Source organism: Netta rufina (assembly GCF_964035555.1).
Source record: "Netta rufina genome assembly, chromosome: 9".
NCBI classification, from domain to species: Eukaryota; Metazoa; Chordata; class Aves; order Anseriformes; family Anatidae; genus Netta; species Netta rufina.
In genome coordinates this window covers 11,775,827-11,902,022 of record NC_140132.1, presented here as the reverse complement: position 1 = coordinate 11,902,022, position 126,196 = coordinate 11,775,827, and the positions used below count along the sequence as shown (strand labels likewise).

Sequence of the window (126,196 nt, the reverse complement as noted above, 5' to 3'; positions counted from 1 at the left end):
GCGCTGCTGTACTGAAGCTCCGGGGTCACCAGCCGCCGGCACATGGTCTCTGTCTCCTTGTCCAAGCCCTGCTTGAGGTTATAGCCCAGGATTTTGGCATTGCCGTGCTGCAGCGGCCGCAGGGAAGAGTCCTTGATGTCCTTAGGGCCCACGCTGCCCATCCCTTGCAGGCAGGTCCTCGCCAGCTCTGCCTGCCTCTCCCGAAGCACCTTCACCTCCCGCTGCATGCGCTCCCTTCCGATGTCTCGGTCGATCCTTTCCCAGAAGGTCCTGTTGAAGTGGGTGTAGATCTCCCAGTCCAGCATGTTCCAGGCCTTTATCTTCTCCACAATGGCTCCCGAGAGCGGGGACCTGGTGCTGCTGTCCCTGCTGTTGAGTGGGAAGGACACGACGCTGTCCAGGTCCCAGCACAGCGTCTCCTTCAGCAGCACCATGGACTCGTCAAAGTACTCGGAGATGAGGAGCAAGTCAAAGGACGCCTCGATGGCCTTCAGCATGAGGTGCACCCGCTTGGCTGAGACCTCTCCATCGGGGTTGAAGCCGAAGTCGAAGGTCATGAGGTTCCTGGCGTAGTGGCTGTCGCTGGCTGTGGGGTTGTAGTAGCGGTAGGGCTGGCTGAGGAACTCCTCCAGGCTGCGGGCGCGGGAGAAGGCTGACGTGCCCTTGTAGTACACGAAGGAAGACTCCATGAGCTGCACAGGGTTCCTCAGGATGGAGAAGTAGACGGCTGTGCTCGGCACCACTTTCTGCACCTGCAGAGGGGGGAAAGGAGGTTTAAAAGCGGAGCAGAGCGAAGGGACCTGCTTGCTCACAGTCCTGTGCTGGAAAAGCAGAAACACTTGCTCAGGAAAGAGCTGAAGGAGCACTGAGGGAGGCCTCAGGGTGCAGCTCCTCCACCAGCCATGTGGGGAGCCACAGGAAAGGTACACAAGTGCCCATGCAGCTGCTGGTCCATCTGCCTGGGGCCAAGGTACGTCATGGTCCTGTCTCCTTGCCTTTCCCCTGCATCCACACCTGAAGCCCAGGAGGGAGGATGCTGGGCACGGCTGGCCGGTGTGCTTTACCCGCGTCCCACCCCGCTCCCTCTCCCAAGGCACGGAGGCTCTGCCCCTTACCTCTGGCTGCAGGAAGCGCATGTGGTGGCAGAGGATGTTGAAGCGGGGAGGCTTTCCTGGGGAGAAGCCCTGCACAAACCTCGCCATGAAGTGCTGCGGGTAGAAGAGCTGGTGGCCACCCTTCAGGGGGAAGGCGAAGGAGAGGTTGTGCATCTCACCGAAGCGGAAGAGGATGTTCATGACAGTGCTGCTGGCACTCTTGTGGACTTTCAGGAAGACGATGTTGGTCTTGGGTTTGCACATCTCCTCCTGAGAGAAGACTCCTTCCACCTGTGGGATGCCCCTGAGGGCCATCTCGTTATCCATGGAGACTTCTGTCCAGCTGGGGAGCAATCCTCTCTCCAGGTCTGTCCTGTAAAAGTCATATGCCTGCGGGACTTGAGCTGAACTTAGCACCGTGTGCTTAAGTGAGCTGTCCCACGGTTGGCCAGGGAAACCCAGGGGCTGAGGTTGGCCCTGCAGTGTCACTTGTGATATCTGGGGTGACATTGTTCCCTTCTGCTCCTCTGCGATGACGCCGTTGGCAAAGATAACTCCTTTGCTGCTGTCACCACCAACAACAGCATCTCCTAGAGCTGTGGAGGTACCTCCAGGAAGACCCGGGGATGTTTCCCCTCTGGCTGCTTTTCTGGGGCTGGGGAGGTGTGTTTTCAGCCTTGGGGGTGAAAAGTAGCCTTTCATCTTCTTGCTGCTCTCCGCAGGCTGCCACGTCCAGTGCCCCTCTTGCCTGTCCAGAGTGCTCTCCTGCGGCGTCATCTGCCCCAAGTACCAGTGCATCTGGAAAATGTCCTGCGTGTTCTTAGTGGAAGTGGGTTCCAGCATGGCCTTCCTCTGCCTGTGAGGGCGATCCTCCTTCCTCGGCAGGCCAGGGGCGTGCAGGGCGTAGTTAGGGCCCTCCTGGCCTTGGTCTGCGGTCTGCTGCAGGGCGCGCTCCAGCTCGCATGGGCAGCTCCTGTGAGAGGGAGGAGGTGAGCCGGCAGCGAGAGGTGCAGGGCCCGTGTTGGGGGCACAGAGCATGCTGCTGGGCCCAGCTGGGGAAAACGACCTGCTGCCTGTCTTATGTGGGGGGTGGCACTGCTGCTGGGCGCAGCTCTTGGCTGCTTGGCACTGCCACACTGCCAGGTCGGGGTGGGTGTAGGACAACGGCAGCGCAATGATGCCCCTGCGCTGCTGGAGGGAAGGAGCAAAGCAAGGGAAGGCGAGAAGAGAGAAGGGCATGGGGCCTGGAGGAGATGAAGGGGAGCTGGTGGGTGTCCCCAAACCGGGAAGATGCTGAAGGGCTGCTGGAGGAACAGACCAGAAGGAACCCCATGAGATGCAGAGAGGACGAAGGGCTGGTCCTGCCCCAGGAGGGACAACACCCAGCATGATGCAGGCTGGGGATCAGCTCTGCTGGAAAGGCCACAAGGCTCTGGGCAGGGAGAGGCTGAGCAGGAGCCGGTGTCTGCCCGGGCAGCAGAGATGCCAACAGCATCCCTGGAGCACAGCCGGGTTGGGGTAGTGACTTGCTGGCCTCTGCCATCTCCAGCCTGGGAGGGGTTTGAGGCTGGCCTGGTTTGACGGAGATCTGAGCAGGGTGCAGGGGTTGGATGGGGTAGCCCCAGTGGGGGCTTCTTCCTCCCGAATTTCCCGAGTTTCTAAGGAGGACACTGCTGGGTGGAGTTGAGGAGGGCGGCTTTGGGCCTGTATGGACTGCCAGTGAAGGCCCAGAGGATGAGGTGCAGGTTTACCATCCCGCCGGGGACATACCTGGAAGGCTGAAGCTTCTCCACGACTTGAAATGAGACCAGGAGAAGGATGAGGAGGCTGAAGGAGACCCAGAGCCGACCTGGCTGGCACCTGTATATTGCCTTCAGTTTCCTGCAAGGAAGCAGACATTTCAGACCATTCAATGCATTGCATGGGCAAAAGAAATGCGTAGGGCACAACACAGAGAGGAAAGAGGCCTTGAGACTTCCACAACGAGCATGACTCCCCCCAGAATTTAGTCTTGTCTTTTATCTTTTCTAAGGCAAGGTCACTTTTCTGCGGGTGGAAGAGGTGCTGGAGCAGTGATAACCAATGAACCTCAGCAGCTGTGCTTGAGCAGTGGAGCCTGGTGGAAATTTCCAGCCAGGACCCAGATATCGCACCCAGAGGTAAACAGCGATAACTGCAGGGACACCTCGCGGCACGGCCCCGCCACCGGCTTCGGCAGCAGGAGCGGGCACTGCTCGCCTTCACCCTGTACCGCGTGTCTGGGAGATATCTTGGTGCTCTCTCTATAAACAAAGATGAGAAACCCTGGCTTCTTAAGGCAGCCCTTCTAAAAAATGAAGGGACCCCGCTGCAGGAACTAGAGCGGAGCAGTCGGGGGCTACGCTGGCTGGAAAAGAGTTTAGGTTGCCTCTGGCTTGTGGTGATTACTAGCAGGGGACACATCGCTGTGTAAAGGGGGCTGTTTTTTTTACCAGGAATCTGGTTAAATCCTCTGTTACAGACCCCTCTGTGGGGGGAACCTGGCCTGCAAGCCCCAGGCACCTGCTTGCAGCCTCCCAGGGAGGGGTGGGCAGGGGCAGGTTTGTGGAGCAAAATGGAGATCTCAGAGTACGGGGAGCAAGCATTTGTGCAGAGTCTGCTCAGAAGCCACCCTCTAATCTGTATTCAGGATTCCTTTATCGAGTGGGCAGTTTTGGACAAGGGGGCCTGGAACTGCACAGGCCTGCTTGTCCTAGGGCTGCTTCACCTCCGTGGTGTTATATCACAGAATGGATTGGGTTGGAAGGGACCTTAAAGCCCATCCAATTCCAACACCCTGCCATGGCAAGGCTCCCTCCCACCAGCCCAAACAGCCCCCAGCCCCATCCAGCCTGGCCTTGGGCACTGCCAGGGATGGGCCACCCACAGCTCTTCTGGGCAACCTGTGCCAGTGCCTCACTGCTCTACCCATTTTAGTTGATTTAAATTAAATACTGGGAAGAAATCCCCTGCTTTGGGCAGTCTTGCCACCTGGAAGAAGTATGCTGGGCATCATTCCTATTTGAGGAGCTGGTAATGGCATGGACACGTGGTATTTATAGTGGTCACGTGCATCCATTGGTCCTGTTGAGGAATTTGGGCTTGCTGTTGAAAACTGGATTCATTCCAGAAAAATGTAGCGTTATGACTAACTGTAGTTTGCTTGTTACAACAGTATTTTGGTGGTTGTGCATTGGTTGTCAGCTGGTCCATGAAAGATCTGGGTTCCTTTGCTCTGAGCCTGCTGCCTCCTGGGAGAGGACTGTGTGTTGGCTGAGCAGCTGGTACCCCACGTGTGGGCTGGTTGGGTCTGATTGGGCTTGCACAAAGCCAGAGCCTGTCCTCCAGGCTGGCTCTAGTGGGGCACACATGGATCAAGGAGCACGCAGGGAAGAAGGAGCCGTGGCAGCACTAAAGGTGGGACTGAAGAATGCCAGAAATTGCAGTGGCAGCAAAATCAGGATAAAATGGCCCACGCAGAATGAGGTGCCTTTTGGGGGCTGGAGCATTTGGACCATTCGAGGTTGGACCTCTTCAAAAGGCTCCTCTGCTTTCCATGGGTACATCCTTCATAGCCTTCTCCTTGGTTCAATGTGATAAGATGAGATCAGGGGTGCCAGTGCCTTGGGAACGTGTTAAATATTTGGTACCAAGGCCTGGGAAGTTGGGGGCTGGATGTGCAACCCTTGTGGTTCAGGGGCTGCACGGTGCCCTCTCCAGAAGCCATTCAGCAGGGTGCAGAGCTGGATGCAGCTGGGTTCAGTTCTTAGTGGCAGAGCCACAGCAGCTGAATCCTACCATGCTGGTGCGATGGATTTCATTAAAAAACAGTCTATTTGTTGGGGGAGAGCCCCTAGTCATGTTTGCTGGCTGGGGATAGGTGCCTGGAAGTGGTGCCGCAGACAGATCTTGGGTGAGCTCACCGGCGGAAAGCGGCTCCCTTGAATTGCTGCGGTCACATATGCGCCGGGCAGCGGGTGGCGTTGCACGGGGAATCAATACATGAGTGATACCTCAGGCCCTCTGAGCAGTGTGTGAAGCCCCTTCCTTCACCTACTGCCTGCCTGCGCCGGTGCCCAAACTACCATCAAAAGAGGGAAAAGCCCTCCCCAAGCCTCCTGCCGCAGCTTGGCATGCAGAAGCAGGGCTGCAATGCCCCAGGTGCAGTAGACACATGGGGTAGGGCTGTTCTGCCCTGAAACGCTCTCCCCCAGCACAAGGATGACCCATGGGCACTGCGGCCAAGTCCATCCTTGTCCTTTGCTGCCTCTCATCCATCCTCTCCAAAACAGAGCCTCTGGAAGAGTGCACCCGGCACTGGGTGCATTCATTGGGTTTGCCGCGTACAAGGCTGGCACAGAGCCACGTTTCTGCTCCATGTCTGCTCCATGGGTGAGCATGCAGAGCTGAGAGTGCTGAGCCCCTGCCCGGGACAAAGCAGGAGGGCTCAGCATCCTCCTTGCCTCGCTGAGGTTGCTGCTGCTGCTCTTCCTGTGCAGCATCAGGCATAACAGAAGATGCTGTTCTCCACGCGGGAGAAATGCTGTGCTCAGAGCCTCTGGAAGAGAGAGCTCCACTGCCCCAAACCTCCCTGCATTTATGCAGAGCAGCAGTGCTGCTCTGCACATTCCCATCATCACTTCAGCCTCCACAGAGGGACCTGCAAGGACACGATCGCTGGGTAGAGTGCAACTCGTACTTAAGGAAACGGCGCTGTGATTAGAAGATAAAATTCCACTTACATGGTCAGGTACCTCCTGAACTTCAGCATGGTGAGCTGGATCCTTGGCTGAGGAACAGTGGGTGCTCGCCGTCGGGTCAGCACAGAGACTGGGAGAGCAAACACACGGGGCCTGGCTTGTGTGCCTGCGTCCGGTGGCCCCTCCCTGGGTACCTTCCCCCTGGTGCCCTGCTCTCCAGTGCCTGCCCCCAGGGAGCAACCAGGCTCCGTAAGCAGCAGGTTTACGCAGCCAGCCTGGAACCCGTGCTCGCAGCCCCGCTGCTCTCCTTGGTCTCCTCCTACGGCTGCTGATGCTCTGTTCTGGCCCATCCTGTGCCGCTTCCAGCCTCTTTTGGGGTCAATCTTTGGCACTTTGTTTCCCATCTTGCACGCTTGCCTTACTTCTCGACAAAGCCGGTGGTTTGGCCACGAGTGCTGGATCCCTGTAGTGCCACGGTCTTCGGGTCTGTGCCGTGGGGAGAGCCGTGCAGGGCAGGTTGTGTCTGCGTGGCGTCGACCTTGTCCTGCTCAGCCCTGCTTCAGGCTGGCTTCTGTCTTCTCCCAAGCCAGTGAGCCCTCGCCCTGCTGTGCTGGGACTGTGCTGTGCCGGGCTGACCAGGGCACCCCTGCTTGGACGCCCATTGTCCTTCCCAGAACCAGTGGAAAAAGTGTCGCTGGGTCACCTCCTCAATGCCTGGGGGACAGCACAAGGCGAAGGAGAGCTGGGAGGCTGTCCCCCATGAAGGTCCACGGGCAGTCCTTCCCCCAGGGCCTCCTCCCTCTTCAGCAGCTTTTCCTCCCCATCCTTCCCCTTCAAGCTCACCCTGGCGTCCCGCACACCGTCACCGAGGCCACAGCCCCCTTGTGTGAGCAGGGAAACCCGAGCCAGGGCGGCAGGACCGTGTGCTTCTCCTGTTTGGCCACCGAAGGCACCCGGGGCGGTGGTGGGGATGGAGAAGGTGGCTGTGAGGTGCACCATGAGGGCTGCGTGATGCCCCTCGGCAGGACCAGGCTCCCCGGGTGCCTCCTGCTGCTGATGGGGAGGACGCAGGCGCTGTGTGTTCTCCCTTCACCTGTGCCTGTGTGTCTCAGGGAATGGGGAGGAGGCAGCTACGCCTGTCTGAGGTCCCTTCCAGCCAAGACCTCATTCTTTAGGGACAGAAGGGCCCAGCGTCCTCCCTTCCCCCTTGCGGGCAGGGAGGCAGCCGCTCTCCTCTCCCTGGCACAGGCAGGCGCTGCCTCTCCCCGTCCACCTCATCGAAACCACAAGTTTACCATAGGGCTGCTGCATTCCCCACCCATCCTGTGCTCCTGCTATCTGCCGAGGCCTGCAGCTTATCTCGGAGCCTGGGGCTGGGTGAGAGCCGCGGGCTAGCTCAGCGGTTGCGTGGATCAGCCCCCTTTCTGCTGTCGGGAGCTCTGGATGGAGGGGCAGTTCTTCTCCCTGCTCCTGCCCTCTGCACAGCCGTGCCTCGTGCACTCTTTATGGATAGGGCTGTGCAGGCAACCCCAGGCAGGACCCTGGGAGAGATCCCACTGCTGCAGGGCACAGGGTGCCCTTTCCCAGGAGCACCCACGCAGGCAATGAGGGGCACGTGGAGACATGGGGGTGTCCAGGTGTGATCCTGGTCCTGTTGGGTTTTCTTTTTCCTGGATTGTCACTCATGGGATTTGCTCTGCTCAGTCATTTCCCTAAGGACAAACCTATTTGTCCAGGGGGACCTCCTGGGAGCTCCAGTTTTGGCCTGTGACCCTGGTCAGGACCTCTCTGCTGCTGTGGAAACTCTTTCCTGGTTGTGGCTTCATGTATTCGGGGAAGAGAAACTCAAAAGGCAAAGGTGTCTGCTTGTGCTGGGGTCTGACGGCATGGAGCACAGCATGCTCTCACCTGCCCACACACTTTTTGGGTTGGAGGCCACATCTATGGGGCCTCAGCTGCTCTCATGGAGGGTGCTGGGCTGCTCCTGCTGCCTTGGGATGGGACCCTAGAGGGACCCTCAGCGAGGGCACCCCACGAGCCTCCTGACGTTGCATGGAGATCTGTGGTGCGTCATTAATACCTAATGACGCGCTACCCGCATCGCCTTCAAACAAATCAAACAAACAGCCGAGCTCTGAAAGGACCTTTTGATTTTCTTCAGGCCTGGGTTTTATCAAGTGCCAGTGACCAACCTTGCTCTCCTTCCCCTTCACAATGAGGCCAGCCTGTTAGGAAGGGTGCGGTTTCGCGATACGGCGAAGCCCAGCTCGCAGCTGGCACCGCTCCTCCTGCCTCCATCTCCCTTCTGCTTGCCTGGCCCCAGCCATCCTTGTCCAAAATTAAAAAAACCCTACAGCACCGGGGTTTGCTGGTGTGGTTCCCCTGTTGGCCTTCACAGCAGGGTGCAGAAGCGTGGGGCTAGTGTGAGGGTGGGCACGGGGGTTTGTGGGGGTGCGAGGTTCACCACGATGCCAGCTAGCTTCCCGGGAGAGCTGGATGCTGAGGTGGGGCCCTGAAAGCAAGGAGGAGGAGGAAGAGGTCACCACTGCTCTATGAGACGGTGTTTTCCTTGGCTGACACAGACAGGACAGACGCCCTGGTGCGTGCTGGCAGGAGAGATGCAGCTGGAGCCCGGCGAGTAGCAGCAGTGAGGGAGGTGTCTGTAGGGAGAGTCTCTGTGGAGACTTTGTGATGGTTCCTTGCAACAGAGGCCTCACCTCCCTTGTGTTTTTACCTCCTGAACTAGATGGGAGTGTCTAGCTGCTAAGGAAAAAATAGCAGTACCAGTGGTGGGGTGGTACAAGGAAAAAAAAGCATGAGTAGTGCTGCAAGCCATGACCAACCCAGTCAGGCAGATATTTGGAGAGTCCCAGGTTGGCCAGAAAGAGTTGGGACTCTAAATTTGCAAGTGGAGGCAGCTCTGGGGGTTTCCTGGGATGGAAGTGGCCCAAAGATATTTCCTTAGCAGGGGATGGGGAGTTCTGGAGCTCCTGGTGGAAATGGCTCCTTATTTTAGTCAAAGCAGAAGATCTGCAAAATAAATGAAAACCTCTTTGTGTCTAAAAGAAGCAGCCAGTGCTCCTTGGATTCCCAGAGGAGGGAAAAGCGACACCAGAGTGCCACAGGACAGCCATATCCAGGGTTAAAATTTTCCTAGGAAGGGCCAGGGGAAAAAAAATATTTATGGTCTCATGCTGGAGGAGCCTGGAAGCCCTCCTGGCAGTGCCATAGAACCACCGAATGTCCCAGGTTGGAAGGGACCCATCAGGATCACTGAGTCCAGCTCCTGCCAACTCCCTGTCACTGCATGCTCCCACCGGGACAGCCTGGAAGGCGCCTCTACCTCCTGGTTGGGGTTTCTAGTCCCACAGTTTTCCCTTGTCCAGCTGCCTCCTCCCGCCCTGTGAGAAGGGTTGAGGCTGGGGACCTGCAGTGCAGACACCTGCTGTTTTTGGGCACGAAAACACGACTGAGTGCTGACACCTTTGAGCAATGCCACAGGGCCTTTGTTGTCCTGAATCTGGCAAGAGAAAGGAGCGTGGCTGAGTCCTGCACGTTGCTAAGGCTGCCCCTGCTCGTATCATTTGGGGCATTTTTACCCCCTGTCTTTATTTCTTTGCTATTTTTGTATGTTTTGCTTAAGCAGTGACTTTCCTGCATCATGTTCTGCCTACACGTGGTCAGCTTGAACAAGTCATTTGTGCCCCAGAGGCCTGGAACTTGCTTGCCCGGGGGGACTGAAAAGATGGAGAGGTGCATGTGTGGCTCCCCAGCAATGGCATGGGACAAATCGGTCCCCAGGGCCCCATTGGCGAGGACATCAGGGTCTAGGACATCCCCTCCAGGACTGCAGTCCTTCCTGCAAATCCCTAATGGGGAGAAACTTCAGAGAGAGAGAGGGGGAGACGAGATTTCCCCCCCAACAACAACAAACCCTTTGTGCAGCTTTGTTTGCTTTTCAGGCCAGTTTCCAGACAGACCTAATCATGAAACGGCCCGTGATAATTTCTACATGACTTTCGCCAGGGGACCCAGCACACTGTGTTATCAGCAGCGCGCAAGTTTGCTTTCCAAATCGTTCTGAAATCTATCACCCGTGGGGCCTCCCCTTCCATTCCTGGGCAGCCACCGTTTCATTAGCGCCTACTGAAATGGGCACTTATTCGAATCTGCACTCTTTGGAGTGAGTGAGGCATCCTATTTTAATGAGTTTGTATTAACTTCAGCAGCTCTCTTGGGAAAATTAAGTCGGTCTGCGCTGCGGTGAATTGCCCATCAATACTCCTTCCCTCCGAAAGGGAGCTGAGGGCCAAAAGGGGCCAACACGCCAGGCTGGGAAGCAGACGCTGGGCTGTGTGGGGTGGGATAGGGACAGGTTATGCTCTTGTGAGCATCTTCCCAACCTGCTGGGGTGAAGGGCCGAGCAGAGGGGATAAAGCAGAGCCTGGGCAGCTGTCAGCCAGAGCTTCCCTTTGGTGCAAAGGCTGCCCAGCAGCTGGATGAGCTCAGGTCGCGGTGAGAAGCGCGCTGCTGCTTCTGGATTTACGTTCTTCGGCTTGCGTTAGGACTTTGGCCCTGACAGTACTCTTATTTGTTCTTTAATCTTGGTCGCCTTATCAAAAGCCTTTGAACAACAAAATACATCTCCACTCACTTTGTGAACAGGCCATGCTATTTCTCTTTGCTTGGTTTGATTTTCTGGCAGGGACCTCAGAGATTGGTGTGACCCCCCCCCCAGACCTGCTCTCTCTCTGGAAGCCCCTGAAGCCAGGAGCAGGCAGAGATGCCTGGGACGAGCTTGCCCTCCTCAGCCCTGCTCCTCATCCCCCTGGCATTCAGCAGCATCCCACCTCACAGAGCCGTGGTGTGGGTTCACCCTACGGGTTACACCTGGTGTCCTGCCCTGCGTAGTATGAAAGAATTAAAAAAAAAAAAAAAAAAAAAAAAAAAAAAAAAGAAGAAACGGAGCATTGCTCCATTGGTGGCTTCAACCAGAGCCTTGGAGGATCTGCGTATAACCTGGGAAAGACCAAAGACCAAAGATGAACAGGGAGAGAAAAACAGGTAAGGGAAGGACTAAACACAACATAGCAAACAAGAGGAGAGAGCGGTGGTGCAGGAAAAGCAGGGTTCTTTTAGTCGGAGCTTCTTCCCCAAGGGGCTCTGGTGCAAACAGCTTGTTGTTTTTTTTTTTTTTTTTTCTTTCTTTTTGATCTGCTTCCAGGAGCTCTTTGGTGTCTTTCGGACTCTCCATGGTCAGCAGGACTTGGCAGAGCTGGGTCTGACCCGCGCAGAGCTGGGTCCAGCCCTGGCCCTGCCACAGCCAGTGCCTGGTGGACACGTCAAAATAGTGGAAACGGTTCTCAGATGAAACCCAGCTAGAGGAGCTGTGTTGACCAAGGGAAACCAGGTGAAACAGGTGTTTATGGAGCAAATGCCTTTGGAAGGAGCTCAGTGTGCAAACAGGGCGGCAGCCTCGTGCTCTGATGCCACCTTCTATTTATGGAAAGCGTGACAAGGAGCCCAGATAAATGTTGGTGTCTCACCTGGGAAAAGAAGAACAAACAACATGCTGAAATCTAGGAGAGATTGTATGGTTTCTGATTGTATGGTTTCTAGGAAAGCTGCGGCGCTGATATGTGAGTGCTGCCCCAAAGGTTTGGGAGGGCATGGGTGGTCTGGCACACAGAGTGCTGGGGACGTGCTGCCCACTCTGCTCCCTTAAGTGGCTCCCCCGACCACATCTTCCCAGGGGAGCAGTAAGGCACAAATCAGGAGTGTGGATCTCAAAAATGTAGCATGGGAAGGGTTTCTTGCAGCTGATTGTGTCAGGAATTGCAAGCAGCTTGTCTCTGGCACCCCAAGGTGGTGAGGGGAAGCAGGCTGCCTCAGTAGCACAGACTGGCTCCTTATCTCAGCGGGTGTTTGGGGGCAGCCCTGGGAAATGTCTGCTCTTGTGGTGTCCTTGAGGTGCCCCCATGTCAAACCAGGGCAGTGGTGGGCAAAAGAGGAGCACTGATCTGCTGGTTCTCCCTGGGGAGCATCCCTTGCACACCTGCCCTGCTGATGGAGGGTGATGCTGCAGCCGGCGTGCTGCCTTTGCTGAGACAGGCAGAAGAAAAGTGTTGGCAGTGATGGAGGGTGAATGGGGAATGTCTGCAGCATGGCCCTGTGAGCACCCTGCAAGGAGGGCATCGCACCAGGATGTGTGCTTGGGATCAGGCAGCAAGGAGGCCTGAGAGCAGAGGGGGGCGTCAGGAAGGAAACTGAAGTGTTGGGTTGGGATTCTGCACCGCCGGGGAGCAGATAATCCCAGTCTGAACCCTGGGTGTGGGGAGTAGAAGTGATGCAGGATGTCAGAAACATGCTTGAAACATGTCTCAGTTTGGCTCAGTAAGAGCCCAGTGGTGTGTTCACTGCAAGAGGGCTTCCTTGATATTTGTTTCACAGCCTGCTGGCTGAGACCTCTTAAAACATTGGTTTAGTTTGTATTAGGGATACTTGCAGCCATCGTGACATTTAATTATTGTGCAGGTCACTGTCAGCCAGTGCTGGAAGTGTCTGTGGTTTAAACCAGACCTTTCCACCACCTCTTCATGTGTTCCAAGTTGTGGGGTGTGAAAGCTTGCTCTGCTCTCTCCAAGTCCCTGTTGTGCACTAACAAATCTCAGTTCAGTAACAAAAAGGACTCCAGTGTCACGGTTTTGCAGTTTTGTGCCATAGATCATGACGGCAGAGCTGCTTCCTTCTCATACACTGAGAGTGTCAGTTCTTGTGTGAGGCTCTGTAGGAGATATTGTGAATTTGATTGTGGAGTCCCATGAGCAAGGAGAACAAGCGGGCTGGTGCCAGAGCCTTTCAAGGACCTGGAGAACAAGGAAAGCACTACAGGAAAAGGGAAAAAGCAGTGGGTAGGTAGAAGGATGAACCCAAAAAACCTATCCTGAAAGCCAGGAGTTTCAGGAGGGATGGAGGACCTCCCTGTGTGAAAGGCAAGGGAAAGATGGAAAACATCAGGAGCTGTCATTGGACATGATCAGCACGCCTCTGTGCTACTAGCAGTGTGCATAAACCCATATTTTGACTCTCCAGCAGCAATTTCCACATGGCAGGCACTACATCTTGTTCCTCTCTTATTCACAGCCACAACCAGCCACAGCTCACTGCAACTCCTTTCCCAAGCAGAGGCCTCAGAGGGCTTCCAGCAGGCATCACATCTCCGCTCCCAGCAGCAAGGAGGAGCTGGCTGCTTTGACAGCTGTCCCTACAGCAGTGGCGATCAAAAAGCAGTGATTAAAAACTCGGACTTTTTGCTGCTTGTCCCTGTAGGGGTCATCAAAGCAGCACGGAAATCACAGGTACGTGCCCCTGGGGACTGCCCCAAAGCTCCACACCCCGGTGCCATGCTCAAGATAACCCCATTGTCATTTCTGCCCATGCCCTTTGCCACACCTTGCTCCCATGCGGCTGTCTGGTGGGGTTTTCACAGACTCTGTTTGTCTTCAGACTGGCTGCTTCCTCTGATACTTCAGTCTTTCAGAGGGAGGAGTTCTTCCTTTGGGCAACACCTTCAAATTTAAAAGTTTGAAAGTCATCTACAGATTTCTTTTTCTTTTCTTTCTTTTTTTTTTTTTTCTTTTTTCTTTTTCAAAATGAGGGGCTTTATCATTTTTTATTTTTTTATTTTTTAAATATAAAAAACAACAACAGCAACAACAACAAACCTTAGGTAGGTAACATGGTAAAAATGGAATGGGAAAATAGCATCAAATTTCTTCAGTGGCTCAACACGGTATCTCCAGATCAGAGCTGTAGGAGAAAAGTCCCTGGGATCTGCATTTCCCATCCCTGGTTGTGATGGAGGCATTATTTGATGTGTCTGAAATATTGTCTGGGCAAGACAAATAATCTGGGGGCCTTGGAAGCCTGCAAGAAGTTCACAGGAAGCCTCACTTTGCCCCTCTGCTTTTCCTCTAGCAGATGCTGGTCTGGCTCCTTTGCCACCGACCTCTTCCCCCTAAGACCAAGGACTTCTGGAGTCAAATCCCCAGAGGATCAGGGCACTCGGACCTGAGCTTGGGGCTGTCTGGGGAGCTGTGCCGCTCAGCCGCGATGGCTGGGCACTGCACACCTCCTGCTTACCCGTCTCAGATCAACCCAAAGCCAAACTCTCCATTTCAGACAGCTCTGGAATTTAAAAGGGATAAACCCCAAACCTTCCCAAATCCATCAGATGTTGCTGCAGTGTTCTGGGTGAAGGAAGGTCTGGGCTGTGCAGGTCCCACCAGCTTCTTGGTCCAGTCCTCGGAGCTTCCACCAGGGTGTCTGTGGCACCTCGAACTATGTATGATGAGCTGGTGCTCTGTTCCTGCAACCCACCCTGGTGCACTTACAGCGTGCCCAAAATGTAGGGGTCTGCTGCCTCTCCCCAGGGCCAGGACTGTGGACTTGGTATTTTCCTATGAAAGGAATTGCTCCTTTTGGGGATGTGTTTGCAAAAGGATTCATTTTATTTTATTTTATTTTATTTTATTTTATTTTATTTTATTTTATTTTATTTTATTTTATTTTATTTTATTTTATTTTATTTTATTTTATTTTATTTTATTTTATTTTATTTTATTTTATTTTATTTTATTTTTCTGCATTTGCATGGAAAGATGCTGCTTTGTGGTGTGTGGGGGTGTCATGGTGCAAATGGGGAGCATTTGATTAGAGCCGTTGCTGTAGGTCAGGCTCCTGCTGGGCTCCCAGGCACTCTGCTTGGTTCTGCTGGGGCTGGGGCTGCGGACAAACCCAAATCCCCCCCTTAAGCACAATGTTGACACAGAACACATCCAGCTCTTGAACACTGGCCAAGCTGCTATTGGCTTCTCCAAAACCAACAAAACCTTACTGTACAACGCCGGCTGAGGCTTATCCTTGATTACCACATACGACTGTGATAATTAACTGAATTCAGATGCCGGTACCTCCTGAGACACCATGGGCTGGCTGTAGGGCGATGAGGCAAGTCGCAGAAGGCGGGTGAGCCTTTGGCCTCTGCCATGGGTGCCCACCCTCAGGCCCCCACAGGCACCGAGGCCTGGCCGTGTGCGTTGTGGTGGTGCTAAGGCGACTGCGGCAGAGCGAGGTCGTGGCCATCGTGTTTGAGCAAGGGCTGTGCAAACAGCGCTACGTGCCGGGCCAAGGCTGCCGTCCAGAGGGACAGCTTCAGGTCCAGAGTCTATGTGTGAGGAGAACCCTAAGCTGATGGATACACGAGAGGGTCGGGGTGCTGCAAGCTGTGGTCTTGAGAGAAGGAGGCAGAGCGGGTGCTCAGGGCAGGAGGAGAAGAGAAGGATGAGGTGCATGCAGCAGCCTTAGGGATGTGGTGAGGAAGGGTAGCACCAAGTGCTCATTTCCCTCCCACACACCCACGGTGCTTTGTGCCCACACCATTTCTGTGGTTGCTTTCATTCCTTCCGCCTCTTCTGACATCTCCGATGTCCTTTCTTACCTTGCTCCTGGGCCTGGAGAGCTCTTTTTCTTCTGGCAGGGTCTGAGGGACCAAGTGTGTCATCACCATGTGCGTGCTGTGCCACAGAGTCCTGCAGAAAGCCGAGGAGCTGAGGAGGGTGGGGATGGAGTCCCTTGTGGTCTGGACACTGGGATTTTCCCTCCAGCAGGGTGAGGGCATTTCTGTTTGCATCTCTGCTGCTGCTGGTTCTGCGTGGGGAGCGGGGTGGGTGCACGTGAAGGCACCCTGCAGGGCCAAAATTGCTCTTTGCAGCTGTTAAAACATCCCCTCCTCCTCCTCCTCCTCTGAAAGAGGCAGTTCAGAAAGGCTGGCCAGGGCTGGGGCAGGTGTGTTTGCTGAGCAAGCACCGCTGTTTGCACACAGGGGGCTCATTAGGCTGCAGTTTGGTTGACCTTTGTTCCAGGGATCGTGCATTACAACCTGCACCCCCCCCTCTGATCCGCTGCCAAGCCTTTGGACCCCTTTCTCTGATATGACCTTCCTCTGGGCCGCTCTCTACTGCTATTCCTCGACATCTTCTGCAATATGCTGCCTTGGGGCAGTTGGCAGGGCACCTTGGAGGAGCTGTAACATAAACTTGGTGTAGTGTCGGTGCGTTTGGGTCTCAGCAGCTCTGCACAGTGTAGCAGGCCACAGGCAGGGATGAGCCACGGGGGAGAGGGAGAAGAGGACTTGGCCCATCTGCCATTGCCTGGCTGGGGTGCAGCAAAGGGCTTCCCTCCCCTTCCCTGCCTGGCGCATCAGAGGGTCAGCCCAAATTTACCACAGGATCCCCCCCTCTCGTACCCCGGCTCAGATCCAAAGACAAGGATGTAAACCAAGGCTGAGAGGAAGCTGAGGTGATGGGGACAATTTGGGGTCTGTTTTCATAGCTGCAAGTCTCTGAGGTCAGTTGTTTGTTTGTTTGTTTGTTTTTCCTCAAAAATTCCCAATGAAAGCTGGTATTTAGAAAAACAGCTAATTTTCTGCAAAACAGGACTGCGGGAAGCGGTCTGCAAACTATGAGAGAGCAGGATTCCCTGATGGCCGGCTGGTGAGGCAGAGAAATGGGCTCAAGATACCTCTTCCCTGTCAGGAGATCAGCCATAGGAAAGCGACTTTGGCAGGCTCAGCACCCTGCCAAAAGCCTTCAGGAGATGGCTATACCCAAAGCGTGGGTTGGGATATTGCTCCCTGCCTGTCCCCTTGAGCAAGAGCTGGTCACAGCCCCAACCTGCCTCCCCACCAGGGTGCCCCAGCCTGGGGGCACTGCCCGCATGGGGCACATCCCCTGCGTTCTCCTCCTCTGCCTTTCTGCCTCCCCTCCTTTATTTTTAAGCGGTCACCTGTGACCAGAAGAAACTGCACTGTGGCTGCTGGATAAATGAGTGACCTGTACTTTGGTGCTCACGGGTACGGTGGGTTCAACCCCAATTTGCGCTGCGATAAATTAACCTCTGCTGGGTCTGGGCTGAACTGCTCCTGGTGCCTGTGTCTCTACATAAAATCCAGATGGCTCGACTTGTAATCAGTTAATTCTTTAATTCAGACCACAGATACTGAGAACAACCCACTATCACCACCGTCACCAGGCAAGTGGGTGCCCTGAGCCACCACGTGTGGGTACATTGTGCTGCCTCTGCTGAAGTGAGGTGGGCTGTCCTCAGGAGATGTCCACCCCCATCTGCCCATCTGGGTGCCAGAGCAAGGGCAGATTTAACTTTAGAGGGCTCGAACCAAGTGAAAGGATCCCTTCTTTTTGCTTCTCCAGTTTATTACTTCCTCTGTCACAGCACATTGAAGTTCTCCTAATCAAAATACTACACTAGTAAGTAAAACAAAAACAAAAATGATTGCTCTTCTGATGTAAAATGTTCCAATGCAATGTTTGCTTGGTGTGCAGTGCTCTTACATGTCTGTTGTCATCCCTCATGAGAGACAGGAAAGGAGATGTGGGCCGGTGGTTCCAGCTTCCCTGGCATCCACTGCCATTACACAAGTGTGATGTCCTTGATGAAAGGCCAGCCGGGTCCTTTCATGGGGATTTCCCACCTCAAGGGGAATGTGCAAGAGGAACAAGTATGTTGTTTGCAATAGGATCTTTGTGAAGCCTTTCTTGCTGTTTGTTCATGTTATTTCTCCAAGGCTTGTTTATAGAAGACGGTGGTGATGTCAGCTCAGAGCTGTGGAACTCCTTCAAGAGCCAGCACTCAGCAGAAACATTTGGTTTGGTGAGCAAGTCATTACTTCTGCACCCCAAAAATAACCTCCCAGAATAAAGTGGGCCATAAAGGGACTGAGGCATGGTCTCACTGCCCTACAGGAGAGTTAGGGTCTTGCACAGATGACTGCACACTGGTGTTTCTCCAAGGCTTGCTGCATTTGTCTGCCCCTGGGATGTGGTCCTGGTGCACTGTGGCCGTGGTGTGTGACCAGGTTTTCAATGGTAGGACAGTGCCGGGGCTTCCTGCCTGCAGTGGATACCACTGGTGGGTGCAGGTGGTGGGAGAAGGTGCTGGTGACCAGAGGAACATGTGCTGAAGGGCTGGTAGAGAGGAGAACAATCTCAGCTTGTTTATGGCAAAGCTATGGGCACAAACCTTATTCACTGGCAGCTCCCCAAATGGATTTAATTTCCCTTTTCCTCTGTGATTAGATTAGTGGCATAAAGCCATTTCTCTCCATGCAGTGACCTTTGTCTACAACATAACTGATTATTATCCTATGGAGCAAAACCCCACCTTATGCAACTTCCAGTAAAGCATCCGAAGTAGGAAATTCTTCTGGTTCCTTCCTTATTCTTGCAACAGTTTTGGGGAGCTGTTAGGGCCACGTCGCACTTCAGCTGGGCTTTGCCTTTGCTTTCCCCAGTGCTGAGCCACCCACATCAGCAGAGCATGTCCCAGCTGGGAAGGGGGCCGATAAATGATGCTGGGGGGGCTCTGCAGGAGGGCTGCTGCGTCCTGTTCAAATCAGCCCAAGCCAGGGAAGCTTTCCTTGTCAGACAAAATCAATTGCCAAGTTGTTTTCTGTCAGAACATATATATTTTTTTCCTGATAGCTTTTTTTGGGGGGGAGGGGATGGGGGGGGACAGTTGGGTTTGAATGAAAATAAACAATGAATCAGCTGTGAAGTGATGCCCCTCATAAGAACAGGGATGAGGGATATGAGGAAGCAGGAGAAAATGCACATGGTGCAGAAAAAAAGAAGGGAAATTCTTGTCTTGATTCAGATCAGAGATTCGGGCAAAGGTATGCATGGAGGTGCCCCCTGCTAGCCCCAGCTCTACCTCTGGGGCAATCCTACCCCAAACCACCTCTGACCCTGACCCCAAGCCCCCTCTTTTCTGCTTCACCATCCTACCCCAGAACTCTCTCCCTGGTGCCAGCCCCAGCCAGACACATGCCCTCAAGCCCCTGTACCTCTCTGTAGGATTTCTGCTCCTTTACTCCCACAGCTGGAAATGCTGAGAGGATTAAAATGCCAAGGGGGTCTAAAAGCCTTCAGGAGGGAATTTGAAATCTGCTTAGCTTGGCCTTTTGCTCCCCACTCCCTGCTCCTCCCAGGGCTCTTAATATTCCCAAGAGTTTTATTATTTACCATATTGCAAAACAGCATTTTCTGGAAGGGACGGAATGGTTTGAGAGCCAGGGTTTGGAACTTAATGATCTTTCAAGGTCCCTTCCAAGCCAAGCCATTCTGTGATTACATGACCTGGGAGCGTCGTGGTGAGGACAGGAGGAGCCGTTCCCCTTGCCTGCCTGTGCCAGGGCTTTATCTTGAGAACATCTTGAACGATGACTAGGAAACTAATGTCTGTGCCGTCGGGAAGGAAAGGGGGGATTGAAGGGTCAAACCTGCCCGTGAGCAGGTTTAACCAATAGTGACAGCCTGCCAGGAGAAGCTATTTAATACATAGGTCTGAACAAGGAAAGCACACGTTCATGGAAGCGTGGTTAATCTTGTGATGCCTCTTCAAGGAGTCTGGTTTCCCAAAGCAGCGCTGATGGTCTGGTCTGCACCGTGGGGTCTGAGCATCCCAAGCCAGGATTCCTTGCTTGCCTCTTGTGGCTTCACATTCCATCAAATGGAGCATTTCCACGAAACTTCTTTCTACTTTGTATCTAGCCAATCTGTAAAATAACTCCCAGCAGCTAATGAAATAATGAAGATCATTCCCCACTTTCCCCTTTGCATCAGTTTTTCCAGAAGAAAAGCGCTGCTGCGTTTTCAGGGGCAAGTATTTAGTCATTGGTGCCACATTTTGACTAGGCAAAGGGTCGGGTGTTCGCACAGCTCGTGGCTGTTGAACTGCCCTAACCATATTTGAGAATCTCAAGCACAGAAGAAAAATTAATTTAACTAGAGTTCAGAAGGTCTCCAGTAAAGGCTAAGTCTTGCTGTTATTCTGAAGCCAAATTTCCATTAATTCTGTTCAATGCTGATTCAAGATGACAAAATGTAAGGGAATGCTGGCCAACCTATTTTTCGTTGATTTCAAAACCACCACTACTAATCAACAAGAAAATGGAGTGGCCGTAGGAGCCTTTACATGCAGCCAGGGAAGGTGGCTTCAACCAGGACACGCGTAACAGCCTGTAGTGGCGGTGGCAGGTTAAAAATGGGCTATTGTGAGGCTCCGCGTACAGACAGGCATTTGGTATTAATGATTACCGTAAATTAGCTAACTGGAAAGGGCTTGAACAGCAAATGGTAGAGTTCATCTTGACCCATTGGTGACCTGACCCTTTTCCCATTCATTGGATGCCCAAACCTCGTTTCTGGCCAGAGCGGCTATCCTGCGGCTGAGCACAATGCCTGGGCCTGGCTGGGCCAGCCCGGCCGGGCTGCCCACGGGCTGCAGAGGGTGATAAGAGGTTCGGTCCTTGCTCCTTGGGCTGCTTCCAGCAGCAAGAGCTGCTCCAGCGGCCATTGAGTGCTGCCAGCCCTGGGATGTCCCCCTGCTCCTTTGGCAACCAAGGGAGCTCCGAAGCATGGGAGCCGGCAGGGTGTCCCCTTGTGCTGGCCGGGTTTCCCCAGGGAACAGCGTGGTCTTGGGCAAGCAGCTCTGCTTGAGCAGGGATCGGGCCAGGTGGACCCAAAGGTGCCTCCAGCCTCTGCCGTTTGGTGAGTTTGTGAAAGAAGCCCCTCTCCCTCATCCTCTTCCCTGGTTGCATCCTTTGTGATGGCCCAACCTCTCCTCACAGGTACCTGCCCCCATGGAAACAGGCTGGTGCCCTGCTTTGTGGCCATGAGAGTTGTGCCACCACCCAGGGCAGAGCCTGGGCACATGGGCTGCAGGAGCAGAGCCAGAGGTGGCCTTTCCTGATAGCAGTAGACTTTCCTGATATGGCAGTCTTTCCCGATTATCAGTATTTGCTGGTTGGTTCCCAGAGATCTTTGGAAACTACTCAAGAAACAGGGGTGAACGTTGTCAGGCTCCAGCAGTGCTTTTGCAAGCAGGTCTTCAGCAGGAATGATTAACCCACTGCACTTTTCTCTGCTCCCCTCCAAAAGCCCACCAAGAATATTGTAATTCCCAAGGTTGCCTGGAGTTGCTGTAACCCCTTTAACCCTTGGGTTAATCAAGCAAACTGGAATCTTTCACTAGGAGGAATGTCACTAATTACACACCCGAGAGGCTAAGAGAGTTTTGCATTGGCCTCTGGCTGCCAGAGCTTAAACCACCGCTGACTTCAGCGGCAGGAGTTGCTGGAGGCGTCTTTGAAGGCAGCTTCTCCACCAAGAAAACCTTGTTCCTCCTGATGCTGGCCCGGCTGGCACTTGCTGGAGAGGAGCTGTGCACGGAGAGGATGGAGGCACTGTCCTGCGGAGCTGCTGTGCAAGGCAGAAAGGGTTGCAGTGCTGGTACCTGCCAGCTGGGCTGGTGTTAGCAGCTAGCCAAAAATGCCAGCCCGTAATGGTATGAGACAGTAAGCAGCTCTGGAAAAGAGGCTACAGCCTGTAGCTGGGTTTAGTGATCTGAGCCGGAAAGAGCTGCTTAAAATCGACAGAGAGCTCTTTGTTTGCTGTGTGCAGTTTAGAAATTAAGCAACATTTAGAAGCAAATATTGATTCAAAGAACATCAGCTCCCACTCTCCACTGGCCAGTTGAGCTCATCCCAGGTAGAAAACAGCATATTGCAACACAGTCCAAACCTGACACCAAATATTTCTCCTAACCAGTGGGGAAACTGGTTTGTGGCATTTCCTGAAAATAAACTAACCACAATGACTCTGGAGCTGGAGCACAGCCTTGAAAGTGGCCCCTAGGTCCAGAGAGGGGCTGAAAACAAGTTTCTGGAAAGACTGAAGGATGCTCTTGAGGCTTTGGGAGCCGCAGGGAGCTCCAGGCCAGTCCCAGTCCACTGCTGGCCACAGAGAGGCTTGCAGGGCTGATGATCATGTGTTGTGGATTCCAACTCCTGCAAGACTGAGGGGACAAGCAGGTGGCCCCTCTTCCAGGAGGTGCTGTGGCACTGGGCAGGAGGGCTGGGCTGTCCCTCTGATGCCTCTGCTGACCAGGTATGTGGGCCCTGGGGGAGATTTCTCCCTGCCCCTCCTGGTACCCACACATCATCCCCACCTCTGAGGTGGGAGCCTTTGCCAGCCCAGTGCCTGTCTCAGTCTTGTGTCCTACCCTGGAAATCAACAGAGGAACAGGGAAAGAAGGTCTGGAAGAACGGGTTCCCATCAGGCTACTCTGCTCACCTTCACCTGCTGTGACATGAGCTGTGGGAGAAGACAGATGAGAATCCGAGCCCAGCTTTCGTGGTTGACCATGGTATCTTTGTTGTGGACAGGCTCCAGCCTTGCCTGAGCCACAAACTAGGTAACCCATTTCTAGAGGGAAACAAGCCAAGCTCTCCAGATAAGCCTGAAGTCCTGGTGTATATTGCCCTCTGCCCTCAGCTGATCCCACCTCAGGGTCTGGATTGATTCCTCCCTTTTTATTTTTTCTCATAATTTTCTATGCTTTTTCTCCTTAATCTTTCAAGGTGAGCCAGGTCTTTGTGCAAATGCCAGTCTGGTGACCCCTGGGCATGGCAGCATTAGCTCCGACGGCCCCCACTGCTGGGGAGGAACATCCCTATGGAAATAGCTGCTCCAGAGAGTCGGGTGGGATGGCTGTGTTGGTGTGGTTCCCCTGCCTGGTTAATGTTTTCCCCACGTATCTGCACAACCCGAGCTCGCGTCCAGCCGTGTTGGCTGCAGGGCGAGCTGTGCTGCGGGGAAGGGCCAGCACCGTGGGGATGCTGAGCCCTCTCCCAGCCGGTTGTGCCAGCTCTATCTTTATCCCAGCCCAATCACAACAAATGTTCTCTCCTCAGGACGCAGCCAAAACTCCAGCCTGGCCTCATCTCAACCACAAACCGCAGCACATCCATGTGGGCTTAGAGTAATAATTTTTTCCATGAAGGGATGTAGAAATAAGTGGTATAATTTTATCTTCAATTTTACCCAACTTGGGGCCAAGCTCCCCTCTTCTCCTGGAGGTCAGATGTGTTTATGCCTCACCAATGGCCTGCAGTTGGTCAGAGGGTGTGTAAGTTGGTATTGCTTCATCATTCATGTAATTTTTAGCAGCATCCTCTTTCTGAAAACAGAACAGTCAGGATCTGTAGAGTTGCAACACAATGAACCTGTGATGTGTAATAACAACTCAGCTTGTCTCATGAAGACATACTGTAGAAGACTTGATGCTTCCTGAATAACAAAGCTAAAGCCCGAGGTGCACTGGCTGAACAATCTTCTTTCTGGTAAAGCTGCCCCTGCTTGCACAAGCCCGGGCCTTGACCTGTTACCTTGAAAGACAAAAAGAATTTCCATCGTTAGTAAGAATTGGCCCTCACTGTTTAATCTCAGGCCTTTCATGCACTTGGGCAAGGCAAAAGTTCTCTTTTTGCACCAAACCGTGCAACCAGGCAGTGAGGTATGCATCTAACCAGAATTTGTTGAAAGGCATGTGTCTATCTCTGTACAAGACAGAGGACTCTCTGGGTCGCTAAGTGTGCATTTTCTAACACAAAATTTGGAAAGGCAGGGGTCTGATAGACTTTCAGGGGAAGAAGTTGGTTGCACCAAGACATTTGTCTCTCCTGGGCTCCAAAGGGATGTCATTGCAGCTGGAGGCCACCCAGAGTATTTTGCTCTTTGCATCCAAGGTTTCCCTTGGTGGAAGGCACGCTCCAGAAAAGGGCATCTTAGAGGCCTGCTGGGTCCTTTGGGGACCCAGGTCTGCGCCTTCAAGCCGAGGTGGTCTGGAGGACACAGCACCAGCCTTCTGTGCCTCTTCCATAGGTCACCTTAAGGTGAGTTTCTTCTCCCCTAAGCTGCCCTGGGGCAGGCTGGGGCAGCAGATCTTGGCTGTGGAAGGCAAAGCCACCCAGGGAGCAGCCACAAGATGGAGAGTGGAAACCCGACATGGAGAAAGGTAGCGTCCAAAAGAGGCGTAGGAGCTGCTCTGTACACGGCCAGTGACATTTGGGGTGACTGGAGGCTGGATGTCTGGAAATCCAGGAGGTTACTGGCTAAGCAGTAAAGGAGTATATGAGGTAAGCAGTAAAATCTCTTGCAGTCCGAGCCTTTCTCCTCGATGCACCCTGCTGACACTCTTGTATGACAAGGGAAGGGGATGTGGAATGAAAACCACCCCGGCAGCCCTGCCATCCCCTGGGAAGGTACAGGGATGCCTTGGGGATGGAGGTGGGATGTGCGATGCAGGTGGGGAGTAAGGGGGGGTCCAGGTACAAAAAAAAGGCTGGGAACTGCCCCACTGAGCATGGAGCTATCTCAGCATGAGCAGAAAGCAAGGGAATACGGCCTTTTCCAGCAACTGCTCCTCTGCTTCTTGAATCCATCCTTTAGGATTTCCAAGCTTTCTTCTGCATCTCTCCACTTTATCTGTCAGGTGGCAAACACTCTGCCTATTGCTGTAACCACTTAGTTTGTGGAGTCAAGACCTCTAGCTTGCTGGAGTTAATACGGATAGGAGAACACAGTTTTTTAACAGGGAGGGAGGTGGTTTAGGAGTGGCACTGCTTTATCATGTGAGCAAATCCTTTCCCCCCTTGTATATGGCGTGTTGGAGAAGCTCTGGCCACAAGAAGCGCTGCCCTTCTGGGAAAGCAGGGGATGAAGGGATGAGAAATGGGAAATAGCCAAGCTGAGGGAACCACTGCAGATGCTGCTGCCATATCCCTAGGCTGGACCCATGCGGGGGCATCCAGGAGACCACAAAGGGAGACTGGTGCTCTGGAGATCAAACCCCAGAGCTGGACCCCACTACGACAGCACTCGCGTAGCTGGTGTCTGGTGGACACAGCAGCAGGACCAGCCCTGGCAGCTGCTCACCAGGGATGCTGCTGGGGCACGTGGGCCAGCTGCTGTGGTGCAGGGGCTCCCATTTCGTGTGCATCTGTCAAAGTCATCCTGCAACTGGTCTTGTAGCCTGTACCAAAGATGGGGACGTGGAGCTCGTGGCAGCATCATGAAGCCAGACATTCATAAACCTAGCTGTGCCCCCCAGTCCTGGCTGCAGGGAGGGAAACGGGGAGTGGTGCAATTGGGTAGAGAGGCTTTGCAGAGGAAGGGGACCCCTGAGCTCAGCATTTCTTCCCAGGATCATCACAACAACAGCTTACGGAAGATGAGGTGTGGTGTTTCCTGCTGGCTGCAGGGTGCTATCGAGCTATCCGGTTGCGGCCACTGGCCTTCTCTGCCTGTGCAAGGAGCTTGCCAGACCATCTGGAAGGAACATTTACTGCCTCTGAGCCCTGCTGCCGCTGCCAAGGGAGTGCAAGGGAGAAAGCAAGCCAAAGGCTGTTGGGCACAACAGTAAGTTACTGGCAAACACGTGAAACCGAGGGCTGGATCCAGCAGGGACTTTCTGAGATTAGGCTGTGCAAGGCAGGAGGTAGCCACCACAGAGAAAACAGTCCCTCCTGTGGCATTTCAGCCTGCAGGGGAATTCATATGTCACGACTTGGGAATTTTCCATTTGGAGCCCCTTGTAAAACAAAAACCACCTTGCCTGCTCCGACTCCTGCCTGCGAAAGGGGTTCAGTGCCAAAGAGTGAAAGGCGTCCTAAAAATGGGCTGATCCAGGGAGGGGGGCGATTTAGCGGCTATTGAGAAACAAGGAAGGACAAACAGTGTTAGGTCATTGCTTCTGCAAACACAGCCAGGGCTGCTTCTCTATAAAAGGGGGAGAAAGCGGCTCCAGAGCCATCACAGACCCGGAGGGGACGGTCTGTGACCACGACCACCGCAGCCCCTCCTCGGCACCCGACTTCCTGCTCCAGCATGAAACTTGTGCTCTCCGCTGTGCTGTCCCTAGGGATAGCTGGTAAGTGTGTGCTGAAAGCAGGCTGGGGGGGAAGGAGGAGCCCAGACCTCCCAGGACCACAGGTTTTCTCCCTATCCCAGGCTGTTTTACAGGAGCAACTGCAGCATGTGCCAGACCAGACAGCTCCTAAGTTAAACCTGGCAGCTGAGTAATTAAAACCTGTCCGTTTTGGCAGCTATGGGTACCTGCAAATGAGGATGCCTAGTCTGAACACTGACAACAGCAGCTCAGTGCAGGGCAAGGGGAAAAGCTCCCCTCTCTCTCCCCCCTTCCCCGGCAGACGCTGTGCCAGGAGAGGAGCATCCCCATGCGTGGGGTTAAACCAGCGCCAGCCTGCCTGTGCGTTGGGTTAAACCTGAGGGCAGCTGCACTAAAACAGAGCTTAAATACCGAAAAGACCCCTGAGAGGAGTCCCTGCAGGCTTCCCCTGCTGCTCCCCCAGAAGTTTGCTTTGGGGCTGCAAAGTGGTGCTGCCGTTCCTCACCTCTCTGCTCGCCCCCGGGGTGCTGCTCCCCTCGTGGACCTCCGAGGCTTCCTGCAGCCAGGGGGGAGCCTGGTGTCCCCCAGCAGCTTGCCCTGTTCCCAGCCCTTCTCCGCTGGGCTTGGGAAACTCCTGGACTGCTTTCAACAAGCGGAGCGCTGTCCTGCTGCCACTGCTGTGCTTTTGCTCATGCATTTCACATGCGGAGTGTGCCGCTGCAGAGCTGGCGCTGCTTGAAGCACGGATTCCTCTCCTCTCTCGATTCGGGCAGGCAAGGGGCAGCGAGCCATGGCAAGGATACTGCTGCTGCCTACACCCAACATGGGAAGGAGGGAGCAGCAGGTCCTTTCTGACCTCCCATAAAGCACGGTGATGACTGATGTCCTCTTGGGGACATCCCTCCTCCCTGCTGCACGGAGTTTGCCCAAATGCTGTGCCACAGGGACTGAGGCACTGGGGCTGCCCTCACCTTTCCAGTGCTCACCAGTGCTGCCAGGCTGAGCAGTGCCATGAAGCAAAGCAGTGGCGTGCTGGCTGTCACTGCTGCTCGTGCCACGGCCACTGGCCAGCATCAGTGGAGAGGTCTTCAGGAGGACCCATACCAGCCCCTGCCCAAGGTGGAACAGTTGCCAGCCCCACATTAAGCTGGCCATGGCTTTTTTTTCAGCCAAAAGGTGAACAATGTAGATTTAGGCAATGAGAATTAGGGCTATGAATTCCCTGTGTGGCCAAAGTCAGCCTTTCCACTGGGAGGAGCAGGAGGTGTCTGCTGGTGGAGTTACGGCTTGAAAAGTCAAAAAGACAGAATATTTCAGAGGTGAAAAAGAAAATGGGAACTGCACGAGTTAGTTGGGAGATGCGTGTGAACAAAATGTGCCTGGAGAAAGGGAAGTGTGCGTGTCGTGGTCTGCACGATCCTGCCAGGAAGGGGCAGAGCTATGTGCAGGTGTGGGGCCAGTTGTGCACTTTAACTGCAAGCTTCCAACATCTCTGGTGCTTAGGTTGCTGAAGGAGTCAAGCGTCTGCATTGACCTTCGGTCTTTGCTTGATCAGCCTCCCAGCACAGCCAGGCAGCTGCATTTACTGGTGGGGCACCCTGAGAAGAGGGGGCTGTGCCTGCGTGCGGGCAGTACGGCACCTTGGTTGCTGCCTGTGCTGGAGGAGATGGGGAGTAGAGAGGTAAATATATCTGATCTGCTGGCCACCAGGGAAGCTGTGTGTGGCAGCATACTGAACATAGTCCGGCCAGATTAGAGCTGCTCTCCCTCTGGGGTTATTTGCAAAGAGACCGCTTCAGGGGACAGTCTTTTCTTTCTGTTTGGAGTTTGGTTTCTATTGGATTTGTTCTCCTGCCCCTGTGGGCGTTGCCATGAGTTCAGGCTGCTGGAGTCACCATGCTGAGCAGGGACATCCATTACCCAGGGATGGGGATGGTTCTTCCAGATGCTTCTGCAGGTCCACACGTCAGGTGAGAAGGAAACTCCTTTCCTGTGTGACTTAGGAGATGCACAAAGGAGGTCCTTCTGCTCCCCCAAGGCCATGGCTGCAAGGAACAAGAGATGGTGTTTCTCCCCCATTGGTGGCTTTCTCCCTCTCTGAAATGACTTTTATTATTATTATTATTTATTTTTTTCCCACAGCTCTGTGTTTTGCTGCTCCTCCCAAGACAACCATCAGATGGTGCACAATATCCTCAGCAGAAGAAAAGAAATGCAACAGCCTAAAGGACCACATGCAACAGGAGAGAGTTACATTGAGCTGCGTGCAGAAAGCAACGTACCTGGACTGCATCAAAGCCATCTCGGTGAGTGGGCAGCAAACAGCTGTGCCGGGCGCTGAGGAGGTTGCAGCAGCACCTTCCACCTGGAGAAAGGGTTTCCTTCGAGTCACTGGTAGCGAGCCTGTGGTCCTGCTGTGGAGAAGGATTCACCCACAAGGATCCAGGAGAGACAGCTGGGAAGTGTTTTCCCCTAGTTTTGTTTATTGATTGAAATCTCTTGCTCTTTAGAATAACGAAGCAGATGCCATTAGCTTGGACGGTGGTCAAGTTTTCGAGGCAGGCCTTGCTCCCTATAAGCTGAAGCCCATTGCTGCTGAGGTCTACGAGCGAAGTGGAGGTAACGTTTTCACGTAGCATTTTTAAGCCAAGTAGTGGTAGCAAACTGGTAGTGCAAAGGCCTTCCTTTCCACCCAGTGCTCCCAGTGTTTCTGCTGGGTGTCTGAGCTATTGCCCCTGGCTTCCAGATCCCCCAGGGGAAGGGAGGGAGCCAGTAATGCCAAAATGCAAATCATTTGTTGCTGCCCATGACCACTGGGTCACTACAATGGAAGGGGACAGAACCAGTGCCCTGTTTGTGCTGGTGGCTGTGCTGAAAGTCACCAGTGATGCGGTGATGCAGCGGCCGTGGATGGAGATGACCATCAGCAGAAATGCCAGCCCTCCCAAAACTTGGCATGAAAGTTGTTCAGAAGAGATCCCAGAGATATTCATTCTGCTATCAGTGACCTTGAACGGCGCGGGTAAAGCACAGCGGTCCCCACAGCTGGCTGTGCAGCCATCGGCCAGACCAGCTTACAGCCGCAGCAGCACTGCCATTAGTTTTCTCCCCCTCTGCCCAGGAGGTCAGCCTGCTTGTACACAATATTCAGGATCAAAGCAACACGGGTGGGTCATTCCTGACCATGTCTAAGACTTGGTCTCTTTATTCATATGTAACTGGTGGAGTTGGTATAATTCTAAAGACTAGACGTGGAATTTCAGACTTGTAACGCTTGCATGAATGCTCCAGTGGGCAATGGTGTTTGAGAAAAGACTCTTTTAGGCAACCTTATAAGTATATGTCCGTAACATATGTCCAGTGACAGAGCATTTTGCATGTGATAGTGTTTTCAGGATGCTTACGACTGCTTGTTGTAATGTACACTGCTGGTTCAATATAGGCAGCGCAGCTCACCCCTGAGAAAACCGGAAGACCAGGCTTGTTCAAGCAAAGCTATTAATTACCTTTTCGCACTGCAGGCTCCACAACCAGCTACTATGCTGTGGCTGTTGTTAAGAAAGGAACAGACTTCACAATAAATGACCTGCGAGGCAAGACCTCCTGCCACACGGGCCTGGGCAGATCCGCTGGCTGGAACATCCCCATTGGGACACTCATCCACCGGGGAGACATCGAGTGGGAAGGCATTGACTCAGGCTCAGTCGAGCAAGGTGACATGGGGAACAGCATGAGAAACGGGCTGATGTTAAGCCGGGGGTGGTGGCAAGGTGAAGGCGGCATTGCCTGATCTGCAGAGGTTCAGAGGCAACTTGGAGAGCAACCAAAGCATTTACTTTCTTTCCGTGTTCCCCCCAAACCCTTCTAGGTCCTTGTAAAAGGGAGTTTTAGACTAACCATTGCATGTTTCTCCCCTGCAGCGGTGGCCAAGTTTTTCTCTGCCAGCTGTGTGCCTGGTGCCACCACTGAACAAAAGCTGTGCCGTCAGTGCAAGGGGGACGCCAAAACCAAATGCCTCCGCACAGCGCCTTATTCTGGATATTCTGGAGCTTTTCAGTGAGTGAAAGTTATTTTTTGTTATACCAGGGACTGCTGTGCTGTAATCAGGGGTCCTGATGAGGTGGAATGTATAGAACCGGGACTGCTGGTAATTAAAGACCCAATTAGCAATAACTGGCAGGCAGTCAGCAGGAGCTGAAAGAAGGAGCTCAGCTGTCTGATTTTGCACAGACCCAAGGATATGTAGCATTAGCCTTGTGGTAACTCTAACTGGGTCTCTTGAGCATTACTTCTCTGCCATTATATTTACCTCCCTGCCAGCATAGTTTTTTTGGGAAGACTGCTGCTCTGCGGTTGCAGTTTATGCCAAAGTAATTTGCTGAAACAGGAGACAGGGAGCCATGATGTCTGTTGTTTTTTGTTTGTTTTAACATTTCTTCGGTTTCGTCTCACCTACAGATGTCTGAAGGATGGAAAAGGAGATGTGGCTTTTGTAAAACACACAACTGTTCAAGGTAGGCCTGCAAACCACTTGTTTCTTCTTTCCATTCCAACCTGTTGCTTCCACTCCATCCTGGGATTAGTCTACGCTGTGCAAACCTTTGTTTCTCTCCTAGCTTACTTCATACCTCAGATCTTTTACACTCTGGAAACACGTTTTGTACACTGTATTAATTACAGGACTAACTTATCCTTGTTACTGAAAAATATGATTGTGGTGGGGTCTAATTCTCCTTTCGGATTCTTCTCTGCGGAAGGAAAACCTGCTTGATATAAGTTCAGAAGCATTACCATTGGTGCCATACTGCAGGGGCAGCTGTAGCGTTATGACAGCAAATGCAGGGTGAGCATGAGGTGGGTAGAGGAGCTCACCCATTCCTCTGGGAGCTTTGGTCCACAGCAAGAGTTCACTACCTGCACCTCTCGGAGAGGGAACGTGGCCTGGCATTGGCAGGACTGGCAGTGAGCTTGGTGGAGGGCCACCAACAGGGCCACGTGGCAGGGATGCTTGTCTTGTGAGGAGAGGCTCGGGGAGGTGGGCTTGGTCAGCCTGGAAAAGAAAAACTTTTGGGGGACCTCAGAGCAGCCCGTCTGTACCTACATGGACATTAGCAAGGAGGTGGAGCCAAGATTGTTACAGGGTTGGACTATGGAAAGATGAGAAACCATGGTCATAAGGCAGGGTTTGTGAACTGATTGAAAAGAGAGGTTCGGACCATACGCAAGGAGAAATTGTTTCCCTGTAAGGACAGTCAGGCAATGGGACAGGCTGCCAGGGACAGCCGTGCAGTCTCCATCCTTGGAGGTTTTCAAGATCCAACTGGAGCAACCTGGTCTGCCCTGCTTTGAGCAGGGGGTTGGACCAGAGATGTTCAGAGGTCCTTTCCTACCTGAACTCTCCCATAATCCTGTGCCCTCTGACCTGGGCTCTGTTTTCAGCCTTGACACTGGCTATCTGCTGGCCTCTACAGACCACACGTGGGGTCTGACCTCTTAAATCTACTTGTAAGGTGTTTGTAAATCTATTTGTATTCGTATCTATATGCATGTGCCTGGATGTCCAGGCACTACTGCTACATGAATAAATACTGACGGGCTAGTTATGGCAGCAGCAGAGATCATCTCATGTGCACGTGGATTCTTTCTGCGCTGCCTTTGTATGACCACGGTGATCCCATCTCTCCTAACACCTTTGCATTATTGCAAAGAGGTTTGTGCAACTTGTCTGCAGTGAAGAATTCTTCCCTGAGATTCAGCTGGAATAAATCAATGACAAAGTTGCCCCATGCTGGGCCGTTGTCTGTTTTTGTGGAGATGCAACTCATGGTTCCCTTCTTCCTCTAGAAAATGCCCCAGAGGAGAAGGACGAGTATGAGCTGCTGTGTCTGGATGGCACCCGTCAGCCTGTGGACAGCTACAAAACGTGTCACTGGGCCAGAGTGGCTGCTCACGCCGTTGTGGCTCGGGATGATAGCAAAATTGATGACATCTGGAGCTTTCTCTCAAAAGCGCAGGTACCTGCAGGCTCTGCTTTCATTCCCCTGCCATCCGTCTTCTGTCCCCTGGCTTTGCTTGCTCTCTCCAGTTTTCTGAATGCTTTGGTGTAGTTATTTGCTGATTATTTTTTCCCTGTGGCAGAGCAACTTTGGCGTGGCCACAACCAGCGACTTCCACCTCTTCGGGCCACCTGGCAAGAAGGACCCAGTCCTCAAGGACTTGCTTTTCAAAGACTCTGCTATAATGCTGAAACGTGTCCCAGAACTGATGGATTCCCAGCTCTACCTGGGCTTTGAGTATTACAGTGCCATCCAGAGCCTCCGGAAAGGTGGGCAGGGTGTGATGTACAGATGTAGTGTCAGTGGGAGATGCATTGAAGGGTCATGATCGTAAAACACGTCTGGGGAAAGGAAGATGACTTTCGAAGTATAGAGTGTATTCTCCATAAAATATTTCCTGTGAAAGGTATTGGCTTGTGTGGTTGGTAGAGAATTGGCATTGTCAAAACTGCTGCTCAGAATAGCTGTTTCTGGGATGTAAGAGTACAGGATCAGGAGGAACATCCCAGGACATCAGGCCCAGCATTGGCCATTCGAGGGAAACAGGGTCCTTCACTTCCATCCAGACTCATCAAGCATTTACTGATGTCCTAGCTGGCTTTCTGTGTCAGATGTCCAACAAATGACCCCTGAAAGCCACTTAACATCCACAGCTGGGCAGAGGTCTCTGTGGTAGGCTCAGCCACCATGGCCTTTATGGGAGGAGGCACATCGACTTCACATAGCATCAAAACAGGTTACTCAAATGCTACCTCACGAAACCATGAGCAGGTGGTGCTTCTCCACCTCCTTCTGGTCCCAGTCCCGAGGCTGGCTGTGTGTAGAAGGCATCGTGGCAGAGTCCCCCTCACCCAGAAACCGCCTTCCCATGGCCCTGTTGTTTGGCAGAGCTCTGGGCTTATTCTTTCTTCTCCGGCCATTTTTTTGCAGATCAGTTGACTGTCGGCCCTAGAGAAAACAAGATTCAGTGGTGTGCAGTAGGCAAGGATGAGAAGAGCAAGTGTGACCGCTGGAGTGTGGTGAGCAATGGCGAGGTGGAGTGCACCGTGGCAGACAACACGAAGGACTGCATTATTAAGATCATGGTAGGTTTTTTTCCTTTTCTTCTCGCCAGGATTCTTTCAGCTGGAGAGAGGCATTGACTCTTTCAGCCTGATAATAGATCTGGGGGTGAGATTTTACCATAAAATGCTGGGGGCTTTCTGAGAAATAACAGCAGGCAGAAACCAACCTTATCATTGGGAAAAGGCTCAACTAGCTCTTCAATGATTAACATCTTTAAAAAATGTTATTAGACAGAGTTCTTTGATGTTTCCTAAACAAGAAATAATTTTCTGGTGTGAAGTAACCTTTTATTTAGAAAAGCAAGGTGACTGTAGTAAAATATAAACAGAAGAAAGTGAGAAATACATTTTAAGTTCAAATAAAATGAAGTGGTTGTACTGCCCAGAAGCCTTAAAAAACAAACAAACAAACAAAAAACAACGTAATTTGTTGAGAAAGGTTTTTTTAGACTGACTTGCTTGCACCTGTCATGCCTGTTATTTTCCTCTGTACTTAAAAACAAACACGTTTCTGGGATCCAAACAGGGAAATTTTCTGCAGTTAAGAGGTCTTGTTCTCTGATGCAACCAGAGTAGCTGTAATGTCGTGCTTAGTCTCCTGCCATTGGATCTGGCAAATCCTCTGAAATTCTTCGCCTCTAACAACCAGTTTTCCCTTAGACTTAGAGCGTGCCCTGCTTGCTGATCCAGCCTGCAATGCAAGCACTCTCCCCTTTGAGTTGAGTGTCCCAGCCTACAAAGAGCAGTTCTTCTTGCCATTTCGGGGTCACACAGAGAAAGGCCATTGCCTGCTCAGGAGAGGATGGGTTCCGTGGTGTAGATGATGTTAGTTCAGAAAGTTGGGTCAGTACTGTGGAGACAGCACAAAATGCAAACTCCAAAGGACAGGTGAGATAAGGAAACAGGCTGGGAGATGCACCCATGTGAGCCTGTGAGTGCCTGGAGGTGAGAGCTGCTGCGGGAGGTGGCTACAAGCACACGTGAAAGGTAATTTCAGAGCACCCTCTCTTTGCATCAGCAAGAACTTGTCTGGCCGTGTGCTACCCTCTCAGGCCCCTTTGCCCTCAGCCTGTCTCCTCTCATTTACTGTTTCTGCTAAGATCCAGTTTCCAAAAAGAGCTGCCCAGGGGAAATACAGGGTCATTTCATCACTATGTGGTTTTCATTTCAGAAAGGTGAAGCAGATGCCATCAGCCTAGATGGAGGTTTCGTCTATACTGCTGGCGTGTGTGGGTTGGTGCCAGTGATGGGAGAAAGCTACGAGGGTAAGTGCAGTCCTGGTGCTGGGGAAGGGGTAGGTGCAAAAGCATTGGTTTTATTCTGAAACCTAGAAAACAGCCTCAGTGTTGCATCCCACAGAAAACACATGGCATGCAGGGCAGCTCTACTTGATGCTACATTCCTGAAAAATCAGGATTGTGATCACCTCCAGCTCCTATCTTCTTCGTTTTAATCATGATGCCCCTGTCCTTTAGCACTGGCCTTGGTGAAACTAGTTGTCTTAGCACTGAAGAACGGAGAGAGGCTGTTCTTTGTTCTGTCAGTTTGCTCAATGCAACCTTAAATAGCCACTTCTAGAATGAACTTTCTCCAGAAAATAGTGAGCTTGACTTATTTTTGGATTTACCATATGTTTTATCTAATAGCTTCTTTTTCTTTCCCTCAGATGACAGCCAGTGCAGCAAAGAAGAAGGACAACCAGGTAATTACTGCCAACAGAGGGATAGACAATTGTCCGTTCAGATATAAGAGGAAAAATACATATACAGTCATGAGCTGAGAATTAATGGCCACTCTCCACACAAAGAGTTTTGTAAGAACCACTGTGTACAATACAGATGTGAAAAATCTGGGTGAGAAACTAACGTTTAAATGGAAACTCTGGGTCTGCAAGCAGATAACAAGGCAAAGCACATGGCAGCAGCAGAGATTTGTGCAGAGTTGCTGGAGCACACTGTGCTGTCATGGTCTTTGACATTGCCAGGGCTGCAAACAGAGAAAGAGGGACTGGGCTGTAGCACTGGGGAATTGTTTTTTATAGAAATAGAGAGAGGAGGGAAGGTTTTGTCTTTTGCCAAAGAGGATATGAAATGGGGAGGCATACATTGTGTGCATCTTGCCACAGCCTTCTTGCATACCTGAGTGCCAGTTTTGTCGGGGAGAAATGTCAGGGGTAATAATTTCCCAGGAGCATGGTGGGAATAGATGCATAACATCTGCAAACTGTTTTCCTGTTGCTGTGTGGCCAGTCCTTCATAAGGACAAAATATTTCTGCTACGCTGTGCGTAGCTGCCCTCTCCTAAGTGTAGCTGATACTCTGGTAAGGGAGCACAGTGGGATCCTTGGGTCAGTCCTTAATTCTCCTCTCTTTTCCTTCCAAAAGCATCATACTTTGCTGTGGCTGTTGTGAAGAAATCTGATGGTGCCATCACATGGAACAATCTGCAAGGCAAGAAGTCATGCCACACCGCTGTTGGGAGAACTGCTGGCTGGAACATCCCCATGGGCTTGATTCACAACAAAACCGGGAGCTGTGATTTTGGTGAGTCAAGACATACATTCATTTGTCTGAGTTAGAAACCTGCGAGCAAAAACGTTTTGCCATGCCTCCTCTGATCTTCTTGTGCCTCGAAAACTCTCACTTGGAGAAGGAAATGAGGACAAGTCTGTTATTTAAGGTTTCAGTGAGCAAAGTTTCAGGCTTTGGTGACTGATTCTGACTAGGATATGGCACATCAGCTGTTTTGTGGGGGCTTCACTTTTTCACCTCTCTCCCCTTCCCCTTTCAGCAGCCCAAAAGGCATTCCCAAAATGGGAACACAGGCTGCTCCGGGTACAGGGCGGCTGCTCCTTGTGCAGGACTCTGTGTAGGAGTAAGGGATAGATTTCTGAATCCCAGAAGGGCTGAGAATAGGGGATAGGGGCTGCTCTCAGTTCAAGAAACCTTAAGGGACTGATCTGACTCCCTTGAGAATAGTGGGTAAAAAGTCTGCATTGCTCAGAAGAGCAGCCTCTATACCCAACTTTCAGTCAGTGAGAATTATGTTCCAACAAAAATAATACGGAGATATTATGGACCAAGGCAAATTAAGCATATAATTATTATCAGCAAATCTAATCTCAAGAACATACTATTGTTGTTAAGTTTTAGACTCTGCCTCTCCATCCTCCTACCTGCCTTTCCTAATGTCCCTTCTTCCCCCTAAGTTCTCATATTGCTGCCAAACGCAGTCATGCCTGCCCAGAAAGGCTGGTTCCACACGAGCTGGGAATGGTTTGCAGAAGACACATTCTTCTTTCAATGCCAAGATCATCAGTCACACCAAGGGACAAGATTCCTAGTAAAAGCGTGATGCATGTGATGTGCTGTCTGCTGAGGCACGCTCCTCCTCGCATCGCAGCCTGTTCCCAGTCCCCTCAGCCTGCTCATATAAGATCACCACAAGAACGTATTATGAAAGGAAACCCCAGTTTTCCAGTGCAGAAAAAGTAAATTTATTTTATTCCTGTTTTATTCAGATGATTACTTCAGTGAGGGCTGTGCTCCTGGTTCTCCTCCTAACTCCCGCCTCTGCAAGCTGTGCCAAGGTTCAGGGGAAAACCTGCTGGAGAAGTGTGTCGCCAGCAGCCACGAGAAATACTATGGATATACTGGAGCTTTACGGTAGGTGGGGAAAATGCTCAGGTACCTGGGGGGCTGATCAGAGAGGTGATGGGTAGATCATGCATGGGGTTTGGCCTCATGCTGACACTAGTCCACTGACCTTTTCTTTTTCTCCCCAACACTGCTGCAGGTATATAAGCCTGCAATATTACTTATGTACTCCATATGTTTTTTCTTTATGCAGCTGTCTTCCCACCATCTCTTCTCCTTTTCTCCAGTGTAGGTGCAAAATGTACCCGTTCTGTAAAAATTAATGTACTGGTCCTTCCAGGCAAACTGGGAGAGACATGAGCATTTTGGCCAGAGCTCCTACAATGACAGTGGTGCCACGCTTAATTACATAACAAATTATGTAAAATAAAGAACGTTAAAAAGTGGAAACCCAGAAACAATGCTGCCACTGCATGCTCCCTGTTAAAAATGTTCCTTGCCTTGGTTAAAATGAACAATTCCCTAAAAAGAGAAGGGACCAGAGGTCAACCCCAGTGCCATCTCCTCTGTACCAACCAGTAGCAGATCAAGTCTAAGTAATTTGTATTGGGCACAAACTTAAGAAGAGAATTTATTTATTTATTTGTTTATTTATTCAGTTACATCTAGTAGCAAAGAGACCCTCCTGCAGGATTTGCAGTCATTTTGGTGCAAGTTTTACTTTTTACATGGCTATTGAAAGGTGCAGCCAGGCACTGCAGAAAACAATGCAAATTCTGCTCTTGGTTGAACTACTTCTTTCTGACAACAAAATACATCAGTTACTTAGTATGTTAAAAGGATGTGTGTGTTTTTCCAGGATGTGTTAAAAGATTTTGTTTCAGATATCCTTAAAATATTCATGGCAGGGCTCCTAGACCTGACTATCTTTGGAGACTAATTTCACAAAGTAAGATATGGGTCAGAATCCAACCTGTGGGAAAGGACCAGGACTCCGGCACGCATATCACTTGCCTTTCTTTGTACTTCACAGGTGTCTGGTCGAGCAGGGTGATGTGGCCTTTATTAAGCATTCAACTGTTGGTGAAAACATTGATGGTATGTGGTTATCCTCTTGCAAAGGACTTGGCAGGACTGCTTCCCCCATCTGCGTTATTTTCATTCCCAAAACACTGACTTCAGCTGCACAATTATTCTGGTGGCCTGTTAATTACAAACTCCATATGGCTTCTTTTCTACATGCGAAGTATCTAAGTGTCAGTGCACACACGTGCAGGGACAAATGCTTTGCTTGGGTGTTGAGAGGGTGATTATGCCTCTACTATACAAGATCTCTGAATCTCCAAACCAATTCTCTTCATAGGCAAAAATAAAGAGGACTGGGCCAAAGGTCTGACAGTGGATGACTTTGAGTTGTTGTGCACTGATGGGCGACGGGCAAACACCATGGATTACAAGACCTGCCACCTGGCCAAAGTTCCTACCCATGCTGTGGTCGCACGCCCTGAGAAAGCAAACAAAATCCGTGAGCTGCTGGAGGGACAAGAGGTTAGTGGTACTGACAGTGGGAGGAATGTTCTGGGGTGGTTTTTTACACAACACGTTTACATTTTTAGAGCAATGATGCTCTCCAAGTGAGTGAAATGTGGAAGATTTTGACTTAGTGATATGGGGTCAGAGCCTTGTCCCTTAGCCTCCCACTCCCTCCATCCCTTCTGTACTTACAGCTGTGTTTTGGAAACTCCTCTGGGGTGCCTGATCTCTGACCCAGCTGTGTCAGGCACAAGGTAGGCAGCAAGCCATCCAGCCCCGCTGGAACACACACAGTCCTCCAGCTACTGCTGTCAGCATAACCAGGTTATGTCAGCTCTTTTTGATTTCACACCAACAATGCTGAGATTTTCTCCGCCATCTGGATCTGTTAAGAGACGCTTTGGAAGTCAGCTCCTTTTGCTTTCAGCTCATGGTGAAGGCACAGAACCTGCTGGCAGCTCCTCCCAGTGGGATCAGCAGATAGTGAAATACTAAAAAAGAAAAAATTTTTGTTTTGCCGGTCATGCCACAAGTGTGCTGCTTACCAGTGAGAGTCCTGCCACCTAGTCACACGGACAGAAGATTCAGTCCTAAACTTTTGGAGCTTGACTGGGGGCTCCCCAGGACAAGGAGTTCGTGGTGAAGAAGTAGTACTAAAAGTGAGGCTTGTACGAGCTGAATCTTGCTTTCTTTCTACTTTTTACATACACTTACCTCTTCATGCCTTATTTCAGAAACTGTTTGGATTACATGGAACCGAGAAAGAGAGATTCATGATGTTTCAGTCTCAAACCAAGGATCTTCTGTTTAAAGACTTGACCAGGTGCCTGGTTAAACTCCGCCAAGGAATAACACACAAGGAGTTCCTCGGAGATGAATACTATGCTTCAGTTGCTAGCCTCAATACCTGCAACCCATCAGGTAAATGTAACAGCCTCAGGACAAAGTCAGTGAATCACAGTTCTTAGCATCAGCCATATGGACAGTTATTTCTGTTGCTGTCCATTTAAAGAAATTTATGTCAATTTTTTTAAAGAAAAATGAGGATAACTCATAAAGCTGCCAGTATACTTCTCCCAGAGTTTCCTGAGCTAACTTCTGCCAGATTGGAAACTTGTTCTGGCATCAATGGGAATGAAAGATTTTTAATTACCTTTAGAAAACATGGAGTTTGAGAAGTGGTAAAAAGAACCCACCCTGTCCTGTCAGTCTGTGTTCAGTGTGATCTGTGGTTAATGCTCACTTCTGGTGGTATGGTGGATATGTTTTCCATGGTATGACAATGCTGGCACGGTTGGCTGTGCATTGGTGGGATGGGAGCGATGTTGTGTTTTCTGTTTAAATGCAAGGTCTGAATTCCTCCCTGTCCTTTCCCTTTTCAGATCTCCTCCAGGTGTGCACCTTCCTTGAGGACAAGTAACAGGATGGGAAGGGCCCTCATTGAAGGGGGAGGAAACCTAGTGCCGTGACTCCTTTTGTGCCCTCAGCTCCAACACTGACCCACAGAGGGCCCTCTGCCTTCACTGCTTCCTCTGCCCTTCTCCATCACTCTGAAAATGGCTATTTGAAACTTCACAGTTTTCTGCTGCTGTCACAGCAAGGAATAAAATCTCGAAGTCTAAAGAGGTTTCCTGAGATTTCTCAAAGTAGTTATTATGCCCACTCCTTCCCTGGCACCTCTTGCTGCAGGCCAGTGGCAGACTCCAATCTGGCTATTGCCATTCAAGGCTATTGTTGCCCAATAGCGAAATTCCTTTCAATATTTTCTAAAGCAAAACGGATTAAAGGTGTCCTAGAGTCTAATTAACAGACATTTTATATTATCTGTGCTTCCGCTTTACCCAGATTATCCCATTATCTCCCCGGGAGACAACAGCTGCCCATTGTGTTTGGGATATAGAAAGACAGAGAGTGTTTATGTGAGGGAAGCTGAAGGGTAGAGAGTATAAAAAAACTACAACAATAACAGCAACAAAAACATAAGAATATAGTGGTTGTAAGATGGAAGGTGTGAATGGAAACCACTCCATCTCATATCTCAGCTGGGTGGATATGAATAGTGCAGAAGCAGAGTTATTTCCACCAGGCAGTACATTTAAAATGCAGTATGTCGCTGTGGAGAGCCCAGGCTTAGACTTCCTTTCATGAGAAAAATTGAGGACCTGTTTGGAAACCTGCATTTTGCTGAGCTTCTGCTGAGCTACAAAACAAACAAACAAACAAACAAACAAACAAAAACAGCAGGTAGTAACCCTCTTTTCAAGGCAGGCATAGAAGAACTGCTGAGGACAGAAAAATGTTGAATTCCCGTTTTTGCAGGAATTAATATTTTGATGGATTTGCAGTGGTGATATTTGAATGCATATGGCACATATTGCAAGACATCCACTAGCCTAACTAAAGAGCACTTTTGAAGACAGAAAGTTAAAGTGGAAGCAATGATATTCTGTGCTTTGCACTTTTGTAGGTTCAAGTATATTGGACAGATGGTTTGTTTAATCTGTTCTTAAGAATCAGCAAAGAGAGACAGTGTCCCTAAAAGAGCCTGTTTCTACAGCTAACTACTGCTACAGGTGGAAAGCTTTCCCCGAGAACAAAGTTCCACAACCTTCCTGGGCAGTCTGTCCCACTGCTTGCCTGTCCTAAGGGGAAGAAGTTTATCTCATATCCAGTCTGAACCTCTCTTGTTTCAATATGCTTCCCTTGCTTCTTGTTCTGCACCACTGTGAAGAGCCTGGATCCATCTTCCTGCCATCTGGAAGAAATGTGGCAGCTGGTGCCAGGTCTGCCCTGAAGCCATCTCTTCTCCAGCCTCAACAAACCCTGGTCCCTCAGCCCCTGGGGTCATCCTGGTGGCTTTGTGCTGAATTTGCTTTTGTTCATCAAGGTCTCATTGAAGTAGGGGCCCAAACCTGGCCACAGCAGCTAGGTGTGGTCTAACAAGTGCTAGGCAGAGGCCAGCAACCACCACCCCAGCCTGGCTGTGCTCCAGGGATGTGGTTGACATCTCTGCTGCCTGGGCAGATGCCGGCTACCCATGCCCACCACCACTCCATCACCTTCTGGTGACAACCTGGCAGTGGGAAGAGCCTTCAGGGTGCCAGCAGCAGCTCTGCCAGCAGCGGCTCTGCCCGCAGCCACCCTCCAGACCTCCAGCAGAGCTGGGGGATGATGCTCCTTCAGTTTTAACCAATTTGGGATGTTTTTTGCCATCTCTCCATGGTGGCCTCCTCCCTCTGCTTCCCCACCTATGTCCCTTTTCCCCCTCTGGCCATCCCTGCCTCTCATTGTGGCTTTCCAGTACTTGAAGGGAGTGTGTAAACAGGAGGGGAACGCCTGTTTATATTTGTTGATAGTGACAGGACAAGGGGACATGGTTTTAAACAAAGATGGGAAATTTAGGTTAGATATCAGGAGGAAGTTTTTCACTCAGAGGGTGGTGAGGCACTGGAACGGGTTGCCCAGAGAGGCTGTGAATGCCCCATCCCTGGAGATCATAGAATCAGAGAATATCCTGAGTTGGAGGGGATCCGTATGATCTGTGGAAGAACTCTATAACTCAAAGCAAATAAGTTATGAAGTAGGTATGTGGTTTATTTTGGGGCTGGGCACATAGCTCCCAAACGCATGCACACCTTAACGCAGCAACCTGCTTTGGTTATATGCAGTAAAAAGTTACAAATGCATGAAGTTTCCCAGTGCGCCCATACCTATTCATAACCTACCCCCGCTTTGTATTAAAATTAGCTCCAAGCAGTCATTTCCATAAACTCCTCCCATCTGCGCCTGCGTGGTGGTGGTCGTCGGGGGGCTGTGGGGATGAAGGCTGAGAACTCCATCACCACTGCTTGGCCCCCTGTACAAAGGTACAGACTGAGCTGCTCCTTGGCTCTTGTCCAAACCACAAGGTGGGTCTGGGACGGTTTTTGAGGCAGGTTCCCCATTTTTGTCAGGAAACGCCTTCTGTGAGGGGCTGCGAGACTCCTTATTTTGGTGAGTAAGCAAAGACACGCGGCAGTATCAATTTTAATGGGATTAAGTAAGCAAAGACACTCGGCAATATCTATTTTAATGCGATTAAGCAAGCCCCCATTCTTCTATCCCAAGGACCACCGAGCCCAACTCCCGATGGAGACACCCAAGACCAAATTGGACGAGGCCCTGGGCAGGGGTTGGCCCTGGAAAACCCTCAGGGTGCCTCCCCCGCCAGCCCAGGACTACAACTCCCAGCAGCCCCCGCGGCAGCGCCTCAGCAGCGGCGGCGGGACGAGGCGGGACGGGGTGAGGCGAGGCGCGGCCATGGCGGGGGCGCTGGAGCCGTACCTGGACTCGCTGCGGCGGGAGCTGCAGGCGCCCGGCCCCGCCGCCTTCTCCGTGCTGCTGGCGCTGCTCCTGGTCGCCCTCACGCTCCGTGAGTCGCGGGGCCGGGCCGGGGGGGCGGTGCGGGGCGGCGCGGGGCGCGGCGCGGCCCCCGGTGTCTGAGGCCGGCCTCGCTGTGCCCCGCAGTGCTCTGGAGGCTCGCGCAGGCCGGGAGGAGCGGCCGCAGGGCCGTGCTGCTGCTGGGGCTCTGCGACGCGGGCAAGACGCTGCTGTTCGCCAGGGTGAGTGCGGGACGGGCCGGCCACGAGGCTCCCTGCAGGCTCTGCCTTCCCTTTAACACCCTCTCGTCGTTTGGTTCTGTTTTTTTCTTTTCTTTCTTTTTTTTTTTTCCTCCCCGCAGCTGCTGACGGGCAAGTACCGGGACACGCAGACGTCGATAACCGACAGCTCCGCCGTCTACAGGGTCAGCAGCGACAAGGTGAGCGAGCCCCGGCTGTGCGCTCCCAGCGCTGCGGGAGATTTTGTGCTTTGCCGGCTTCCAGCTCGGAGCCAGCCCTTTGCTCGGCCTCAGCAGGGAAGGATTCCTTTAGGCGGTGTGCAGGCAGGAGAAGGTTGGCAGGTATTGGGGACTCCTTGTCTGCAGAGGTGTTTCTTTTTCCTCCTTTTTTTTTATTTTTACAAGAGGAAAAGGAGCATCTTATAAAGCTGAGTAGAACATGCAGCACTGAGTAAAATATGCAGTGGAGAGAGGGGTCTGGCACGGAGCAGGAAGAGTTGTGAGGAAGCGTTGTGCTGTTGCGTTGAGTTTGTTTGCTTGGCATTCATTTCACTCCCAAGAAAATCCGTATTTGGAAAGTTTGCAGGCTTAAAAATGGCCTTCAGCTGAACTTCATCTGGCCCCCAGAAGGGATTGGTTATTTCCAGATGCTAGGCTGCTGCGGTTATTTTCCATTTACAACGATCTCTTTAGTTTCAGAAGGGTTTCTTTTTCTTGCCGGGTGCACACGTGGCAGTGAAAGCATGAGCTGACAGCATGTTACCTGCTGGTGAATTTTAAAGGTAGATGTTTTTCTGCTTTTTCTGTGGCAATCTGTGCTAACAAAGGTAATAATAAGGGGTTAAAAACTTAGTAAAAAGAATTGCAGGGCTTTTTAGTTTTTTAAATTAACGTCTCTTGAAGATTGGGCAGACAGATATTTGGGGTGATGGAATGCTGTAAGACAGGCTGCTGTTTTTCTGATCAAAGGTTTCCATTAAAATACGAAAGCAGTGAGCAGACAGGATCCCGTGTAGCGGTTTTTCCCCTCTCGGGAACAGCACGTGTTTTGCTGAGAATGGTGACGTGGCCCTCTGTGGTCACATCTGTCAGGAGCCTGCGAGAGGCATTTGTTCTCTTTAATGTCACTGCTTTGGCTGGCTGGCTGCCCGTGGAAAGAGAAGTGATTGCTGCTTTTAATTGAAGAAGTATCTTGCAAGGCTGCTTTTGCCTTATTTCCTAACAAAGCTGTGTGCATTTAGGTTGGCTTGCAGTTGGGTAGCTTGTCTGCCTGAATAGATATCTCGAAGCAGAGCGGGAGGCTGTGATTTTGCTGTGCAGAGGTATATTCACCAACAGAGACGGTGTAAACCTGCCCTTTACCGAGTGAGGCAGCCTTCCTAAAGCTCTGCCACTCACACTGTGTGCGTGGTGCTTGCAGGGAGGGCTGTCTGGAGGAGGAGAGGGTGGAGCGTGCTCGTTTCTGCGCGGTTGTGCTCTGTCCTCACTGCTCTGCCGGGCGGTTTGCTGCTGTCGCTCTCTCCTTACCGAGTCCTGGCCGCGAGTGTTGTTCCTCAGTGGTTCTAAGACAGCACCTCAGCCTGTCATTATTGTTTGGGCCGATGGAGAGACTGCACCCAGGGGAGTGTTAACGTGCTTCTGTGCTGTAGGGGGTCACTCCCCACTGCTGCCCCAGCTGGAGCCCACCACCAGACTGGTTTTCCCCAGGTGCAGGTGTTGCTAACAACCTCTCGCTTCTGTTTCTAGAACGCTAATGTGACTTTAATCGACCTCCCAGGCCACGAGAGCCTGCGGCTTCAGTTCCTGGAGAGGTTCAAGGCTGCAGCCAGGTAAGGTGCAGGCGGTTGGCTGGGGAGGAGGATGCAGGGGATGTTATTTATTGCCAGGGATGAGCCAGGTGAGGGTGCCGTGCGCTGGGTTGTGAGTGTGTGTGTGTGTCCTGAGAGTCAGCTCTACTTTGAGGCACTGGGTGTTTTGCTTCCCCCACTTGCCTGCCTTTGTAGTGCATCAGGAGGCAAAGCAAATGCAGCAGGGAGGGTTTAGGGATGCGGTATGTCTTTGGGACAGAGAGGGACAGGTTTCATGCTGGGTGTGAACAGGGGGGGTGTATCAGCCCCCATGTCCTGACCTGCTTTTAGGTTGAATGAGGCTGGGTGTGGAAACAGCTGTCTTGGCCTAGGCTGCGATATCTGCAGGGGAAGGTGGTGACAGAGGTTTGTGCACAACACCTGCTCCCTTCTCTCTCCTCCAGAGCCATTGTGTTTGTCGTGGACAGCGTAGCTTTCCAGCGGGAGGTGAAGGATGTGGCAGAGTTCCTGTACCAGGTCCTGGTCGACAGCACAGTGCTCAAAAATGCGCCCGCGCTGCTGATAGCTTGCAACAAGCAAGGTACTGTGGGAGTCCTGAAGGTGGGAATGGAGGTTGTTCAGTCCCTGAGTGACTGTTGGGATGAACGGCCATGTGTGACGGTGAAATCACGATTTAGGAGTGCTGCTAGATTTTCAGGTCTCTACAACTTTCCCCATGGAGGTGTGGATCCCTCTAAGTTAATCAGAAGCTTTTTACCAGAATCAAGTTTGGTGTTTTCAGACAATGAGAAAAAAACAAATTTTCTTTTTGAAAAAAAAATATTTTTTGAAAAAAGTATTTGAATTTTGGTATTTTTCAATATTTCAAATACCAGGCACTTGACTTGCTGCCATTCGTGCCCACGGACACAAAGCTCCTCTCTCCATTATCCTAGCACAGACACTGTTGTTGTTGTGCCGTTAGGTCTAACGACAGCACGGTGTGAGCAGGCCGTGCCGTAACGTTAGGAGGCTGAAGCCGGTTCTGACCTCTGACAAAACCAATGAGCTAATTTCCTTTTCTCTTCTCTGTCTAGATGTCACAATGGCAAAATCAGCGAAACTTATTCAACAGCAGCTGGAGAAAGAGCTGTAAGTGTGAAATTGGATCTTAAACCTCTCTGTGCATTTCTTTCTTCTCCTTTCTGTCTCTTCTGCCAATGCTCAGTGAGCCCCTTGAGCCACATCTGTTCTTTGAAGATAAAGAGCATTCTGTTTTGTCTGTGTAGGTGTAATCAGGATGAGAGAAGATTGCTTGATCTAGGACTGCTGCAGTCTTGGGGAAAAAAAAAAAAAAAGGCAGTGTGTTCCTTGCTAGAAGCTGTAGTGTGGAGAAAATCCCAGTCCTTACCTAAAAGTCTCCAAACTAATGCGTGTTCCTGGAATGCAGCTGTCTCGTTGCCCTGCTCTTTGGCCGGTAGATGGCAGCAGGGTGATTTGTACCGCTTCCTCTTCACTGCTGAGTGCCTAACCTCCCGTCTGTAAGGCAGTTGAAATCCTGGGCAGAGATTGCTGTTTGTCTTCCCTAGCCTGGCATTTGGGAGGCAGTCAAATCACAGTGCGTGATCCCCGATATCACGGTGCCTCCCCCTGCCCAGATGGCCTGTTGAACTAGTGAAGGTCTTGAGCACTGTGGGCCTTTTAACTTCAGGCACTTGCAGTCAGACAAGCAGCTCTCGCAGCCCAGGTTCATTCCCTAGAGCGAGAACAGGTTTTTGCCTCTTCTGAAGTTCTGCTTCCCTCTCCAAATTGACACTTATGGTTGGAAGTCATGCCTCGCTGAGGAATTGAGCAGCAGCGCTTCCCTGCGTTAGCCCTTCCCACCAATTTGCCCCCACCCATTGCAACTCAAATGTTTTTGACTTTTTTTTTCCCCTCAGCATCCTAAATTAAGTCTAGTACAGTCTGCAGTGCCTCCAGGTTCATGTTTGCATCGGATTCGCATGTTTTTGCTGAAGAGGGGTCAGACCTGGGGATGAATGAATTTGCTAATACACAGCTCAATAATTCTGCTCCCTCTAACGTGCTTGGTTTGTATCCATCTGTGCTCTTGGCAGGCTGATCACATTGATGGATAAGATTCACTTTGTGCAGAGACCACATCTCAGCAGCTGTCACACAGGTAATTTGTTCTGGTTCATGGTTCTTGATCCTCTCCTTTCTCTCTCTGCAGCAACACCTTACGAGTGACCCGCTCTGCAGCCCCCACCAGTCTGGATGGCTCCGCCGCAGGGGGCCCCGCTCAGCTGGGGAAGAAGGGCAAGGACTTTGACTTCTCCCAGCTGCCAATGAGGGTGGAGTTTGTGGAGTGCAGCGCCCGTGGCAGCAAGGGAGAGGAGGGAGATGCTGACTTCGAGGGCCTTGAGAAGTGGCTGGCCAAGATCGCTTGAATGGAGAAGGGCAGGGCAGGAGGGAGAGATGTGGGGAGGCTGGGTGGGTGGGACACGTGGAGAGTGAAAGGAAAGAGATGGTTTGAGGCACTTAAATCTCATCTTTTAGAAGATACTTCTGGAAATTTCTAGAAAAAGCTGGAAACAAGCATTGCGGTGTCTTCCTCTGCTGCTTATGGCCTTGGGAGTAACGTAATATCTGGTGTGATTTCTCTGACTGTGTCCATCACGCTGCAACCTTTTTTTCCTCTTCCTTCATCTTTCTCTGGGATGCTTACCCTGCGGGCTTCTGTGTTTCCTTGAAATGTTTGGTCTTTTCATGTGACAGCTGCCAGGCAAATTAGGGACAAGAGCACTGCCAGGTGAGTCTTCTAGAGACTGGAATCTTTGTCCTTTTCCGCTTTGGTTTAGCGTTGCATCGCTGTTACTTCTGCTTACTTACCTGCTGCCCTGGCAAAGTGCACAGACTCTCTCTGTTGTGCAGTTGCTGAGGCAAGTAAAAAAAGCTGTTTTCCTCTATCTCCTACCTCCCCATTCTTCCAGACTGGTGCAGTCCAGTTTCTGTGGGACTGGAGCGACTTAATAAATCCCCAAAGCAGGCTGGCTCATCTACCTCTGTCACTGTGCACTGCCGGTGTCTGGCTGCGGTGCCTTTGTCCTTCGGTGATTTCTTCTGTTGGATGGTTCTTGGGAGTTTTTCTTTAAAATGAGGGCTACGACCTGAAAGCTTGTTTCCCTCTCCTCTGACGGACGTGAATACACGCTTTCCATATGACAGTTACAGAAGGGTCTTAGCTTCAAGCAATGAGGAAGACGCATTTTTAGATAGATGCCTATGTTGTTGGTGAGATCTGTCATGCCAGATTGTTTGTTGTGCAATCCCCTGCCCGTCTTCTCCCTAGTGACTGCAATAAAGAGACCTTTTTGTGTTTGTAATCAGCAGTTGCAGCGAAGTGAGAGAGAATATTGGGCAGATGGCACACTCGTGTGCAAGCATGATTCCTCCCTGCAAAAAGATGCTTGGTACAGAAGGAAATGTGATTTTTTTCCAGTGCTTGTTTGTGGTGGTTGAAGCCAAAGGTGCTGCTGTATGCGTGCTCTCACTCAGAGAGTGCTTGTTGCTCTGGCTCTTGCAGCGGCTCGGCTGGCTATTTGGAGGCTGGAAGTGATGGTGGTGGTATCTTAGCATGCGTTAGACCTGAACTTTCCAAAGGGCCCTTGCTCTTGCCAGGAGTGTTGGTTATCCAAAGGGAAGTGTTGCAGCAGCATTAGTGCAGGCCATGTGGGAGATGAGACCCTGGTGTCATGCTGGCTATTCGGCTTCCCTTTCCTGAACAACAAACAGCCTTAAAACACCAGGCAGTCACCCTGCCCAGCAGCTTTGTGCTTTGTTGGGGTGCTAGCTCAACATGGCTTTTCTGTGAGGATGATTGCTCTCCAGGATGCTGTACTGGATTTGCAAGGTCTTATTGCATTAAAGCTTTTCCTCCATTTTTCTTGCTTCCTCTTTTGTTTGAGGGAAGGAGGGACTGAATGGTTCCTGATAGACCTTTTCTGTCCTCTGCAGACATCTCTGGTTTGATGCTTCCTTAATCGCTCCACTGATCTGTCGTGTTCTTCTCCCTTCTTTCTGGGCATCCTCTGCCTCCCTGTAGCATTCTCAAGGGTTAGTAGTGATGGGAAGAGCAAGAACAGCCTTTTCTGCAAAGACCTGTGCTTGCGATGGGGCTGGGCCTGGCACTTGTAGTCTTGTGGACCAGGTGTGTCTTCATGGGCACCTGGCCCTTTCCTCTGCAGCTGGGAGTGCTTGGGGGTGGTCCTGAGCAAGGAAGGGGCTGTGCCCTCCTGTATAGGGAAAGCTCCAGGCTGGCTGGTGACTGCAAGGGAGAGCTGAGGCGAGGCTGACCTCCAGACCAAGCCAGGAGGTGTTGATCCGTATGGGAGGTGGGGAGGGTTTTATTGATGAAGTACCTTATATCCTTCTATTTGCAGCCAGACCATTGCTGCAACTTGTTTTGCTTGAACTCTCTTTGCTGGAGTCCCTTCACAGGACTCCGTATTTCAATCCCTAATGCTGAAACGAGAATCTTGCTGTCTTTGGGTGGTAACTCTGCATAGACCCTTCTTCCAAAGCGGAGGCTGAGCATCAGCTTCTGGTAGGATAAGGTAGTTTGAGGCCACAACCAGTTTTAAGTTATTCTTTAATAAATATATTCCTTAAATAAAAAGTGTTTGGCTAAATGTTTGTGCTCCAGTCCTGATTTGGTTGGTCTGTCTCTGCCTTGACTCTTCTCAGAGTTGTTCAAATGCACACGTGCTGAGGCTCTGCTTCTGCTCAGCACAGCACTGGGGGTCCCCTTCCTGCTTGGTGGTCAGGTCTGTTTTGGTAAATAGCAGTGCCTCCTTTCTTCTTTTTTGAGGGGTGGGTGTTTTGTGTGTATTTATGTCTTAGTCTGAGTGTTCAAGAAGTGATAATCACATAGACAAAAAAAAAAAAACACTTTATTTGTACAGGAAAATGCACAGGAAAATGCAAGCGAGCTGCAGCACACTGTGTGCTGAGTGGCTGAGGGAAAGAGCAGAATGGGAAACAACTGAGTTGTTTTCTCCTTTTGGTCAGCTTTGTGCGCTGTTTTTGTTCTTACTGGTAAACATTGTTCTCAGGCTCTGGGTTAGGCTAACTACCTGCCTCTGCGCTGCAGGGACAGTTTACAAACATAGGAGAGCACTGGTGGGTCCCTTCCAACTTGAGGGATCACTTCCTGCCCAAGCTCTCTCCCTACCAGCATGACTCTGTAACCATCCCAATTCCATCTCTGTCCCGGCTCCATCACCCAGGCCCATTTCTGTCCCGGAGACCCAGCTCCATTTCTCCATCCAGTTCCAGGCTTGGTCTCGCCTCCATCTCTTCTCCTGGCTCCGTCGCTCTTCCTCCTCAGCAAGTCCCAGCTCCTTCGCCGTGTCTCAGCTCCATCCCCTCATCTCGGCAGGAGCTGAGTGCCACCCCTCGCCTGCCTTTGGGTGCAAGCGTTCCCCCACTGAGCACCTCCTTGATGTCCTCTCCGTGAAGGATGCCCGCAAGTGCACAGCCCGACCCTGTCTGGCGGCGGGACACCAGGATGGAGCATCTGTCCCCAGGCCAGGATCAGGGCTGTGGCCGGCTGTAGGGGCTGTGGCGCTGGGGCAGCACCCTGCCACGGCCGGCTCTCCTCTCCGGTGGTGAGGGTGAGGAACTGGGAGCTGCAAGGGGAGGCAGGAAGGTCAGCGGATCTGCCCACCCTGCCTGGCCTGCAGAGGGCACGGAGGGCTCTGCCGCCCCGAGCCTGAGCACGCCATGCCCCTTACCAGTGCCCGGGCCAGCGCAGCCAGCGCACTCCCACTGCTGGGTGGTGTCCCCAAGGCCGGAGCATCGGCGGTGGGTCCCGCTGGCAGCACAGGAGGAGCAGAGCAGGAGCTGCCAGGGCCTGGGGAAGAAGTTGTGCTGGTGACCACGCAGACCCCAGCAGGCAGTGGCGCCACAAAGGCCCCCAAGGCTCCAGAAGCATTGCTCATGGCGCCCCAGCAGAGGGGAAGGTGCCTGGGCAGAGCCCCAGAGCCACTGCACGGCTTGGTGGAGATCTGGCTCACAGCCCCCAGCAGCCGGGGAGCTGCTGCTGTGGATGCTCACCCTTCCTCTTCCCACTGCTCCCGGCCTCCCCTGTACAGGCACTGCCTGGCATCGCAGCGGCCATGCAGCTGTGGCAGTGCCAGCTCCTCCTCCTGCTCCCAAGCCGGCTTTCTTCAAGAGAAAGTAGGAAAGGTCACGAGCTCATGGGGCACTCAGCAAGTGTCAGTGATGATGCTGGGACAGGGCTCAGGGGCATCCCTGGCAGCAGGCCAGCGCCCTCCTGTCCCCCAGGCAGCCCCTCTTGTTGGGGACAGTCTGCCTGGAGGGATTAGGGCCAGCCTGGCACAGCGCTGGGGCTGTGCCCTCTCCTGCCTTGAGTGGGGTGGGAAGGAAGGAAGGAACGTACATGTCTGGCACGCGGATTCCCATCTGCACCATCTCAGGGACAAAGCGCTCCTGGTCCCGGCAGTGGGGGCACGCAAAGTGCCTGAGGCCCACCCGATACGCCTGTCCCTGTGGAAGAGAGACTCCCCGTGTGAGCAGGACGCCGCTCTGGGCGCATGGTGTCCCTGCGGGCTGGCAGAGGGAGGGAAGGGCCTCCTACCTGGATGCAGCCCCGGTGGAACCAGGCGTGCTTGCAGGAGGGGCACACCATGGTGGTGTAGGAGAGGCTGTCCTCCACCACCTCCATGCAGATGATGCACGTGGTGTGCCCCTCCTGCAGCGTCTCCACGCTCTGCTGCGGGCGGTGCTCCCAGCAGAAGGAGCTGGGTGAGGATGGAAGAGTTGAGTGAGGCCAGGAACTGCCAGAGGCCCTGCACAGCTCTGGCCAGAGCCTGGAGAGGACACCACCTCCCCAGGGGCATACGAGGCCCCCCTGTCAGCCCTTTCCTCCCCAAACGAGCCCCCCACCCAAAATTTCCCCACATGTCCTGGCTGGGGCTCTGTTCTTCCCTGCTGGGCCCTGGGGCACGCGTGCTACACTGGGGACTCTGCCTGCAGGGCGGAGGCAGAGGGGGCTGCAGCCCAACGTAGGGCAGCTCGTACCTGTACTCCCCAAAGAACTGCGAGATGCAGCCCCGCTGGGAGCTGCAGGGCAAGTGGAACCGGCGCGAGCACCGCTTCTGCCGGCAGGCGACGGTGGCCCCCTTCTTGCGGCAGATGCAGCAGCGCTGCAAAGAGCACAGCAGCCCCGTCAGTGACGTGGCCGGGGCCACTGGGACTTGCCCGGAGCTTGTCCAGAGCCTCGAGGATTTCTTTGCCAGGGCTTGGGCTCAGCTGCCACAAGTTTCGTCTGCTCAAAAAAAGCCCTCACCTTGCGAGCTGCCCGCCTCACTACCCGCCTGATATCCGCGGAGAGGAATCCGAAGATTCCTTCCCCTTCAGCGCCTCGCTGGTACAGGCCCTGGGCTGGATACTGGAAGACAGAAAAGCCCCAGAGCTGCTCAGGGCAAGGAGATAGGGACCATGGTGGGTAGGCTGGGCTGGGAGCGCAGCAGGAGGAGGTGACAGCCAGCGAGCAGCGCGCTGGGGATGACACAGTCCTGTGGGCTCCAGGTGCCAGTCAAGGGGTTGGGGAAAGGCGCGGGCAGCCGCGGGGAGCTCACCAGGCAGTGCACGTGGGCGCAGACCCCGTCCACCTGCTGCATCAGCCCGCAGCCATCCAAGCTGGTGTCCGAGCGGTGGCACAGCACGCACTCTGGGGGAGGCAGGGCGGCAGCCATGGATGAGAGCATCCCCCCCCTGAGCACCTGGCAGGTGTCCCCGAGGGACGCCCGCAAGGGCAAGGGCCTGGTCGGGGGCTCCTGGCAGGGTGTCCCCGGGTGTCCACAGCCCAAGCGGCTCTGCACATCCCCAGGGGGTGCTCAGGGCCCTCCATCTCCAGGGAGCTGCTGGGGCATCTGCTCTCACCGTCCTCCTGTGCCTCAGGGGCCTTCTCCTCCTCTACGGCAGCCATGCTGCGCAGCAACTCCTCGCCTCGCCTGGCCTCGCCTCGCTGCCAGGAGCTGCTGCCTCCACGCCTGGCGCTCACTAGAGATGCAAAGTCCCTCACAGACTCGCCTGTGTCACTGGTGTCATTGTGCTCCCTCAGTGACCTGTCACTATGAGGCCATGGAATGGTGGATGATGCGGCAGGGCCCAGGAGCTCCCCCAGCCTCACAGACACCCCCTGGGCTTCCAAGCCCACGGTGCAGCCTCTTCATCCCCGTGAATGGCCGTGGTGGCTTGGCCTAGGCTGGCGGCCAGGCGCCCACCCAGCTGCTGTCTCGTTCCCTCCTCAGTGTGACAGGGAGAGAAAAGACGAGGGAGAAACCCTCGTGGGTTGTGACGAGGGCACAGGGAGATGGCTCGCGGGCTGCTGGAGAAGCAGAGAAGTGAGAAACAAAGAAACAAAATGAAACAACAACAACAACACCTTTCCCCCAGCCATCCTCTTCCACCTCTTCCCCCCGAGAGGCGTAGGAGAACGGGGGAATGGTGGCTGCGGTCAGTCTCTAGCACTTCGTCTCTGCTGCTCCTTCTCGGTCACTCTTGTCCCCTGCTCCAACGTGGGGTCCCTCTCACGGGATGCCGTCCTTCCCAAACTGATCCGGCTTGGGCTTCCCACAGGCAGCAGCTCCTCGAGAACTGTTCCAGTATGGGTCCGTCCCACAGGGTCCATCCCTCAGGAGCACACTGCTCCAGCCTGGGTCCCCCCCGGGCAGCAGCTCCCCCTACATCCCCTGCTCTTGCATGGGCTCCTCTCCACGGGCTACAGGTCTGGCCCCGAATCTGCTCCAGCAGGGGTCTTCCACAGGCCTCAGCCTCTGTCAGCGCAGGGCCACCTGCTCCACCGTGGGCTCCTCCACGGGCTGCAGCGTGGACCCCTGCTCCACTGTGGTACTCCATGGGCTGCAGGGGGACAGCCTGCTGCACCATGGTCCTCACCACAGGCCACAGGGGACTTCTGCTGCGTGCCTGGAGCACCTCTCCCCCTCCTTCTTCACTGATCTTGGCGCCTGCGAGGCTGTTTCTCACTCCTTTCCCTCTCCCAGCTGCTGTGTAGACATGTTTGTTTTGGTTGGTCGGTTGGTTTTTGTTTTTTTCCCCTGTCTTTAATATGCTCTCACAGAGTCGTTGCTTATTGGCTTGGCTCTGGCCAGCAGCGGGGCCCTTATCTAACATGGGGCAGCTTCTAGAGTCTTCTCACAGAAGCCACCCCTATGGCCCCCTGCTACCAAAACCTTGCCACAGAAACCCACTAGAGATGTGAGGCTGGGACATGAACTAGCAACAATGTCACGTCCAGGCCCAGTCCTGCCCAGCCTCTTCATGAATGATCTGCACTGCGGAGCAGGGCGTGCCCTCAGCAAGTCTGCTGCTGGTCCAAGCTGGGAGGAGATAGGGATGCACCAGAGGGTGGTGCTGCCCTGCAGAGGGCCCTGGGCAGGCCGGAGAAATGGCCTGGCAGGATCCTCCTGGAGTTGACGGCAGGGAAGCTGGAAGCTGAGGCCCTGGGGAGGAAAGCTGGAGACCTCAAGGCTTGTTGGAGTTGCCCCAGCTGGAGGACTGGGTCCAGTTCTGGGCTCCCCAGGACAGGAGAGCCATGGGCCTACTGGAGGGAGCGCAGTGAACGGCAGCCAAGCTGGTGGAAGGACTGGAGCATCTGTCCTCTGGGGAGAGCTGGAGAGAGCCGTGACTGCTCATTGTGGAGAAGGCCTGTGGGGATCTGGCTGAAGGATATCGATATGCGAAGAGAAGGTGCAAAGGAGATGGAGCCAGGCTCTTCTCAGTGGTGCCCAGTGTCCGCATGGCTGCAGGTGGCCCTGCTTGAGCATGGGGGTTGGAGCAGGTGACCTGCAGAGGTGCCTTCCAACCCTGACCCCACTGTGTGTCCGGAGGTTTTGCAGGGACCTGAACCAAAGCGTGGCCATTCAGCCAGGCCCAAGCACCGGGGCAGCTGTGAAGGAGGCTGCCAGATGGGCTTGGCCTTCTGATGGCCAGATGGCCAGCCTGTGACTGTGTCTGAGGCTGTACGAGATCCTGGCTGCTGTCACCATGCCACCGGGCGATGACAGGGTCCCCAGGTGCACAGACAATGCTCACTGCCATGCCAGGCCCTTCTGCTGGGCAGCATGGCTGGGCTTCTCCTGGGGACGGGCTGGTGGTCGCAGCCACAACTATTACATGATTAAATGTTTGGTGTTCCCGTTATAACGCAACTGCCTGCAGTAGTTCGTGCAGCAAATGGGGGGTTTAACACAGCCTGCTCTCAAGTCAAAGCCATCCCTCATGCCTCCATCACTTTGGGAGCAGCAGCAACCACCCCGTCATGCCTGGAGAGCAGTTTGGGAAGGTTTCCTTTCCACCCCGTGTCTTCCCTTCATCTCAAACCAGTAGATCTTTTTATGCACCGGGAAACAAACAAACAAACAAACAGGATTTTGTTTTGCACGTGTGACAAGTTCATGTGGTCTGGCAGCAGTAAAGCCCAGGAGTGCCCTGCCTTGATCTCATGCAGCAGGGAGTGAACATCCCCCAAGGCTCCCTACTGTGCTGAAGCCCCCAGCATGGCTCCATCTCTACTCGCCCCTTCCCTGTGGCAGCCTCATGACCAAAGGCAGCTTCCCCGCTTCCAGCCCAGCTCCATCCCCCATGGTGGCTCCATCTCCCATGCCCAGCTCCTTTCCCCCATCCCAGTTCCATTTCCTCTCCCAGCTTCATCCCCTTTCTTGGCTCCACTGCAATTCCCCCTCACCAAGACCCAGCTCCATCCCATCATCTTTTCAGGAGCTGAGTGCCATCCCTTGCCTGCCCCTGGGGATGGCTCTGGGCAGGGTGGGGGGCGATCAACAAACCACTGCAGTTGGAAAAGTGACCTTTATTAAAAAAACAAACCAAACAAAACACAACACAATAACCAAACCCACCCCAAAATGTTCTGTAGTAGACCGCAAGTGACGGCTTTTCACAATGCCTGTGCGCGTCCACGCTGACCTGTGCAAGAGGGGTGGGCAGGGGCAGACAGGGAAGCCCCCAGGATTTGGCAACCATTCACCCTGCTCCTGTCCTTGCCAGGGGGAATCACCTGGCTGGAAAAGTCACAGTGGAGCAGGGCCAGGACCACTGCTGGCATCTCTGGGTATACAGGATAGGGCTGCGCTCCAGTCCCATCTACCTCCTGCTCCCTGGGGAGCCTGAAGCGATGGGTGAGACTTGGATCAAGAGCCTGGGAGGAGCTGTTCCACGATGTGTCCCAGGTGGGCAGCCAAAATGGGACTGGCGAGGACCAGCCCTTGCCGGGAGCACAGAGATGCCATTGCCACGGGCTGATCGCCGGCTGCTGTGTGTGTCGCGAGAGGAGTTCAGAGCTGCTATCGTGAAGTTGCTCCCTTACAAAACAACAAAAAAAAACCCACCAAAACTCCCCAAAAGACAAGGTAGTTGTGGTGAGGATGGGAGGTGCAGAGTCAGTCCTTGGGCAGGCTACACCAGTCCCGCTGCCTTCTCCTGTACATTGTACTCCTTGCTCCTCTTCACTTTCCAGCCGATGAGGGCGAGGAGCACGGTGCCCACCACTTTGTACCCCACCTGCAGCCCCAGGTATCTGTTAAGAGAAGAGGATGGAGATGTCCTATCTGGAGGTGGCCCCCCAGCTGTGCATGGAGCAGTGCCAGCTTGAGGGACCATCCCATGGCAGCCTCAGGTAGTGGGGCTGGGGACAGGTACCTGTTGCGGAGGAAGTCGTTGTTGTAGTAGGCGCAGAAGCGGCGCTGAGAGCACTGTTTCTGCCAGTAGATGCAGGAGGAGTCGATGAGGGCACCAAACATTGCTGGAGCCGGCAGCCAGGCTTTGGAGAGGAGGGGACCGAGTCAGGCTGCCTGCGCTGCCTTGCTCGTGTGCTTTACTCACTGTCCCCAAGGAGATTCAACACCTCCTGGGGCTCCAGCAAGCCTCTGAGCACCTTGCTGCCCTCCCTCAGCCTCATTAGGAGATGGACACTCACCTAGCAGCCTCATTAGCAAGAACTGAACGCCGATGGCAAATGACTTCTCCTCCTGGTTCACCACCCTGCAGGGGAGAAGCCACAGGAGGTCAGAGCTGGTGGCAGTGGTGGCTCAGCTCTCCTGGTTTAGCTGCCAGGTTTAGCTGTGAAGCCAGTTCCTCCTCAGTTCCCCATCTGGGGAGGGGAAGCAGAGGCACCCTGGAGAGGTGGGATGAGCTTGCACCAGGGAGGAGGGGTTGGGTTGAAAAGTCAAGAAGATGATAAAGCATAGTGTGTTGTATTTAAGGAATGCTCTGCTTGGTTCTCCCAGTACCTCAAACTCAAGGAACAGCCTTGCTGAAATAGGAAACACTGATTTTTAGGAAATTGCCCTGATTTCCAGGGGTGGTGGAGGAGAGTGGGGGGGGGGGGTCTCTCTGCAGTAGCACTCAAAGCACTAAAACAAGGGGGTTCCTGCTTCTTGCAGACCCTCATGGGCAAGTTTCTGATGAGCAGAGAAACCTGCAAAACTTGGTCAGTTGGTGAGAAAGCACCCTTCTCCTTCTCAGACCTTTACGCAGCTCAAACGTATTTCTCTGCAGGCCCCCCGTCCATTGCTCACCGTAAAACCATCATGTAGAGGGGGTTGTGGGACAGGCAGGCTACCAGGGCGGCGAAGGAGATGAGGAAGATGGCAGGAAGGAGCATGTGGGAGCAACTAAGGGGACAGGAGCCGGTCTTGGCGGAGGAAAACCCATTCCTGGCAGAGATCTGGGAACAGTTCCTGTAGGTCTGTTGGAAACATTTTAAGAAAAACAACAAAAACACATAAAACTCCCAAAGTCAAGCAATGCACCGGACCGCATCACTTTGCATAAGAGCGGTGAGAGCACCAGCTTTGATTTTAAGGCATGGCCACAGCATCCTGCTGAGCGTCCCGGTCTCCTGCAAGGGGACGTGCCACCATTTCCCATTTGTCCCAGCAGACTGCCAGAGCTTTCCAGCCATTCCCTGAGCAGGGCTCAATGGGAAAGTTGGCACAACTGAGCACCGAGGAATGCTCAGCGTGAGCATCAGACGCCTGAAGACACTGGACTTCTTGCTCTACTTGGAGGTGTTTTATGGGAGACTTGTTCAGAATGTTAAATTGTTGGGAAAATGGCATGCTCATGCTCTCCAGCCAGCCCTTTACCAGCCAAAGGGAACTTGGTCTCCCCCATCACACCTTTTCAGGAGTCCAGCCCTCCAGGTAGACACAGATCTCCCTCCAAACAGCTCTACCACATTACTACGTCCAAGTTCCTACAGCATTGCAGCAGCCTCTGCTGTGACCAGCAAGCAAAGTGCACTCCACCTTGCCAAAACCAAAACCTGGAAACACTCTGGATCTTGGCATGGACACAATGGCTTGGCTTGGTGGCCATGCTCCCGTCCCACTACTCACCACCTGTTTGGGAGCAGAGGAATTAGTGCTGCTGTTGGTGCAGCCAGCGAAGCAGGGTGAGATGTACTCCACGTTGTTTTCTCCGCACACCGGGTGAAAGATGTGCTCGGAGCAGTGGCACCCACTCGGTGCCTTAACCTGTGGCTGGGAACTCGATGTTCTGCCAAAGAGGAGAAAATAAATAAAAATAAATAAAATGAAGAAATAGGACAGGAGGAAAAACAAAACAAAACAAAACAAAAAAATATCTTCTCAGACCTCTTACTAGCTAACCAGTTTCCCTGTTCCTATGTGAGCTGGGATGCTGCCAGCAGCAGGCTGGCCTTGTGCCAGATCCTGATCCCCTGCAGGTACCTCTGCAGTGTACAGCGAACTTAGCAGTCCATAATTATGTTATGTCTGCAAACAAGTGCTCACACACTTTCTCTCTCTCTCTCTCTCTTTTTTTTTTTTTTTTTTTTTTTTTTTTTTTTTTTTTTTTTCCCCAGCTGAAAACTAATCAGCAAATGCCTGGAGAAATGTTTTCTGGGCTTCATCCAAAACCACGCAAACAGATGTGCAAGGAGCCTCAGCTGGAAACGCCATCCAGACAGCAACTGGAAGCGGGCTCACTTCCAAACAAACCTGATGACAGTGTGAAAGGCAAGAGGACAAACTGAATTATCTGTTCTGTCTTGCCTCCCTGCCCAAGGGGTTTCATCTGCTGGAGCAGCGCAGTCTGCCTGACCCTTCCTTGGGGATGGTGGGCATAGACACCTTACTCCCAGCAAGCTGGATCTCAAGGGGAGAGGGGGCTTCATGCCTAAGCATTGCTGCTGTTGCAAGGGGGGGAGTTTCTGCCGTAATATGAGGCCACAGCTACAAGCAGTCAGAGCAGCCTGCATGCTGAACTGGACTCTTGCAGGTGTTGCAGAAGGAGAAGCAGGGGGGGATGTCAAAGCTGGGACTATGAGAAGTGGAGAACCCAGCTGTTGTCAGGAAGTGAGCCTCTAGCAAAGTCCCTGATGAGAAGGAAGGGTCTGCTTGGATGTGACGCCCAAGGAGACAACCCCCTCGGGTGTGTTAGGCAACAGTTTTGTGTTCCTAGCTCCTTTCCAGCCAGCACAAGGCAGCTGTTGCAAGCGCGAGCACGGACAACTCCATCACAGGCTTTCCCAAGCAGCCCTGTGCCACTCGTGGACTGACTCTCCCTGTGTAGAAACCACCATCTCTGCAATCTCAGGAGCTGCTAGAGGTGGAAGGATCCACCTCAAGCTCCCCAAACCCTACAGCATCATCTCTCCCATCCCATGTGCTACGCAGGACTGCAGAAAAAGCAAGGGCTGAGCTAGGTCTGTGAGCTAAGGACCCTGGCTGTAAATGTGAGACAAATCCCTGCCTTATTCCAGCCTCCTCTTTTCCTGCAAGCCCCTCCACCAGGTCCCCATTCCACCTGCAAACCCCATAAGCACTGGTGTGTCCCAGCGGGGCTGACGCTGGCAGCAAAAGGTGAGTGCTGTGAGGCTAAGGTGCCTTCCAAAATTTAGCACATGTAGCACCTGATCCTGAACTGAGGGTTCAAAGCCTTGCTCTCTCACAAGAAGCTGGGATGCCAGTGCCCTGGTGGGTTTTCATATGCTCCTGTATTAACTGTTATTAACAGAATTAACTGTGTAGGCCAGTGTACTGTTAATTAGCAGTATGCATGCTGTTATACATGTATTAACAGCACACACCTCAGCACAAAATAGAAACTTGCAGTTCATGCGTGAGTTTGTTTGAAGAATACTGTTGGTTTTGTTTGTTTGTTTGTTTGTTTGTTTGTTTTGCTTCACTGTGGTTATTTGAGTGGTTTTTAAGTGCGCAAGGGGAGAAGTGCAGGAACTACCCTGTCCCTCACCTCTCCACCATACTGTGAGGCAGGAGGCTTATCACTGACAAAGGGAAACATGTCTGAAAGCCCCTTGCTGATATGCTGGCAGTGCATGGAGAAATGGCCTGTGTACAATGCACTTGACAGCAAGCCCGGGCTGGAATCTAAATGTTGTTTCAGTAAGTAAAAAGATGTGGTGACAGCCAGAAATTTCCACCCAGGCAAGCAGAAAGGTGATGTCTAGCCAGAACGGAGTGTGCTCCTTGTGGACACGGTCACTGACACTCCTAATTTCCCCCTAGAAATACAGGGTTAGAATGAAAAAATATACCCTGTTTGTTTGGTACAGAACACTCAGGAAAAAATGCCTCCTTTCTGTGCTGTATAGTGCTTAGATCTCCTCCAGGCAGCAGGATCCAGGAGGAGGTGATGTCTACCACCTTTTGGCCTCCATCTACATGTACACCCTCCTCCCCTCCCCGCCCCCAGATAATCAGGTCAAGAGCTGGAGAAGGGAGGAATACAGAGCTGGAAACAACCCTGCGATACCTGGAGGGGTAGATGCCATCAATGTGCACCGTGGAGCAGCCCATGAAGAAAATGGGCAGGCAGATGAGGATGGAGAAAACGAGCACCACCACAGAGAACCGGGGGATGGCTCGGAGGGAGAAGGCAAAGCGTTTCATGACGATTCCTCCTAAGAGCATCCCGAGTGCTGCTGCTGGCAGGTTCACAGCTCCTGCAGAGGAATAAAGGCATCAGCCAGGGGTCCTGCCTGCCAAGCTCCTCTCTGCTGGCAAGGGGTGGAAGTGGTGGCTTTGAGGAGCTCATGGTGGTTGGCAGAATCCACAGACTCCACTGTTATCCAGGACAGACCCAATCCCAAGGCAGTTGACACCTATGAGACACTGCATCCTCAGGAGTCTGAAGATGCAAGATCGAACTTCGGTGTGAAATCGCTTGCTTTTTGCCAGCTTCTTTCAGCATCAGAGTGATCCAGACCTGCTTCAGCTGTGTAGCAGGGCTGCACATTTCCAACGAGAGCCGTTCTGACCCTCGTGAGCAAGTGAATGAACGTATCCAGCCCCTGCTCACCTATGAGAAAGTTGGCATACGAGGAGGTGGCACCGTACTGCTTCTCGAGGAACTTGTTGAGGAAGGTGGCGAGACCCGCGATGACTGAGGAGAAGCTGCACTGAGCAAGCACTAGGAGGATGAAGAGGGGGTTGAGGAGCAGCTTGAGGAAGACCTTTGGGAATCCTGCAGGGAAACAGCAAGAAAAATGTATTTTAGCCATGTGGTCCTGATATCAGCAATTCATGCTGCCAAATATCCCACCTTCAGACTATTCCCAGTGGGCTAAACAGGGGATGTGTAAGGAGATGAGAAAATTGAAGGGGAGACACCCTGATTTGGCCAGGCAACTTGCAGGACCACAGCCAGACTGCCCTGAGATGGGAGGATGAGGGCCAGCTCTGCCCACGGCCCTTCCTGCCATGCTTTCCAAACCCACAAGCCCCTGAGCACTTAGCAGCCCCAGTGCGTTTATTTTTCTGAAGCAGGGGCCGTATCCCTGGGTGGTGCAAGCAGACGAAAGAGCAGGGATTGTGTCCCCCTGCCCAGCCAGGACAGCCCTGACTGTCATCCATCAAAGCTTAGGGAAACAGAGAAGAGGGAGCTGACAGTCGCAGGACATGACTGCAGTGGCTAGGGAGGGAGGGAAGGGGTGAATTCAGCTGTAAAGAAGTCGTTATGGGCCCAAGAAAAGTCATTAAATGGTCCCTCAGTGCTGGTGACTTTTAGCAAGGGGGAGGCAGCGTCCAACCCCCAGTAGTCCTTAGGGAAGGACTCCGCAACCCTGGCGGTGCCTGAGCTGGCATCTCCACCCAGCGCAGCGGAGATAAGCGTGAAAATGTGATGTGGTGGACTCTGCCCATTCACCCTCGCCTCTAAGTGCCAACACTTTACTTTTTATAAATTCCAGCAGGGAGGTTTCTTCGAGCTCCCTCTTCTCCATCTTCCTCAGCATGCCAGCCTCCGAGTTGGGGTCCTGGGAGGGGAGAGAAGAGCATCCTGCCTTGAGAGAGGAGCACAGGTGCCTGGCGAGTGCTGTCCCAGTGTGCAGTGAGGCCAGGGAGCACCAGAGTCCATCACAGACGCCTTTGACCCACTGCTGAGACCAATAGTTTTCCTGCCCATTGCAGCAAAGGAGTGAGTTACCTCCAAAAATCACTGCAGACAGTAGAGCTGCAAGACAAACGCTTGGGGATATTTAAGAGCATGGAAAGCTTTGAAGCCTGATGAAAGGGAAGATATCACTTCTTAAATTCTGCAAAAAGTCTGGAAATGGAAGTTGGAGACAGGCCAGTTCTAGTCTGATGGGTCCTCAGACTGTAATCTTGAAATATTTGGGGTTTCATTTTGACCTTTAAAGAACTGATGATTACACAAGTTCAAAAAAAAAATAAATTAAAATTAAAAAAAAAAATAACACTATTTTTTGAGGCTTAACTAGTGGGGCTTGGCTTTGAAAACACTGAAGTGGAATGTTTCAATAGCTTTCTGCCTTTTTTATTTGTTTTAATGGGAAACTTTTCTCTGCCACAATTTTTTCCAAAGAAAAAAGCCCATGTTTCAAACAGTGAGAGTGGCCTTGCAGAATGTGTTGCAGTGGGGTGTTGAGATCTGGCCATTGCCAGCAGACAGGGGGAGAAGCAGGTCAGACAATCCAGGAGGGTCAAGCCACCGAGAACAGGGCCCTACCAAGGTGGACTGCATGCAGGAACCCTGAGAAGACATCACACAGCCCCAGGGTGAGATCTTACCTCTCCTTTCAGCATGTACCGAGGGAAAAAGAAGTAGGGAATGGATGTAAGCACCAAGCAGCCGGAGGAGATCAGCAGCCCCAGCCACCAGGCCCCGATCCACCGCTGGTCCTTCGGTGTCAAGGCCACCGTTGCTGCAAGACACAAAGACTGATCGTCAGAGCTCTGCCTCTGCGCGTCCAATGGCAAAAGGGGCAAATACCCATGCCCATGCAAATATGGACCAGTGGAGCACAAAGACATGTGGGTGCACCCCCAGGGTCTCCCTGCTGGTGTGGGAAATGGAGGGAGGTGAGAGCTTGCACCAGCTCTCGTAGCAAGACAAGCCCTGGGTGCGGGTCCCTCCACTCCATGGTTGACTGTGGTCGACTTCCTTCTCTTCCCCCAGCCAGAAGCCAACCTCACTGGCCCCCACCTAAACAATGTGGAGCCTCCCCAGTGCCCACAGGATGCGCGTAGTCAGCATCGAAGCACACTGATGGCACAGGTTCAGGCATTCCAGCCAGCTGGTGATTATGGGGAACTGGCTCCATCCTCCTCTGCCCGGGTGCACGGTTGGGTTTGGAGCACGTTATCTGCTGGGGCTGCCCAGGCGAGACGGGGACCGGGAAAGGGCATAGCTGCTTTCCTGGAATCATCTCCTCTCCCATTGTTCCAAGCTTGGTAACTCTCTACATGCAGAGCCCTGTGCTGGCAGAGGAGCATTTTTAATGATCCTGGTTTCCGAGTGGACAAAACTCCGGGTGCTCACACCCTTTGTCCGGAAAAAGGAGGAGACAAACACCGTTCCATCCCCGATGCGGACATCATCCTGCTGGGCCAGCACTGCTGGCAGGAGGTCGAAGGATTGCTTGGCTTGGCGTGGCGAGCGCATCTCCCCATCGTCAGCACATCACGGGTGGGAGAGGAACAACCGTCGGGAATAGTGCCGGGTGTGGCACGAGGGGTCCCACGCCCCACCGAAACAATCACCCTGCTTCCCCAAACGGCACTGATCCGCTCCGGGCCTGGACGTCATCACGGAGCGACTGGGCACGGGATGCTAAATCCGTCTGCCGCCGCAGGGAGTGAGCCAAGGCTTTTTGCCGTTTCCTGCCTCAGGCTCATTTATTATTCTTATCAGGCACCAGACAAAAATGTCAGGCAGGCTCTGATCTCTCAGAGGAACACAGGAAAAGCCATATTAATGGTGGAGCTGGGGAGAATTCTTTAGTGATTAAGTTACCAGGAATAACAAGCACACGTCGCAGATAAAGAAAATAAGCCCTCCGGTGGCGCTGACCTGGTCCCATCTCTGTGGATGCTGGTGACGGGTGGTGGGGAGGAGGCTGAGCAGATTCGAGCCTTCCCATGCACACGCAGGGCAGTGGCTGCCCCATGCTTGTCTTCTCCCTCCCTGGACGCCTCAGATGTTCCTGCTCCTTTCCAGCACTGTGCCGGGGCAGTGCAGCACTTCATCAGCATGGAAGTGGTGGGCAGCAATGACCATCGCAGTGAGCTGGATATTGAGATGCCCACACTGCAGGGCACTGCTCCAGTGGTGATCTCAGGTCCAGCTGTAGCCTTTCTCATGGGGAGATGGAGCAGAGAAGTGCACTTGGGGGGGTCTATTCGAGGTCAGGGCTTTTCAGGAAAGCAGGTTTTGTGGGTCACCAGAGCAAGGCATGCGCTCCTGCCACCGGTTCTCTCACAGCAGACTTCTGATTCACAGAGGGCTTTTAGGAAAACCATCCCTACTTGGTAAATACTCACCAATGTCAACTCTTCCAATATCCACGAAGAGCCGCAGCACCACAGACCCCAACAGGTATCCAAAAGCAGGGCCGAACACCGCAATGGCAAAGAGGATGGCTGAAAAAAGGAGCAGAGAGTGAGGAGGTAACAGTAGCTGCACTGCAAATAAGGCTCTGTCCTCCCATGAAATATCCATAAAAAGCTCAGAAAATGTCCACTGAGCTTTACAGGTGATGGAGACCTTCATCTCCCACAGAAGGCCCAGGAAGCAAAGCCAACATCTCAGCCTTTTAGAAATGAGGAAAAATGTTTGGTCAAAACATCAGGGGAGGTAAAATATCTTGATTCAGGGAGAGCAGAAAGAGCAGAAAATCACCATCGGTTCTGCTGAACTATTTCTGCTCAAAAAACAGATAAGTTAAACCCATCCCAAAAGGTCAAAATATTTCCTTTTAAAGTCTTCAGAATGAAAGTATTCAGTTTTTCTTCCTGGAAGAAATTCCTTGATTCAGAAGGAGACAATTTGCCTGAGACTCAGTGACCATTTCTGTGCATTTTGCTGGTCTGGAGCTTATGAGCATGTTGGGTATGAAAGCACCTAGAAAGCACCTAGTCCCATTGCTGTGCCTCAGGCTGTGCTCCTCATTTTAACTTTTTTTTTTCTTTTTTTTTTTTTCTTCTTTTCCCAAATAGGCAAGGCAGCTCATTTGTTCCTATAGCATAAACCTAGTTGTTTAAGTGTAGGATCTTTAGAGAAGAATTTAACCTCACACATAATTAGCGTTCCCCCCTTTCATGGGAAGACACTGAGACCTAAAACATAACAAAACAGGCAACGATATTTATATTGTTCTGAGGCAACCTAGATGCACAGTAGCCATACCTCCCATCATGGACGTTCCCATGGGCCTAAACTGACCACCTATGCAGTCAAGACCAAACCAGCCCCGTTCTCCAAGACAGGGATGCATTGTGCTGCAGTACGCTAGGAACCAAGTGTCTCGTCTTCATCCACGGGAAGAGATGGCAGCCAGGACTTCAGAAGAGTCCCAGCGTTGTGTGACTGCTAACTTGAGCCCCGTGAGAGCTCAGTGTGCCAGATCCTTCGTGGAAATGTCACCTGGCAGGTGCTGAGCAGACAAAAAAGGGTCTTGTGGTCCTCAGCAAGGACACACCACCTACAAATGGGAACTCTGACTGTCCTTTCTTACTACCAAGGCTTTTTCTGAGACACTTAGTGAGAAAAAGGGACAAAGAAAAAAACTAATTTTGCCAGTACAAATTTCTATATTTGAGCTGCAAGAAGCAACTAATGCCTGCATGGGAAACTTGCTCCAGAGCTCGTACGTGGTGCAGCAGCCCTATCCAGCAGGAGCCTGAAGCAAAGCATGCCTGGGTGGGTCTGGAGACCCTGCCAAGCCCTTGAGCACTTGTCTGAAGCCAGTCCTTGGGAGTCTATTCCCAAAGGCTTTTCCTTCTCCTTAAGTGCTTACCTTATTTTGGAACATCCGCTTTTGATTCCTAAATCACTCTGACACCTTTGGCTGCTTTAACGACATTGTTCATCACTGGGAGGAATCAAGTTTTTAAATAAACTTGTGAACTAAGCTCAAATCTCACGTAGACACACCGGCCCCAGCTGGGCTCTGGCATTCACAGGGAAAAAAAATGCAGTTTAACATGGAAGCCAGCACCTATCTCTTTGTGATCAGAAGTCCTCCTGAGTTGGGGAGCCTGCACTGGACAGGGACTCATGGCCAATTCTATAGCAAAAATGTCAACATTGCTGCAAAACCTGTGTAATTTGCTCCTGCAGGCTGTCATACCTCTGGTTAAAGCACGATCTTCTCCTTGCCCTGATTCTTCGGCTTCCTCACGCTCACACCATAAATATAACCATAAAGGGAGTAACTGACTAACAAGGGGAGAGGCAGCCCAGCACCTCCAAGGAGGCTGAGCTCATCAGAGTCCCACTGGGTGCTCAGCCTCTGCCCTGGAGGCCACAGGTGCTCCAGATGAGCACCTCTCCAGCTCAGCTCTAGGGCCTTAAGGAAACCTGGAGGATTGTGTCCTGTTCTGGGCTCTCCAGTACAAGAGGGACATGGAACTACTGGCGTGAGTTCAGAGGAGGGCTAAAAAGATGGTTAGAGGACTGGAGCTCCTGTCGTGCGAGAACAGGCTGGGAGAAATGGGCCTGTTTAGCCTGGAAAAGAGAAGACTGAGGGGAGGCCTCCCCAGTGTATATAAATATCTGAGGGAGGGTGTAGAGAGGATGGAACCATTTCTTTTCTGTTGTGCCCAGTGACAGGACAAGAGGCAATAGGCATAAACTGAAGTGCAGGAGGTTCCAGCTCAATATAAGGGGGCACTTTGCTGTGAGGGTGACAATGCACTGGAACAGGTTGCCCAGAGGGGTTGTGGAGTTTCCTTCTCTGGAGATATTCAAAACCCGCCTGGATGCCATCCTGCACAACGTGCTCTAGGTGATCCTGCTTTGCAGGGGGATTGGACCAGGTGATCTTCAGAGGTCCCTTCCAACTCTACCGATTCTGTGATTCTGTGAAGCAAAGTGATATAAGAACAATGCCCCTTCCACTTACCAACATACAGTGGGGAATTGTTTGCTTCTGCAAAATCATCGACGTAGGATATCCCAAAGGGCTGGATGGGAACCGTCCCAATTCCAGCCAACAGCTGGGCAACGACCATCATTGCCCACACACTGCTGGCCTCCTTCTGGGGATCCTGGGTGGCATTTGGGCACACAAACTTGTTCTCTGCATAGCAGAGCTCAGCCTGGACCTTGGTCTTGTTACCTGGAATGGAAAGGGATGAACATTACAAAGCTGGGCACGCATCCTGCCTTCTCCAACCCCTGCATCGCCACAGCTGCAGGGGCACAGGGTGAAGGAACCCACTCAGGCTGACCCTAAATCCCTAATTCCTCTTCTGAACAGCTGTTTTTGCCCTTGCTCGGGTACTGTGTGGCCTGACAGGAGGAGTGACAACATTGCTGCTGTGGTGTGGAAGCCCACCTCCCCCTCTGCCCATCAGCCCTGGCCAGGACCCCCCAGACACCGCACTACATTTGTAGGTACCAGGAATCTCTCAAACCTGCCGACTAGGAGCACGTTGTTGTCTGTTGGGGTTTGGATGGATCAACCCCTTTAGTTAGCACTTATCTCTCCCTTCCCCATCCTTTGGGGCACTCAGCTCAGGGAAGCAAAGAGACCAGCTGTGATTTTTATCAGACTTGAGGGCAGGCTGATAAGAAAAGAAGGAAGCAAAGTCATTTCTCTTGTCTGCTGCAACTGCGGAGGAGAAAGGTCGGCCCTGCAGCCTAGCTTCTGTGAGTCACGGTCAAGCTGTCAGCGGAGGATAAAAAGCTCTTCATCAAAGCCACAGCAATGCTGGGCTCAGCCAAGTGACAAAAGCCCTTGGACCGACAGTGTCGGAGTCGGTGGGAAAGTATAAATATTCACTGATGGAAAAACCTGTTTTGCATGCAAACTGACGGTGTTGTAGAGCAAACAGAGTAATCCCTGCTCTTCTCATGTTAGCTCTTCCCATTCGGGTTTATTATTGTTTGTAAGTGTTTCAACATTTCTATCACATCTTTCTCATTAATATAATAACTCTGGATTTTCTACACTTCTGAGCAAGCAGAAACAAAAGGGAAACAAATATTTGCCAGGTGATTAGGGGTTTTCACTGGCATAGTGCGGCGGCACATTCCTAGTAGTAGGTCACCACAAAAATCCTGGTGTGAGTTCATTCAAAGCCGCGCTGTTGGAAGGGTCTGTGCTGCCAGACAGAAGGAGCCTCTTCAGCTAATAAAGATTTTACTGCAGCAGCAGCGAGAGCTGCAGAAGTTTAATGAGGACAAACCTAATCCAGGACTGTTTTTTCAGTGTTGATGGTCTTTGCTCCCTCGTGGGACCAGGAGCAATGCGCCGTGGGGTGGCACCCCAAGCAGGACACCTTGCCCACCCAACCTCCGTTGTTCGCAGTGCTCAGGAGCAGCCTACGTCTGTTCAAAGCCAGACCCTGACAACTTCATGGGGGTCTCCACCCTCCTCAAGGCTGTGGTGCAGACTGCAGCCAGCTCTGGAACATCTTCCTGGGCTGCATGACTGGGATGAGGAGGGCCAGATCATCCCACCAGCAAGACCAGGGTGTCTGAAGGCACTGACAGACTGGCCATGGATGGCATCGTGGCAGGACCAAAGCACTGCTTCAACTTGCTTGCATAACAATAAAGAGCAGCTCCTGCCCCGATTCCCGATGGGTTCATAGCCTGACTCATGAACTTACAGCTCCCTCTGTTAGGCTGTCAGAGACCTTGGTATGTGGCACCTGATCCGCTCTCCAGACTGACCGATGCTAGGTGATATCCGAGCCGGCTGTGAGCCAGCAGGGGGCTGGTTTGCACATCCCCCTGGCTCTTTCTCAGCCCTGCGCTGGGCCATCAGCTTTAATCACACTTTGTGGTGTCTTGGTGCACAGATCAGCTCTGCTGGCACCAGCTTTCCCAGTCTGGGAGAGCAGAGCATGAGGGTCCCTATCATCTCCCAGAGGAGCAGGGATGATCAGGCACCTGCAGGCAGGTTCCCTGTGCTTCGAATCCCATTGTGCTCAGCAGACAGGCCATGAATGCCTCCTGCTGCGGCAAATTTGTGGCTGAAGCCAAGGGAGCAACTCGCCTGTGGCAACAAAGCAGCTCCCTGGCAGAGCCAAGGCTCCCTGGGCACTGGGCCTACACGCAGCGTGGGGCTCCAGGCCCTTCCAGGGGAAGGCATCCGGCAGGTGAGCTCGGCCATCCCCTCAGTGGCACAAGCATGGGGCAGCTTGGCACACTGTCTCCCTGTTCTCCCTGGCCCTGCCACCCGCAGCAGCCCAACCCATGGCCACCAGGAGCAGCCTCCCTGATTGCAAGCAAGAACCAGGATGCACACACATCAGCACTGCTCTTTCAAGCCTTTGTGTCAGCCAGATTAATTCCTCTGCCCTCGAAGCACGTGAAGACTGATGCCGTAGCTATTATTGTCTTGAGCAGATAAGACTGATGTGACTGAGACTTCTGGTAAGAACCCAGCTCAGCTTTCAGGAAACCTCAAGGCACTGCAGAGCCTCTGGGCACCCCCAGGAAATGCACTATTGCCCCCAGAAACCAGAAGGGAAGCAATTTTTCTGCAGTCACAGGGGACATAAACAGAAGACCCATCATCGCCCGCATCCCAGGGCTCCTGCCCCTGTCTGCTGCCCCACCTCTGCTCATCACCACTTTCACACTCTCTCCCTGGCTCTTTGGGCAGTCATTAGTGATGATGCCGTCACCACCAGCAAGCCCTGCAGCTTCAGAGCTGTGGTTGGACCTCTTCTGATGCTACAGAGAGCAAACCTGTTTTCAGCATGCTCAGGAGCAAGCTGGGAGGACACGAGCACCCATGCAGAAACCAGGGATGTGACACACTTAGAGATCTGGAAAGAGGAGGGTGAGCATAGCCAGGAGAGAAGTATGGTAAAAACACCGTATTAAACAACGTAAATAATTAGTTTTCCAGTCTAACTATTTTATAGTGTCCACACTTCTCTTACTCAATGCAGAGGCTCCTTACAAATGTTCCTGGGCATGTCCATGACACCTGTGTGGGGGCTCTCCTTGAGAGGGAGCAGGCCTTGGCTGCCTGTGGACAGCCCACAGACTCAGGCAGGGAGATGCCTCCCTCTGGAGGCCTTCAGGAGCATCTTTGGGGAATTTGTGTACTTCACAATGACCAAAACACTCATAACCTGGAACTGTGGCTCAAACAACATGTCCAGAAGAGGCAGAAGGGATCCCACATGTAATTATCACATTCAGAAGGGGTTGCAAAACTATACTGAAGTTGGGCTTAAAATAGTAAAACTCTGCCTTAAGCCTTTCCCTCCAAACACTGTGTTTAAGTTCTGTGTGGGGTGGATACCACACTTTTGGAGGAGGCATGGGAAACCCAGCCCAGAGCCACTGGAGATGGATTTGTGATGGGGCAGGCTCCCAGAAGAGCAAGACTCAGAAACCACAGAGCCTTGCGGAGGCTGAGGTGAAGGTAAAAGATGAAGTGGATGATAGAGGTGGGCACCTTCACTTGCATTAAAGGTTACCTCTTCACTGATTGCCTTTTTTTGACTCTTGCAGGTAAGAAGGGCAGGTTCGAAATGTAGTCACCACCCAGCATGATGCAACAGATTGCTACATCCACTGTTTGTGCTTCGTATTTTGGTCTTGCGAGGTTGTTGGCCCTCAAACAACTAAGCACTTCAGATGTCCTACACATCTATCAGACTTGTTGGGAAGAAACAAGGAGCAGAGGAGCAGGGCCTCTGAGCGGGTCACGTGAAACCTGGCAGAGCACAGTACTGGAGTGCCTTGGAGGAGGAGGAGGCATTGTACATCTCTACTCCAAGACCTAGGAGCAATGTTGGCCCTTGGTTGATGCCTCTACTCTGTGTGCTTCTGTAAGGAGAGGCCTCCCCAACTCACCCTCTCTGCTGCACTACACAGGTGGCCACAGCTGAAGCCGGGGAAGCTCCTCAGCTCCGTTTTCTCCTGATATCCCCCTCCCCATGGAAGGGCACGGGCACTTACCGGTGCTAATGGCGGTGTATTCGTAGGGATCTGAGAGGAAATGGGGAAGGGTCACCAGGAACGCTCCCAGCGCCAGCAGCAGCCCCCCAGCTCCGATCACCCGCGGGCGGTGAACTCGGCTGCCAAAGTAGCTGACAAAGATGATGAGGACCACGTTGCCAATCTGGAAAGAGCACAGTGAGATGAGGAGGTGGTTAGAAGATGCCACAGAGAAGGTCAAGCCCTGCTCTGTACCTGGCCCCCCATGACCATGTCGAGGTGGGTGGAGAGCTCACATAATTGCTTACCAGTTGTGGTAATTGTGACCCCCACAAGAGTAGGAACGGGGCAACCCTCAGCTTCACCCTATGTATTCATAACAATTCACTGCTGTCTTCTTATCAAAAGCCAGCAGGACAACTCCTTGTCTCTGGTAGCCTGTGTGTATCCCTTGCAATCATAGACTGCTTCACAACCTGCCCGTGATCTGGCTGGGGCTTTGTTCAGCACCCACATGTGCTTCCCATCCCATAAGATGTGGCATAAACTAATGATTCCCCCAAATCCAGAAAGAAACAAAGTGCATTGCCTTCATTTCCATGATTCTCAGAGGACACGAGCCAAGCCACAAAGTACAGCTCATTGCAAATGTTTGTGACACTGGGCATTCGCAACTGCAGATATTATCTACAGTCCCATCCTCCTTGATCAGCTAAAAGATAAGAAAACGCGCAGTGTATTCTGTATATGAACTGCAGTTTTAAGATAAGAAGATGAACACCAAAAAAATTGCCATTACATGGCTTTTTGTCAACTTGGGACAAGCTAAACATTTTAACCCTGGTGAATGTCTAAATATTCTTTTTACACATGTTTACATAGGCTCCCTTGTTTGTCTCTGTGGTTTTTGTTCTTGGAATTGCTGCAGACTAAATGAGAAAGGATAATAGTCCAAGGCATGCAGGGTTTTTGTTTTGATATTACATCTCCAGGCATAAAGTCAAATAAGTTTAAGTAACTTGGATAAGGAGCACAAGGGTTACTGGTGCATCATTGCGGTGAGGGGTGGGATACTCTGCAGGGCATAATTGCACCAACTCCAGATTACCAATGTTACAGCTCCCCATACCGGCTCTCTTCCTTTGCACGGTTTGAACCCAGACCCAATCAGTGGGAAGTCCTTCACTTGGTCTCAAAGGGGTCTGAATCTGTCTTTTTAACCTCAGACATATGGACTGCTTAGGATAAGACCTGGGCACCTACTTCTCCAAGGAGCCAGGAGGATTCCCAGTGCCTGGCCTCCTGGTGGAAGATCACATGCGGGATGACCAGCCGCATGCAAGGTGGGCAGCCACCAAGAACTTTGTCTGTGCCATCAAGAAAAGGTCTCTCCCAGCAGGTCTTTTCCTATCTAGCCTTGAAGAGCTACCAGACAATTCATGACACTAGGAACCAGAAAACCTTTTCCAGAGGAGTAAGTGGTTAGTGCCTGGGAGAAACTCCTCCATTCAGGCATTTGTGTCCACACATACCAGTGCCCTTCTAGTGCCTTGTCAAAACAGCTCAGGTGTCACTTTGTCCTGAGCTGGGCTCTCCCCCTGCCCTCAGATGATACCCAGTATGTCTCCATGCCTTGACAGAGCAGACAGGTGACAATTTTGCACAGCAGAAGGTATATATTCTTATGGCGTATACCTCAAAGGGTTGTGTATCCCCCTGTGCATCCAGAACTGCTTAAAGATCTTGTCATGGAGTGACTACTCATCAAGTGTCAGGTTTAAATCAGAGCTCTTGCCACCCTGAAGCTTCATAAGAAGCTCAGCAGCACTTTGGCCACAGTTCAGACTGAGGCCAGCTCAGCAACAGCATGATGCCAGTGAAAGACAGTCCTCTGCCACAGGGCTGTCAGGAGCTGGGAGCCCTGGAGAAACGGGGTGGCTCTTGGAGAGCCTGCTGGTCAGCGTCTCCTTTTAGAGAAAGTTTGGAAAGGCTCAGGCCAGGGCCATTCCTCAAGCTGATTGAAAAACCTGTGGAAACAGACACTTTAACTGGAAGTTGGTTATAGAGTGGTAGTTGTGTGGGTACTACTCATAATAACATACTCCTCTTCCTAGAGGCTGTAAGCACTGTGATCAAAACAGAATCACTCTGCGTGTCTGCTCTCTCCCAGCCATGTCTCTGCTGGAGGTGGATAGCATACTAAGGGTGGAGTGGTCTCCTCCAAAACATCCTGCTTGCTGCTGCCCTCCATGGCCATGTCCTCACCACATAACCCTACCTTAACCCTCCTGGCATGTGGTACAGCAGAAGCAAAGCAAGAAGAGGTGTTAAGGTACACAGCAACAGCTGTTTCATCCAGCACGTGTAAGCACAGCCAAGGAAACACTGGATGTTAACAACCCCAGGGCCCTATCCTGGGAAGTTCCCCTGTTCTGGACATGCTGTGAGGCCCCTGCACAAGCACCTAACCCAGTTACCTCGTGCAAGCTGGAGATGAAACCTGAAGAGAGACTGGAGAGCCCAAAGCGCTTCTCGATGGTGGTGAGGCTGCTCTTGAAGTTGGCACTGTAGAGGAGCTGGGAGAGCTGCAGAAGGCCATGGCACAACACAAATACCTGTGGGCAAAAAAAGAATATCCCAGTCAGTACCCGTTGGCTGCCCAGCTGATGCGGTGAGCATGTCCCACCCAAGGGATTTCAGAGTTGCATACAAACGGACCCAAGCTAGCTGGCACAGCTGCACCTCCAGCACACAACGAATCCAGATCCCTAACTCATTAGCTTTGACAAATGAGTAACCAGGTGTTCAGAAGAGAGGGCGAGGAGCCCTCTTTTTCTTTCCTCTGCTCCATTGCTGCCAATATTCATGATTACTGGCACCACAGCAGCCCTTGGCAGAGGAAGGATGCGATGCCCGAGCTGTGTGATGGTGAGCCCAGGAGGAAGACCTGCCTGCAAAATGGAGCCGCACTGCTTTCACCTACCTGAGCCCCAGCCTCTCCCATCCACCCTCGGATCCACTCAGCTGCAAAGCAAATTGGCGGAGCCTGCTCCAAAGGGTGTTGGCAGGAAAATGTTGGTGCAAGACTTTGAAAACCCCGCAGGGAGAAGGTGAAATATGCACCACATCTTCTCACTGCTGGAAGCCCTCTGCAGTGTTCTAAAAACAGCACCTTTCCCTCGAGGTGGTCTCTCAGTCAGGCCAGAAACCAAGCCAGATGGACACAGAGCATCCCAAGAGCAGAAGAGGGAATACGAGGATTTATGGGGCAGGAGCACGGTGCAACGAGCCGGGGTGGCCACAGAGAGGAAAGCGTTCTCGGCCGGGGATGCAAGAGGCAGCTCACAAGTGTCTTTTGATCTATATATAGTTGGAACAGTTTTCTTTTATTTTTCTTGGAATGGAATGTGTCTGCATGGTGCCAAAAGTATTTTAAAATCATTTTTGAAAAAAAGGAAAAAGGTCTTTTTAGTTAAATTCACAGGAAATCAAATATTTGCTGAACACCGGAAGTGTGTCCCACAAAGATAATGTCGGGAAGCTCAAGATGATGGATGGGGGGATCAAAGGTACAGCAGTGCTGACAAATTCCTTATGTCCTTGGCTAGGGGAATGGCATTACTCCTTATTACTATTTATTTGAAATGGCAGTAGCGGCCAGGAGCCTGGATTCATCACATGAAGTCCGGCACAGAAACAAAAAATAAAAATGAAATTGTCCGCTTTTCCGTGTCCTTACGGCAAGGATGTGGCTTCTTGGGAAGCTTCTGCAAGGTGGGATGGCACCAGGCAGAAGACAGCTGGGCATCCAAAAGCATAAGAATCAGGAGAGAACCTGAGGGCAGAGACGAAGGGGAAGGAGAAAACATTGTAAATAACCTGGAGACCACACAAAAGTAGATATGATGAATGCAAAAAGAGGGACAAGGGGTCATAGGAACGAGGCCAAGCTCTCCATCAACATCTTGGCAGGATGTCAGTAGACACAAGGATGCACCACATGCATGGCTGGCACTGCAGCAGCTGAGCAGGGCAGGACAAGGTCCCCATGTGGGACTCTGCCATGACAAAAAGTCGCAGAGTGGCAACATGGGGCACGACGTGGGAAATGCTGCCAGGCAGGTGACAAAATGGAAGTGAAACAGCTGAGAGCAAGCAAGCTCTTGAAGCTAAGCAAACACTAAATCTGCCAGCTATCCAACCCTGCACCCAAAACACCTCTGAGCACATGGTCCTGCTGGTGACAGCTGAATCTGTCACCTTCCCTTTCCCAAATCCTGGGCTCATGCATAATCGATGAACGCAGCTCGGCTGGCCTGGAGCAGAGAGGTGACTCCTCCAAGGAAGAGAAGCCGAGAGGGGATCATGTTGCCAGAGAACATTAATTTTTGTTCCTGTGGCTCTGGCCAGACCTTACTGAAGTCATTCGGATGAGGAAGCATTAGGGAAACAGAGGAGGACCGGGACCGCCTAAGACGCAGAGCAGCTGGAGGCAGTGATCTCCCAGCGCAAGGCGTTAGCTGCAGAAGCAGAGCTGTTTACCAGCGGGGCGGAAAGAGGGTGGATCACCATGGCTGAATTTAGTGCAGCAAATGTCAGCCTGATCTCAGGGCAGATGGAAGGAAGAGAAGTGTCGGGGAGAGAGATGTGCTTGGGCTGGCAGATGGATCTCAAGAAATGCTGGGCTTGGCGGAGAAGACAAAGGTGGAGGACCGTGGGGAAGCCACACTGACGGAGCTTCACGGGGGGATGTGGGGCAGGAGATGGGGCAGGCTGTAGTCAGAGAGGGCAGGCAGGAAGAGGCAAAGGGATGGGGAGAGCCAAGAGGACAGGAGGGGAAGGGTAGATGAGGGTTTTTGTTGATGTTTGGGAAGAAGCTGGGGTTGGACTGCCACCCAAAACAGCCAGAGCAAAGGAAAACAGCCATAACTCCAGGACTCATGCAGCTGGAGCTTGCCTCTTCCAGAGGCACTTTGGCTGTCCGGTGGTGAGAGACTAAGACCTTCCCTGTGCTCAGCAGGCTCAGTGCCAACTAAAATGTAGACCGCCCAAACCTTGAAGACTCTGAGCACAAATAGCTGTGATAGGGGAGCTTCCTCGGCTGGTGGCAGCGCTCTCCAAAAGGAGCCCATGACCTCCTGGCCTTGGTACTAGCCAAGATGCTCTGGCAGGGAACAGCAAACCTCTGGTGCTGGTGGAGATGCAGAGAACTGCTCTGAATCTGTCCCCATCCATCTCCCCGCATGTTGCTGCTCACCCTGAAAGCAGCACGATCACAGCTGCTTCCCCCAGCAGCAACCTGATCCCACCCCGGCCCCATGCACCCACCGAGCACCCCAGCAGGGGAGGGAGCCGCTGTCATCCGTCTTTCATAACACTTCACAAGGAAGGATGTTTAAAGAGCCAAGCAAAGTCCTTTGAAGGGAGGTGAAGGCGTGGTGGGAGGTGAAGGAGCTGGGGACACTCCTAGGAAGACAGCAGTGACCTCGGAGCAGATGCTCCCATCAGAGCCTGGTGGGGTTCTGGAGCCACGGGCAGGTCCCATTGCAGGCAGCCGGGGCGCAGGGCGGCGTGCATCCACCCACACCAGGACACGTGCACAGAGCCCCCTCTTCATCATCCTGACGTTTCCTTCAGAGCGCCGAGCGGTCCTGACTCCAGGCTGTTTATACAAAGCACTTGACTCCTTTCCAAGACACACTTTATTTAAAAGGGAAGAAAATGCCTCAGGGTGGAGGTCTGCCTTGCGGACACCCTGCTCCCTGCACCGGGACCAGCACCACCCAGGGCAAGGCTTTTCCATGAGGCAGACAAACCCACGCCATCACAAGGAGCAGAGGGGATGATCCCACCACAGTCTGGACCATGGTTCAAAGCGGGGACATGCCAGCTCTGTGGGCGATCCCAAATCAGGGCTCTGGGAGGAGAGACTGGTTCAACCAGCCTCATGCTGAACCCTTTCCGATATCCAAAAAGCAGACAAGAAGGAGTTGGTCAGAGACAGGGGGTGAGGTGAGCCTGCCCTTTAGGTGAGCTTCTGGGGACAGGAGGAGGCTGGGGCTGCTGGGGCTGGATGCGTGCCCCAGGAGCAGCCAGTTTTGGGGCACTGCTGGTAGGCAGCCTGCACTTGCACTGCCCTGCACCATGCACCGGGTCTGCTAAGCCATGTTCTCTTATCTCGTGGCATTCTCTTTCCATTATTGTTTATGTAAGATAACACACTGTTAACACTGTCACTGGCCTTAATGAACCGCTAACTTAGGTAAGTTGAGACTGGACTTCAAAAAAGCCTGTTATGAAAGATGGCTGTTTTGCAAGAGTTTTTTGGGGGGACATCACCAAGGCAGCCAGCAAAATGCTTGGCAAGAGGCTAAGCGAGAGAGAGAACAAAATGTGCTTGATAAGCCCAGCATGCATGTGCTGGACGCAGGTCAGAGTGAAGGCAAGGTCAGGAAATTCTGGCCTCTGGATATTTCAGAGGAGTGAAGTGCTTCTACGGCACCTCCAGGAAGGAGCCCAGCACTGCTCTGCAGGGACAAGGGTTCAGGAAGACGGTGGACTTGATGAGCTTTTGACTTTATGGTTGGACTTGATAACCTTCAGGGTCTTTTCCAACCTAAATAATTCCGTGATTCTAAGATGCTGCTACGTGCAGCATGGGCACTGCCCTTTCCTCTCCACTGCCTGGAGGACTGATTCAAGGGTTAATTCCTAGCTCTGCTTCCACAGCTTCATGCTTTGGCAGTGGCATCCATGCCCAAAGTCATCCCTCATCTCGTTCTTCAGTCTCTTCACCTGCCTGGAGACAGGGAAGGTGGACATCCTATGGGACAGGTCACCCTGCGATGAGCATTGGGAACACGTGCCATGGTGGGGTCTGCACCCACAAAATGCTTGGGGAAAACCCAGCTGGAGAGAGGAAAAAGAGCCGGCTGTGTCCAATGGAACTCACGAATGGGTCCCACACTCTCCTCTTCAGCCATGCCCATGTCTGCAAGACAGGGATGTAACCACAACCCAGAGAAGAGCAGGACAAGCAAACATGGGAACAAGCTGGAGAAATGCTGAAGAAGCAAAGGGTAAAATGGGAATGAAAGGAACAGCTTTTCCTCCCAGAAGATGGAATAATTTGGGGAGAAACAAGACCATAGTGGGAGCAATGAATTTCAAAACAAAGCCAACTGAGCTGTTTTTTACTGCTTTTAAAATACCTAAGACTGAAGACCCACACTCACGGCCTCCCCACAGAGCCCTGGGGGCAACAGAAGCAGCCCCAGAGGTTCCAGCCTGTGCCACCTCCTCTTCCTGATTCTGCTCTCATGCACTCACACCACTGCTCATGTAAGTACTGAACAGCCACTAACGACATAGATGGAAAGAGCCAGAGCTTAATTTATTAGACGGCCACAACAGCTGCCTGGGGAGCTGTAAAAAGCAGCGGAGATCCTTGCAGAGGCCATCAAACTGCTCTCAGCTGATTGATGACACTGAGGTATGACGTGGCCAAGAGCAGTTGTTGCAGGGAGATGCACAATGAATCTGGCTAGAGTAAATATTTAGAAAGGACAAGGAGTAAGGACGCTCTGTTAGCTCTTTCTGCCTATGCAGTACTATCGGGCTTGTATGTGGGGCTCCTGAGGGCTGAACCAAAATCTTTTGACTTCATTGGAAAGTGTCCTACACTACTGGAGACCAACAGGCTGACTTTGGGGAATATCAGGCCATGAATTTGCCCTCATTGTATTGAAATTCACCCTCTTCTCCCAGCTGAAGTGTTGGAGGAGCTCTACAAGTCACAACCCAAAGCAGGAGAACCCAACCTGCCCACCTCTTGCGAAGTGCCTTCAGGCTTCCTCTACTTTACTCTCACAAACTTACAGGAGGAAAAAAAAAAAGGGAGAGGTGGGTGCATGCATGTGAGGCTTTAGGAAGTAATAAGAACATCCCCCAAATGATCAATACTCTGCTGTTTCTTTTAGAGCTTGTCTATGATCAACACTCGCAGCACTAAATGATTCTCCTGCAGTCGTGTGGCTGCAATCACTCATTCAAAAAGAAACACAGCTGGAAATGAAAACACATGGACACGCGCAGGGAAATACATCCCTCCTTGACATCTCTTTCTATATGCAGCTGTCTACATCTCTACCAGAAAGCACCAATGACAGATGGAAAAATAATTTAAAAAAAAAAAAAAAGAAACATAAATTACAAAAGCAACATTTCTACCAAGGGAAACAACCACCCTGCTGCAGAACGCGTCTTAGCACAACACCTCACAGCCAGGAGCATGGTCCCATGGCAGAAGCTGGCTCCTAAAATTTTATTTCTCTTGCAAAATATAAACAAATAAAACCGGGATTGTCTAAAGCAGGCTGCTGCCCACTTTATTAGTTGCAATAATGACTGCCTACTGCCAAGTAACCCGAGGTTTACAACCACAAGCTGTCAAGTGCAAAGCCAATGTTTGCTCTCGTTTCAGCGAACACACGTGTGAGATCTGCAGGTCCTGATGCCCTTGCAGGTTCCCTGCAAGCCCGGCTTTGCTCGGCTGCTGCAGGGGGAGAGCTGCAGGTGAGGAGCACAGCCCTGCCTCCTGGTGCAGGTGCCCGCTGCAGGAGGGAAGGGGCTTTTTGGCTGGGGGTGTTGCTGAGAGCAGACCTGCAGATGTGATGTGCGCGGGCTGCCTCTGCTCCTTCCTGAGCTCCTGCTGAGAAAACCCTTCTGCTTGCACAACGCGGGGCAGGTCTGTAAGCAGATCTCTTCCCACAGCCACACCGCGGGAGCAGGTCGGCCGTGTGGTTGGGCCTTTGCTTTCACTTCTCTTCTTCGTGCTGCGTCAAGTCCGACCGCGATCTCCCTGAAGATAGCTTCAGATTCGCTCCGTCTTCCCCGGCCCACAAACGTATGCAAACACTCCTCTCACACACCCTCAGCCCCGGCCATGCCTCACGCTCCCTATCAGTGACACTCCTCTCCTATTTTACTTGTGATAATCTTATCTTTGCTGACCACTCCTTGATTGTGTTTGGGCACAGAACCACCTCGCCCCTCATAAAATTAGCTTGTTGCATGTCCCTAGACCTTGATCCCATTAACCTTTCCAACCTGATTTACCCTCTGGCTCTTCCTCTTCTTTTTCCTCATCCTGCTGCTGATGTTCTTCCAGGCAGTCCTTCCGTTTTATGATCTGATCCCAACAAAAACAGATATAAATATAGTCTTGCATCCATCAAAGCCCAGCCTTTTCTTTCTGGTGCCAGCACCATCAGCCACAAATGTTGAGGACCCCAGCCACACCAGGTACTTCTCCCTCTGCCACCACACTTGTTCTTCATTCTGCTTGCTTCTTTGCCACAAAGATTTGCCCAAGTCCCTCCTCGCACAGCAAGAACCCAGTACTGAAACACCCTCTGATCTTCCTGGTTCATCATAGCCCAAACCCACAACGGCCACCTCCTCTCAATGTTTCCCTCTCCAAACCTAAAGCCATACTGTGGGCCAAATGCCAACAGCTTGATGCATCTTCCTTTCTTCCTCACTTTTCAACAGCTACATACAGCAATTCCTAATCTCTTCCAACAGGATGAGAGCATGACCGTTATTTCTGCGGGCTTCTGAAATACACTCCTCTCAGCAAATTCCTTCAGTTCCTTTGAAGAAAAGAGCAAAACTTGCCCTGAGCTGCTGGGACCTCAGGCCCCGAGGCTTCCAGTTCTGCAGAAGACACCCTGCCTCTCCAGAGAGGGCAGAGCACCTCGCTGCAGGCCATTGCACCCCTCCGGCCACATCACCTTCACCCTGGGGTCCTTGGAAGCCTTGGCATCTCTGGGACCCCACAGTCTCCTCCTGGTCCCTCTCCTCCAGCCCCCGACACTGCCCACCTCCCTCCCCTTATCCATCATGTTGATGCTGAGACTGCTCGAGCAGAGGCATGTTCAACGAGCTGTGTTTTTGTGGAGTGCCTTAAAGCAAAGTCCCACAGCCCTTTTCCCAAACAACCTGCCCCTCTGACCCTGCTGCTCCTTCTTCATCGCCACATGCACCCAGCCCCTCAGGGCACACGCTGTTGAGGCAGCTCACTGCCTTGGGCTCCTTTATGGCACCCAATTTAAATCTGTTCCAAGGGCTTTTAAATCCCCCTCGCAGCCTTCTTCCAGCTGACATGAGGGGTAATAACCCCCTGTTATCCTCCTGGCTCCCTTCCCACATTGGGCAGTCTGTGGGGCGATGCCTCCTGCCTGCCTTCTCTGACCGAAACCACTGCAGCCCAGCTAAGTGCCAGGGCGTTTATAAAGCTCTCCTTGTCACATCCCTGGGGATCTAATACAAGCAATTAGCTATCAATTAAAGTAGTGCAAAACCACAAAAGAGACAGTAAAGGGAAAGAAGCCAGAATGTTTGACAGGGGAACGAGGTGCTGCAAATAGGGAACCCCGTGGCAATAAACCTGCCGGTGGCTGTCCAGAAGGACAAGGTGGGCATGGATGTGACAACGGGACAGCAGCTGGGGCTCCGGCCTGGGGTCATCCATGGCCATGCTCGGGTATCAGAAGGATCAACCACCCATGTCTCCTCCACCTTTCCAGCCTGTTTCATTCCTCTAGGCCACGAGCCCCAGGGTGTTACATTGCCACCAGCTGCCACCAAAGGTTGGCCTCATCCTGCATTTGCCACTGCAACCCCTCGGGTCCCAGCACCTTCAGCACAACCCTGGAAGCTCTGTGGGGCTTCAAAGTAAGCAGCTGCCCTCGCTCATCACCCCCCCTCTGCTACCATCAGGGGGTCACTGAGATGTCCGGGCTTCCTGGGGTGAGAGGGGCTCAGCAGCAGCCTCCCAGCCCCTCTTTGGGACTTTTGCTTCCTCTCTTCAAGGTGACAAGTGGGCAGCTTCTGGAGGGCTTCAAGCTCCCCTCAGTGGGTGCTCAAAGCAAAGAGGAGACAAGCAGCATTAATCCAGCCAGGGGATATGGAGCAGATGGGACCATCCTGCTCCTGACCTCCAAAATCCTGCAGTAACCGAGCCAGCAACAACAAGGAGCCCAGAGCAACGAGAACATGGAGCAGCAAGATGTTTCACAGAAAATCAGCAAGTACATAAAAAATCATGTTTTATTTCCAGCCTCAGCCCCGCAGAAGGCACTTTGAAAACAACGTGGCACGTAAGCCCCTAGAACAAATGTGAGCTGCAGGACTAGGACTCGGAGCCCAGTACAACAGGAGGATTGGGGAGTGTTGGAAACACCACCCTGGCCAGAAGCTGCCCTCACCTACAGGAGGGTGCTGGGGCTGGTTGATGCCACCCAGCAGCTGGCTCTGATGGGAGGGTGCCAGCAGCTCACGCGCAGCCAGGACACCAACTTTTACAACGTGTTATCCGCAGCACCAAGGGCTCCTCATGCAAACGAGCCCCTTGCTGTATGCCTTGCCCTCCGAGGACCCACCCAGAGCAAAACAGCTTCCCAAACCTGGAAATTCAGTCACGACACTTTTATTTTCTGCCACTTTTCAGGGGGCTGAGAGTGCTGAGAGCTGCAGTCAGGCTGCTGCCTGCCTTGCTACCTCAAAGCAGGGTTTGTGTTTTTAACGTGTATATATATTTTTAAAGCAAACCTTGCAACATGGGAAGAGTGAACAGGTCAGGAAAGAGTGGGAGGTGGCATTGCCTGTCCCTTTATATACATTTGCTCCTAAAAGCAAGAACCTGTCACATGGGTGGCTGTCCCAGCTCCACCCCAGACAGTACACATCACCCATCCAACGTCGGCGAGGGTACTTTGATAGAGCCTCAACCATCCTTTAATATCCTGCATGGTGCCAGCGTGGGGCTGTATTAAAATGAGGTTTATTCCTCTCTATTTAGAAAAAATAATAATAATATATATATATATATATATATATATAAAAAACAACGCACCTCCTGCTTGCGGGGTCACCCTGCCTGTGACACACCGGTGCCACCCACCACTGAGAGGTCCTGCACGCAGCCCCTGACCAAGCATCCTTGGAGAAACAAATTTACATTTGGTGGTGGCGGGTTGTGTTTGTTTGTTTGTTTGTTTTTTAATCCTCGTAATTTTACAGCCTTAAACAAAGCACTGAGTTTAGCAACGCTTTTACAGCTTCACCCACCTGAGCCACGGGCATTACCAGCAGAGCCTGAAGGAGGCTGGGGCCACCTTTTTTCACCAGTCCGCTCTGCACCCCCCATACATGCAGCTCTCCATTATCCTGTTTATTACCTGGGGTGATCTCGAGCTCTTCCTCCTGCAGCTCACAACCAGAACGGGCCATCAAGTCACCTGCTGAGACAGCAGCAGGGACCTTCGGGGATGTGGGACTGGATGGACTGGCTGCCAACGCACTCCTGGCGTGATCGCCCACGAACCCAAAGCATCGTCACTTGGCGACAAATAAAAACCAAACCCATCCTGGGCCGTGACGCCTTGCACCCCGGCTTCCCAAAGCTGCACTTAGCTGGGAAGTGCAGACAAAGTCTTCCTCACAGCACTGCTGGCATGCTGCAAACCTACACCCGTGTTTGATAACACCAGTGGGAAGCACACGCAGGCAAGGGGTCCCCCTCTGCCACAGCTGTTCTCCTGCTGTGCACCCCAAAATTGCGCCTGGCTGCCTCAAACACTGCAAGGCAAAGCATGGAAGTCCCCCTCCCTGCTGGGGATGTGCCAGCCAGCCCTGCTGTTCACAAAACCACTCTTCTCCCCGCTAAAGCTTTTCAAGCGAATCGGCGTTATTATAGGGCAGTGTTTTCCTTTCGCACCAGGATGTGGTTAATCATTCCCTAAGCGGCGGCACACCGTGTCCTGGATGCGACAGGCGAGCCCCACAGCCCACGGCACGCCAAGCCCCTGGTCCTCCGCGGTGTTATTCGGGACCAAGGACGTGAGATTCATTATCTGCACCTTTGCAATCAGCCTTCGCTTTACCAGCAGCTTGCACCAGGGCTGCTCTCGGGGCCAGCCTCCTCCTCCCGCATCGCCGCTGGAGCACCGCTCCTTACCTTGATGTTGCAGAAGATACCGCGGGAGCAGGTGCTGGAGCTTTTGGGGACGTCGACCGGGGACTTGCTGGCTTCGGGGTGGACTCCCATGGTGTGCTGGCCTCCCTGGGCTCCCCGAGGAGCTGGGCTCTGTGTGCAGGCTCCCAAGACGGAGAGCGCTCGCCAGCGCCGTCCCGCTGTGTCCCGTCCCGCTCCGAAAACCCTGCGAGCCCGCGAGTGAGCCAGGCAGCGTGAGCGCAAAGTTTTTATAAGTCTGCTCTCAGGAGTGATGATGAAACCCTTTCTCCTCCCTCTTTTCCTCTGGGTGTAGAGGGAACTTTAAAGCTGCAGGAAGACAACGTGAGCGTGCAGCAAGCCGCTGGGCGCCCACCGGATCTGGGCTTTTTGGGGATGAGGACTGTGGTGAGAAATCCCTCCCTTTGGCAAGGAGTCACAGAGGAAAAAACAAACAACACACACACACACAAAAAAGCCCCAAAACTCCTCCTGCTTCTCTCTCATGGAAAAAACTGCATTTGTGTGGTTCCTGGGTGCTGTTTTAAGTAATACCTCTCTGGGGCTTTGTTTATGCAAAGCACTGATTTATTATCATGAGGGAGAAAAAGTGTCAGAGGGAGAAGGGCTGGGGGAAGCCAGCTTCTACCACTCTGTCAAAATTATCTTCTTTCCTCATATGAAGCGGGGAGGTGGAGAGAGAGCTGGAGGACCCCCTGGGAAATGGGGTGGCCTGAGCCTGGAGAACCCAAACCTCACCTCCCTGAATAGTTTCACTGCTGTGGGAGTACTGGTGGATCCCAGGGAGGGGGTCCCCACCGAGCACGGGGTCCCACTGGCACCCCAAGGTCCTGCTCAGGGGGTGGCTAGAGTAGAGCAGTGCCAGGGTGGGGGGCAGCACTTCCTCTACGATGTGGATTCTCCAAAACCCACGGGATCCTTGGCAAAGGAGGGCGGAGATGCCGAGGAACTGGGTGAAGGGGCCCTGCTGGCACCCGGCGCCACCAACGGGTGGCTGCTCACCACGAGAGGGTGCCTTGCGCCCATGGGAGAGGGACCCGCGTGCTCCCCTCTGCTCTTGGGGCACAGCACCAGTCCCACCAGCCCTGGGGCTTCAGAGCGGTGCAAAAACCCACATGGCCAAGGGAAAATGAACTGCTTTTGGGTGTCTGCTTCCTGATGGCCGGAGAGCACCATGTACAGGGACAGGCGGACAGTCCCTGCCTGGACCTGGCAAAGCAAGCATCCTTTTTTCCAATCTTTTTTTTCTCCACTTTTGCTATTCCGATCCCCAGATTTGCTGGGTTTAGGGTCAAGATGCAATGCCAAGCCCTGCTACCCACCTCTCAGCCCTAAGAGTTGTGATGGCACTGAAATGTTGACCTTGCTGATAGGAAAGCTCAGCTCAAGAATGCAGCCAGCTCCTCCGCTCACCCCCCTTGAGCCCTATATGCTGCTGATCCCATTTTTCAGGGAACTCCAAACCTGCTGGCGAGCAGCTCCGTCGTTTCCGTTTATTCTGCAGAACTGTGACGCTCGCTTTGTTATAACAACCACCTTCAGCAGCAGCTGCTGTCACTTTTCCCTGTAAAATCGCCTCTGCACAGCGAAGCAGTATGTGGGGCTAGCGTCCCCATGTCATGATCCCCACCAGAGGCAGCAAAACGTCCACTCCACACACTGCCTTGGTCCATTCCCACAGAAATAAGCTTCCAGTGAGCTTTTTCCCAAGCAATGAGCATTGCCCAAGACTTGGCAGCTTATCTAGATATAGTGAATAAGACGAGCAAAGCTGGCAAATCTAAATTGAAAAGGCCAATTGTGGAGGTTTCAGCTATTAGAGGCATGCATGTCTTGAGGACTTTGTCTTGCAGCAGAAGCCCCGAGCCAGCTCTGCTCTAAAAAGGTGCTGGAATGGGGTTCCCAGCCCAAAGGGATTATTTCTGCACTTAAAAACACAATTGAAGTGTGAATTCACATGATTGACTTTTGCACTTCATTTATACGAGGTGTTTACCCATTAAACATATATTTATAGCTTACATGGAAGCATGCAGCATCTTCCCCAGCATCCCCAAAACTGCATGGGATGCTGGATCAGCCCACGCCAAGCCCTTCCAGCTGGTACCATCACAGAGCATCATCACATCTCCAGCCTTCATCCTGCTGCAAGAGAAATCCCAGCCCACAGACACTAATTTAGCTCCTGTAGGCTCAGCTCTCTTTCTTCAACATGGCTTGTAAATGATGGACCTCTCACAACAGATGGTGCAACAAAAAGTGAGAAAAGGAGATGGACACAAGAAAATAGGGCTCTTGCCTCTTTTTGAGGCTTCTCTGCTGCATTTTAGTTCTTCCAGTGCTACAGCCTTGGCAAGAAGTGGTATGGCCTGCAGATGAGTGCACAGAAGGAAAGTGATTTATGGTGCTGAGAAGGGGAGGGGAGCTTGGTTTCAAATTCGTGGTGCTTTGTTAGGCGTTACCGCCGACGCTCAGTGCCTGGCAGGAGAAATTGCACATTGATGGGGTTTGGTTCGTTTTACACGGCTCCTGGGGCCGCCTTTCCTCCTTGGCCTTTGAAACAAGTTCCCATTGCCAGAGGAGCGCGTGGGCCCGGCCAAGACATCGGCTGCCGCCGGCCGGCGCGGGGCTGCTTTTCATCGCCGCAGTGATGGATGGCAGCAGCAAACCACGAGGTAGGTCCCTTGCCCAGCTGGGAAGGCCATCACGGATCTGGGGAGACACCAGCAGCAGGGTGTTAATGGCAACCCCAGCTCAGAGGCCTTGGGTCCACTTGGCGGTGTGAGGTCTTCTCGTGCCACAGCCACGTGGCTCCTCATACCTCTCTCTGCAGGATGTCCCCGACCTGCAGGGCCCAAGCTCTCCAGCTCCTTCGTCCTTCAGGAGATGAAGATCCCCTCTCCCTCATCCATAAGCTGTCGACTGATACACACCCCTCAAGCACATTTCTCGTGGGCAGGCCAAATTTACTGCGTCTTAGGAGCTGAGGTAGGTCCCTCTTCACTCCCGAGGGATGCTCACCTCGCTTGCAGAACATTGGAGCCCTCAAGAGCTGTGTTACTTCTGCTGGAAATGAGACTTGGTCAAACTCTTTCACCATGACCACAGCTTTTCTCTTTCCTTGCATCAAACATCTTATTTCTTTCCACCAGGCCTGGGCTGTTGCTTTCGTGGGGTGAGGCCCACACTGCCTTTCTGTGTTTCTGCTTTTGTCTTTCTGCTTTTCTATCCAGCAGGAACCGAAATCTGAAGTCCACATATCAGTGTTCCTCCATGGTTTTCCCAACCTATTCTTCTCAATGATCCTTTGTCCACTGGGCTTTAAAAGGCAACAGTGCCTTCACACACAGGCATGTACACAACTCAGCAGGAAAGATCGCCCTGACCTCTAGAAAAAGCTTTTGCTAAAAGAGGAGATTCTGCTCTTTATTCTCTCTGAGGGAGCAGTCTCCATCCCAGCTTGGAAGATGGTCTCTTGCAGGTGCAATGAGGTGGTCCCTGCTAGAGGAAGCTCAACCAGCAGATTTTTCTTAAAGGCAGGCATTTCGTTCCCAGCAACCTCCCCTACGAGGACTCAGCGACTCAGTTGTTCCCCCAGATCCAAAGATGTGGATCCAGAAGACTCAGCAGCTTCCCAAACCCCTTGATGGGTTTCATGTGATCCAACAGCAAGAGCAAAGCCTGTAGACTTGCCTCTACACAGCCCCCAGCCTGGGACACTGCATTAAACCACAAGTTGAAGAAGGGGCCGGACATCAGCACCTGGCTGAGGGGTATGGCCCAGCCACCGTCTGAGCCCCGCACACTCCCAGCAGACAAGATGTGGCCACAAAACCCTCCTTGCTCCTCACCTGAAGCTACAGCCCGTGCCCTGGCTCGTCGCAGTGACAGCATCTTGCTGCAGACCTCAGCAGCGGGAGGAGACGCGGAGATGGACAGGCGCTGCGGGAGACACATCATGTTGGGAAGCCCTCAGGAGGCTCTGCGAGAGAGAGGAAGGAACAAAAGCAGGATTAGGGTTCTGCTTAAGGCTCACAAAACAAGCAGTCCTCGAGGTTATCACCCAAGACGTGCTGGGTCTCCTGCTTTCTGGGTGGTGCAGTTGCAAAAGCAGGCTTAGGAACGGAGCAAAAGGCAGTCCCTGTATTTATTCAGGAACATTGCACAGCTCAAGACCAAACTTCCTGGAGCTGCATGACCCCCAGTTTTCTTGCTACACCCGAGTACCAGGGCAATGCAAGCCGCTGCAAAAACAAACGTAAAGCCCCCAGGCTCCCAGAAGGTTTTAGACTTGCAAGTACAAGCATTGCTCTGGGAACACGGATTAAGAACCACCGCTCCCAGACCCAGTGCCTAGGGCTGCAGGCCAGCATGCCCTGTGCAGCCCCTGCAGACCCAGGGCTGATGGTATGGGGTGGGGAGGACAGTCCTCCTCTGACGGGGATGGGTGGGAGAGCAGAAATCGCCCCCTGCCCTGCAGCCGGTGCACACGAGTTGTTTCACTGGAAATTACAGACCGTGACAGGCTGGGTTTAATTTGCCAGCAATTTATGCTTGATCTGGAGCAGAAATACTGGTCGGAGGGAGGTGGATGGCCATACCTGAAGAACAGGCTCGGCTGACGTGAGCACCCCGACGGCGCCCACCCTGCGGACACCGCCCGGGGACTGGGAGCGAGGCCAAGGCTGGGTGAAGGAGGAGGTGGCAGGAGTTGAGGTGCCAGCACCAAGGCATCCCTCCCTTCCAAGGGCTGGCTGCCCCAGTCTGCTGCCCCAAAGCAGAGGACATTCATCCATGCTGGTGACTGCCTGATGTGCACCAAGCAGCTCCGCTCTGCTCTCCATCCCCTACACAAACCCGGTCAGTCGGGCAGGACACCTGCAGGGCAGTGGCAGAAGTCAGGTGCCTTATGCTGCAGGTCTTCAGCAGCCCCTTTTTTTTTTTTCCTCTGCCTCCTCTGTTTCGAGGAGCCTGGTTTACAATTGGGCCCCTTGGGTTTCCCCACCAGCTGAGTCCCTGCTGGAATATGCCAGAGGCTCGTTGGTCAGACTGGAGAAGACCCGCTGCATGAATTATTTTGGTGGGTCCAGCTGGGCCAGCAACCTCTTCCACCTCTTCTTTCCCTGTAGCAGCTTTCTGGGGTGCCATTCTGCAGGCTTCAGGGCTTTTTGCTCAGCATTTTCCAGAGAAGCAGCGCTGATGGTTGGCAAAAGGAGGTGAGAGACGGGAATTAAGATACTTCACCCTCCAGCTTCTGCCATTTGCATGGCCATGGCCGAACAAACTCACGATGAATGCTGCCTTGTGATATATAAGAGTAAAAGCAAGGATGGAAGGTGATGGGCATCACTCAGAGCAATGTGGGTGCTGCAAAACGCAGGGGCCAGCACCCAGCAGGGCTGTGCCATGGAGGTCCCCATGTCCTTCGCACCCTCTGGGCACCACTGCAAAGCCCTCCTGGCACTCTCTGAGTACAGTTCTCAAAATAACCAGGTGTTTGTAGTCGGGCCAGGGCCCTGGCCTTCGCTGCAGGATGCGTTCAGCAAGCCCAGAACAAAGAGACAGTCCCTGCCTCAAAGGATTTACAATCTGAAGCATCAGTATCCTGTAGTAAAAGCAATTATACAAGGCAGACAAGGATCTGTGCCATTCAAAGCAGGATTGCATTTCCTTGAAATTGCTTCAAGTGAATACGATGAGACTGTCTGATTTACCTCTGCCCGCTGCCAATAAACTTCATAGTCACTAAAAATGTCAGGAACTGTGCCCCTAAGCAAGGCTTCTGCAGCCAAGAAAGGTAGAGCCCAATATTTTTGTAAAATTCCTAAAATCTGCTTCTTCCATGGACCCACAGACCCAGCAGAGGCAGACAGATGCAGGTTAGCTTTGAAGACTCTCCTGGGCCTTGAGGTTGGTTGGCAGGGCAAGCCTGCTATTTCGCACTGAAAAGACACTGTTCAGCAGCAACACTGCCAGCTAACACCCACTGGTGCTCACAGGGACGTGGTTAAACCTGGGAGCATGTCTACGGGGATGCCATCCTGATGGGCAAGGGGAAGCAGTGTGACTGAGCCAGACCTGGAGGAGCTCCCAACCAGAATGACATCCCACATGCAGCTGCACAGCCCAGCACAGGGAGGAAGCAGGTGACACACGGGTTTCTGCAGGGCCTCTGGGACACAGCCACATGCTCTGTCTGGCCCTGAGGCTGACTTTCCTGTCTGCCTCTCCTTGCTTCATCCCAGCATCATCCGTCTCAACGAGGGCTCTCAAGTGCAGTCCAGAAGCAGCAGTCCCTCCAGCTGAAGGGCTAAGGAAGCCAATGGAGGGCCAAGCTTCAGCCTCCTCCTTCTGTTGTGAAGATACCCCTGGCCATCACGTAAAAATGCCTGGTGCTCATCCCAGCACATCAGGCTGCTGCCTGGACATGCTGCTGTGGGATGGATGCAACGGCGATTTTGCAATCATGCACTGCCTGCAGGGCAGCCCTCCTGCTCTGTTCAATGCTGAGATGCAAAGCTTGCTAAAAACATTGTCTCAAAGAAGCAAGAAATTCATCTTCCCTTTGCTCCTGAGCTGGGGCATCGGTACCGATATTTCCAGTCTAGCCACCAGGGAACAGAAGATGGAAAAGACAGACCTGCTGCTAGGGCTGCCATTGCTATCATCATGGTTTTCCCCCTAAAACAGAGAAAAACTTTTTGCCCTATCTTTCTTCCCCCTTTTTCCTTTTTCTTTGCCTTTTTTTGCAGGAGGGATGCAGACTGAGAGTGGCAACAAGACTCCTGGCTCAGGAATGAACCTGGGATCCCTCAGCTGTGTCCTGTGAAAATTTGAGTTTGTAGAGAAAAAGCAGTACCACTTCCCTACTGAAAAACAGCATCCAAAAACACTCGGAGAAGAAATTTTCCCTTGATCCTGGTGAGATCCATGTGCCCATACCCGTCATGTCCCACTAGAAATCTTCACCTTCCCAAAGGGCTGATGGTTGTTGGGAATGTTGACATTTTACCTTGGAAATTTTTTATTTAGCTGCTCTGCCCCTTCTAGAAGACCTCGGAGTGCTCATGTAGCCACCATTTGAATGAAAATTTAAAAATAAATAAGTTAATTAAGTACACAAAAGCTGTAAGAGCATTATCCCATTACCTGGAAGGAGATAGTCCAATGCTGTGTGATGATCACAGCTCTGATTAGATCCCTCCTGAAGTCATGGTAAGGACAGTTAAACCAGTTTCCCTCTGGAAAATATCATATTCAATAAAAAGAGGATAGAAGGGCGAATTCAACACATCTTATTCCTAACATGTGGCCACAAGACTGTCCTCATACCACTGCAGGTCCTGAAGCTCCAGGCACTGTTAAACACGGTGTGACAGGCACACATCAGAGAAACTGAAAATGGTTCAGTCTCCACTAAATATTTTTATTATACTATATACCAACCTATTTAACACTAATGGCAATAAAAGCACCAAACAAGTTGCATAATCATCTAGCTTGCATTTACAGCTGCTTGGAAGTTTCACAAAATTTCCTTGTTTGGTTCAAAACCTTACAAATTTCCCTCTGCCAGAGAGAGAGAGTGTGTGTATGTGTGTGCATGTGGTTTGGCCATTACAGTGTTAGGACCAATGCACTAAATAAAACAGCTTGAATTTCAATAAGAGGCAAACCAAAACAAACTAATAAAACCTGTTCTCCTCAGGCTGGACGTAAGCAAAGGCAGCGCCGCAGCAGTCATGAGTAAGAGGCTTGGATTTGGCAGTCACCAGCCCTGCTGACATGTGTTTTGCAGAGCTCTGCTGGAAATTGGTTTTGACAAACCCACTCGTGCATGTTCAAATCAGTTCAAATCTTTTCACTCCCCTCCTCCTCTGGAGACATCCTTTCCTCCTTCTCACTTGTCCCAGAAGGAAACAGGATCCTTCTCAGTGGGCTTTGCCATTGACCTGTGGTCCCATTCCCCAGTGCAGAGGCTTTTTGGCTTCCTCCTGCTCCTGCCTAAAATAAGATCACTGCATTCACACACCAAAGCAGCTTTCCTAGGACAGACCGTGGCCACATGCACCTCACGTCCCCACATGAAGCACCTCGGTGGGGTGATTCTTCCCATGGGGCTTTGACATTTGTATTTCACAGCTAAAAGACTAAAACTGAGACAAAGGCTCAGCCACACTTCATGCTGGACACAGGGAGGGGTGACTATGCTGCTGACAGCTCATGCCCCATCTCAGGCTGAGATAGGATATGGGTGTCCCCAGGGAGGGATGAAATCCACAATGTCCGTGGTACAAAAAGTGCTGCAAACTTGCTGTTTGGAGGGGTTGGAATGAGAACAGCAAGAACGCTTTTCATTATAGGATCCTCTCCTAACTCTGAATGTGCAGTAGACAAGGCTCGGTTTGGGTTGGCCATTTCAGCATTAGCCATTTCAACTCAAAATCTATTTGTTTTCCTTGGAACGTGCAAGTCAAACTGGAACAATGGCTGGAACTGATATTTTGCAAGGAAAGATTTTGTTTCATCTTGAAAGTCTGAAACACCTTGAAATACTTTCCGATGGAAATGACATTTTGTTTCTGCTGATGCACATCGGAATCACCCCATCACAATTTCCATCCCCTCCTGGCTGCTCCCACTTGGGCAGCAGGGACCCGAAGAGCCACCAAACACCGTCACAGTGTGGAGAAGGAGGGACGCGTCCAGCTGCCACGTCTGGGTGACAAGGAGCAATCCAAGCTGGCACCACGGGCACAGCTCACAAAAGCATCCTTTTTAATGGGTAAAATAGAGGTGTGCAGGGCATTCCAGCAGGATCCATTTCATTCTGTACGAGCAAATTGTGAAAGGAGCTATGAGACCTCAAGAGAAGGAGAATAAACAAAAGTACTAGAAGACAGAAATACTTTCCTATCAGTTTTTTCACAAAGAAGTGGGGAGGAAAAAACAAAACAAAACAAAAGTAGTAAAAGATAATAATTTACAAAAATCCCAGCCCTGCTGTGCTCAGATTTCATATACCTGAAGAGCCTGAGAAACTTCAAACCACTCCCATACCAAATCCAGATAAACAGCTCTGTTCTTGGAAAGTTTAATTTGAAGAAAAAAGTTGAGGTTGACCGAAACATTTCCCTTTCCCAATTTCAAAACATTTCCTTTAGATCATGGCTTTTAGTGCTATGGGATTAGCTCACGTTCCTAAACAATCATTTCAGTGAAAAGTTAGCTGCCACTGTTAATAATTAAAAGTAAGCTTTCACAAACAGGATCCTTTATTTCCTGTTCTCCTTCATTTTATGGGGACAAACTAAAGGGTCCCCAGAGGTGCCTCTCAACACTCGGGTGTCTATCTGCTAAAGGGTCCAAAACCAGCCTGTTCATGCAGCCGGCACTTTCCTCCCTTTAGGGACCACTTCACTTGAATTAGACATGACTTTGCTGCAGGTGAGCATCAGAGGCAGACCATAGACTTCTGAGCATGGTGTGACACTGTGCAGAGAAGATCAGAGCTGGGGGTGTGAACCTTGGTGTGCTGCCATCTTCGGCACAGCAGCAAAGACCCATGGCACATCTGGGTTTCTTTTCCGGCTTTGGTTTTCCTTTTCTAACTGCACAACTGAGGTTTTGGCCAGCATTTAAAGTTCTCAGTACTCCTGAGAAGCAGCTACTCTGAGTCTTTCCCAAAGGCCATGAATACTGCTACACTCTTAAACTGCTCCAAGAAGCCTGTTGGAGAACACAGTTTTGCTCTCAGACCATCCCACGTGTTGTGGACCACTGTCCTCACCACTGCTGGAGGCATCGACTGCCAGAGCAAGCGTTCAGACCAAGCCCAAACACACTTCTCTGCCTCTGGGGTTTCAGCACTACCAGCCAAGCCTAGGTTTACCTCAAATCAAGGAACTTGATTATTTATAGCTCCCCCAAGAAGAGCAGTGATCGATTGACACACAAACAAGGAAGCAGAGCATCAAGAAATAAATACATCCTGTGAAGAGCTGTCAGCTCTGATGATGTTCACAGCATGCCTTTACACTTCACTGGTGTGTGCTTCAGAGCCATCCCATCCAACAACAGACAGACTTCTCAGCCAAGTATGCCTCTGCCCCTCAGCTGATTAACTGCACCCAAAAAATGAGACATTAACAAGGAAAGCAGTTGTGACAGCCATGATGGTCCACTCCAACCAAAAAGAAACCCTTTGCCCAAGATAAACATTGAGTTCTTGATGAGGCTGGAATTTCTTACCTTAAACATTCACTGTTTTGAATCGTGAATGTTGTTTACCTAGTCTGCGTCTGACAACTCTGTTTTACGTTAGCTAAAGGACCTGATGTTAGGTTTCAACCCCAGAGCAAAAGACATGACTGAGCTCCACCAGCAGGAGCCACGCTGGCTGGCTGTACAGAGGCCCCACTTCACCTCTGGCATCCCAAAACCAAGCCAATGGCATGAGGAAGCATAAGGGGGAGGTATGCTGAAACATGCAAAGGGCGTGATGGACAGGACAACAGCGGTCCACTAAAGCTCACCCAAGAGCAATAATTTCAGGAGTGGCTGACAGCTCAGAAAACAAGCTACCTATTCTCCCTCTGAGGGAAAGGAAGGCTTCAGGAGATGCTGCTGGTCTCTAGTGAAGAAAATCCCCAAAACTCCCTGCTGGAAGTTGGAGCAGCCTACCATGTGGGTGGGATGGCAGAGGCCAAGGCCTGCACACAGGGTTGATGGCTGGCAGTTTGGAACACATTGTCCTGCAGTTCCTTTCTTCAGATCTCCTTGAAGACCTGATTTAAGGTCTTTAAGAGTAGCCTCATCTAGCAGGGTTGGTCAATGCCAAGGAAATCTCCGATACAAATGATGAAAACCTGCACGGCCACTAATGTACTTGCACTGCCTTTGGTATTACATCAGTGAGGGATGTCAAAGCCATCCCTTTCTGAGAGCTGTCCTCCTTTCAGCAAGGAACCACCGAAGTCCTCCCCTGATTCGGCACAGACCCCCTCTTCTGGGACACCTGAGGGACGAGCAGAAAACCCACACCCCCATGCTCCCCTAAGAACCATGAAAGGAAAAGCTCTGACTCACGCCGAAAGGCATGTTATTCTTGCGAGGGCATTAATTTCAGCTAGGGATTGTTTCCTCAATGCCTGTTCCTGTTGTTTGACCCCTGGCTTCACTTTTCTTTCTTTAGGGAGGACAGTTTTCGTTCAGGTCACACCAATAAGAAATGCTAAGCCAGTTCTGGGAACCGCTTCCTGAAACGCGTCCGCTTGTGTTATCTGTGTGTCGACACTCTTTTGAAAGGGTGTCTTGACTGGAAACACTCACCACAGCTAAATGGGAAGAGAAGCAGGTCATCCTGCTCCTGTGCCTTCCCACTCCTTTGGGAAACCATGGTAAAAAACAAAAGCGTGTCCCTCACAGAAATGGTACCCACAGGGGGATGGGGCCTTTCCGGCACGAGGTCTCCATCACGCAGCGGCGCATCTCGCCATGGCATCAAACATTGGACAACACCTTTCCTCAAGTGACTTCTTGGCTACTGGCTCCTGCTTTAAAATAGGAGACAATGAGACAAAAATAGCAGTTTAAATTTAGGTGGGATAGACTGAAAGGCACCATCGGCACTTTGCCTTCAGGCGACAGCACACTGCGCGGAGCCAGGAGGAAGCAAACAAAACAGGAGAGGCAGCGGCCAGGCCAGCTGTGGGACGCAGTTGCTGAGATGGCGGCCAAGGAAAGAAGATATGATGATGTCTGTCCCTTGGAGACTCTCTGGACAATTACTGACTCATAGCTTACAGGCGGTATCTCTGGGCTTCAGCAGTCTCCCATGCTAGCCCAGGCAGTTGTAACATAGCTGCAATAGGCGGAGTCCAGCAACAATTCCTCTCTCTCATGACTCAGACTGCAAGACTTATCTCCTCCCATCCCTAGAGGCCTTGCATTTGGGGTCTTCCAGGGACCCAAGCAGCCCTCTGTGATGTCTTCAGCTGCCTACAGAAGGCCAAAGGCACAAGGAGACCCCTCTCCTTTCCCAAACCCACCGGGAGATTCGTTCTCAAAGGGCTCAGACCAAATCTGGAGATGAAGGAAGCAGCAGCGGCAGGAGAAGAAGATAAATTAAGACTGAGCCAGTCCCCATCTGCTTCCACAAATGGCAGCAGACACCTCATTTGGTCCATCCAGGTGGTGGGGAGCAGGTTCCTAACTCACCCAGAGAATAACTACAGAAAAAATTAATTCCTGCAGAGGTTGCTGGCATGGACTGCTGGTGAGGAGAAGCAAGCTCAGATCAGTGTTTCTGCTGAAAGAGAGGGGAAGGTGTCTGCTCTTCCAGGCCCCTGAAGCAGCAGCTGGCCCTCGCACATGCACGGTCTGAGCTCTGGCTGGGTCTCAGGCACCTGCTTCTCTGGTCCTGCCCGCAAGGGAGGGCTGTGCAGGCGAGCCAAGGGCCAGAACACACAATGCCATAAAAACAGCAGCTCCTCTCCTGCTTTTGTTATTTCCACTGCCTGTCAAACAATCTCTGTGCCTTTTCAGAGCAGCGATGGAGCCAAGTGGTCAGCACTGACCCTGACTCACTCCTGGCCTGCTGCAAGCCCCACGCCTTTCACGCAAACGCGCCTGGCCCTCAGTGCCTGCCCTGCTCTGCACACAGGGCCGAGCACCAGCACCAACCCCTGCTCCTGCCAGCAGAAGAGATGCAGGGTTGTGGGGGGGGACCCAGAACAAGGACCAGGCTGCCAAGAGCTGCAGGATGTGAAGGGACAGTTGTCCAAAGCCTGAGTAGTTCTGGGAGGTCATCTTTGGTCAGGCTTGGCACTGCATCTGCCCCTCTAAGAGGTGAAACAAGCCTAAAGTCACCCACAGGACTCACCTTGCTAGCTAGGAAAGCTCTCAGAGAAGAAACAAAGAGCACAATCCAAAACCGGGGATAAAAAGGAATTATAGATGTTATAAAAAAAAAACTCTTTCCATTACATCTGTGAGAAAGAGGAGGAAGGTTACAGCCTGGCATGAACACAACCCATTGCATAAGCCTCTGTGATGGGTACAGGCAGCAGCTCCCTGACACTGGAGGTGGTGCCACTGGCATGGCCAAAGCAGCTGGGGACAGCCGGTGAGCTTTCCTGCTGTTCCAAGGCAGCAGTGCACCCCGCTCTGCCATGTAATGGTCCAGAGCAAAGGATGTCTGGAAAAATAAGCACTACATCCCTGATACAAGAAACCGGGTGTCTTCCTCACAGGTCAGCCACACGAGAGCAGGATTTCATTGATCAGCCCCACAAAAATCAGAGCCACATGCCTCAATGCTTTCCCCAGTGCCAAGTCAATCATCTCATCCCCAAGCAGCACCGTCAGGTCCTCACTGTGAAGACTCAGATGTTTCTGACCATCTTTTGCAACCCCTGTCCCTGGAAGCCTTACCTGTGCTGCTGGCATCTTCCAGACCCAACAAAGTGCCAAGACAAGGCTTCATTTCAACCCTTCCTTGAGTAATTCCCCTTTTCCCTGGGCCAGGTGATGCCGGGATGTTGCCCACATTCTCCCGCATCCTGTAGAGTCTCAGAAGAAAGATAAACAGGACACTTGTCAGGCTCAAAAGAAGGGCGTGTGTGCTCCTCCATCATAAATATTTTGGAAAGAGTGACTGGAATGCCAGTAGGTTTCCTTCTGTTGTTTGACCGGGGGATTTCCCCTCATCACTGACGGGGCTTGGAGTGGGACCAGGCAAAGAGGTGCCAGGGTGGTTAACACAGCTGGAGGCATGCGTCTGGGTGTTGTTTTTTTCTCCACAATAAACATTTGTAAGAAGGGTGCTCCTGGGTAAGGGTTCAGCACTCGGGATGAAAGTCAGCAGCTGCAACAGGCCGTGCTCCAACCAAGCATGCGATCAGGCCGGAGCGGGCCTGGAGAGGCTTCTTCTGCCCCTAGTTAAATGGGAATTGTGCTGGGCCACAACACGATGGAGAACTGCAGAAAGCAAATAGAAAAGGCAGAACTTGAGGAAACCAAGGTGAGCCCAAATAGTTTGGAAACAAGCGCCCTAGATTCAAAGGGGGAGGGAAGGAAATGGAAACCAGCAGCCCAGAAATAGGACAAGTAAGGACCGAGGACCTGCCACCATGGGGCTCCAGCACTTTCTGCTCCTCCTCCCCAGTGGTGGCCCTGGCCAGAAATGTGACCCTGTACCCTATCTGGCCTGATCCTGGCCATATCCCACCCAGCTGGTCCAACACAACGTGAGCAATATGCAGGCCAGACACTGCACAGGGGGCACACAAAGGCCTTCTTCACTCCTGAGGCAGAGACGGAGCGACAGGGACACCACCACACACTTTTGGCTGTTTCACATGCCAGGCAATTACACCCCACTGTTCTTATGTTACTTACAGCTTGAGCTTTGGGGAATTTCAGCTTTTGGGAAGAAAATCCCACTACCGGCAGGCTGTTATCTGTGCTGGCACTCACTGCTGACTGTGGGCGGGTGGGCCACTTCCCCATCCTCCCTCTATTTATGGAACAGGCTGGGGAGACGCAGGAATACAGTAAGAAATGCCCACGAGCCATCAGTGAGATCCGGGCTTGCCTCTGCAACTAGTGGTAGCCACACTGGCCATGGGCACAGGGGAAGCCACCCCTGCTGCCTCCCAAAGTGCTGTGACACCACTGCCTCTGAGAAGCAATCTGGAAGCAATCCCAGCCTTTTTTTTTTTTTTTTGAGGGAAAAATGAAAACACATCGTAGAGATAGATTACTTTAAACTCACTCTAGCTTCCCTTGCCAAGTCTGGAAAGTAATTGCATAGCCCACGCAGTCTGGTGGTCCCTTTCTTTTGCGTAGCGGATGGAAAGGAGCATGATGAGAGTAGGATACTCTCCCAGCTTCATTGTTTTCGAGCCTTCTCAGAAGCTAAGTGAGTTTCCATGCAGCTAATAAAGGGGCAGGTTGGCATCACCTTAATGAAAACTAATTGAATATAATTATTTAGCCTGACGAAAATATTTGTGCTCCACAGGGAACACCCTGCAGTTGGCTATTACGAGGCAGGAAGAAAGAACTTTTTACAGAAACAGGTTTTCACATTGGTTACTCTACTGCTACAGTGCCTCATCAAGACTTTTCCAGCAAAGATGAGATTGGCAAACAGTCAGCTTAACCAATCCCATTCTTGAATTTGTTTTTCTCCTCCATAATAGGGAGCAACTTCCCCCCCCCCAAGTTTCATGGGCTTTGGAAATACGTCTGAGAAAACTGAAGAGCAAGGGCTGCAGCCTCCATTCATGGTCCCCATCCATCGCCCAGGGCTTTGGCAGTGCTGCAACACCTGACACGTGTGTGGTGGGGGACAGGCAGCCAAGTGAAAAGCCAGAGAGGTTATCAGATCCTGGTAGGAAATGCTTCCATGGGGATGAATCCTCTTTAAACAAATAAAATTCCTGAAATGGAAATGCAACATTTTCCCTGCTCTTGTTTTGTTCTTACCTTTCTTACCTTTTTTTTTTTTTTTTTTTTTTTTTTTTTCCCTGAATACTGCTGTATTTAGGGAGGGTTTTTTTTGTTTTGTTTTGTTTTGTTTGTTTTTTACTTCCCAAAAGACAGTCTGTTTAAAAAGCACTCCAAAACCATGCAGACACAAACAAGCAATGATGGACTCATTGTGCTGAATTAGTAAATTTTATCAGACAATCTCAGTTTAGAGGGAAGGCCATTTCTCAGAAGCAAACTGTTGGGGGACAGTCAGCCGGGTTTGGAGAAATGAAGCCATTCTGGCATTAGGAGGATTAAGCAGCCCAATTTCCAGTGAATCTATGTTTGGGTACATTACTTCCCTCCTCTGCTGTACCACAGCACTGCCCTTAACTCCCCTTGACAACAGGCTCAGGGGCAGCAGCGACAGATTCTGATGCCATTCTCTTCTCTGTACACTTCTCTATCTCAGTTTTGGGAAGCTGAATTATCCCCAAGCCCTTCGCAATTCTGTCAAGGGGATCACTTGGTGTTGATGGGCTTTTACAGGAGGAAAGAGCTTGGGTGTTGCATGACACACAGTACTAAAGAAATGGGCTCAGCTCTTCACCTGGATTAACGCTGTGGCACCAACCTCCATCCCAGTCAATGAGGATTTGTTCCACTGTATTCTGTGCACAGCATTCAGTTGCACCATTCCCCTCCTCACCAAGGCCACTTGCACCCCATCTCACCACCCTCATGGCCAGTGCCTCCTCCTGTCCATCTGATCTTGCCCCTGACACAGCCCACCCTCTCCAGGCCACAGAAATCATGCAGATCCAGGCTGTTTTCCCATTGTTTCCTCCTCACCTGCCCACAGAGGCTTTGCAACAGCCATGCACAAGTGAAGTCTCATCTTCCCCTTGGAAGAAGAGAGAAAACCATTCCCCATTCCTTCCCTCCTCCGCTTGCTCTCTCTCATTACTGCTCCCAGGGCATTCAATTTGTTGATATCCATGCTTATCAACTGCTGGCTGAGCTTCTGCAAAACTTGGGAGTTGGCTTGCGACCATGTACTGGGGCTGAAGGTAACACAGAAGGCTTCCATTCTGCCCCAGGTTTCCCCCAGGTCAAAAGCAATCTGCATTGCTGAAGGATGAGACGGCCTCGTCCTCCTCCTCCTCCCACGGCACGGGGCCAGGACACCCTCGAAGGCATCGTGTGCCCTCCAACCCCATCACGTCACTGCCAGGCGCAGAAACCACACAGCTTTCATTCAAACGGAGGTTTATCGGAAGGACAAAAAAAAAAAAAAAAAAAAAAAAAAGTAATGATCTTTTTGGCTAAGAGGAATAAAGAAAGACCTCTGAAGGGCAGATCAGGAGTGGTTCAGAGAGACTTTCTGGCAGATGGCAACAGCTTCATTCTTCTCACAAAGCCTTTCTAAAAACGGTGAAAATGACCAAAATAATTATGTTTGCAATGATATTAAAAACAAAAACAAAAAACTCCACCTGGCAGTAAGAGCCTTTCAAATCCCTTTGTAGGGCTGGCTGCCATATCCCCAAAAAGTAAGGGAGCTCTTGAGGGTACAGCCAAGCCAAGCCTTGTCTTGGGCTCTGCGCATCTCCTCCACCCATTGTGCTCCCAGCAGCTCAGCATCCCTTCGAGACACCCAAACTGGGCTTGCAGGTCCTCCAGCAGCCACCGGGCACTGCCTGGAGACTCGCTAAGGAAGCCTCTTCCAAGGCAGGTGGGACTTGGCCAGCCACCACGTGTTGCGGGGCCCAGCAGCTTGCCTGCACTAGCAAGCGCCCTCCATGCCAGTGCCCTGACTCCCAGCCACCCACCCACTCTCATCCAGACACTCCCTGGCTCCTGGGGCAAGTGAAGCCATGGGAGCTCCTCCACAAGAGGAGTTGCAGGCATCTCAGTAGAGCTTTTAGGTAAGCCAGCATTTCAAAGAGGAGCTCGGGACCTCTGGTCCCTGACCACCAGGGAGGTGGTGCCTGCCAGCACTACTCCAAGAGGAAGCCCCATCCCAGTAGGACCCTGATGGTCAGGGGTGGGAGTAACCAACCAGGGTAACTAGCAAGGGAAGGGTGAGCTTTTCCTCTCATGCAATCTTCTAGCCAAGGCTGAAAGCTCTCCTGGGGAAGGTATAGGCTCAGTACAAACCCAGGCTGGGGGCTATTTTGGAGAGGGGGTGGTCCACGATCCCCCCAAGCCTCAGAAAACCCAGCTGTACCAGCAGCAATTCAGCCCCTGCAAGGCTCCAGGCACTTTCAAAAGGCAAGCCAAGAAGATGATCCAAAGCACAGATCCTACTTCTCTCTCATTAAGGGAGAGAAGGATGACAGGGCTGAGGGGGATTCAAGGGAAGACTGGACAAGTCCACAGAAGAGGAAACAAGTCTAAAGGCAATCACTAAAAAAAAAAATAAAAAAATATCCAAAAGCAGACAAGTAGTAGGAGAGCCAGGGAGAGAACATGGAAGAGCACCGTGGCCCCTGGCTGGCTGTGAAGGGCAACACCTCGGAAAGGAGTGAGTGGCAAGCAGGAGGACCTGGTCTGACCTTTCATGGCTCCCCCACAGGCAACTTGGTGGCCCTATGAGACTGCAGCCAGGAAAAGAGGAGCTCACTGTCCCTGCTGTGCTGAGACTAAGCATGCAGATACCATAAGCACGGCCTGAAGTCCAGCAAAAGGTACATTTTAAAAAAGAAAAGAAAGCACCATATCAGCTGATCCCTTAGTCTCGCAGTTTTGAACCCCCCTTTCTCACACTTCGTTCCTGTGCCACGAGACTGGCCACATCTCGATGTGATTGCGCAGTTTCCCATATCAGCTTTCCTGATGCTTCAGCTGAGTGCAAATCTTGTCTTGGATAACATCACTGGTTTCATTACAGCAGAGAGTTCAGGAATGTAGAAAAAAGCATCAACTTCCATCAATATTTACGAACAGAACATCACCTCTCCTCTAAACCTTGTCTTGCTGATATTAGTAGGCCAACGTGGTGCTGAAGGCGTATAACTGCCAAAAAATACTTCTGCTCTACTTTCTGGGGGAGCTTCTGGCACACTTACAGTAATTTCCTCCAATTTGTTAATTATGCCGAGAAATTCCACAAAATGTTTTCTGAGCAGTCAGAGCTGGTCACGGGTCTGGTCAGGTAGAGAGTGTCCTACACACGATGTTCATCCTCCCCAGCACACGGGAAACCTCCGTGTGGGCACCATGGCCATACCCCACATGTTGGAAACAGGCTGTTGTGGGCAGGGAAGGAGAGGCAGGAACCCAGCCTTGGAAAGCTATTTTAAACATTTGGGTGAATATTAACTAGGAAATACTGCTTTCTGCCACTGGCCTTGAGGGTGAGGGACAAGAAGATAACACGATACACAGGAGGATGCTGGGGGCCTGTGCTGTCTTTCCTAGAGCTATGAACTCACGTGCCATTATTTTCCCTAAAGCGTGTGAGCTTAAGAAATGCATCCGAATGACCAAAGGAGTTTTTTTTTTTTGGTGATCAAGTGCAGTTTTTATGCCCAGGAATACGTACACAGCCCCAAATATAAGAATAAATATACAGCCCCAAATATAAGATCAGAATTTCAAGTGACAAGAACTCCCTGCATACCTCTGGATGCCTCATTTGTCGGGGGAGGGCTGACGCATAGCGTTTGACTAATTGTACAGAGGAATCCAGCTTTCTCCAGAAAAGCTCACCAAGGCACAACCTCTGCTATTTTCCCTCCTCCAGACCAAGAAATAGACCATATTTTTCCCTGGAGAGATGAAAACTCAAATGTTTTGCTAAAACTCTTGCTTGGTGGACACCATCCAACTTTCAGTTTCCAAGATCTCAAAACGATGTGGTCAGGAAGGAACACAGACCAAAGCCAGTAGTGCTAGCATAGCGCAAAGGCGACCTAAGTCAAGTATTTTGCCCCACTGGCTACTTGTATTCTTTCACACTATCTAGGGGTGGGGGCAAAAGAAAAGAAAATAACATTTTGTGGATCTGCTGCTCTGGGCCCTTTGACCCTCCTGGCTGTGGGGTTTCAGCTCCACACATGGAGCCAAAATGGCTTTAAGGGTTTCCACTTCCTAGGCATGACACGGGTTGAGCCTCAGGACAGTTCCAGCCAAGTTGCTTTCTGAGCCAGGAAAGAGAAAAAAAATCCCTTCAAAACTACTTATGGTGGCTCCTGGATTCCTCCTCTTTTGTCTCCTCAGAGTTTGCTTTTTTTGGATGAAAACTATTTAAGGCCATTAGAGCTCGTTGTGCTGAGAAGACAAGCCCAGGGAGGGGAGCCGATGGAGTCAGAGGTGTCCTTCCGGCTGGCAGCGGGAGCAGCTCCGGCCTGGCTGCCGCCAAGCAGAAGGGCGAGAGTCATTTCCCTTGCGGGAAAGGTTGGCCGTGTTGACCAAAGACCTCAAGCCACTTGGGAGCCTAAGTCCCACAGCAGAGCAGACAGGATTTCCAGCTCAGGAGAACAATTGCCATCAGGATGTGTTTTTTAAGGTCACAAGTGGAAGCAGAAGCGCCAGCGGTGCGGCCTGGAAGCAGCGATCTCCACGCCAAGATTCCCCAGAGAGCTTTGTCCAGGCTCCGAAGCCAAACTGTGAGGCTTTGTGAGTTGGCCACAGAGGAGCTGGACTGCTCCTGCCAGCGGTGACCAAGGATGCTCAGCTTTTTCTGGAGCAGTGAGGGCAACGTGGATCGCCCTTTCCATCCTTTGACACGTGGAAGAGGGGTCAGGCCACAGGATGGCCAGGGTGGTGCTCCCATCGCTGCCAGAGCTTATTCTTCTGATTCTTCTGGAGGAAAGAAGCAGAGCTGGGCAAACATTGGCCAACACCAAAAGCAACCTGGGTATGGCTTCAAGGCAACATCCTGAAATGATTCCATGAGGCAGGACAGTGACATCCAGAGCTGGCACAACCCAGAAATGAACAAGATACCTAATAAAGGAAGCTGCAACTCTACCCTGGGGACAAGAGAGCAGCAGCAGACACCGAGCAGTACAGAGGCAACATCCAGATCCCAACATCAGCGGTCTCCGCTGGCTGAAGGAGATAGAGAAGGACCAGAAAGGCAGGTGAGATGCTGACAGGACATGCACAGCCCCTCAGTGTGGGCAGGAGGGAGCCAAGCAGCACTTCTTGGCCAGCTGGAGGTGTTTGGTGGCACCTTCCTTCCCACCAGCGATGGGACCCATGCAGGTAGGCCCAGGCGTGAGTCAGCCGACAGCTCCCGGGGCTGGGCTGAGCAGCAGCTCTCGTACCACACTCCCCTCTCCGTTCCTTCTTCTCCCCCCTCGCCCTCTGTGGTTTCAGTGCTATGTTTTTCTGGTAAGCCTACAAGCAGGCGTATGCGGAGACTTGCCCATTCCTCCCCGAAAAGCCCCCAGAGCCATGGGATTGACGTCAGCAGCGCGCCAGCTGTCAAACAATGGAGATTAAGGCTTGGCAGGCTGCGCAGAGCCATGCGAGTGCCTGTGCCTCCCCGGGCAGGTGAGCAACATTCCCCACCGAGCACGAACAGGCACATTGCATCAACCGGGCCGCCTGCACCTGGACACAAGACCCAACCTGATCCTCTGCAGCGGCCAAGGGGCACCTGGGGGCGGCTGGCACCAGGGGCCCGTGGTCCCCCCTCATTCAGGGACCCCTCAGGATGAGAATCCTCCAGGGGGGGCAGAGGTAGAGCCCCGGTGCCAGCTGCAGGGGCCCACGTGAGGCTGGGCCCGCGTGCCAGGAGATGTACGGTGCCGGGAACAAGCCCCGGGCACCATCCCTCCCTGTTCTGCCCAGCGCAGGGACAGAGGCAGCGACATGCTACCTCTTGCAGAGGTGCGGCGCGGCTCCACCCAGATCTCAGGAGGTTCAGCCCTTGGGGTCTGGACCAGCGCTTCTCTCCAGGAGGAGAAGGCTTTGGGACACGGTGTCCCAGCCTGCGGCGAGAGTAAGGGCATTCTGAGAGGTGTGGGGAGCAGATGCGGTGGCACCGGCTCAGTGGGGCTGCTGGAGCCTTGAAAACTAACTTACTGTGTAGGTGACCAAGCACTGGAGCAGGTTTCCCAGAGAAGTTGTGAAGTCTCCTCCTTGGGGATCTCCAAACGCCGCCTGGACGTGGTTCTGGGCAACCTGCTTTGGGCATCTGCTTGAGCAGGGGTTGGATCAGCCGGACCCAGAGGTGTCTCAGCCATTCTGTGATTCTGTGAAAATGGGACGGCAGCTGCTCCTGGCTGTCATGCTTGACCATCCTGTGGTCAACCATCCCATTCCTGCCCATGGTGCCCTGCTGCCAGGATCTGCCTTAGCCAAAACAAAGGCAGCAGAGCCACAAATGCGGAGGTAGCCCTGCACAGCCTATGTTAACTCCTTTCCTCACCACAGTGTTGTGCGTCCAGCTCCCAGGCTGGGCTTGGCCCAGATCTGCCCAGAGCTGGGGGTCCTCAAACACTGGGACAGCGAACGTGTGGCTACAGTCCTGCAACCAAAGGTGAACCCCAAGCAAAGAACACAGCACCAGCGTGTCTCCCGACCTTAAATCCTAACCAAATAAGCAAATCCAGGAGGGCACCCGAGGTTACGGAAGAAATACGATCTACAACGCCCAGAGATACAACACACGAGGATTTGACAGCTCCAGCATGAGCTACAAATCCTGCTGGGCTTGTGCCCTGCTTAACTGGGAAGATCTTTCAGCATCCCGCAGAGCAGCAGGAAAGCGCTGGCTCGCCCAGGAGACAAACATCCCTGCCTGGGACAAGGTTTTCTCCCTTCCAGGCTCACTCTGCCTGGCTCCAGGGATCTGTACGGAGCCACCAGGCCCACTCCACACCAACCACAGTAGCTGGGAGCCCTGGAGCCCCTGCCCTACAGCCCAGCTGGGGTGGGCTGCAGGAGGTCACCGAGCCCAGAGGGCAGTCACCCAGGGCAGGACCTGCTCCTGGGACAGCAGGAAGGACTACAGCTCCCACAGGCTCCATTGATGCCTGCTCCCCAGCACCACTCCACAGCCCGAAGGGATTCAGAGGCCAGCACGCTGCCCCTTCTCACGCCCTGGCACGCTAAGGCTCCTGGCACACGTTGCCTTTCACCCAACCTTATCGCAGAGCCTGGCCCAGCACAGCCGGATGGGAGGGGAGCAGATGGCCTGTTCAAGTCCTTCCCATTTGTTCTCCCTCAAGACACTTTCAAAGGAAAACTCTTGAGGTCATTGTTCTATTTTCAATCAAGCAGGGGTGTCCAGCACGCCTCGCATTAGGAGGGGCACTGCTGAAGGCAACCGCTCCAGGAGAAGGACCTGACCAGAGAGGTTCCAATGGAACAAGTGAGCTCACGTCCTGAGAACAGTGACCACAACTCACCTGCCAGAGGCTGACAAGACACCTTAAATGCTGCACATCATCCCCAGCAAGAAGAGCTAAAACATAATTTGTGTTTTCCCTCCGTGACCCATCCCAGTGGACTCCTCATCAGGAACCAGCTCCCGGGGCTGAGCGACTTGCACGTGGGGAGCGTTGCAAAGAGCTCCACTGGGCCACCAACCCAGCTGGCACCCAGCTGGCTGAATGTGCACCAAGAGACCCGATTGCCTTTCCAACACACCCACGTGGCAGCCCACGGCACCGCAGCATGCACAAAGTGGGCAGAGGACCAAACTCTGCCACCTCCACTCCCCCGGTGTGGCTGCCACCGCCCTCCCCGCAGAAAGGGCTGGGACAAGATGGGCCCGCAAAGAATGAGGAAAGCAATTTTGGCACCATTATTTCATCCTGGACTTCTCAGTCAAGGTGCTTCTAGCTGGGTGGGGAATTTACCCATGGGCTTTGCAGAGGCCACCAGGTTGAAGTACCCATACTGACCCCTCCAGCTTATCTGGCTGTTTGATGCCACACTGCTCCTCCTGCACCGAGATGCTGCCAGGGTCTCCTCTCTGCAGGAATGTCCAGGGAATGTCCACCACTCCACTGTGGCCACCACCAAAGCCAAGAGGAGTCCCAGCAGCAGGAGAGTGGAGTTGCTGACACAGCTACAACCACCAGCCCTTCCTCCAGAGGTGGTGCAAAGGAGCACCACATACCTTCTAGGGTGCTGGGCCACCAGCTGCAGGGAGCACCAACGAGATACACAATAAGGACACCACCAGCAGTGGCATGGAAAGACATGCAGCTGCCAGAATTGGCCACGGGAAGAGAGAAAACTCAACGGGGCCATCAGTAGGGGGTCCAATAACAGCCTGGGGCACGTGGGACCATCAGGCCTGCAGGCCACGACACCTCTAGCACAGGAAGAACAGCTACCACTGAAAGCCCAGGGCGAGATTTTTCAAAGGGAAAAGATGCAGCAGACGTGCCAACCCATCACCAGGACAGAGCTGCAAGCGAGACCTGCTGTGCCCACAGAGCCACCGTGAAGACCCCAGCTCTGCCCTCCTGGCTGGGCTTCGGCTCCTCGCGGTGTCCTCTGCGCCCCAGGAGACCAGGTGCCACCATCACCGCCGTGGCTGAGGGCTCCCCATGGGGACATCTCCCGAGCAGTGGCCATGCTGGGAGGAGTGAGGTGACCCATCCCTGGCACAGCAATCTCGCCCCGCACCTCGGTAAACACCAGGCTCCATCCCAGCGCCGCCGGCTCCAGGGGTGCGGTGCAGTCAGGTGGCAGATTGCCACCGAAACCCTGACGCCGTGGCAGCCTGTTTGCTGCTCCCCAGCCCTCCACGTGTCCTCTGTGCTATCTGAGTTCCTCCCAGACCTAGTTCTGCGCTTCCCCACCAGGTTTTCTATCCTTTAAAGAAAGGCCAACAAATATTTTGTGCCCATTTGAATTTTCCTCAAAGGCTGCAGTTTTCCCGCTGGCCCCAGGAGATGGACCAACTTCTGCCCCTGTGGATATGCATCACCACCTCCTCCTCCTCCAAAGCACCTGCAGATCCCAAGCCTTCGCTGCACTCCCTTCTTCCAAACACACAGCTTTCCAGGAAAAAGCTTAGCCAAAAGTCTGCGGTAACGCTGACCTCTTGGTCTCGTTGACCTTTTGGCTGACAAAAGAAATCAACATTTCCACTAAATGGTGTGGATGAGGATGAAGGAAAGAGGAAGGAACTGAGTTTGTTTTCATGCACCCAGGAGTTGCGCAACAGTCCAATGTCCTCTGGGCAATTGTAAAAACCCCACGTGCTCCACGCTGGTGAGCTCACACTAGACTTATCTCCGTCAGCAAATAAAAGAAAATAGTCACCCGACAATTTAACTGGGAGGACTTTCTGCGGCTCTGCCTTATCTTTGAGCACAGAGTGAAACCATGCCGCTGACGTGAGCCCTGTCTCCCCGCCGGGACGCGATGTTGGGCGCACACCTCACATGCTGAGGACCGCGCTGCCGTGACACATCGGGGAGGTCCCTGGCCCATGTTTGCCGTGTGGCTGACGTCTGCCAGCTCGTGCTGCAGCCCAAGCCTGACCATCCTTCAGGCTGCCAGGCAGGAGCAGCCCTCTGCCCGTGGGAAAGCTCACCCATCACCTCTCTGCACGGCGGGGTGGCCTGGGACAGCTCAGAGCACAGGAGAGCATTGCTCCTGCTCCACGTGGATCACCGTGCTGTCTCTGTGCATTTCTCCTCTCCCATAGAGCAGGACAGGGATTCTGTCCTGGGGGAGATGAAGGAAGCAAAGCCAGGGATCTGGAAGCAAACAGACCACAGTGTGAAACAAGCTCTGCTGCTCTTCATGACAGTGCTGGGAACACAGAAATTAGCTGCCTGCCTTCTCCATCCAAGCCCTCTTGCCCCCACGCTGCCCTCCCCAAAGCTGCCACATTGCTCATGCTTTGTGGCCAGGGCACCCCCGGCACCCTCTAGGGCTGTGGGGAGCTGCCCTGTGGGTGGCCAGCTGAGTGCCAGCTGCTCTGACCTCTCACCAGGACCTGCCCCAACAAGCAGGTTTGTTACTGGAGCCCTTACCGTAAGCGTGACAGCTCCCATCCCTCTGTTTTCTTTAGGCTGACTTGCAAGCATCGCCAACATTTCCTTCACCCATCGCATCAGCCATCTGCTGTTGTTTAAACAAGCCAGGCTCCGCAGGTCTGGTGTGTGTCACCTGAAGGAACAGCCACCTGGCAGAAACTGCAGAGGGGAAACACACTTTAAAGGACATCAAGCAAGTTTGTGTCCCTATGGGGCCACTCAGCCCCTGCGGGTGGAACGAGGACACGGCCCAGAAGTGCCCTGAGCGGCCCCTGGGAGCAGGGGGACTTGGGGAAGCTCAGCTCGTGCTCATGACCCTACCCCAAAAGGGTGGCCAAAGTGCTGATCTGTGACCTGGGATATTCTGGAGCTCTTCGAGAATCAAAAATGTGCTCACACGAGTGTTTGCCTCCCTTTTATCAGCTTTAATTGATTCAGTTGGACTTGATGATCTCAAAGGCCTTTTCCAGCTTAGATGATTCTAGAAACTATAAAACAACTTCCCCTGAAGATGCCTGATGAGGGAAATCTTGGTGGAGGGGAGATGCCTGTAGCCCGCAGGAGATTCACGTGGGTCATGAGGAGACCTCGCTCTGCACCACCTCCCAGCAGCAGGATTCAGGCCCAGGGGCACACACCAGCTCCCCCCTGCTGCCTGTCCTGGCAGCAGAACCCCCCTAAGGGGACAGCCCCTGGACAAGCATCCTGCAGCAGGGATGCTCCTCGTGCAGTCTGGAGTTGCTGTAGGATTTCACAGCCCCCCAGGGACACGCGGGGCTGCTGCAGAGTGGCTGAAGGAAGCGAGCAACTCAGCAGGGGGACGGGGAGAGGATGAAAACTGGAGGTTGGGAAATTGAAATGATCAAGACAAAAATAAAAACTAATAATAATAATAATAATAAATGACTGAGGAATTAATCAACACTTAAAACCACTTCCTCCACCAAATGGTTTCAGAAGATTACAATATTTGTGCAGGCGAGCACCGAGCAGTGACAATTTCCTGATTTCCTGTGCTCGCGCTGTCCAAGCGACCTGGGCGCTGCTGAAGGATTTACGTCTTACCGGTATTTGCTCCCCGTGCGACTGAAAAACACTTTTTTTTCTCCTAAAGGAGAGGAATAATCCTTTTTCTTTTCCCTCACAAGGGTAAAAATCAAGAAGCCCCTGGCACCCGATGCCGAGCACGCCCAGGCCATGTGCTGCAGCCCCGAGGGATGCTCCCAGTCCCAGCTCCTGGGTGGTTCCTGCTCCTCGCCCCCATGCAGCCCCCAGGCACACTCGGCTCCCCACGGAGAGGGGGAGGAGGGTGCCTTCGCTCCCGTCACAGCCTGGCTGCTTTCTAGTTTTCAGTTCTCCAGGGCCAGGAACTTGTAGGCTCCTCGATGAGATTTTCACATCAGGATGTGATTCCAGGTATCAAGATTTTTAAGAAAGCAGACTTTTAAAAAAAAAAAATGCTAAAAAGCATGATTTGACCATTTTGTGCTGTGTGTTCCTTTTGCTCCTTGCAGAGCTCACGTGGTTGCTGTGACAGTCACCAAAGCACCAAGAGGTCTCTGTAAGCAGCAGCAGCAGCAACCCCTCACCTCCAGGCTCTGTCCCTATTGCTGCTCGACCTTAGCAACCCGATGGCAGGGCAGGAGAGCCGGGAACACTGCAGCTCCTGAGCCCTGGGGACTGGCTGGCACTGACTGCCAATGGAGGAGGAAGCCCCCTGGGGCTGGAGATGCTGCTCGTAGCTGGGGAACGAGCAGGGGGTCACTGCTTGAGCTGGCATGAATACAGAGAGGATGCTCTGCAAGTGCCAGCCACATATCAGCTCTGGGCATGGTCCAGCTGCGAGTCCCCCAACCGGTCCAGGACCCTTGGGTCCACTCCAGGCACAGGACAAGCCCCAGAGGTGCTCCACACCACCACTAAGCTATGGGGCAGCAACCACCAAGGCTCACGGTGCAACCAGCAGAGCCCCACGCGTGCCCCGAACACCAGCAGAGCAAGTGGGGAAGGGCTCCTGCTCCACGCAGTTAGGGGAAGACATAAGCCTCACGCCAATTAATCTCCGATGAACTTCGCCAGGATGCAGGAACGAGAAAAAAAAAAAAATAGTGGCAGCACACAAGCTCCCAGCGACTACACGGCATCTCATCAAGGGCTACAAAGAGGAAATATATTTGTGGCAGGGAAGGCGGCTTAATGCACTCTCCCACCCACCTCTCCTTCCTATGGCTCCAAATTTCCCCCCTGGGACTCAGCCTCTATTGAGCAGGGATGCTGAGAAATAGGATGTTATCCATAAAAAGCTAAACATTGGAGTTCAAACTGCTCCGGTGCCACTCAAGCAGACATGTAGGGAGGGGATAATAGTAACAGATTTCTGCTTATGCAGTGGTCACTGGGCTGGGAGAGAAGCCAGGAGCATCTGAGAGAAGTTTCCCTATCCTGTAGCCAGCTCTGTAGCCCTGTGCCACACGAGGAAGGAATACATGCAAAAAAATGTTTTAATTAGCTTGATTTTTTTTTCCTTTAAAGCTCACAGATTTCAAGATTAGAGAAACACACCCAGAGTGGTTCCTACTATCCAAAAGAACAAAAGAGCTTTGAAAGAGTTATGTATTTTTAATAAAGACTCAGAGACAATATCCACAAGTCCCTTCTTGTAACAAAATGTGGAGCTTTGCATGTACAACTAAGGTCATTAAGCTTTTCTTAATATTATTTTTTAATTTATTTTTTAACTTGTTTGGGAGTCATACTTAAGCTCCCAGTAGGGGTAATTGTTGCTGATGAGATGTACTCCTCATTACATGAGTACACCAGGAGAAGGGGCAATCCTAGCGGGGCTAGGATTCTAACAGTCAAGCTGCAAAGCTCCTCGCTGCAGGACAGCGGGGCTGTTTAATACCCACATGGTTTTAAGAGAAGATTGCACAAGAGAAATCCCTATCTTAGAAGACAGAAGCATTTCTGGGCTTGGAAAATCACCCATGCTGGGAAGGGCTGGGGACTGAAAGAAGACTCAGGGGGATGCGATGCCTCTTCCCTCTGTGTCTCTGCTCTGACCAGTGCTGGAGAGAAGACAGGGACCCTTGATCTGACCCAGCACAGCTGCCCCAAAATCTTTAACTTGCAGGCAGTAGCTCTTCACTAACAAGGGAAGGGAACTGCAGTTGGTAAGGAATGCTAACAGAAGGAGCAGAACAGCTTTGACTTCACCATTGGCCTAAGGCAATTGAAGCTGTAGGAGGTCAGGCTGAAAGATTAATTTTTATCATGGAGTTTTCCCAAAACATTTAGATCACTCCTCACGTATCTTGGTAGGGTTGTAGTTTTCTTGGTAAAGCCAAGCAATAGAAGGACAATTCTTTGGGGGTGGAAATGCTTGAATTGAGCTGGCACAGCCCCACGGGGAGGGTGGTGAACACACAGCCACATCAGTGTTGTGACTGAACGGAAATCCGAGTTCATACAGAAGTTGCAGCACCGAGCATCTCTTCTGCAGGGGCACGAAACACACTGTTACAACTGGAAGGAAAAGTCAGCTACAGAGATGGTCTCAGCCTGAGAAGACCTGAGGATCTGTGACATGAACGTGAGGGCAGTTTGTTCTGCCCCAGAGAAGTCCTCTTGTTTCTAGGAAAGAAGTATTCAAGTCACTCCCAAGTATTCACGTTGTTCTCCTTCCTGGCTGAGAGGCTTTGGAAATTGCAACTGGAGAGCCAAACCCCAAGTTGCAAGCATGGTCAGATGTTCTGCGATGTTGGCACCACACAGAGACTGGGGAACGGCCAAAATCATCCCGAGCTACATCAGTACAGAAAGCTCGAGAAGTCGAGCACACATCCCAAAAAGCTCCCCAAGGCACAAGAACTCCCTACAGGAACAGGGGATTGGCTCTGACTTACAACAACACCGCTGTCTCCAAACGCAGGGCTGGAATCCACAGCTTTTTCCCCAAAGCCGCGATCTCTGCTGTATCGCAACATGGACACTGCCAGAACAGAGCCTCTGCAGGCAGCACCAAGACATCCCGACGTCAAATAACATCGGAGCAGAAAGGGCGACTGACCTGAAGTAGCCTCAAGCTTAACTCATCCCCGTGGCCAACAGCTACAAAGGGCTGAGATGCCTGAGTGACAAAGGGCACCAGCAGCACCTCTGCGATGGAGACGGGCTGTTCGCACACACCGAGCCGCAAACAGAGAGCGAGGGACATCTGCTGGGGCCGTCCGAAACTTTAATTCAGCCACCAGCATCATCCTGCCCGGAGAGGGGATGTACACAGATCAAAGTGGTTTTACAGGCAGATGTTGCAGTGGGGTTCATCAGCCCAGTACATCACGAGCTCGTGCTCGGTCTCTTCCATCACTTCACTAGCCTGTTCCTTTGTTTCAGAGGCAAAATTTGGAAGGTAAGTTACGGTGACACCCTGCCACATGGAAGAGCTGCAGCACAGGTTTTCCCCCCTCCCGCTAGTCCCAAAGGACTAGCTCCCAGACAGGAGCACTCCAACCTCCACCTCCTTGCTTCCCAGCTGAAGATGCTCCTGCCCCAGAACAGAGTTTTTCTGCTTCTTGGTGCCCTCTGCTTGGCCCTTTCCTGCCCACGGAGGGCCTGGATGCTAAGCCACACCACCACCCAAGACTTCTCAGGGCATGCCAGCTGAAATATCGTCATGGCAGCATGATTTGCCCTTAAACTTAAAAGCACATAGGAGATGTTTCTGATCTGCTGACATGCAAGTCCCTGGCCAGCTGGCAGAGAGCATTTAAAGCTTGGATTTGAGCCCTCTAGTAATGTGAGGCCAGCACTCAAACCAGAGCACGTTACCCCTTTCACAGCATCCATTTTGGTTTTTACACTGTGTTTGTTTTATGAAGTTCCCCTTTTCAAAAAGCTAAATGCTTTTAAAGCTTTTTGTTGCTTCAACTGCATCAGTGAGGGCTCCTAATCCCAGCCCAGTTCGGTCACTGGTACAAAGCAGCCCTGCAGCCATGTTAAGGCTGGCCCTAGGCATCCTGGTTCAGGATGAAGCTGAATTATTCTATTTTTTGGAGGTGGGGGCTGTCCAGCTGCTCCATGAAAATAGCTGTTCATGCATCAGCAAGAGAAACTCCAGACTGTGCTCTGCTAAGACATTTACCCAACATAAAAGACCGAGGTCTTCGGTCAGGTCACCATCCCCGTCATCACCTTCTATTTGCCTATCTCGCCACTTCTGCTGCTTTTATCATCCTTCTCATATGCCCATCATATCAATATTCTCATTTACAGCCAGGTTACTGCCTCCCCTCCTCCAAGACTTCTTACATTTGTGCAAGGACAAGTTTAGTCAGTCCACTTCCCTGTTCTTTCAAGCCCTGTTTCAGCCAAACACTATTATTCAGTTTGTTCTTCAGCATTTCCTAGGAAGGTGTTGCCAACTTCTGTACCATTTGCATCACTGAGGACAGAAAATTCGTTTATGTTTTCCTTCTAGAGAATGAATCATCCCCAACATAGCACTTTCCCATATCTGCAGGCTTCTCTTAGCTCCAAATCAAGACTTAGAGGACAGCTGCATTTAATGTTTCACCAGCTTGGCTCCGCTCCATTTGGGTTTAGGGGAAGGCCATCTCTGGAGAGCATTCTGCAGCTTGGGACACAAAAGAAAAGGTAAAGGGCTTGAAGAACCAAGAAGTGCTCACAGCAACGATGGCAGCATTAGACTGAGGGGTTTGGACAGGGACAGGGAACAAAAACGGAGCTGAGCAGCCCCAAGCAGGGCCACCAGGACCAGGTAAGCCCAATGACAGTTATTACATGCTAGCTACATCTGACTTGTGTTCTGCACAGGTATTGCACCTCAAGCATGTACAGAAGAGATTCCTGCTTGCTTTCATCCAAACCTCACAGCAGAAAAGCTCTCAGCACCCAGGCCTTCAGCTACCAGCCTTCCCTGAGTCTGTTCCAGAGGCATCACAAGCCCATCGGAGTCACTTTCCTTAGCTACCCCTACCCCTCATCCTTAGAGGGCAATCAGCTTTTGTTGAGCAGGCTAGGCCAGGATATGCACAGAACTTGGTTCAAAGAATAAAAATGCTGAATTTTTTTTTTTTTTTTTGGCAGTTGTTGGACAGCTCCCCAAGGGGAGCCCCAGGCAGCCAGACCTGGCTTTGGGTCTCTCCGACACAAGCTGTGCCACGCCGCGCTCCTGCGGTTCCTCCTGCTGGATCGGGGAAGTCCCCGTGCCGAGAGGCTGCCCAAATTTAAGGGGGCTTTCGCTGCAGTCTAAAGAATGTATCTGAGGAGGAAGGGGAATCAAAGAGCTGAGAGAAACAGCACTGATGGCCAGAGAGGACGGGGCCCACAGCAGCTTAGCTCAAACAGTGGGCAGAAGCAGCGCATCGAGCCAGCAGCCAACCTCCCCTTCACTGCAGACTGCCTGGCCAGGAGGTATGCTCCTCCTGGGACACAGGTCCGAGCCATGGTAATTGTCAGCTGCAGGGTAAAATGAACCACACCACAGAGGTGCCTCTCTTCCCAGTTACAGTTTCAGCAAGATTAATCTTGTCTCACTAATGAGCCCACGTCTGCAGACCGGGGGATTGCTTGCAGCCAGCGCCAGGGTTCCTGGCTGCAACGTCTTTTGGCTCTGCACGGACTGATGTATGGCACGGGAATTGTTCCCGAAGGGTTACTCCCCAAGACAACCCAGCTCATCACGTCAAAAGCTGTGGGGATGGCAACACAACAGCAGACAGCGGAAGAGGCTGAGCTGAAACTTATTAAGGAAAAAAGGGAAGAAGAAAGTACGAGGAAGCGCATCTTGCTTGAGCAGGAGAAAACAAGGTGGAAGCTGAGGCTGGAGATGAGCCTTGTGAGCTGCGAAGGAGGCTGGGAGGGCAGGAGGGGAGGGGACGGGGTTATTTGATGCATCCAGCCTCTCCCACACCAGGAATGCACGGAAGCAGATAGCTGAATCAGAAATACACTTGGGGTAGCTATTTTGTTTAACTTTACATATTTCTTGGGTTTCTCAGTGGAAAATGTTTTGTTTTGGAGCATTTATAAACCTGACATGCCTCACTGCCTCAGCTGCCATGCAGCCCTGACTTGCTATCCGGAGCATCAGACTCGGAGGGAAAGCAAGCCTGGCGTCAGGGAGCCACGCGCATTTCTTTACGTGACTGGGAACAGTTTCTGTGCCATGAAAGGAAGGAGACCGAACTAGCATTATTGCCCTTTCCAGCTTAATGGCAGATGGCTCAAACGTGAGAGAGCAACAAGCCAAGGAGCATCCAGCTGGTGCCATCCCAGAGGGACTGAACACCACCATTACAAGTCTGGATGTGAGAGCACATTGCGAGCTCTCCCGAGTCCCAGGCCCAGCACATTCAGCACCAATCAGGCCCAAAACTGACCGAAAAACCACGAGTCTTACAATCAAAACTTGCCTTCTACTACTGCATGGTAATACAAGCCCCTTCGTCGTATCAACAGGCAACATTCAGCAAGTGCTTATCAGCATTAGATGCAAAACGCAGCTCGGAGCCACTACAAATAAAGCACATTCTCTCCACCCCCAAAATATACCCTCCCTGCGATGCTGCTTCGTTCTGGTATGTGCATGGAGGCACTCCAGAGAGAAGATATGTTCTCTGCATCCTTACCAGGGTGGAGGCAGCAATTACGGAGAGCATCTCCACGTGGAACACACGAGGAGCGGAGGAATGTCCTTATCTGGCCATAAACAACCTGCACATGCAAGGGCATAAAAGTCTCACTTACCAGCAGCACTGCAGATATCAGCTGTCTGACTGCTCCTTATCAGGAGCTCTGAGTCTCAGGCAAGCTATCTGGTCTGAACCTCAGGGAGCCTGTCCTTTCCCTTATTTTGATCGATTTCTTCTACTTCTTCCAATGGATTCTCGCTGAGATAACGGCTGGGCTGAACTCACCTTGCATCCTGCAGCTCTGAAATCACCTGACAGATTTCTTAACCTGAGTTAACACCACCTTGAATGTGCACAGTCAAAGTTCTTGTGCTACAAGTCCTGTGCAATGCTGAAAAAAATACACCATGATTTAGCTAGAAAATACACCAGTCCCCAGAGCACTCACCGCGACGCTTCCATACACACCCTTTACACACGTTCACTTTCATTTGTGTCGAGTGAGATTTTTAACACCAGCATTGGTCTGTGTGGCACATGGATTTGCCTGCTTTCGAAGGTTAGCATTTCAGAGCTGTCTTACTTTAGGACCAAATTCCAGATTTGCACCTGGGGCCAAGTACGCAGATTTACCCGTGAGGAAAACATGCATTATAATACTGCTGCACTCTTATCATGGATGTCCCCCCCTTTTTAGTCCTGCTTATCTGCAGAATGATTCATACCCATCAGCTACTGCAGAATTGCTCAAAACTCAGTGACCTTCTACAGTATCCACAGCCCCAGCAGTTTTTCATGCTGAAAAGCACCAGCTGACTCAAGCCCTTTTCCTTGCACGCAGCTTAGAGTACACCACACGTGCGTCTTTTCCAGAGCAAATAGCTGAAAACCTACTCACAAATCCTAGGACAAAGGCTGTCAAGACAAACACTTTGGGGTGGGGTGCTGATTCTGAGTGCCAAACTCAAGTAAAATTAAATAAACGTCAATAAAACAAGGTCATATCTGGTAGAAACAAGTGGCAACATCTTCATGTGCATCTTCTCCCTCTGCTCTTCTGCCACATCAGCCTCACCCTTCCCTGAAAACCTGCAAACAGTTGTGGTGAGAAAGAGAGGACAATGTGAACATGAAGGCTGGCCAAAACAGACGAGAAGAAAGCTTTGATCCTCTGAGGCCCCTCTTGTTTGAGTCGCATGGAAAAACTGTCCATGGAGCAGCCATTCCCTTGGCACTGCTTTCCTGGTCCTTTTCGTATCCCTTCTTTACCACCTCCACAGAGCTCAAACCATTACTGCTGATGAATTGTCTGCTCTCAGGCTTCTCTTCCCATTATTTTTCCTCCCTATGACTCGATCCCCTCCTTCACTCCGCAGCCCTACTCTCCATGTGATGTTGCCCCAGCCAGCCCTGTCCCCTGACCCTGGAGGGAGCCCCACAGTGCCCGGTACTTCAGGCACCTTCTCCTCTAAGTCACCCAACTTCAAGCTCACCACCTCCTGCCTTTTACCACTTCTTGTCCACTTTCTCTCCCAGCACTGTCCTTAGGCTCCGAAAAACCTGGAAGCGATCATTTTCCCCCTTTCCTGTAACCACAGCTCCTTTACCTCCCTGATTTACACACCAGTTGTGTTCCATCTAGCTCCTCCAAGCACCACTCTCCTGCTGTTTCCTTTATGTTCTCCTTTAGCTTTTTTCCAAGACAGGAGCACTACAGATTCTGAAGCTCACCCATCCCACCTGGTTTGCTTATTTTTTGTTCCTAAGCCCACCAAGAGAGCTACTGACAGATGCCTCTCCCCAGCCCTATAACACCTCCCATACAGTTCCAACATCAGCACTTTGAAATTGCTCTTGCAGAAGTCTCCAGCGACATTATTTTACAAAGAAGCCAGAGCAAGCAGCTTCCATGCTCCAAAGCATTAGGTAGAGAGAACTCCAAGCCCATCCTGCTCTTTTCCTCAGAAATTTGATTAGCATTTTCACAGCTGTTTCCTTCTCCTTTAGCTCTCATCTCCTGTCTGTCCCGCACATAAAACATCGCCTCCACACTTTGAGTCCAAAGTGGTAGCAGCTGCTGACAAGATTCTCCTTCCAAGAAGTCTGTATTTTCGTCTTCTACCTTAATGCCTTGCTCCTCAGAGCCTGCCCACAGGGTCATGAAGCTAAGATGTATCGCACGCAGCAGCGAAGAAAAATGCATCCATGAAAGCTATCTGCAATCTTTGATGCAATAAATGCCTTCGCAGCATCTCCTCAAGGTAAGGTAGCTGTGCTATCAGTAAAATGCATACCTGAGCCTTAACTCCAGTAGTGAAGCACGTTTAAATGAAAGGAGAGATTCCAAAAGCGGTAATCGTATCTGTACCCTAACACACTGAACACTTTTTGCCTCTGTCGATGTGCACACTCATCAGAGCAGCTAAGAGACAGCCTGTTGATGTAGTTTGCCATTCCCCCAGCCAGTGCTGATTGAAGCTCAGCACATCCATGGCCCACCTTGAGACCGCAGCAGGTAGACATCACTTTGGGTACCTACCAACCAGAGATGAACCAACCCCACACATTTTGTGTGCAACCGCTGCAGTACACTTAGCAAAGCGTATGCTACCCTATGAAATACAGCGTGCGTACCGTCTTCACTTTGAGCTTTTTTCTAATCTCAAGAATAACCTTAGATCCCCACCATAACACAGATCTTGATTTGAGTAATTCTGCCACTGACAGCTTTAACCAAGTCTTCGTAAACAAGTGTTGACACTGGGTAGTTTTCCTGGGTCAGAAATGAACAAGATCTCAGAAAACCACACAAACAAAACCTCACTGCTACCCCCAAACCGAGCGAGTCCACAGCCAACCAAATGTAAGCAGTTTCAGTTTACTCAAGCAAACACAGCCCGTCATAACGTGCCCAGACTTGAGTTACATTAGAGCCAGCAGGAATTTTTCCTTCTAGGATAAAGCAAGCCTTGGCTCCATAGCCACAGATAAGTAGCACTGGAGCTCAGGCAGAAAAGGTCCTGCATGTTGGAGGACGCTCTGTTGTAGTTCAGCAAGGCAAAGGGGAAGCCTGTGAGAATGACAACTGACTGCCCAGAGCTCTGCCTCACGCAATACTAATTAGAAAGGATTAATTGCCTTCAACTAGGTTCAGCTTTGAGAACTCTGGAAAGAACAAAAGCTGCACAACTGCACAACACAGCCAAATCCAGCTGCTCGTACTTGCAGACCAGTCTCCTAAAATGCCGCGATCACTATGGAGCCTGTCAGGGCAATGCTCCCCAACATGCAGTTGCACAAACACTCTAGGTGATGGATGCTTTATTCTGACGATGGCATGAGACGAAAGGCAAATTCCCCATGCTTTACATTATGCTAAGGTGCAACCTACAATCACTGTAGAGGATGCATTCTACAGTGCATTTGGAGAACTGAAGGTTATTTCATACATAGTTTTGTTGTATGTGGAAGCTGAAAGTTATTGAGGCTCAGCCTAGACTTGGCAGTGCTGGTTTAACAGATGGACTTGATGCTGGAGGTCTTTCCCAACATGAACGATTCTGTGATTCAGTCAGTGGATCATCACACATTTTCCTGAAAAACTTTGTTCAGTACTCTCAATGTTCAAACTCAAAATAACCTGGGGTGGAATGGATATTTGGGTTAATGAAGGCAGCAGGACAATATATAAAGTCTCAGGGACTAGCTCTGCAGGGAGGGTGGAAAGCAATGCACAGTGTCTTCAAACCAACTCTTCCCCCAATAACAACCACCAACCTGTACATACAGGCAATGTGAGGGACCAAACTTTCACATTAGATGTAATAGAAAAACATTCTTTACTCTGCAAGTGTCTTTACAAATATATATTTATATATTTAAGCCCGTTTCAGGCCATAAAAGCCCATAAAAAAAACAACCAGTACCTTTTCAACAAGAGAAACTGTGATCCAGAAGTCTGAGGTGAAAGACTCCCAAGCAAGGGCTGCTTTGGCACTTCTCTGAAGGCCTCTATTTAGCACATAAAACCATCTTAAAAATCACATCAGCCTTTTATCTGCAAGGACGGGTACCATTTTCAGGCCACCCCTCCCTTTGCTACTCTCTGTGTGAGGTAAACTGGAATCACTTTTACATAATCACTTACTGCTTTAAAAAGGGGATATTGCATCCTGAAGACCAGCTTTTCCAAAAAAACATTCATGAATGGGTTAAAAAAGTAAGTTGCCGCTTGTGGATCCAACCACAATGTGCTGTTGTCTCAAAATAGAAGAAGTTGATACTAAAAAGCTATTCCAGATACATACAAGTACAAACACTAGAGCTGGTCAGAAAGATTCAGTTTCAACATTTTTAAAAAGCAGGGAATTTTTTTCTGCAACGTGTTTTTTGCATTAATTCCCCCTATCCTCACTTTTCTACCAGTTCCATATACCCTTCAAAAAAAATATCACTTGTCTGTTGTAAGAGTGCAAAGTCCATCCAAATCTTGTGTTCAAGTTCACTATCACTACACTTTAAAAATCCTGCTGGCAAATAAAAAGGTCTCGATTTAACTTAGCAAAAGTGATAATCTAGAAAATATTCAACATCAAGAGGTCTTACAAAAAACTTCAGACTACTAAAGCATTCTAAGGCACAGTGTTTTGGAAGAAGTGCTTTCTCCCTTTAGTGTTGCTTTATACACATCACGTGTGCGAGTCCGAGTGATGCATGGAGCTGCAAACGTATGCCATGCCTTCTTCCCAGTCAGTGAATTGAATCTTTTCCCCGCAGTTTCAGACGTAGGCTCCCAATGCTGCATGGAATTCAGTTAAACATTGCACCAGCTGCTGAAACTTGGGTCTTTCTTCAGGATCTAGGGCCCAACAGCAGGCCATCACAGCAAACCTGGAAGACAAACAGAAGACATGAGAACACACACTTGGCAACCACAGTCCCAAGCCTGAAAATGAAAAACAACACAACATTTGGCACAAGAAAGCCTGCCAACCAGAGGAAGAGAAAAGGAACCCTGCGTTTTCTGATACACTGTGCTGAATCACTCCTGCTGCAGACAGACACCTGGAACGATCAATAAACACGCCATGACTGGAGGCACTGTTTTGATTCAGAATACAGGTCAGAGGCAATCCAGGAGGAAGTAATACATAATTCATCGGAAATTGCTGAAGTATTGTAAAAGCATAGCTCAAAGCGCTTCTGTGGTAGGTTTACGGGAAGGGGATTTGGAAGAACATGTGAGGCAGGAGGTGGTGCCTGTGTTCTTGCCTTCTCCCATCCCATTAAGATTATGATTAAACACTGAGAGTGCTGCTGTTTGAGCGTCATTACACAGATTGCTTCTCTCTTTAGTCTTGCTGAGAGAACTGAAACTCCCCACAAACCTAGCAGCTTCTTACACCACAGCCCCACAAATACGAAGCGGAAAACCTCCATCCCCTTCAGCTCCCTCTTCTCAGCCTGATGATTAACCCCGTCTCACTCACATATCAGAATAAGGAAGAGAGGTGGGTCAGGATAATGAAACTCAACAACAAAAAATGTCAGCTTGCATTCCTCGAGGCAGGTCATTGCGAAGCCACGCAAATACTTACACAAGGGTCAGCAAAAACAAACAAACAGGAAAGGGAGAAGCACACCTGGCTCTTTCATTGATAAGGTTGGCTTAACATGCTGGTTCCAAAAGAGACATTTTACCCTTTCTCCAAAGATGCACACTTACAGTTCATCGGGACAGTTGATCGGCTGAGCTATTCTATAGCCATCCTTTAAATAAGCAGCCATCTCAAAGGGGTCGATGTCGACATATGGAGTCTGTCCCAGAGTCATCAGCTCCCACAGTGTTACTCCAAAGGCCCACTGAAAAGAAAAAGCATGCAGCCCACTTAACAAGTCTAAGGAACATTAAACTTTATTTTTATTGATTTTAATAAAAATTTATTTAATGATTTCATATGTTTACCCCCTTCAAAAACACTACCCAAAATTTCTCATAGAAGTCCTATGAAATTCAAAGGTTCAGAATAGCAGAGTGAATGAAACCATTTTTCTAAATCAAAATTCTCTGTATATTTTGAGTATACGCCCAGAAGTAAGACTTCTGAGAAAAACAAAGATTTTATCTAAGTAAACCTGGCAGCTGGATCAGCCTTCAACACATCATTCATCTGACACTCCTTCTAAAAGGAGCTTATAAAGATGAAAACTCAATCAATCAATACAAGCACAAGCATTGTACAAGTAAAGTGGTTTAACTAGCTGGTACCCAGAGAGCAAAGAGACAAAACCAAAAGAGAATGCTGATACTGCACAACGAAGATTTGCAACAGAAGTTACACGTGCTGCAATCATCATGATTTATTTTAAAAGGGGCAGAACTGCATTTTTTCTCCCAGCCTTGAAAACTGTAATCAAGTTTTAATCAAAGGTGGCTTTGATTAGGAGTGTTTAAATTAAGGGATGCTGCCAGTGTCCTTTGAGAAGCTCAGAGCCAGAGAATGGCAGGCACACAGACCTGGCCTGTTGCTGAACAGCTACACCTATTAGCAGTGTGTGGAGGCAAGGGAGGTAAGGAAAATGCCAACAAACAGGTGGTAGAGCACCTAGAGAGTTAGAATAAAAAGCAATTCAAGCAAAACTACTTTAAGAATATAGCTACTTCCAATTCTGTAAGGAACCGCATACAAACAGCATAACAAGGTAGAGCTTCATGTCCACCAGAGAGGGGAAAAAACACAATTAAAAGTCATCAGGAATTGTTTTAATATGCTTTAGCTGACTGGTATAACTGTTGGCAGAGGAGGAATACATTAAAAATGTTTCAAGCCAGGAAAACTGTTTTAAAGAAATGCATCCAAAAAGCAAGTTTAGAACACATGCTAATTGCATCTTAGCAGACAACACCTAAATCTCTTGTAACAGATTTCAGCACCGATAAAGCTGCATGCAGTTGGTATTTAGATTTGTTCCAAGTGAACAGACAAAAACATATTACAACATATTTGTGAAAAGTATCCAGGTAATTGCAAAAATGATAATTAGGGCACATATTCTATACCCAGAAAGATCTCCCATTTTGCATGCTACAAAACTCAAACAGCTATGCATGTGAAGTACCGAACTACATAGTAGAAGCTGACTTTATGTAATACAAAAGGGAGTTTTGTGTTAAAATACTGTAAGCTGAATTGCACTGAAGTTTTCTAAAATGATTATGAGACCGAGGTGCCTGCTTCCTAATAAAATTCTACTGGCAGTGCTATATAAACATTCATTTCCAGTCCAGTCTTCATGACCAGCAAATGTGTTTGTGTTCCAGACTTTAGAAAGTGAGTAAGAAGAAATCAATGTTTTTATTGATCCCGTTTAGTATCAAAACATGCCTTTATAGGCGATTTCTATTTCCTGGTCTGTCTTCAAGTTTGGTGTAATAAAACCCCACATGGGTATAATGAGAACAGAACTATTTCTGGAGCAGAGCTGACTCTTTCTCTTTCTTTCCTTTTCATTTATTTATTTTTTTTATTATTATTATTTGTATGGCTTGATGTACAAAAACCATGGCAATGAGGAAAACACAACCAGATCTTTTCAAAAATTTCCTAAACTAGCACATTTTAAGAAATAGATTGCAATCTTTGGATGTAGCCACGTTAAGGAGAGCACAGTTACCAAAGAAAATACCCCATTAGCAGGAAGAGACAGATCGTAACGGGAAGTGGTTTATCTAATTGGTACTCAAATTACCAAAGGTTGTTCTTCTCACAGGACACCCTCCCGTGAGCACAAGAACAGCCTGTTCAGATGTGCAGGAAGCTGAGCAAGCACAGTACAAGGCCACCATGGATGCACTGACTAAGCCCAGGCACCAAGGAAGGAAAGAAAGGTGGATCCAGGAGAAGGCTGCCTGAGGAACACAGTGAGACTGCACGAGCATGCAGGGAGGGAGTCTGGAGAACCAAAGCTCATCACGTGCATCAACACAAGACCATTGGACCGGAGGGGATGCATCCAAGGTGACTGGGAACAGCCAGCATGGCCTTACTGAGGGCAAGCTGCCAAACTAAGCTGCCTGCTACTCTGCTGAGAACACAGTGAGTACAGGAAGAGCAACGGATGGATGTTCACCTTGGCTTTAGCAAGGCCACTGACATCATCTTCCACAGCATCCCTACAGCCCAAGTGGCAAGGTGTTTTCAGTAAAGCAGCTGGGCTGCTGGACTCAAACTGCTGTGATCAGCAACATGAGTCCAACTAGCAGCTGGTTATAGTGACGCTGCTCAGCGATCAGCACTGCTTCATCTCCAGTAACAACCTGGACTCTGAGAATGTTTCTGGACGATACCAAACTCAGCAGAGTGGCTGGCAGGCTGGAGGTCAGGGCTTCTGCAGACTGAAGAGGAACTGGAGAAGTGGACTGAATGTCAACATTCAAGAAAAGCAAATGCCAAGTCCTACCTCTGGGATGGAATAACCCCCTGCAACAGGACAGGCTGGGGCTGTCTGCCTAGAAAGCAGCTTTGCAGGAAAGGACCTTGGGATCCTCATGAACAAACTGAATGCATCAGCAGCGTGTCTTTGAAGCAAAAAGCCAGCTGTATTCTGGGCTCTGTTACCATGAATATAGCCAGTAGGTCAAGGGAAACAATTCTTCCCACGTTTTCCCTACCTGCAAAGTAACTCTGTCCAACTTGGAGCTTCCCCATACACGAGAAAAACACTGACAATTTCACCTGTTGATCCCAAATTCAAAGCCAACCTCCCAGAGGGGAAAGCCTTTAAGAACCATCACTATTTCTTAGATCTTTAGTGGACTACAGATCATGTTCATTCAAACAGCAAACGTGCTGATACAGGTTGCTCACTGAATGTAACTGTCTTTTCTGCTAACACTACCAAGTAGGACAAGGAGCAACAGACAATTAATTCCGCCAGGCGAGAAGTGCCTGCTTGACCTTTAAACTATCTACCCTAAGCAGCAAACGCAGGAAACAGGAGAGCAGTTCTGGATAAATCACTGATATCTGTTCAGTGCCATGATTCTGTAATTACTGAGAAAGGTTTGGTGGGGGAAGAAAAGTTATCAAAATATATTTACAAAATGTAAGGGGAAAAAAAAAAATAACGAAACTTACCACATCACTAGCACTGGAAAATTCATTGTTAACCAGGCTTTCAAGAGCCATCCATCGAACTGGTCTATTTTCATTATCCCCCAGGCAATGGTAGTCCATAGGAAACAGGTCTCGAGATAGCGCATTGTCTGTAATCTTAACCTGAAGTGCATCGTCAATGCTAATTTAAAAGA

The 126,196-nt window shown here is 51.6% G+C and overlaps 5 protein-coding genes across 5 annotated transcripts in view; 2 read left to right on the top strand and 3 right to left on the bottom strand.

Moving 5' to 3' along the window:
* Positions 1-25,526: 25,526 nt before the first annotated feature.
* Positions 25,527-39,649, top strand: TF (transferrin). Its single transcript, XM_084292004.1, has 17 exons — positions 25,527-25,660; positions 27,782-27,945; positions 28,150-28,258; positions 29,161-29,352; positions 29,560-29,695; positions 30,098-30,153; positions 31,484-31,653; positions 31,778-31,964; positions 32,626-32,780; positions 33,931-34,024; positions 34,426-34,461; positions 35,144-35,302; positions 36,280-36,424; positions 37,389-37,453; positions 37,719-37,903; positions 38,623-38,809; positions 39,271-39,649. The coding sequence occupies exons 1-17, from the start codon at positions 25,618-25,620 to the stop codon at positions 39,306-39,308; spliced, it is 2,121 nt and encodes a 706-aa protein (XP_084148130.1). The 5' UTR covers positions 25,527-25,617; the 3' UTR covers positions 39,309-39,649.
* A 2,505-nt stretch (positions 39,650-42,154) lies between these two features.
* SRPRB (SRP receptor subunit beta) lies at positions 42,155-47,325 on the top strand. Its single transcript, XM_084291905.1, has 7 exons — positions 42,155-42,299; positions 42,395-42,489; positions 42,609-42,686; positions 44,232-44,314; positions 44,737-44,873; positions 45,370-45,424; positions 46,506-47,325. Exons 1-7 carry the CDS (start codon positions 42,188-42,190, stop codon positions 46,720-46,722), a joined length of 777 nt encoding a protein of 258 aa, XP_084148031.1. The 5' UTR covers positions 42,155-42,187; the 3' UTR covers positions 46,723-47,325.
* Positions 47,326-49,867: 2,542 nt separating this feature from the next.
* Positions 49,868-52,053, bottom strand: LOC311212628 (PHD finger protein 7-like; the record flags this gene model as incomplete). Its single annotated transcript, XM_084292124.1, has 8 exons — positions 49,868-49,962; positions 50,068-50,186; positions 50,390-50,500; positions 50,736-50,842; positions 50,934-51,096; positions 51,377-51,501; positions 51,645-51,746; positions 51,937-52,053. 8 exons carry the CDS (start codon positions 52,051-52,053, stop codon positions 49,868-49,870), a joined length of 939 nt encoding a protein of 312 aa, XP_084148250.1.
* Positions 52,054-55,224: 3,171 nt separating this feature from the next.
* On the bottom strand, positions 55,225-83,867 carry SLCO2A1 (solute carrier organic anion transporter family member 2A1; the record flags this gene model as incomplete). The annotated part of the gene is made up of 14 exons (XM_084291798.1): positions 55,225-55,916; positions 56,039-56,159; positions 56,316-56,380; positions 56,917-57,086; positions 57,739-57,898; positions 60,140-60,329; positions 60,686-60,850; positions 61,559-61,640; positions 62,416-62,549; positions 64,168-64,266; positions 66,750-66,965; positions 70,778-70,940; positions 73,234-73,371; positions 83,778-83,867. 14 exons carry the CDS (start codon positions 83,865-83,867, stop codon positions 55,796-55,798), a joined length of 1,914 nt encoding a protein of 637 aa, XP_084147924.1. The 3' UTR covers positions 55,225-55,795.
* A 36,828-nt stretch (positions 83,868-120,695) lies between these two features.
* Positions 120,696-126,196, bottom strand: part of RYK (receptor like tyrosine kinase) — a gene marked incomplete at its 5' end in the record, with an annotated part of 66,203 nt that continues 60,702 nt past the window's right edge. The window contains 3 exons of the mRNA XM_084292123.1: positions 120,696-121,776; positions 122,612-122,748; positions 126,024-126,183. Of these exons, the coding sequence (XP_084148249.1) occupies positions 121,665-121,776; positions 122,612-122,748; positions 126,024-126,183 (409 nt within the window). The 3' untranslated portion in view covers positions 120,696-121,664. The remainder of the gene's footprint in view (positions 121,777-122,611; positions 122,749-126,023; positions 126,184-126,196) is intronic.

Coding starts and splice junctions, on each gene's coding strand:
- TF (XM_084292004.1), top strand. CDS start 25,618: ATGAAACTTGTGCTCTCCGCTGTGCTGTCCCTAGGGATAGCTG. Junction 27,946..28,149: donor ACTGCATCAAAGCCATCTCG/GTGAGTGGGCAG, acceptor CTTGCTCTTTAG/AATAACGAAGCAGATGCCAT. Junction 29,353..29,559: donor CTCAGGCTCAGTCGAGCAAG/GTGACATGGGGA, acceptor TCTCCCCTGCAG/CGGTGGCCAAGTTTTTCTCT.
- SRPRB (XM_084291905.1), top strand. CDS start 42,188: ATGGCGGGGGCGCTGGAGCCGTACCTGGACTCGCTGCGGCGGGAGCTG. Junction 42,490..42,608: donor AGACGCTGCTGTTCGCCAGG/GTGAGTGCGGGA, acceptor TCCTCCCCGCAG/CTGCTGACGGGCAAGTACCG. Junction 44,315..44,736: donor AGGTTCAAGGCTGCAGCCAG/GTAAGGTGCAGG, acceptor TCTCTCCTCCAG/AGCCATTGTGTTTGTCGTGG.